We start from the raw sequence: 144,179 nt of genomic DNA, 5'->3' as shown, positions 1-144,179 counted from the left end.
ATCAAACCTAAATTCTTCTTCATGGTTCACCCCATATCTTACTGCCAAGGACAAGGGCAATGTGTCAATGGAGCCATGATCATGAAGTCAAGAGATCTGGGTCCTAGTCCAGCAGTGCAATGAGTGTTAGCCACTCAAGTGATACCAGGGCAAATCCTTTCATCTTGCTGGGCCTCGGTGTCCTCACCTGTCCCATGAGTGATTTGGACTTGGGTTTCTTTTCTAGGGTGATTGACTCAGCCCATGTCTTGGGAAATACCCCCCCTCCAGGGCAAACTGGGACAGGACAGCTGGTCACCCTGCCTTTAGCAAGTACTCAAATCTGACACCAGGTTTTTAACATGTGCTTGATTAAATGGAATAAAGCTGTTTGCCTCTACCCCACCCCTCAGGAAATATTAAAAGGGAATTCAGCAGCTGAGTCAGGTTGGGACAAAATTCCAAATGTGTAATTTTTAACAGGCCTTTTGGGAAAAGGTTGATTTCAGATTCTGTTAAGAAGTCATCCCTTACAAATGTTCTGGTAAGGGAGGTTTGTATGTTAACGATTAGACAAGAGCTGTTAAAATCTCAGCCGAACAGCTTAAACTATTTCCTACTTTTAATAAATAGCTTGGCTTCTCATGGAACCACCGTAGAACAGTAGGATTCCTTTCCCCCTAAAGTGTGCACTTCTAGGTCATGGGGAAAAAGCAAAATAAAACCCAGCAACAACAAACAAGCAAAATTAAACTAAGGTCGGCTCCTTGTCTGATCTGCAGCTAAAAGGAAAGCTCAGTCTGGAATATGTTTCAACTTCCCCTCTCTTATGTAGGAATGTGCTGACGTGCCTGCTTGAAACCCCAAATGAGCCCCCTTTACTGGGGAGGATGATTCAGCCAGATTCCAGCTACCATCAGCAAATAGGCAGGGCCGGTGGGAGCGAAGTCAATGAAGATTCTAGGATTGTTAACTTCTAGGGGCCAAATGGAGTCCTGGTTGATTTGGGCAAAAGAGGCATTTCAGCTCAATCTGTCAGTTGCCTATTTTTAGACTATTTGAGGATTTGACCCTGGGTCCGTGGGCAGTTACAGAGCATTATTGATTTGACTGGTCTTGACAAAGGACCTAAAAGTCAATCTTGGTCCTACATGTACAGCCTCTTCCCCACGAGTACCTAGAAATGAAAAGAGGGGTGTCTGGCTGGCTCAGTCAGTAGAGGGTGCATCTTGGGGTTGTAAGTTTGAGCCCCACGTTGAGTGTAAAGATTACTTAAAAAATAAAATCTTAAAAAAAAAGAAATAAAAAGACAATTCCCTATATCAAATATTATTCCCTATAGACAATGGTTTAGTGACCCCTTTCTATGGTCTGTCATGATAGAATCTAAGCCTACAGATCAAGTTATATTTTACAAAACTTTTCTACACATACATCATTCAAACTTCATTGAGATAATGTATGTAAAGTAAGACATTATTATCCCCATTTTATAAACACAGAAATGGAAGCCCAGAGAAATTAGGAGTCTCACCCACAGACACAAACCTAGTAAGTGGCAGAGCCGGGCTCAATCCTAGGTCTTCCTAATCGAAATCAGGACTGTCATTAAAATGCAAACCAAAGTGCATTTTGCTTATTAAAGTATTCCTTCTAGCATTTTTGCTACTCTTTCTCATACTATTGATACCATCTAAAGGTAATGATTAACAGGAGTTTAGAGAGAGTATTAAAAAGGAAGAAAGTCAGAAACAGTGTTGCATACCACTTACTTTTAAAGGAGCCACAGGAAGAAGAGAAGCCAGCAAAGGGGTCAGAGAAGGGGTGGAGGACTTAACCAGCTCAAGGCTGTCTCCTAAGCCAGGGAGGAGAAAGGAGACTTCAGCTGTAAGGACTGATGATTAACAATGACCACTCTGGGGTCTGGTGTTCAGGGAACAAGAGCAAGGGCTTTGGATGGGGGGAGGGGAAGAGATCCAGGGCACAGGTGAGGGCTGGCCTTGGAGAGGAACGTGGGCAGTTGTAGATGGAGGCTTGCAAGAACAGAATAAAAAGATACAGAGGCAGACATTTGATAGCCTTAATGATACCTCTGTGGAAACTCTCTATGTTTTTATTTTCTCAGCAAGCGAGTAGTTTTGAGGAGAGAGGAGAATCAGTGAAATCCTCTCTTTAGAAGGGGAGAGTAAGTCATCTGAGGAAACCGGTTAGGATCTCCAGGCAGCACTAAGGGTTTGAGGTCACTTAAGATTCGATGTCGTTGTTGGGTCATAAAGATTGAACCACCAATTCCCAGGCCTCCCTTTGTCCCCACCCCTCAAGTGTGTTCTGCTTTAAAACATATAGCATCTATTATTTTATTCAATCTACAAACATTTGTGTCACAATTAACCTAGTTCCTGGTGCATAGATGCAGTGAGGGCATGTTCTCTCCAGGGTCAGGCTTGGAGGTGGGGAGGGAGGCGTGAGAAGGGGTTGGAAAGGTTGATTCCTTTGGGGCTTTGGCATCCATCCCCCATGTACAGAGGGAAACGGATGCTTCTTGCAGGCAGCAAACTCCCTCGGGATTGAGGGGAGAGGCAACTGGAGAACATGGCTTTGATTTGAGAACTGAGTGAACTTTGACACACTGAACCCCAGAATTAGACACTACTATTTAGGCATACTCACCCAGGCCCAAGCTTCAGTGGACCTCCATAGCATGGAGGAGAAAGGGCTGAAAACAAGTGACCTAATGTAGGCATATCACTGCCAGGAGGAGAAAGGCAAGGAAGGTGCTCCCATCTGATGCAGGTCCCAGTTTCTCCTTCCAAAGTCACCAGTCAGGTACATCATTTTATCTGGAGGGGGTTGGTGGGGGAGGGCAAGTGGGAGAGAAGGAGGCCAGGAATGGGACATAATTTATGTGTCATGGAAGGAAGCAGCAGGTATGGGGATGGAAGTTTCCCTCCTAATAGTCATGAATTGAAAGAAAGGTCTTGGGGACCATGAAAGTCTACCCAGTCCCCTTACCCCTGCTTCAGCCCTGAAGCAAGCACAAGATAGGTAAAAGGGAGTGGGAACTTTGAGGGTATAAACAGGAAATTGATTACCATGTTGACCTATGTAATCTGAGCTAACCCAACATGGAAGTGAGATAGTTAAAAGGAGGTAGGACCAATCAATTGAGACCCAAGTGAGGTCAAAGAATGGTTGGCTTTGAAGTTTCAGGGGGAATGTTCTGGAAAGGTCACATAGCCTTCCACATATTTGAAAATCACCATTCTGGTCATCTTGAGTCTTTTTGCTGGAATGAAACATACCCAGTTTCTTCACTGGTCCTCATATGAGAATATTTCAAGTATATTTTTTAAAAGCCTGGTTGCTTTCTACTGAGCATGCTCAATCTTGTTCCTGTGAAAAGATGGCGCAGGGAGACCATAACAAAGACTCTGTCCTACAGAAGTAGGCAGGGATCCCTTCTTCCCCTGGTCAGAGACACCCTCCCTCAACAGGTACTGGAAGCCATGGATCTCGTTCCCCTTTCAGTGGTTCCCTCCCCCTGATAACTCACCCTGAGCCCTCTGGCTACCACAATCCCTGGGTCTTTTTTGTGCAAGTACTGCTGCCAGATGAGGGCTCTGCCATGGCATACCTGAGTAGTTGGGTTTTTTGGACCTCATGTGTGTATTTACGCATATTAGATAGCAAAGTTCGGAAGAATGATTTCTTTGCGGGTCATTTCAACTTTTACTAAAATTCTTAATGACATTTTTATCAATCTCTTCATCATTTACTATTAGTCTCAGAGTTTTTGGTAGTGAGGGAAGTGTATACTTGGTTTATGCCTTTTTTTTTTTTTGAGAGAGAGACAGAGTGTGTGTGTGTGTGTGTGTGTGTGCGCACAAGTGGAGATGGTGGGGGGGGGGAAGAGAGAGAGAGAGAGAGAGAGAGAAACTTAAGCAGACTCCATGCTCAGCACAGAGCCCAACACGTGGCTCATCCCCCATGATCCTGGGATCATGACCTGAGCCAAATTCGAGAGTTGGACACTTAGCCGACTGAGCCACCCAGGCACCCCATTGATTTATATCTATTGATTTAGCAATCACATACATTTATTGAGAACTTTCCAAAAGGCTGGTACTAGAATACAGCAGTAGCAGACAAACCAGACATGGCCCTGCTTTCACAGAATGTGCAGGGCAGGATCAGAAGGAGCTTGTGGTTTGTGTTTTTGCTTAGGCAAGATTTTAACTTACCGAGAGACCTGAACTTATTTGTTGGAGTTTCTTCTTTTTTTCCTCTCGTTGTAACAGAAGACTTAACTCTTACCCCTTTGAAAGCCAGGCTCCGTACTTGACTTTGGTACTCATCTCCTCTTACCTACTCTCTCTCTTTTCTGGGGGATTCCCTTCAGCTCGTGCACATGCTCACCTTCAAAACTCCTTTCCTTGATCCACATTGCCCTCTCCAGCCACTGCACTATTCCTCGTACTCCTTCACAACAAAACTTCTTGGAAAAGAAAAGAAAACAAAACAAAACCTTCCACGTGTGGTGTATTTGAGGCTGGAAAAAAGCGTGGATATGTTTGGAACAGCTGTGAGTGCTGTGGCAGAGAGCTGATAAACGAGGAAGAGCACTTTCCAGAGGGGGAGGCCCGGAGATCAAAGCCCTCTGCAAATATTCTGATAGAAGGCAGCTGTGTCATAGCAAAGCAGGCACTGATTTTTCCTCCAAGAATTTTGCAGAGTCCTGGTCCTACCATTCTTTAGCTGATGTGACCCCGGTCAAGTTACTCAACTTCTTTGAGCCTCTGTGGTCCTCATCTATCAAGTGGAGGCAGAGACATCTCCCCCATAAGTTTTTTTTTTGTGATAATGAAATAGAATTCCTGAAAGTGTGAAACAAATATTTGTAAGTATTATTGTACAGAAATATTTCTTCACTCCATTTAAAGGAAGGGGTCCACCCCAGTCCGAGTCTGGGCTCCTCCCAAATGAAAGTGTGAGCCAAAGGCTTGCACACACAGCCCCCGTGTTGTACATTTGGGCATGTGATCCTGAGGAGCAGGACTGGGAAGAGGAGGAGTAAACAGGGAAGGAGGGAGGGAAGGGCTGTTCAAGGGTGTGTTACTAAATTGGTCAGGGCTATAGGAACTGCAGGTGACTGGTGCTCAATCCCAGATGAGCTTCTGAGGAGTCTTATGACAAGCGTTTCAGAACTGTCCCCTCGGAGGACTTAAAGGGGAGAATTTATCCAAGGATTTCTCCAATGATCAAGGGTGGCCTGGTGGGCATTGACTGGGCGGTACATTCCCGAGTTGCAAGTGGAAGGCCATGTCACATACCTTTGCAATTTACTCAGAATGGGTGGCTGGAGTAAGAGGTGGGGTCAGGAGGACTTAAAATGCTGCACAAGATATAGCCCATCCAACACAAATGGAAACGAAGAAGATGGTGACATGACTTGGCTTTCATATTTATAGCAGGGATCATAAGCCACTTCCTTGGAGAAAAAGAGAGTAGCCATTAGTTATCTATCCTGTGCTTTTCCAGACACTGTGTGTTTCTGTGCAATCAAGAAATACAATCCCCAAATGCCCCGCCTGGCTTTGTGTACCCAACTATAAGTAGAGAAAGTAGGACCTAACTGAAGGAGATTCAGACGGAGGCCTTGAGTAGGCTGCTTAATTTCTCCCGTGAAGCAAGGGCAGGCTTACGGGGTAAATTGCTACTACTGCTGGTACTATCTTTCCTCCCTATATTATAGAGGTTTGGGGGGAGAGTGGCAGGGAGAAGGGAAATTCATGTGAACATATTTTGTAAACTAGTTAAAATTATTCCCATTTGGGTATTATTAAACATTGATCACAAAAGTCTGTTTTTCTAAGATATTCTTTTTTTAAAGTTTATTTATCTGTTTTTAGAAAGATAGATGGGGGGGGGGGTAGGAAGGGGCAGAGAGAGAGAGAGAGAGAGAGAGAGAGGAGAGAGAATCCCAAGCAGGCTCTGAGTTGTTAGCATGGAGCCCAATGTGGGGCTCAACCTCAGGAACCGTGAGACCACAACCTGAGCCAAAATCAAGAGTCAGACCCTTAACCAACTGAGCCACCCATGTGCACCCTAAGATATTCTATCATAATCAAAATAATTCAGGTTCAATCAACTCAAAACAATAGACCTAACTACCTACTTTGTGCCAGGCCCTATGTAATCCACTAAGGATTCAAAGATGCATAAAGAGGAATGACATAAACGGTTATGCTCATTCTTGAGTACTATTATTACAGGAATGAAAAGTAGCAGCATCAGGGGGCGCCTGGGTGGCTCAGTCCTTTGAGTGTCCGACTTTGGCTCAGGTCATGATCTCACGGTTTGCGGGTTTGAGCCCCGCCTCGGGCTCTGTGCTGACAGCTCCTGCTTCAGATTCTGTCTCTCTCTCTCTGTCTCTGTCTCTGCACCACCCGCCCCCACTCCCTGCTGCTTACACACACTCTCTCTCTCTCTCTCTCAGAAATAAATAAACACTGAAAAAAAAAAAAAGTAGCAGCATTGAAGTTTTGCTAGATGGAGCTGTTTAGAAACAAACATCTTACAGGCGTTGAAAATGTGGATATGTTTTCCAGCAGTCAAAACCATTGAAATAATTAGACTTCTTGTAACTTTCTCTAATTTCCCAAATGTAGCATTTGTTTAATAGGGAGTAAAGTATAGCATTGCTCTTGTCTAGGGTGTTTATTTAAAATTACCCTCCTAAATTCAGGAGTACTTTTCAAAATGATTTTCTTTTTCTTTTTCTTTTTCTTTTCTTTTCTTTCTTTCTTTCTTTTTTTTTTTTTTTTTTTTTTTTGAGAGAGAGAGGGACAGAGAGAGAGAGAGAGAAAACGCAAACATGTGCGCATGCGTCCATGTGAGTGGGGGAGGGACAGAGGAAGAGGGAGAGAGAATCTTAAGAGAGTCTCCAAGCCCAGGGCAGAGCCTGACCCAGGGGTTCTATCTCACAATGGTGAGGTCATGACCTGAACCAAAATCAAGAGTCGGGTGTTCAACCGACTGAGCCACCCAGGCACCCCTCAACATGATTTTTTTTTTTTTTAATTTATTTTTGAGACAGAGAGAGAACATGAGCTGGAGGGGGGCAGAGAGAGGGGGCAGACACAATCTGAATCAGGCTCCAGGCTCTGAGCTGTCAGCACAAAGTCTGATGCAGGGCTTGAACCCACAAACCATGAGATCATGACCTGGGCTGAAGTCAGACACCCAACTGACTGAGCCACCCAGGCGCCCCCAAAATAATTTTTAAACAATTAAATACACATGTACAGGATTCTATGGCAGCAAGAATCAATGAATAGGATGAATAGTCAGGAGATCCTTGGTCATTTATTATGCACTCAAATGCAACTAACTCCTGGAAAGAAATCTATTTTGCACTGATTCAGCATGTACTCTAGCACATACAATTGAAACAAATTGTACTCTACACACATACAATCAAAACAAATGTTTCAGAAAACAATAGTTAAATGAAACAATGTTTGCGTTTGCTATGTGCAACTGGTTCTGATAACTTCTATTTTCTTCTTTTTAATTTTTAATTCCATTATAGGAGTATACAAGAATATATGTTCAATGTAATAAATTCAAACAGGGCAGAGGGAGGTATAGTAAAAGCTAAAATACTTTCCATCTTTCCAAATCGAATTTGCCAATTCACCAGAGTACTAGGAATTAACAGTTTGATGTATATCCTTTGACAGTGTTTTCTACACATTTACATATGTATGCACACATACATACAACTGTTTTTGATATTGTTTTTTGTAAATGTGAACATACATATTCTATTGTCCTGAAATTTGATTTTTTTCTTCTATCTCTCTCTGAAGGTATTTTTATGTCAATCCATTATTATCCACTTAATTTTTTACAAAAGTTTGTAGCTTTGTATCGCATGAGTGTATATGATTTATTCAAAGTATTACTCTACTATAGGACAGTGAGATCATGTCTAATTTTTTTGTGTGTCTAATTTTTTTTTTACTATTTTTGTTTGTTTGTTTATTTTTGAGAGACAGACCGCGAGTGGGGGAGGGGCAGATAGAGAGGGAGTCACAGAATCTGAAACAGGCTCCAGGCTCTGAGTTGTCAACATAGAGCCCGACGAGAGGCTTGAACTCACAGACTGTGAGATCATGACCTGAGCCCAAGTTGGATGCTTAGCCACCCAGGCGCCCCTCATCTCTAATTTTTAATGGCTTCAAAGAGTGCTACAAGGAACGTCTTTATGCATATGTGAACATTTTTGAGAAAGGATCTTGGAGATAAATAGATAGGAACATTTTGATAGATGTTACCACAGTGACTTCCTTAAAGACCGGGTCAGGGTGTACACTGGATGGATGATAATCAGTTTGTCGGATTTTCTGGTTATTTATTTCTTGGTTTTAAGTCTGGCTTTTTGAGGCCTTTCCCATCAGGAAAATTATAAACGCTCTCCCATATTTCCAGTTCGTACTTTTATAATTTTGTTTTGTATTTTAACACACAGCTTTTAAAATCTATCCATTTTTTTTGAATTTCTGAGAAGCAGAGATAAAACTTTATCTTTTCCAAATGGACAGCCAATTTTTCCAACAACATTTGTTAATATTCTATCGTTATCCTCTGTTTTGAAATGTTACCTTTATCTTATCTTATATTCTAAAGATGTGGTCTCCGGCCTGTGCCATTTGATGCATTATCTATTTCAGCAACCCCACGTTATTTAATTATGGAATCTTTATAGTTTGTTTGATAATTGGGAGGGCAATATTGCCCCTGTCATTTTTGTTTTTGCCATTTTCTCGGTTATCCTTGTGTATTTACTTTTTGGACAATCTTTATAACCACTTGATGTTCCTTGATAAAATCCTTTCATGGTTTCGGTCAAGATCGCTTATATTTTCTGTAATGAAATGTTATCCGAAGCCATTCATTTACAATAAGGCGTGGAGGAAGAGGAAAAGATCAGATGTTTGAGGAGAGTGAAGTATGAAACAATTGTTATGGATAATAGAGAGCTAGCTTATTAGATTGTCCTGCAGATGAGGAGGCAGCCAAGAATTTATAACAGCATCTATTTCCAGTTTGGGTGATGCTTTCCATCAGTGCTTAGCCGCTAAGTAGAAGGCCAAAGAATGGTTTCGTTGGGCTCATTCTGGGATTGGGTGTGGCTAAGATAAGCATAACAGAGGGAGGGAGGGAGGGAGAAAAGAAATTAAGATATTTTTATTTTTTATTTTTTTCAACGTTTTTTATTTATTTTTGGGACAGAGAGAGACAGAGCATGAACGGGGGAGGGGCAGAGAGAGAGGGAGACACAGAATCGGAAACAGGCTCCAGGCTCCGAGCCATCGGCCCAGAGCCTGACGTGGGACTCGAACTCACGGACCGCGAGATCGTGACCTGGCTGAAGTCGGACGCTTAACCGACTGTGCCACCCAGGCGCCCCAAGATATTTTTATTTCTTGGGGTGCCTGGGCGGCTCAGCGTCCGACTTCAGCTCAGGTCATGATCTCAAGAACCCCTCACAGGGCTCCCTGCTGTCAGCCCAGAGCCCACTTGGGATCCCCTGCTTCCCTCTCTCTCTGCCCCTCCCCTGCTTGCACCCTCTCTCAAAAAGAAACATTAAAAAAAAAAAAAAAGAAATATGTATGTTTTCTATTCACCAAATAAATGAAGAGGCATTTAACTTTCCTGTTGTGTTGTTTCAAATATCTTTTTTTAAAAAAATTTCAATACAGTTAACATGCAGTTTAATATTAGTTTCAGGTGTACATATAGTGATTCAGCACTTCCATACATCACCCGGTGCTCATCATGACAAGTGCACTCCTTAATTCCCATCACCTATTTGACCCATCCCCCACCACCTCCCCTCTGGGAACCATCAGTTTGTTCTCTGTCATTGAGGATCCGTTTCTTGGTTCGTCTCTCTCTCTCTTTTTTTCTTTACTGGTTTGTTTCTTTAAACATGTTACTAAAATAAAAATGTTAACCTGTTGGCAAGAAGGTTAAGTGACACTGCTCTCTGTATTGTATAAATAATTTATCTTATATGCATTACCATGTTATATTTGAGATACTTTCCTTGTGTTGACAGGAGAATACTTTTAGTGTAAACCCCTATTTCTTGAGTGTGTATATATTTCCCTAACATTTTCTTCGGTACTAAGCATTCTCAAATGTGCTCCCAAGGGGATCTAGAAATGTTGGTGCATATCCATTTGACTGTTTAGGGATTTGTTAGAGTGTGGGAAAATTCTGAGGCATTTTCAGGTTACGACATCTGAATACTTCTTTGCAGGTCCAAAGAACAGTTTATTTTTAAAATTATAAAGATACTATAGTCTTGGTCCTCACTGAGAGGAGAAATTACTGCTATTTGGAACAAATCCCATTCAAAATAAAATCCCGAGTTATAAAATCGAAGAGCCAAGATCTAGATGAAATGTAAAAGTCTACTAATGTTTCAAATTGTTTGTGGTTTATTATGTTTTCCTTTACTTAGACAAGCAAAGTTAAAGAACTATTCAAGAAGGCAGTCATAAGGGATTCGATGATGGTATCATAAAATCAATCATTTTACATTTTATCTCCCTTGCAAACCCAGGTGATTGTCTGTTCCACCTTGGGGAAATAACTCAGAGTCTCTCCCCTGGGGCTCTCCAGACTTGCGGCATGCTCCCCATTCCCATCCCAACTGCTCTGTAGATGAGGAAAGCCCCAAAGTATTTGTAGCAGTCCCGATGATACCCAGGGCTCCACTCCTGCAAAGAGGAAACGATGTCCTGTGAGAAGGTTTGGAAATGGCCTCATCCAAAGGCATCTGCCTGCTGCTTTCATAGTTGCCATAAGCCTTCAGAATGTTCTCCATATCTGCTTCAGTCATGGCAAGCTGAACTCATGAGATTTCATATAAGCAGTTCCTGTGCAGGCTCACTGAACCAAAATGTGGTCAAATCAGGTGACTGCAGTTTTTTTGTTTTTTTTTTTTTTGTTTTTTTTTTTTGTAAAAGTTTTTTTAATGTTTATTTCTGAGACAGAGAGAGACAGAGCATGAGCAGGGGAGGCACTGAGAGATGGAGAGACACAGAATCTGAAGCAGGCTCCAGGCTCCGAGCTGTCAGCACAGAGCCCGACGCGGGGCTCGAACTCACGGACTGCGAGATCGTGACCTGAGCTGAAGTCGGACGCTCAACCGACTGAGCCACCCAGGCGCCCCAGGTGACTGCAGTTTTTAAGAGTGGCCAGCAGCCTCATGGTCATCTGCTCTGCTCATGTATTTTGTATGATCCACCACAACTTATTCCCTGAACTTCGAGGTAAGAGAGGGAAAATAAACACGAAACATCAATGTATTCTTTGCACATACCACCAATTGGAAAATTCACATTTCAGATTCTGACTCCTCCTGACACTTCTTCTCCAACTACCTCTAATCAATCATAAATCTAGTCAATTTTACCTAAAAAGATACCTTTTACATCTATCCCCTCCTATCCATTGGCACGGCCAAGTTTTTTTTTTTTTCCCAAATATAATTTATTGTCAAATTGGTTTCCATACAACACCCAGGCACTTGGCTTGAGTTTCCATCTTGGTTTGAGTTTTCATCATCTCTCACCCAGTACATTATAAAAACCTATTAGCTGGTATCTCTCATCTATTGAAAATGTGCTGAAGAGTCATTTTCTCCTTAACAGTTTTTTTGTGGATTATCTGCCCCAATGGTTGATTTGAATTCCTTCAAGGTCTGGTCCTTACCTTTGTTGCCCCGCCTCATCTGTCATTCTATTGGTGTTCTGTGCTCCAATCAAATGAAACTACCTGCACTTCCAGCGCTGGTTCCTTTGCTCAGAGATGATGCTCAAAATATTTAAAGAATGGGAACTGGCCAATCAGGACAAACCTGATAACCACTCAGAACTACTGCAAGAGGGCTTTTTGCTGAATATCATCTCTGCACTGTTTCCAGCACCTTGACCTTGATTCTCTTCCTGGAGAACGTCTGCAGATCTTCTACATGGTTCACAGAGGACTAGCATTTAAGCAGGGGCTGGAGATAAGGACAGTGTCATTAGCAAGGTTTATGGACTTGAAGACATTATGATAACATTTCCAGTACCTCTGTAGAGACTACAGTATTTGCACAGTAGACACTAGTTGCAGAACCTGAAACGACCTTTTATATTTTGGGGGATGTGCTCAAAACAAAACAAAACAACACTGCTTTGTCTCTGGTGGCTTTGTAAATAGTTTTGCCTGCTTCTGTTTCTCAGAATTTAATCAGTAGGAGACATCTACCTCTCACACAGGCCTACTCAATCTTTTCATTTCCAAGCTGACTAGGAACATTATGTCCTGAATTGGCCTAAAAGTACAAGGAAAAGTTCCAGCACCTTCTCTAACAAGAAAGGGAATAATACATGTTTTTCCTCAGTCCAAATCATGGTTGAGTGAACTAGTCATCATTTGTCATGTTTCCTGAATCAGCATCATTAAGACATTGTTATTAAGTTGCTGTGCAAAGCAAAACAGTAAGGCAGCATTGTGGGAAATGTAAAGAAGAACCAACACGATCCCTGCTCTCCCTGAGCAGGTGGCCTGCTGTGGAGATAAGGCATAAACAACTGAAGGAATAACTTTTTAAAAAATGTTTATTCATTTTTGACAGACACAGCATGAGTGGGGGTGGGGAGAGGGGGACAACGAGAGAAGGAGACACAGAATCCGAAGCAGGCTCCAGGCTCTGAGCTGTCAGCACAGAGCCCAATGTGGGACTCGAACCCACGAACTATGAGATCATGACCTGAGCTGAAGTTGGACGCTTGACTGAGCCACCCAGGCACCCCTGAAGTAATAACTTCTATTAAAGCACATTATGCATCACTATCAAATAATACATACTGTGGCAGGGAAGGGAAAGAAGTAACAATGTTTTTTTTCAGTTAGGTGGGGCTTTCTGGAGGAGTTGGGTCTTGAGCAGAGCACTGAAAGGTGGGGAGAATTTCAACAATGTCCCAGCAGGAGAACCAGTATATGCTATGGACATAGATAACACAGTGTATGGTAAAGCAGGTCCTTGACCTTGAGGTGAAACTGGAAAAGTAACGGGTCAGATGGCAAGGAGAGTTGCCATTGGGGAGGCATTTGGGCTTTAGACCAGGGGTAGATCCCTTAAGTTTTTGTTAAGCAGGAGCTTGATGTAATCAAAGTAGCATTTTAAAATATTAATCAGGCAACAGTAGCTAGTAAGCAGTGTGTTGGGAAGAAATGTGGTATAATGGAAAACAGCAGGGCTCAGGGGTCAAGTACTGGGTTTGAATCTGGCTCTGCCACTTTCTAGCTGGGTAGCCTTGAATCAGTTGCTTAACCTCCAAGTCTCCATCTAGTGAGAAAGCTAGAGATCACAATACCTCATTCTAAGGATTATTATGAGAATTAATAGTATTTCACATTTATGCCTGGTGTCTCATTTGATCCTTACATCACCATTTTATTTTATTTTGGTAAAATATACATAACACAAAATTGACCATTTTAGCTCTTTTAAGCGTACAGTTCAGTGGGGTTACGAACACGCAATTGTTGCACAATTGCCATCACCATCCATCTCCAGAACTTTTTTCATCTTCCCAAGGTGAGAGTCCATGCCCATTAAAAAGTAACTCCCGGGTGCCAGCCCCAGCCCTTTGCTTTCCACTTTCTGTGTCTATGTTTTCGACTACTCTAGGCACTTCATATAAGTGGACTCATACAGCATCCGTCCTTCTGGGCAGGCTCATTTCTCTTAGCATAATGTCTTCAAAGTTCATCTGTGTTATAGCATGTGTCAGAATTTCCTTCCCTTTCAAGGCTGGCTAGTAGTCTATTGAACGTCTTATATCACTGGTTCATCATGAGAAAATTGGACCTAGAGAGGTTAATCTGCCCAAAATAACATAACTAGTAAGAGGAAGAGGTAGGATTTAGACTGAAGCCATCCGATTCCATAGTGCATCCCTATCTCCCCTGTACATTCTGCCTCGTGTAGGTTAAAGACCTACCGCTGCACCTGGCACAGGGTGTCTATTGCAGGAAGGCATTCTATTGTTCTTGATTATTTAGCACCATTTCCTCAGGTCATCCTAGTTACACAATCTGTCTTTTCCGTGAGGAACTCCTTCTGTGATTCTACTACTGTGCCCCACCCCCACCCTCATACAAGAACCACAAGAGTGAGCATGTTACCCAAGCCAGGACAGTCAGAGTCTTGCCCCTTCTCCCCAAAAAGGGATTGATTCAGGAGTGGTCTCATGGGGGCACTCAGAGTCCTCTCTGGTGCTACGAGGAGGTTGTGAGCCAGGGGTCATAGCTGCCCTTTTTAAGGTAAGCAAAGAGATGGTGGAATCCTGAGCAATCGTCTGACCCCTAGATTTAAACACATCTAAAGCCAACTGTCCCCATCAACTTCCTGGATGCATGATCCAATACATTCCTGGTTTTAAGCTAGTTGGAGTTGAATTTCTATAACTTACAAGAGAAAGAAACCTGACTAGTCCACTGGATCAAGTGGTCCTCAATGGAATGGGAAGGATGAAACTAACAAGAAGTATTATGGAGCTGTGTGGTATGAGGAAAAAAGAAAAGTCAAGAGTCCCTCTGAGGTTTGGATACCCGGTGACCAAAATACCCTCCTCTGTTACTGAAAAGGTGGAAGAAGTTGCTATGTTGGGTACGAAAAAGAAAATTACGGTACTCCCAGGAACGCTGAGTGATAGCTAGCTTCCAAAGGTAAATGAACAACATTATTTATGTCTGTTAACCACTCTTCTGTCCTCTTCCAGAATCTCAAACTCGTGAAGTATCCAAGGTCTGACTGGAATAGAACTTTTGGACTCTGACCTTTATCCTCTACCTCCACTCAGTAACCTACGAATTCTCCTCTCAGGTATAATCCATTCCCTAATTGACTCATTCATTCATGTAACACATACTTGCTGAGTGCTTATATGTCAGGTATTGTGTTATAGTGATGAAAAAATAGATATGGTTCTCTGTCTTTAAGGAGTGTGTAATCTAGTGGAGAAAACAGACATGGCATGGATTGTCACACAAATGAATATGATTAGACATTGTCTTAAGTGCTATGAAGGAAACAGAGTTTCATAAGAAGTTTCTCAGGGGCCTCTAATTTAGATGGAGGAGAGGGAGGGCATGAAGGGATAGCTTCTTTGGGGAAGTAACATTCAAGTTAAGGCCAGACCAGGGTGAGAGGTTCACAATGAAATACGAAGGAAAGGTAGAAACCAAAAAAGTTTGACCCAGCTGCCCAGAAGAAACAAGTGACTCACCCATTAGGAATGTGAGGCAGGGAGGTTTGAAAATGGTTGCTTTGAAGTGGAGCTACAGCTACTACCCAAGGCCCTTGGAGCAGGGACTGGAGAATAGATTAGGTTTTGTACGACCTGCTGCCTGTTGCCCAGTCACCTCTTGGTGACTGCTCATTCATTCGTTCATTTATTTACTCATTTACGAAATACTTATGGAGTCCCTGTGGGTGGGGAGCATTATACTAAATGCTGAGGATTCAGAAGGAAGGCAGTCTCTAGTCTTGTGCCCAGCAAGAGGGCAGAGGCACAGGTGGGTCCTGCCTCAAATGGCTCCAAGAGACACCCAGATCTTTCCCTTGGGAACCCATTAGACACAGGCATATGTGTCTGTTTGCTAAGCCTTCTTTGTCTAGGCACTCACCCCTCACAAACTTGTACACTTTTTTGTTTTCTCAGAGATTTTAATCTAGTCCCTCCAGCAGGAGCAAAGCTCCTTTACCCACTTGAAGCTAAGAAAGAGGTCACATGCAGCCAACATGGCAGACTGACATCGAACCCGGCATAGCTGCCCAGTTCTGCCAGATAAACATAAGGAAAGGTCATCCAAACACAGGAAGACAGCCGGCCCCTTGCCTTTTCCTTTACCCCCTCCCCTTCCTCCCTCTGGCTCCCTTATCCCCAGAGGGTGGACCCAGCCTTTCCCAAAGTTTATTCTCAGAGTTCCAGGCTCCCACAGTGGAACGTGCTGCGGACATGGGAATACAACAGCCTGGCCAACAGGGAAAACCAAAAATATAAACGGAGAGATTTAAGAGATTCCTCTCCCCACTCCCAAAGTTGTAGCCGAAATATCTGCTTTTATTGTTATTGCTGCTTTTACTATCCTTGATATAAGTCAGCCCATTCTGGAAGGAGGGCTTCTCAAGTTTATTGCATTTGTCCGTAAACACTTTGCACAGAAAAAAAATTGAGCTCTTTCTTAGGATGTCAGTGCCACTGACTGGATCCACTAAACAAATACAATAAAATGTTAGGAAACAAAGTCCCAAAAGTCTTGCATCTCAAACACTGGCAGTGAGATTAACAGGAATACAAATAACACTAAAACTCCGGGGGGGGGGGGATGTATAAGGCTACATTTTCTTTAAATCCACTACTGGAATTTTGTAAATAGCCAGGAACCCTGAGCCCATAAATTGGAAGTCATTCTATCTTTTACTGACATATTCCGATCAAAACAGTGGTGAGAACATAAGCTTTGGTTCTTATTCTCCACTTAGGAGGAAAAAAGTTAATATTACCCGGTTGTGTACTTCCATGATTATAAATCAACATTTATGATGAAATGTTCGGTACTAATTTCAAAACAGGCACAGTGTTTGAAAGCAAAGCATAATGGTGACCTTTCTCATTAGCTGTTGCTCAAACAAAGATATGTTCCAGCAATATCCGATGCTTCCTTCCTGCCAGGGCCTCCACCCAGTGCAATTGAAAACACTTGTGTTACATCCAAACCAGAACTGAGGATGTGGTGGAGCTGAGTTTCGGCAGCATTGTGTTTATTATTACTTTCTAAGGTTTTTAATGTTTTTTTTGTTTTTGTTTTGTTTTTATAAGTGCTGTCATGAGTTGGGTTTGCAAGATTAAATATGTGGAACTATATAAATGAACTCATTGTATACTTATTTAATCTTCTATGTCTCCATCTATTTCTTAAACTTTTTTAATTTTTATTTTATTTTTATTTGTTCTTGAGAGACAGAGAGAGAGAGAGAAAGAGAGCAAGCAGGGGAGGGGCAGAGACAGAGGGAGACACAGAATCCGAAGCAGGCTCCAGGCTCTGAGCTGTCAGCACAGAGCCTGATGCAGGGCTCGAACTCATGAACCGTGAGATCATGACCTGAGCCGAAGTTGGACGCTCAACTGACTGAGCCACCCAGGTCTCCACCTACTTTTGTGGCAAATAGTTTCATAGATTCTTGACCATAAGGACACGTTTATTTCATCGCTCTTTAGTACATGTTTTTCAGTAATACATTGTAGGCTAAACAAAAACAATTTTTAAGGACTGTGCTGAACTTGTCTTATGTAAAATCCTATAAATATAAATAAACACAAATCTAAAGAGAATGTGAGAAAGAAAAAGAGAGAATGAGAGACTTCTTCAGTATAGGTGATCTTCACTTTCGTCATGACTGGTATTTCAAAATTAGGTAATATAAGTTGAAAATGATCAAAGTCAAGGTGATTTTTCTATGGAATGATAAATAAGGAAGGTTGGGTTTTTTGTTTTGTTTTGTTTTGTTTTCTCCTGGTCAAAGACCCATGCTCAATCTTTGTAGAAATAACCATAAACTCTCAGTTTCACTATAAATGACATACTACTTTTGTTTTCTACAATGAACATAATTTTATAGTAGAAAATACATGTTATTTTTAAAGTAAGTTTACTTCTTTATACTTATGCAGTATAAAGCTTTCTAAAGTATATGTACATGAGTTAAAAAGAGCTACTAATAAATCCTGCTAATAAATCCTCATGAAAGACCAGGTGGGTGGGTGCCTCTGGCTCAGTTTAACCAATCAGAGACAATCACTGGATCTGAGAGTGGAATCTGTCATTCTTTAAGAATTTTGCAAAGAATGGGAGGTCTCCTATATCCCCAAAGAAAATCTGGGCACTACTAGGAAAAGGGAAGGGGAAATGGACAGTAAAGAGGCAACCAGTGACCATCCAGTTCAGTATTTCACAGAGGTTGTCACGAAGATTAAATAACCTTATGGGTAAAAGACTTTGTATAGTGCCCGGTGCATATAAGTGCCCAAGGGATGGGCTGAGACTCAAGCAGCAGAGTTTCTCTTCCTAAAGTATCATGAAATGCCAGGAGGTGAGTTTGCAGCGGCCAGTAGCCATATTTCCATATGGAGTCATATGGAGAAAGTCTGTCTGTTGCCGGAGAGAGTAAAGAATAGAAACCTTTAAGAAAACTTAGAAATGGAAAAAAAAAAAAAAAAAAAAAAAAAGAACCCAAATAGCTAATGGTAATAGTATCCTCCAAATCTATGGATCCAGATATGTCTGAAACCCCCTCTGCAGACCAATACAAACCTCAAAATCATGAGTTCAAGCATCATACTCTTTTCTACAACTTGTCATCTTTCCTGCTAGTTTGCTCAATGATGCCTTCTCAGGACGCCAGGTTTTCTACCAACTCCTCCCCTCTTTCCATTTGCATTAGTCCCCTCCTGCCTTCACTATCCTCCCTTTGTAACTTAGATTTACGATTCAACATTTCAAAAACTCCCTGGTCTCCATTTGGCAAAAATTCAATCTGTGGAGTCTAACTACCTGCTTTCTCCATGCCTGAACATGAGCAATTAAACAGCAGTCGAGAAAAAAATCACACAAAGGCAGGTTGATTTCACCCCAAGTTCATGACTAGACCTCATAGAGGTTCTCAGGATGGTCAGCAATCCTCTACAATTCTCTGGTTGGTTTTCTTTTATGTTCCCTAATGAGAACATCATCTCTTCCCCACTCCATCTCTATTGATGACCTTTGCTTCACAAAATGGAACTCATCCTCTATTAATTCTCTTTGCACAATAAAGGAGTTATCTTTCCTATTTAAGCCCCATTCATCTATCTGAGACTTGGATCTCATCCCCTCCCACCTTGTCAAGAATCCACAGTATCAATTTGCCCTTCTCTAGCCTGTATCTCTAACCTCACTCGTCTAGATAGCTCTGTTTGCCTCTCCAGAGCCACTTTTTACCCTTCTCTACCCTGCCTTTGCTGGGGGAGGTGAAGTCTGTATGAACCAAATCAGCAGGCTTCTTTGCCCTCTGTCCTCTGGGGGGTTGGCCAATGGGAAGCCCCAACAGGAGGTCTGAGAGAGAGAGAGGACCCTGAGATAGGAGCATGTATTTCTCTGACTTCTTCACCTGAAAGTCTTTTGGGGATGGCTATTTCTTTGAGCAAAGTCATTGTTTTCTCAAGACAGCCTTTTCCTTCTGGCTTCTGATAATTTCTCCCTTCCCTCATTCCTTTCAATCTGAGTTACTTGTTCCACTATTTCTTGCCCCAGGGTACTCTACAATCCCTTGTAGTTTCCCTATATTGTAGCTACACCATTGTAAACACTCCCTTCCGCAAATGATCCTGATGTATTTATGTTTCCTGCTGACTAATACACTCTCCCTCTCTAATGAATTCTCATCGACTTGTAAATGTACTCAAGTAGCTTAGCTTCACGGAACATTAATCTTTACCCATTATCTACTTTTTCTATTATATGCTTTTTTTTTTTTTTTAAGTAGGCTTCATGCCCAGCATCCAGCACAGAGCCCAACATGGGGCTTGAACCCACAACCCTAAGATCAAGGCCTGACCTAAGAGCAAGAGCCAGATGTTTAACTGACTGAGCCACCCAGGTGCTCCTATCCTACACTCTTGCTCACATCCCAGATCTTGTCATCAACTGGAATTGTTCCATCTCTGAAATCTTAAACTCCAGTATCTGGGCACAGTCTCCTAAACTTGTCAATACATATTTCATAATTGCATCAAAAACACTAAAACTCTTGACTCCTACACCCCACATCCAATTTCTTAGTCTCAGCTTGTCCTTATTCCTTCTCCAGGCAGTTTAAAAACAAAGATATTTTTCCCTCAATCTCTTTCTTGCTTAATACTCTCAATTGCATGTCCCCTCATTCTGCTACATGTCCACCTGGAAAAATCCCATTCCTGAGTCAATCCAACTATCCACCTTCTCCACTCTCTACCTAGCACTGATGGAGAGGAACATGCATTTGTACATATGGGTGGCGCTATTCTTTTACGATCTCCAAATCACCTCCAAGCCTTCTAGGCGTCCCTAGACAACATTTTCTTTCTCCTCAAAAGTAGAATTCAAACCTGCTTGAATTGAAAGGAGCATCTACACTGCCATTTTACCCTTCTCACCTCTTTCTCACTTTAACTCACTCCAATACATTTCAGTCTCACACTGCCCACTGACGTTGTTTTTCCATTGTCAGCAACACATTCTTAATTTCTCAACACAATTGAATTTTCAGGCTTTGTCCTATATGGCCTCTTGAAGACATTGACCATGTTGTCAATTTCCTTCTTGAAACCCTCTGCTGCCTTGCCTTTCAGTTCAACATAATCTCCTGTCATCAGAGGTTCCACTCCTTTCTCTCTTCTCATCCTCCTCTCATTGAATGCTCTTCTCCTCTCTCCAGGTGGTCTTATCCACTGCTAATGGTCACCAGCATGAACAACCTATAAGCAGATGGTTCTTAAGTCTAGGGGCCAAATTTTGCTCCTAAGCTCTAAATTAGAATATGTAATTGCTGAGACTTTTAATTTTATGTCTGACCACTACCCAGAACTCAATAGGTTACAAATTAAATGATTGATATTTCTCTTCACAGTCGGCCCAAGTCTTCCCCCTTTACCAAATGGCTCTGTTTTCCATTTCCCCAGTCACTGAGATCCATCTTTCTGCCACCATCTTTAACTCATAATGCACTGACTCTTATTCATTCATTTGGTCATCAAGCCTTTGTTGGTTCTAATTATTTCTCAACAGTTTTGAAATCCATTCATCCTCTCTTTTCCTACTGACCTCATTAGTTCTTGCTTAGAATGTTATAACAACCTTCTAACCAATCTCTATAATTCTAATCTACCCATCTTTTATACCACAAGAAGTGTAACATTCCAAAACAAAAGACTTACCGTGTTACTTCCCTTCTCAGAACCCTTCAGTGACTCTATTGTCTTGAGGGTAAAATCCAGACACACTAGCATGATATGATAATCTCTAATAGTGTAAATTCCATTGGCTGCAAGGAACAAACACCAGCTTCTGTCTAACTCAAGAAAAAAAGAGTATAGTTATTGGAAAGATATTGGAGAGGCTTATGGAATTGGAGGAATTAAACAACCAACCACCAGGAAGAACCTGAACCAAGACAGTTCTGAGGATTTCAGTAGCAAAAGCAAAAAAAAACCTTACTTAACCAGGGGGCACCTGGCTAGGTTAGTCTGTAGAGCATGCAACTCTTTATCTCAGGGTTGTGAGTTCAAGCCCCACATTGGGCATAGTGCTCACTTAAAAAAGAAAAAACCCTTAACCACTCATCATTGTGCTGATTGTGCACTATTTATGGTGGCCCTTCTCTCTATAGGGTTGTCGTTAATGTGACTCAATTTAAAGACTTTCAGGCTCTATGTCCCTTGCTTCTAGGTTCAAAATTCCTAGAAATAATATTCTGAGTGGCCTGGATTGGATGAATCAATTCATTTTCAGATTCACGGAAGGAGCACATGGCACGGATTCCCTCTTGTATACAGGACAGTCTCAAAGACCTGGGAATCACTGTGAATTGAGAGTATATCTAAATGGGTGTCTACCGTACCTTGTACGTCTTACCTCTTCATTTTTTTTTTCCTCCACTGTTCCTCAAATTTTATCATATTTTCCACCATGGCTTATGTTATGGATTGAAGGTTTATGTATCCTCAAGATTCATATGCTGAAGCTCTAACCTCCACTGTGACTCTATGAGAAAATACATGACTCTTTAAGCCACCTAGCCTATGCTAGTTTGTTATGGTAGCCCGAGCTAAGACAGTGTGCCACTTGCTGTCTCTTAGAGCAAGTCATGCTCATTCATACCATCTTGCCTTTGCGACCCGCCTGGCTTTTGTTACCCACCGTCCACTGGGACTTGAATTAATTTCTTCTCCTCACCAGTACAACCTTCCTCTCTTCATCTTGCAAAAGCTCACTCATCTGTTAATAATCAACTCAAGGAATACTTCCTCCATAAGGTGTTCTTTGGCTCTTCCAGACCGATTTCATATTCCCCCTCTATAGATCGTAGCTTCCTGAGCTAGACCTTATCACAGCTCTTCCCTATTAATGAATTTGTCTCTCCTACTGGCTTGTGAGATTTTTGAGATCAAGGGGCTGGTACTTTTTTAAAATCTGTATCCGCAGAGGCAAACATAGCACCCAAATCATTCTTTGATACTCAACATATATTTGTAGAATTAATGACTGAAAGTCATGGCTGTCTGGGTCCATTCTCAGTCTGCATTCAATAATACACTCTCTCCAACTCCTTATGCATTGTTTTGTGACACAGTAGGTTATGAATGTGTGACTCTCACTCATGAGATTATTAGTATCTAAAAGACAATTATTTTTACCTTTAATTTTGTATCAGCCATGACCTCTCACTCTGTACTTGTACATGTTAGATAGATAATACATTTTTGTTAAATAAATAAAAATATTTGACAAAAAAACTAATGCAGTCTAAACCTTATTAATAGATGTTCAGCACAAAAAAAAAATGTGTGTACTCCTAATGGCTCTTATGTGGCTCAGATCACATCTGAAGTATTATGTTTGATTCTGGGCAATAGCTATGTATTCTTTCCTTTAGCAAATATTTATGGAGTGCCTACTTTGTGCCAAGCACTTTTCTTCTATGCCTAGGACTTGGAAATTAAACAGACTTGGGTTTGAATCCTGGTTTTGCCATTTATTATGTATATTGGTCAGGATAGACTAGACTTTGCTGCAGAACAATCAATCCAAAAATACCAGTGGCTTAGCACATCTCAGTTTCGTTTCTCATTTATGCCGCATGTCCACCATGGACTGACTATGGCTCTACTCTGGTGGTGTTCACTCCAGGACCTGGGCTGCCTCCATCTGGGTTTCATGGCAAAGAGAGAAAGCATGGTGAACCATGCACCGGTCCTTAAAGCTTCTGCCCGAAGTGACCCACATCAAGTCTGCTCACATTGTATTATTATTGGTTGAAGCATCATATGAGCACATCTGCATTCACACAGAGAGGGACAAATAAGGGTGAACAGTAATATGATCTACCATAGTATGTGTCCTAACCTGTTCAAGTCTCCGCTCTATCATTTGAAAAATAATTATAACAATCTCTACATTGAAGACAAGGTGAGGGTGTAAACTGTTTGATACATGGAAGTCTCTCAGGAAATGGTAGCTATTTTGGTTTAAAAGTTTACAAATCCTAATATTCAGCTTAAGAAATTACTGAAGGGAAGCTCTTCAAGCACTTCAGAATAAAGTAAATTAGTTCTCTCTTCTTTTGACTTTTTTCTTTGAAGACTACACTTAAACTATCTGAACTATGTTTCCAGATCTAGGATGTTTTGTCCCTCAAATGATTCTTGCCAGGATCAAAATGATCTGTGAAGAAATCATTTTGGTGAAAATTCTGTGATATCATCTTCTTCTTCTTCTTCTTCTTCTTCTTCTTCTTCTTCTTCTTCTTTTTCATGTTCAAAGTCTGTTTTCCAAACAGGATTGTAAGCAACTGGGACAGAGCCATGTCTCATACCTTTTTGCATGACTAGAAACTAGTACAATTCCCCACCCAGGGGATTTTCTGGTGCCAATAAAGATGTTTGGAAATGCAATTAGAATTTTAGGTTGTTGGGATGCCTGGGTGTCTCAGTTAAGTGACCCTTGATTTCTACTCAGGTCATGATCTCACGGTTCATGAGATCGAGCCCCATGTCAGGCTCTGTGCTGACATTGCGGAGCCTGCTTGGGATTCTCTCTCACCCTCTCTCTCTGCCCCTTCCTCCCTCATGCTATCTCTTTCTCTCTCTCCAAATAAATAAATATTTAAAAAAATATATATATATATAAAATAACTTTATGTTGTCATTTCACAGTATCCACTGATTTTCTAAGTTTATAGTTACATTTTGAGATAATTACTTAAAAATTTTTTTTAATGTTTATTTATTTTGAGAGAGAGAGAGAGAGTGCGCATGCACAAGTGGGGGGAGGGGCAGAGAGGGGAAGAATCCCAAGCAGGCTCCACACAGTCAGTGCAGAGCCTTACATAGGGTTCGATCCTACAAACTGTGAGATCGTGACCTGAGCCAAAATCAGGATTCGGATTTTAACTGCCTGAGCCACCCAAGTGCCCTGAAATATTTAATTTTAAAAAAAATCTTACTTATTTATTAAATTTACACATCATTTTCTCCCAAGATGTCAGAGCAAAGAGCATGGTTGTCCAATTTGGCACATAGTTCAAGTTACATGAATGCTGGTAGGATTGCTTTCTGGACTCACCCACTGAAAAACAAATAGAATAACAATTTACCACTTTTTCATTACTCTTCCTAGCATGACTAAAAGAAATTCTATGTTCTTCTAGAAATTTGGTAACCATGTGAACTATCAAATGTGATTTAAGAAATAATATGCAGTTGGAGGCATTCCAAAGTGTGACTTTGAAGTATACTATGTATCTTCCTATTTAACCTCTTAAGAAATCTCTTTTGATGTGAGGCACAGGTGTGATGCTCAGAAGTCACATGGGTGGTACCTTTTAAGAATTGTCTAAAGCACTCAACCCTGGGGCGCCTGGGTGGCTCAGTCGGTTGAATGTCTGACTTTGGCTCAGGTCACGATCTCACAGTTTGTAAGTTCAAGCCCCACGTCGGGCTCTGTGCTGACAGTTCGGAGCCTGGAGCCTGCTTCGGATTCTGTGTCTCCCTCTCTCTCTGCCTCTCCCCTGCTCATGTTCTGTCTCTCTCTCTGTCAAAAATAAGTAAACATTAAAAAAAATTAAAAAATAAATAAAGCATTGGACCCTGTGAACTGTGTGTGCATGGCCACCAGACTGTCCCTCAGCAATGTCACCTTGTGCAGAATACCTTTGTGATTATGCAGTGCTCTGAAGATAAGGGCAGTGGTACCTAGGCTGCCATTCAAACTAGTGGCCACCTTTTTGTAATCTCATTAAAATATGCTCAGTAACAGTAGGAATTTTATAGAGTTGGCACGGGGGATTAGAACAATGCTTTACGCATTTTTTCATAAGCTTAAAAAAAAGGTTGCTGACAGCTGGTCTGTGTCTTTGCTAAACTTTTTTAGTGGGTATTTCTAAAGTTCTAAATACCAGGGCCTAGACTGTCAAGGGAGAGAAGAGCGAGGAACCATGTACACAAACAGGGGACAAATACATCCTTTCTTACTCACAAGGGAGAAATACTGATTTGAACTAGATGTGAGTAATTTAGATTCACTCAGATGTTCCGTCTTAATTGTTGCCTGGGGACAAAACACACAGAGAGGGAAATCATCCTAACCAGCTTACACCTGACCCTTTCTTAGTTCTTCGGCATGAAGCAGTTCAGAGCTCTCTGAGTTGCGAGGCTTCCTCTCTCATCAGCTAGTAAAAACCCTCAGGGCTGTGGGTTTCTGCAGAAAAGGGCACCGAAGACCCTGAGAGATGGTAAGGAGCTCTCAGATCCCATTCCATCATCTTTCTTATTCTCGTCTCTTTAATTTTTTTCTTACCAAGCATTACCAAAAATGCACTGCCACTTAAACCAGTGCTTCCCAAACCTGTCGGACCTTAAGACCACCTGTCGAACTTCTTTAAAAGGCAGGATTCTGGGCTCTAGCACAGACCTTCTGAATCAGGCTCTTTGGGTAGTAGAGCCTAGGAATTTGTATTTTTTTAAAGAATTCCTTGGTGATTCTGGTTATCTGCCAACTTTGGGAGGTATTGAGAGGATTGCCAGGCTGTGGGCTACCTTGGTCTCTACCTTTGGTAAAAGAGGTTTACCTGGAGCTCGGATCATTTTGGCATTAGATAGATCTGGTTAGAGCTATAGCTCTCCCCCACATACACCATACTGTTGTAGATGCTGGGAAGCTCAAACCTATGGAATATTCCATGCGGGGCCTCAGTGACTGCATGTCCATCAACATGACAGCCTTAACTCATCACGTCCCCTGGGGGAAAATTCCCCCAACAGTGCTGCCAAGGCTGTGCTTATCACTCCGAGTTGATTTCCACCCACTCTAGCTGCTTCTCATCCTACTGCTCACACTGTATAGCATTTGCCCACCTGTGGGCAGCTGGTTCCTTGTTGATTTTATCCAGAATCCCCTTTCCCTTGAGTGCTTATAACAGTACCTGTTAGAGGAACTCATTTAAAAGGAGAAGCCTATGTGCACATAATCCAAATTCTGCAGTTCCCAATGATAACGCGATTATGTGTGATTGCAATTCTCCAAATTCTTTCAGCCTATTTCCTGCCATCAGAGTGACGAATGCTTTGATATGCTCCTGAATTTCTGTGATGCCCTGCCATGAGGTCCTGTAGCTTGTCTCACTGATGGTGCTGAACTCAGGGTTAGCTTTAAGTGCTGGGCTGTTTTCAGAAAAAGCAGCCTCTAGCACACCTCCCACCTTGTGCTTGCCCAGAGAGATATGATGGCACAAGGGCTCCATTCCCTTCCCTATCATGCTGTCCTGCTTGGCAAACCCAAGGATTTAGTGTCATTTTAGAAAATCACAGACATTTGCTTTAGAAAGTGAGTTTAGATGTGTGTACACACCTATCTGTGTGAATATTTTGTAAGTACAGAGGTATGGATATGTGTGTGGATATGTGTGATATTAAGATGCATGTGTACACCAATATATTATATGACACATTTTTTCTAGTGTTTTTTGTATCTCAAAGAGCAATATTATGGCCATTTTGGTATCTGATGAACATAACAGACCACAGTTGTTACCTGTGGAGATAAAATTTTTTTAACTAAGCTCTACACCCAACATGGGACTTGAAACTCGCGACCCCAAGATCAAGAGTCACATGCTCTAAGGACTGAGCCAACCAGGTATCCCATATAATTAAACCTCAAAATGGATACCCTTCTATGTGACTGGAAGTCATTATTCAAAGTTGGGAAGCTATGCCCGGAAAGTAAGGACTGATGGAGGATGTGGCCCAGGAGAGTGGAATAGAAACACCAGTCTTCTCTGCTTCTCCCACCATCATTCCATCTGTAAGATAATTTGACAAATTCATCCCCCGCTCCCAGTTATGGAAGAGGAATGCGATAGTGGATCAGACTGCAGTTTGCAGAAAGGCATCGGGATAAGCTATAGACATTCTTTCTTTCATTCCCAAAACAACTCCCCTTCCTGATAGTGCTCCTAAGTTATTTGTCTTTTTTTTTTTTTTAATTTTCCTAACTCAGGGCAAACATTTCCTTCTTTTAAATTAGGGTAACATATAAATAAATAATATAATATTTATCATTTTAACCATCTGTAAGTATACAATCCAGTAGCATTAGATTTCTGTACCTAATGGTGAATTCCTTGAGCTCACCATGCTGACTGTAGCTGGCTTATGCTGCTTCTGGGAGAGATTAGTAAGAGTGTACAAGTAAGAACCCTGGAAGCTTCCAACCCTTCCATGTCCCTCTACAGGTTTCTTAACAGTTTACTTACTTCTCAATTCAAGGGACTTCTGTGGGAAATTTCCCTGTAAAAGGTTCTGCCAGGTTGGATTAGGAGACACAACCCAGCAGACCATCTCCTGTCCTCCAAGCACTCTTCATCTGCTGCGGAAGAAAGCCAGACCAAAAAAAATGAATCAAACAAAACGCAACACAAACACAAAATAAAACAAAACAACCAAATGCTAAATGGTGAAAGAAGAAGGAAGAATCAGGACTAACTAGAGGAGATTAGGAGATGAGTAAAAATTCTAAAGGAAGACAAGGGTGGTCCTGGAAGAACACAGGAAAGAACAGTGCTTGGCATATAGTAAGTGCTCAAAAATTATTGAATAAATGAGTGAAATGCAAGTGTGAATGAATAAATCAATGGGAGCCAAATCTGAGCAAAGTCTGGGGACTGTGAAAGTAGAAGGAAACTTTGATGAATGGTGTGTAATAGCTCGACGTGGTCAAGATGTGTGGTGGGGAGTAGCATCAAGATGATAGGAGACAGAGGCACCTAGCTGGCTCAGTAGGTAGAGAACAAGACTCTTGATCTCGGGTTGCAATTCAAGCCCCACATTGGGTATAGAGATTACTTAAAAAATAAAATCTTGGGGCGCCCGGGTGGCTCAGGCAGTTAAGCACCTAACTTAGGTTCAGGTCATGATCTTGCAGTTCACAAGTTCACATCCTGCATCGGGCTCTGTGCTGACAGCTCGGAGCTTGGAACCTGCTTCGGATTCTGTGTCTCCCTCTCTCTCTGCCCTTCCCTGACTCATGCTCTGTCTCTGTCTCTCTCTCTCTCAAAAGTAAATAAACATTTAAAACATAATAAAATAAAATCTTGGGGTGGCTCAGTCGGTTAAGTGTCTGATTCTTGACTGACTTCTTGATGATCTTGGCTCAGGTCATGATCTTGTGTTCCAGAGTTCAAGCCCCATATTGAGCTATGCACTGACAGTACAGAGTCTGCTTAGGATTCTCTCTCCCTCTCTCTCTGCCTCTCTCTCTCTCAAAGAGAGAATAAATGGAAATAATTTATTTCAGAATAAATGGAAAGAAAGACCCTAAGGGAAATATTATAGCTATAGTGAAAGCCCAAGTTAACCCCACTCTTAAGTGAGGGCCCTTAGGACAGTGGGTGGGAATGGGGGTAGAGGTGGGGTCCTAGAATTAAGACAAAATTTAGATCAGAGAGGAGATCCTATGAAGACACTCATGGAGTGAGTCATAAAATAGTGAAACAACAGCACACATTTGACAAACATGAATTAAAGTCCACTCAGGTCGTCCCTGTAGCCACAGAACTGGATAAAAGTCACTGCCATCATGGCCTCCTTTGAAAGACAGAAAGGTAAATGAAGTGATTTTGACATGCTCTGAAAGTGTCATCATAGAGGTTATGTGGTAAGTGAAATGGCACACAAAGGAGAGATTAGTGCCACCCATCTGGGGTCAGGGAAAAACCTCATAGATGACGTTTGAACCTTCTCTTTGGAGCATAACGTAGACAGTTGTCAGAGAAGGGAGGTGGGGCAATCCAGGCAGAGGGTAGGACACAGACAAAAAGAGGCATGAAATCACATGGCACGTGAAGTATTGCTTCATACCATAAGCAGCTGCCCCCTAATCTACGCGGAAATATTAAGACTGCTAGAGATTAACCATCTGGAGGACCCTCACAGCTGCTCTTTGAGAACCACTGCATTAAGGGACAAAAGGAAACCATGAGAAATAGCAAACCTGGCCAAATGGTCAGAGAAGCAGGAAAGTAGGACACTGGTGTCCAACGCTCATATGAATACTAGCTGGATTAACAAGTTGCTAGTAAACTTGATGCTTTACAAATGTACATGGTAATTAGACTACCTTGATTCCTTACAAATGCAAATTGATCAATATTATTACCGGTTCATCTCCTGCACATCAGAAGGTAGTATCTTTCCTAATGGTCACATGTGTGCCTTTACCCATTAGCTTAAATACAGTCCTCCTCACCCCACTCGTTCTCAGTCCTGTGACAGAGAAAGGCAGCAGTTCTACCAGACGAGCAGCCTAATGCTGTGAAGCATTTGCTCGTATTTATTGACTGTCAGGTTGGTCCAAAACCCATCTTTCCAGGCCAGCACGCCTACTTAGTAATTAAAGTGAGGTTTTTATATGGCTTAAAATATTTTAATGTTACAGTTCCCTGAGGGTCCAGAGCAAAGTTTGGTTTAATAAATTTAATAGCTAATTAAGACACCCTCAATTTCAACCTCCATTAGGTTAATTTTTTAATGAGTTTCACAATGTCTCTCAGAACATTCCTCCCTGGTGGTGAGAAACACACACATGCATGCATATACCTTAACGATGGATTTTAGGCTTTGAAATGGCAGGTACTAGCTGTGTAACTTTGGGAAAAATCACTGAACCTCTCTGGGCTGCTTTTTCCTGATTTATTAAAGGAAGAGATTTGGACAAGGTTGTCAAAGTCCTTTCCAGTTCTTACCTTTTATTAAGGCAATGTGGAATGACTGTTCTCAGTACATCCCCTTTAAGGGAAGCAAAGGATCCTAAACTGTACAAAATACACTGTGTGTGTGTGTGTGTGTGTGTGTAAATGAATCTCAATCTCATGGCTTTGTGCAAATAGTAGAATTAGGAATGGGTATGTTATCGGTGTACAGAAAATTCCTTGCAAGATTTAATCAACTGGTCAATAAACAGATAAAATTTGGAGTTACCAAGATGTGTTTATTTTCCCCAGATGACTTAACTCCTCTGCTCCTGAGGGCTTGAGTTGTTTTCCCTTCAGGTGTTACATCTTGGAGAATCCCCTAGCCATTGATGGAGAAGAATAGCTCTCACCAACCTGCCTTCCTCCAGTAGGGATTTTAGGGAAAAGCAAATCACCAGCTTGCTCTTTTGTCTTCCTTCTCCTCTCTCCCTGACCGGCAGATCACACTTTGGGATATTTACCTTGATGGGGGAAGGAGGAGAGAATTTCAAAGAAAGGGAAAGAGGAAAATTAAAAGGTTAATTATTTCATTGCTACAGTGGAATGGTCCTTCCTCCCCAGTAGACTTGGGGAGTACCATCTTATTCACAAACGGGCACACACTCATGCAAGCACACACGTGGTAGAACAAAATCCCATCTACTTAGCACCTAAAAAAATAAATGGTACTTTAAATATACCTATTGTATAATTTGTTTAAAATCCTAGTCAAAACAGAGCATTTGCTTGCACCTTGAGCAGTAATTTAGAGGAACATGATCTGTGGAAAAACAAGGTCTGAACTGTCTCATTCAGCACAGCCAAATGTTGATTATCCAAATCCATGACAAATCTGCCTTTCAGTTTCTTTGTGACATTACTCCCTCCCCCTGCATACTTAACTCATCTTTAAGAATGAGAAGTTGGCTTGCTCTCCAATTTCTTCAGAGCTGGATCTTCCCCGAATAGCAACATGATTTTATTTAGAGTCCATTGAATTCCCAGAATTCGAGAAACATCCATATTCAAATGTTAGAATAAAAACACATTCCAAAGTAAGATGAAAAAGTGCACTCTGCTCTAAAGCATGGAAAATTAAGAGCTGGCTGTTTGGGAAAGTTCCTGCTGTGTCAAAACCAGTTGAAAGCATTGCCTGTCTTCATTTTTAGTATTCGTAAAGGCCACGGTAACAATTTGGGGGCGTCACAGCTATGGGAGTTAAACCTATGGGCTGGTTAGTGCTAAGACTCTAAAGTCATAATATTCGCTAAAGTTAGCTGGCCATTTACAATACTCAGAAATAGGGTGGAAAATACTACAAAAAGAAAACGAGAAACCTACAGAGTATTTTTTTTCAACATACCAATAATAGGAACTACAGTGGCAAAAGAAAACAGGGACTCGGGAATTTCTAATACTTATATTATATCTTTTAAAAATCTCTAAAAATCAGCTCTATGCACGAACAGTTAAGCTTAATGTGATCATTTGATGCCTTTATAAGATTGTGCCTATGAGATCATCTTAGTCATATTTCTATAGCCTAATAAGACACTCCTTTCCCTATACTCTCTGAAGAGACAAATGAAATAATTTAATATCCAGAATGGTGTCCAGAACTTTTTTTTTTAGGTTGAAAATCCTCCTGCTGGGCTCATGGCTATGCTTCTACCCAAGTGCCCTAATTTGGAATAAAAGATGAAAATCCCAGGTCTTTGGAGAGCCAGAGAACTGAAAAGCCAATAATTGGACTAATTTGTACAGCTGAATCAGGAATTTAGAAACCTTCTGCCACCCCAACATTTATTTCTCATTGCCTTCTAAAACTCCTTCTCTTCTCTGTTCCCTCTCCTTTACTCTTTTGCTTTTCCAGTTTATAAGTTTTGCCAGCTGGCACTCAGTGACCCTACTGACATTAGTTTATTTTTTGTTAATGTTTATTTATTTATTTTTGAGAGAGAGAGAGAGCGTGTGCAAGCTGGAGAGAGGCAAACAGGGAGAGGGAGACAGAGAATCAAAGCAGGCTCCAGGCTCCAAGCTGTCAGTGCAGAGCCTGATGCGGGGCTCACACTCACAAATGGAACTGTGAGATCATGACCTGAGCCAAAGTGCAACACTCAACCGATTGAGCCACCCAGGCGCCCCACCTACTGAACATTAGTTTAATCCAACACAGGAGCTAAGAAGACCACCAACCTCTGTCTGTCCAGAGCCTGGAGGCAGGAAGAATCTTGCTTGAGCCTTGCTAGACCTGATTTATACACAGGTGCTGCTCTTTTGCTGTGTGTACTTTTTTGCTGAAGTAAGCATGCAGGCATGATCTATCCAAGATTCTCATTTTTATTCTGTTGCCTAACAAGGAGGAACTCCTAACCATCCTTCAGCATATTAGGGCAACAAAGTTGACTTCCACACAACAGCCTATCAAACAAATCATTGTCCCTACATGGTAGCGATGGGAAGGTAGTAACCATGGTAAACATCCCTAAAACCAGTCAGATTTTTCCTTCCTTCTTGGTAGGATGTTTGTAAGTGTAGTCATGGCAATAAACACAGAATAGCTGCCTGGAAAGGTTAAAAGCAACTTTAGAAATCCTCCTGACCAGCAGTTTCTAAACATAGTTCATGCACATCAAAATCACTTGTGGTGCTTATTAAAAAGTTGGATTCTCAGACACTTAACCAAGACGTTCTAAATCACGATCTGTAGGATCAGGGCCCTAAAATGCTATTTCCACCAAGTATCTCATAGACAGCTTGGTTTCAGAACTACTGGTAGACCAATCCACAGCTAGCCACTTACTCGCTGTTGTTTGGGGGAGTGGATAGCAGCTGAGAGTGAGCACAGTGCTTCTCAGGGTAAGAGTTCAAAGCAAAGTCGGAGAAACTAAGATCCCTAAAAATAAACTGCTAATTTTTTTGAACAGACCTCCAGGTGACATCGTCAAGCCCTTGCTGTGAAAATCTACACTGTAAAGAGGCAGAGTTTCAAACGAATGAAGACTGCACCGCAAGGTGAAGCCATGCTCCCTCTGTTACCCAGATAGCCTTTGCTCCTGGAGAATGAGCTAAGGGGAGTTGACTCTGGATCATTGGCCCATTCTGCCAATGGTAGACTCCTCAGGTCAGATAGTTGCCCTGCCTCTACATCCCCTTGCTACCCGATCACTGCCCTTATCATATAGCACTTACACAGTAAATTAAGACAAAAATTGTCTATTTACATGATTTTTTTTTCCACTGTGAACTCCATCTAAGGTATCTGTTATCACCATATTGTCAGTATCCTGGCATCAAGCACCCACCCAGTGTTTGCTGAATGAATGAGTTTGTATTTTACATGATTCCAACTTGGTTAGAATTTTCTCTGCAGGATTCCAAATGTGTTTATTTTGAAAAGCAACCCATGTGCTTCACAATTTAAAACACTGTCCCACCGGAGAACAGCAAACAACATTCACAGAGGTTAGGCCCACCTGCAAACCCAGCTGGCCTGATCGTGTAAATAAAGTCCCGTTGGAACAGTCACGCCCATTCATCTACCTTATCGTTTATAGCTGCTTTCATGCTGCAAAGGCAGGGTTGAGTAGTTGCAACAGAGAGACAGGGACCGTATGGCCCACAAAAAGCCCAAAATATTTATGATCTGGCCCTTTACGGAAGAGTTTGCCAGCTCCTGTCCTAGAGTTGTACAGACCTGTGTGACATTGGACATGTCGCTCAATTTTTTGTAATTTCGGTTTGCTCATCTGGATAATGGGGTAATAATGGTCTTCTATCTAAAAGGGTTTTTGCTTAGAATAAATGGGTTAATCCTTGCAAACCTGAACATACTGCGTGTTCAGCATATGGTAGCTGTTATTTTTATTACTTAAAAACTTGCCTAAATTCCTTCTTGTCTTTTTTCTGCTATTCCTCGTTGCTTTAAATTTTTTTAATAATAATAATAATAATAATAATAATAATTTAAAAAAACCCAGAGCATTCTCTAGCTTTAGAGCACTGCCATTTGAAAGAACTTTGGGTTCAACTACTTTTTGATGGTAAAATGCTCAGTTCCTCAGAACAGAGACTCTAAAACAAGTCTTTATTTCTATAAAAAAAATCTAAGACAAGATCTTTTAATAAACATGCTTTGATATGAGAAGTTTGCTTTTGCACAAGCTTCAATCGTAAGAGACAGAAGAGGGGCTTGACCTCACATACTTGGTATTGGTCTTAGATATTACTTTATCCCTGAGCTTGGCATCAGTCTTACATATTACTCCCTTGCTTCTAAAACCAAACACCCACAGCACTTCTATTAAATGTCTTGAAAAAAATGCAGGGGGGAGGGAAGAGCACAAAATATATTAATTTTTTTTTATATTATTTGTAGCAAGAAAGGTCTGAGTGATAAATAGGAAACCAAGCCAAGAATCTCCAAAGGCATCTTTTACTTAACTTGTAACTCTTATTTCTGGAAAGCCTGCTGACCACTCCTGTTAAATTGCTTAAGTCCTTTCATCAGACAGATGTCTTGCAGAGTGGATTGTAGCTCATGTAAAGGAGGACGGCTCTCTGACTCACCTCACATCTTATTTATTCGTTTCCTTTTCTGATCATGGAACTTAAGTAGAATTTTAGTTTTTCCCTTAGCATTCAAGATTTCACCAAAGTCTTGGCATTGACCAAGGTTCTGCCCTGCAGGAATTTGCAGCAGCAGGCAACTCCTACCTTGACTTCTTTCAGTACTCATCTACCCATCTGAGGGTTTACCTGCTTGGGCACTGTAGCTAACTGCCCAGAGCATCAGGAATTTATAGTTTTTGTTAATGGACAAATCTATGCTCCATAAGTGGGACTGTAGGGTGAATGTGTGTAGTTGGGATACCTATGTGTTGAGTTAGAATCTATCTAGATTTAAGAAATTTCTTTCGGAATTTCACCCTGAACTCCAAGGGGTGAGTTCACTCTGCTCTTGTGTCAGTTCGGGTCCTCCGAGAAACAGTCACCAAGAAGGAATTAGGTGTGCCCAAATTTACTGGGGGCAAGGCCCCCAAAGGATATTAAGGGGCTAGAGAGAGAGTGCCAGCAGGCAGGAAGAGTCTTCTGATTGTGATGCAGGTCTAACACATGTGAAGAGGGAAGAGGAGGGAGAACTGTGCTGTAGCTCTACTCTGAGCTGAGAGTCTACTAGAGAGGTCTCGTGTTAGGCAGAAATGGCCTAGCTCTACAATACCCGTCCCCCCGCCCCCATCTCAGGCATTGGCTGGGGCCAGCCTAGGATGACTGTGGCCTCAAAGGTGCAACAACTGGCCTTACATCTGGTTTTCTTGAAGGGAGATCTGAACCACACACTTCCATGGTCACCATAGTCTACACCTAGCGCCTCACAAGGCAGTCACTTCATACAAGTTCAAAGAGCAGCTCATCCACGGTTCCCATAGTCCCTTCGTCTTAAGGAGAATCTTAGAAAAAGGAGGTTAGTAGAATAAGCTATTGTCCCATGTCTGCATTAGTTTTAGAGTCAACACTGGTACTCACCCTCTCCCTCCTCTACTATCCATTCTAAATCTCCCTCATGCTCTACCTTCACTTCAACAAGTTTTGGTGGCCCTCCTGGGGGTTGAATCCAAACCCTCATTCCTGAGGGCTGTTCGTATCCTTCGGGCACCAGGGTTGCTATATTACCAGGAGGTACCCAAGTACATGTGTTCATCCATGCCTCCATTGTATAAAAGCAGCCCGTCTCTCTTGCTGATTAGGGTTAATTGTTCTGATTTTATTCTTTGTTAGCTGGTCTCTGAATTCAAGAGTTTCAAAGTATCTGGGTGGGAGCTAAACCTTGTAATTCAATGGCACTCCTTGCTCTGTTTGATGGCAAGGGGGCACTTCCTTTGAGAACCAGGACTTCCTTAAAAAATTTTTGTTTTAAATGTTTATTTTTGAGAGAGAGAGAAAAAGTGGGTTGGGAGGTGGGGTGGGCAGAGAGAGAGGGAGACACAGAATCTGAAGCAGGTTCTAGGCTCTGAGCTGTCAGCACAAAGCCTGTCGAGGGGCTCCAACTCACAAACTGAGAGATCATGACCTGGGCCGAAGTTGGCTGCTTAACTGGCTGAGCCACCCAGGCGCCCCAAGGCGGACCAGGACTTCTAACCGTGCAGATCCCAGAATAACTAGGATGAGTCATTGGGAATAATGGTGAGACTGCTTCCATCCTTAATATTATTCTTAGAGGGGATACAGTCTCATAAAAAAGTCTCTAAAAGAGACTGTATCCTGAAGGATGGCACTCCATCCTGTAAGTATTACAACCAAATGGGTGCCTCAGCTCTACCTTCACTAGGCCATTCACATGCTTTAACGGCCATTGCCTGGGAATCTGTACTGTGAAAGGCAGTTTCTAAGATAACTCCTAATGACCCCCACCTAGTGGTGTCCATGCTCTTATGTAATTCCCTCCCCCTTGAGTGCGGGCCGGACCTAGTGACTTACTTTCCACAAATCAATCACAGGAAAAGCAAAGGGATATCACTTCAGAGATTACTTACAAAAAGACTAGCTTCCATCATGCTCACCTTCTCTTACTCTCTTACTTGCCCACTCCCATGGAAGCAAGCTGCCATGTTGTAAGTTATTTTATAGAGGCCTGTGTGGCAAGGAACAGAAGAACTCTGGCTAACAGGCAGCAAGGAGCAGAGGCCCTCTGCGTAGCATCCTGTAAGAAACTGCATCCTGAGAACAACTACATGAGTGAGCTTGATTCCAGATCTTCCCTCAGTGGAGCCTAGAGATGACCCCAGTTTGGCTGACATCTTAGTTGCAGCCTTGAGAGAAACTCTGAGCCAGAGGACCCAGCCAAACCACACCCAGCTTTCTAATCCACAGAAACTATGAGATATGTGTTGTTTTAAACTGGTAAGATCATTTGTAATACAGCAGTGGATAAGAAATATACTTTCCTATCTTGGGATACTTCTCTTTCTTCACAAAGAGGAAGGCATGCTGCCGGCAGCTGTCCATTAGGAAGATTTTCTTTCTTTGCTTTCTCTCAAGCCCACCCTGAGGGTGGCTATAATGTAGCTGCTGTCCAATTTTGGCTTGCTCCCATATGGGAAGTCAACCCATCCATAATTTAGACTCAGGCTTTGTCCTTCTGTTTGAGGTGTTCATCCAGGGACCCCCTGTATAGCATACATAGGTGTAGGTTGAAGGAAAAGTGCTTTTGTTGGTTTCTTTTTAAATATTTTATTTATTTTGAGAGAGAGAGAGAGAGAAAGAGACAGAGAGAGAGAGAACTCTAGTGAGGGAGGGAGAGAGGGAGAGAGAAAGAGAGGGAATCCCAGGCAGGCTTTGCTGTCAGCACACAGCCCAACATGGGGCTTGATCCCATGAACCATGAGATCATGACCTGAGCTGAAATCAAGAGTCAGACACTCAACCAACTGAGCCACCCAGGTGCCCCAGGGAGAAATACTTTTTTTTTTAATGTTTATTTATTTTTGAAAGAGAGAGAGAGAGAGAGAGGAGGAGGAGGAGGAGGAGGAGGAAGGGCAGAGAGAGGATGACACAGAATCTGAAGCAGGCTCGAGGTTCTGAGCTGTCAGCATAGAGCCCAACGCGGAGCTCAAACTCACGAACTGTGAGATCAGGACCTGAGCTAAGTCAGACACTTAAATGACTGAGCCACCCATATGCCCCAGGAGAAATGCTTTTATAATTGTTGTGTGTGACATGGGGATTTTGGCCACCTGCTCATGAAGCTTACTCTTGGTGCTGCTTAGGCTCAATCCTGGCTGTACTAGTTCTGTCTTTTAATGGACTACTGCTGGATCTGTCTGACTTTATAACTTGGTAGCACCCAAATGACCCGACTCATCACAGATAGGTGTAGGCACTAGGTACTTGGTATTCCATTGCCAAATAGTTCACATCTACTAGGGCTCAGTAGCACATCAAGAACTCTTTCTCAAAAGGTGTATAATGTTTACATACAGATGGCATGACCATGCTCCAAAACTCCAGAAGCCTACATTGTGACTCTCCCACTGAGACTTACCATGAACTCCACTTTTCCACTGCTAACAACTTGATCATTATAGATCTGCTGGAACCTAGAGCCCGAGCAGCTCAGGTGTTTATATTGGACCTGGTGTAAAGCTGTTTTCTCCTCTGGGCCCCACTCAGAGCTGGTAGTCTTCCAAGACACCAGTATATGGACTGGCACAATTTTTAGGTGTAGAACGTGTTGCTTCTAGAACCCAAAAGTGTTATCAGGCGTGGTGTTTTGTTCCTTGTGGCAGACGATGTAAGCTGCAGTCACATGTGTCTTACTTTGGAGGCTTATCCCGCACACCCCTGACCACTGGACCCTGAAAACTTTATTGAAATGGCAGATCCCTGAATCTCCATAGGGTTTATTTCCCACCCTCTGGAGTGCACGTATCTTACCGAGGTCTCCAGGATGCTAACCATCTCTTGTTTTGTGTTTTGTTTTTTGTTTTTTTGTGTTTTTGTTGTTTTTTTTGTTGTTTTTTTTGCCTGATCAGCATGATGTTATCAATGTAATAATGTCCTGAGAGAAATACAGCTCTCTTTTTCAGACTATATTGGGATAAGTGGGGTCATTAGCATAACTCTGGAGCAAAACTATAATATTGTTTTTTTATCACTTGGCTTTCTCCATCTCCAACTTTCAAGTCTGTTAGTCTCAATTACACACTTGAGAACAAGGGACATGACCCCCATTTAGATCCATGGGCCCAGTGGACCCACTGCAACAGGGCTTTAGCCAGGACTCTAATTATACGATTAAGCACCTACCTATTACTTACTCATTTGTTTATTTTATGTCTCTCCAACTAGAATATAAGCTCTTTGAAAGCCACAACTTCATAGGTTTCAGTCTCTGCTATATCTCCTGCACCTTCCATACTGCCTGGCACATACCAGGTGCCCAATAATTTAAGAAATCGATTGCATTATTATTTTAATTTGCATTGCTTTAATTATAAGTATGATTGTATTCCTTGTTCTGTAAACTGCCTTTTCTTCATTAAAAATATGATGATAATAATAATAGTAATAATAATAAAATTTGCTCCTTCTGTTCCTGGCCATGAGCAATTGCCACTTCAGAGCAGTCAGAAGGGCTGATCCAGTCTCAAAACTCTGGTTATTTAAGGGTGAAGTTGGCAGTGGTTTGCATTACTGAGAGACCACAAATATAGCCTAACCCCTTGTGTTCCTTTAGCATCCTATCAGCTGTAAAGAGGCACTCATATTGTATTATAATTGCCTTTTTTACTTGTCTATTACTAGTCCTAGATTAGATTCCTTAAAGAGAGGAACTTTGTCCTTTCATTGTATATAACCAGGACCTAGCATAATGCCTGACAAAGAATGAGAAATAAATTAATGAAATGAATGTTCATGAACAAAGAATCAAGTCAGCCTGCCAGAGCTAAACAGCAAATAACAACTATACTGTAGATAAAAACAGATTCCTTCTGAGCTTCCTTCTAAAATGATGCTCCATATTCAAGCACCAACATGGAGAATGATCCAGTTGCCTAAGTGGATCAGGGCCAAACCTGAACTCATCTCTGGGAGTTTTGAAAAGGAACCTTTTCTGGACTTTCACCCCAGGGCATTCACCCCAGGGATATGTGATGAAATATCTATGTCTTTAAAAATAAACATTCATTATCTCAAAATAGAAAAAAGGAAAAAAGTGTTACACTCTGTTGACAGGTTTAAAAGTTATTGCAGTATGAAACAAAATTTTATCTTCTTACACATGTGTATGTATGTGCATTTCTATGCATATTATATATGTACTTATAAGTACACATAGATACACATGTAGGTATATATAAACAGTCATTATTAAGGTCTAGTTTAGCTTAGCAGGAAAATAAGAAAAGAGAAATAATGGCCCAGAGATTTGCCTATATTTTTACTGTGGAGGATAATCATTTGTAGTTCTAAGTGGACCTGCTTTAATTAAATACACCAGTGTAGTCATTTAACAAATATTAATATATGCCATAGTCACTGAATATATCTGTGTCCCAAGCACTTTTCTAGAACTTGAGATATATTGAGAAAAAGAGAGAGAAGAAGACAGAGGGAAAGAAAGGAAGAGAGAGAGAGAGAAACTTCTGTCCATGTGGAAACACACATTAAACATAACAAAATTACATAGTATGTTTGATGGTGATAAGTGCTATGGAAAAAAAATTGAGCAAGATAAAATGATTCAAGAGTGCCGGTGGTAGTGGTGGGGGTTGTGGCAGGAGTGTGGGAAGGTGAAAGCTTGCAGAATTAAATGGGATGACCAGAGTAAACCCTATTAATGAGGTAAGATTTGAACAAAAACTTATATATGAAGGAGAGGGAATTAGTAAAGTGAACATCTTTGAAATTAACATATCAAATATTGTCTATAGGTCTTGCCATATAATACAAATGTTTTAATTAAGCTAAGAGTTTCAGTGGCTATATTTAAAATGAGTATCCGAATTAAGACAGACATAATTAATTTTAAAAATCAAAGTATGAAACAGAACTATAATTAATGAAATTTACTCATCATTCTTTTCTGTTTGTCAAAGGAAGCCTATGTTTAACTAAAGCTTACACAGGGTAAAAATAACTAAGAGAGCTAGAGAAACAGGGAAAAGGCAACAGAAACAAATATTAACGCTGCCAGTATGCCAAAGAAATGCAGTTATATCATCTAGTAGCTTGAATATCAAGGTCTCCTGTTATATAGTGAAGACTGAGGTAGTTCAAAAGAATGCAATAATCATAACAAGGTCAGGATATGATCTTAGATTTGTTTGGTGTCAGAATCCACCATGTCACTCTTGACAGTGCACACTCCACTACATCTTACTATTATATTTGTGTCTATTGTGGGAGATAAAATGTAAGTGAGTTAAATCTTCACAGGAACAGAAGAGAAATGTAAACAGGATTTGATAATCATATTGCACTGTTACTTGGTCCCAGAACTTAAGAAACAGTGACTTAAGGACATTATGGCCATCATCCACATTCTTGTGACACTATTGCCTTTGGAAACCAAGGCTGTAGCCCTGCATCTTAAGTGAGAACATACCAACAAGCACTTTCCAGGATTGGAGATTACTAGCACAGCTGTTGAGGATCTAAGATACTCCCATGATGCCCCAATTCTGTACCTTAGCAGGTCATATTATTTTGAAGCTCCATTGTAGAAAGCCAAAAAGAAAATGCTGCAGAGGCAACTGGCCTATTTCTTAGCTATAGAAGTAATTTCGACTCAAGAGACAGTGTTGCATAAGCCAAAGTGAACCAAGCACTGAGGATGGCATGATAGGATGATGGAAAGGTTCCTGGATTGAAGACAGAAGATCTGAGTTCTGTCCTGCCTCTACTATTGACTCATGTGACCTGGGACAAGTCACTTCACCTCTATGAGCCTTGGTTTCCTCATACATACAAGGCCCAATGCTGTAAAGATTAAAGAATGGCAATAGGTGTATTTCCTTTAGGAGTTAATGATAGGTTGTCACAAATAATTTATTTGTATATGTGTCTTTGGAACCAGAAAAGTTTGACTCAGAAAGCTGAGAATGGGAATGCTGGGCAGTGGCGGTGTGGGGAGGTGGGGGGAGGAGGAGGGGGGGAGGGGGGTATGAATACTGAGAAGTAAGCTATCATGAATTTAGTAAGGATTGGCTAACAGGAAATCTACTGACCTCAAAGAGTCCTTTTTAGAACCAGGGGAATAAGTTGGTTCTCCCAGCATCACTATGTGTTCTACACCCCAAACGCCACCACAGAGCAAAAGAAAAGAAGCAAAGGCCATAGCACTAAGGGGGCCAGTTCATGAAATGGGGAGGAGAAGAAAGTAGAAGGGCGAAGATAGTATTAGGTTTTAGATCTATACTGTAAGCACAGGAAAAGTTAGACCCTGTCTAAGGAGAGAGATTCAGAATCCCATTCAAAGCTCTGATAATTCCTGGACATACTCTGGAGGGGAGAGAGTATTCATTCTGTGGAGAGCTGTTTCTGGAGTAGCATGGGCTTCAGAACTTCCCAGTCCTTGTTGAAGCAGGAGGGAGCCTGGGAATAAGCATTACAAAAGGAAGGGAATGACAGTGACCAGTGTTTATTTAGTGCCTGGCATTTGACCCTTGGACCACCCACTGCTCTGGCCACGCCAATGAGCCTGTCACCCCTACTTCCCTACTAGCTTTAACTGGGCCAGCCCTTCCTCTCATTCCATTTGCCTGAACTCTGAGTAGGTTTTGGGTTCTTGCTTGACTAGAAAGAATTGACTAGAAAGCTTGACTAGAAAGAATATCATCATGTGCCTTGCCTGCTGGTTCATAAAATAGACCAGAAACAAGAAGAGTGCTTCTTCCCACTCTTCCTACCTCTGCTTTCCTGGTGCTGTGCCAAGTCTGTAACAGCTGCCAGAGTGGAAAGGCACCAGACTCTTGGATTTTTGGACTTTGAATTCACACACTGAGAGACATCTCTTCAATCTCTTGGTTTTGGTGTCCCCTGTTACTTTTGGTGAGATAGCCCCTGGCCGTGTAGCATTCACTAAGGGAAACCAGCTACCCCAACCTTGAAGCAGGGTGATTTAGACAGTCAGTAGCTGGTCTAAGGAAAAAGTTACCAGGGCTTGAGTAACAGGAGCAACAGCAAGGAGAAGAGATCCCATTTGTGTGATGAAAGCACTGTGGTAGCTCCCAATCAACTGACAATCTGGAATTGGGGAAGGACATTCCATAGGGAGATGATCAGGGCATTCTAGGCAACAGCTGATGGTTTGTTTCTTAGCGTTTCTTCAGATCCAAGTGGCTGCCCCTATTCTCCACATTTCTTCCTAAGGTATGTCCCTGGAAAGGATTTGCTGGAAAGGGATGGTCTGAGCTTGAGCTGCCCATGTTCAAGTATTATGCTTTATCTTCTCAGAAGAAAACTGAGACTGGAGGGGTTAAAATATCCTATCTGTGTAGCTTCTGGAACAGGGCCAAGCCCAAGAGGAGGCAGTGCCCTTAGGAATGCCAGGGCATCCCTGCTAGGACAGCTTATGGATACAGCTCAGAGGGAAGCCAGACCAGGCCAGTAATGCCAAGGTAGGAGGGAAGAGCCAAGTGGGGAAAAGGAATAACATATGGTGGGCCAGAGGCCAGAGGGAAGGTCAACCAAGGTACTGATGCCAGAGATGGAGCTTAAATAAACGGGAGGTAGGAAGGACCAAATGGATGTGGAGCAAGGAGAGGATAAGTCTGGGGAGTGGAACACAGTTTATTAAGATGAAACTGGCAATCTGCCACAGCCCTTCAGTGCTCATTTAGTACACTCCCTTAATATCCTGAAACAAGGCCTTGAGCTGTCAGCTTCTCACTGGCCTTGCAGCACACGGGCCAGGGTGTGCTGGGAACAGAGAAAAAACTCTGAGCCAAAGTGAGAGCACTCGCCAAAGTCAAGGGCAAAGCTAGGGCAAATCTAGGGCAGAGGTGGCTTCCCAGAGGAGAGGATGGTAATAAGAGACCCAGACCAAGCAAAAATATTGAAAAAAATGGCCCATTTTATAGATGTCAGGGTCAGAAGGATAACTAACACGGGGCAACAGTTAAAGAGAATGGCCTCAATGGCCTCTGGCAGAGACCAGGAGTAGGTGGGATGGAAGATTGTTGGGATGTAGGATTATGAAATATAAAGCTAAATCTTTCAAGGAAAGCCATCCAAAACGAGGTAGGGAAGAGCAAGAGATAGCCCAGTCCCAGGAAATGGGGCAGGCAAAGTGATGCAGGGAAAGCAGATACCAGCTTGATTATGGAGTACAAGTTGGGACTCCCCTGAGTGAACTCAAAAGCCCAAAGAGGAAGAGGGCTATAGAGGGACACCCAGTGGCATCCAGGGAGAAACATTGCCCAAAGACATCAAAACACCTAGATCTTATTTCAGCCTGAGAGCCAAAGACCATTTCCAGACTTGCACTGACTAGCAGGGCAAAGGCTATTGATGCTCTTGCTGACCAAAGCCTTCCCACTCTTGGGATGGAAGAGGCAGGCTTTGAATGTCTGGACGCCAATTATGAACAGTGGAGATGAGATGAGGATCAGTATGGAACCTAACAAAGAAAGACTCAGAGAGGAGCCAGCAATAACTCCTTGGTTCAGTGGGACTTACACTAACTCATGGGAGAAAGAAATCAAATGCCACTATGGTGACATGGCCATTCTGATATGCTACTGCAAACACTGCAAATAGGTATATTCTTTCTGGGGACCAATTTGGCATTATGTTGAAAGATCTGTGAAAATATGCCTAGCCCAAAACTTCCATTCCTTTCCTTTCCTTGCCTTGCCTTGCCTTTTCTTTCCTTTTTTCTTTTTTGAGAGAGAGAGAGAGAGAGAGAGAGAGAGAGAATGAGAATCTCAAGGAGGCTCCATGCCCAGCTCAGAGCCTGATGCAGAGCTCGATCCCATGACCCTGTGATCATGACCTGAGCCAAAATCAAGAGTCTAACGCTCGACCAACTGAGCCACCCAGGCAACCCCAAAACGTACATTTCTAGGGATCTAATCTAACAAAGTAAGGATTGATACAGGGGCGTCTGGGTGGCTCAGTCAGTTGAGTGTCTAACTTCAGCTCAGGTCATGACCTCACGGTTTGTGGGTTTGTGAAAAAATTTAGATATATCTACAAATGCACAAAGAATAAATTGAGGAATACTAAGACATTAATAATTACTATCTTGGGTAGGGATGTTATAGATCATGTTAACATTCTCACCAATTTTCTAAAATGAATATGTGTTATTATAAACAAAAAGCAGAAACATACTGTGTAATACCTAAGGGGAATTAGGGCATGGGGTGAAATTCATCACATTGAGGAGTTCTGTCTCCTTGTTTGACACTTCATAATCACGCCTCAAAATTCACACATGGGCACATGCCTCAAAAATCACACATGTGCATATGGTCTGCAAGCCTACTAACATCTTTAGAGCACTGCTGTTTTGTTTTGTTTTAATGTTTATTTATTTTTGAGAGAGAGAGCATGAGAGGGGAAGGGTAGAGAGAGAAGGGGACAGAGGATCCAAAGCAGGCTCTGTGCTGACAGCAGCAAACCCGATGTGGGGCTCAAACTCACGAACCATGAGTTCATGACCTGAGCTGAAGTCAGACGCTTAACCAACTGAGCCACCTAGGCGCCCCAAAGAGCACTGCTGTTTCTGATTGCAGATAAACCAGACATGTGACGCCCCAAACTTTTTACTTCTAAATTGCTGAAATCTTTAATTCTGTTGAGATGTAGCAATACTTGACCCATATTTATAACACAGTAAAGATAAATGAGACTCTGCCTTGTTGAAATAAACACAAATGTTTATTACTTCATCACCGAATGGAATCAGTATTATAACCCATGTGTCTTGATTTATGAGGCACCCCAGAACTTCTGCAGAAAGAAAATTGGGAAAGGGGAAACAGCAGAGTGGAGATAGGAAGGATTAGCCAAGCTATGGTAATGAGCAGTCTTAGTGTCAATGTCCAACAGGGGACTGGCTACTCAGGATCACTGTGAGGGTATCCAAGAATTCTAATCTGATGCAACTTGGCAGTGGCACATGGTGATTTCATGGCCTTGTTTTTTGTTTTGTTTTGTTTTGTTTTTACACTGTTCATCTTTTATTTTCCTTAGGACTTGTAGAACCATCATTTTGTATCTTTTTTTTTTAATATGAAATTTATTGTCAAATTGGTCTTGATAAAACACCCAGTGCTCATCCCAATAGGTGCCCTCCTCAATGCCCATCACCCACTTTCTCTTCCCTCCCACCTCCCATCAACCCTCAGTTTATTCTCAGTTTTTAAGAGTCTCTTAAAACTGCCTCCCTCCGTGTCTAACTTTTTTTTCCCCCTCCCCGCCCCCCATGGTCTTCTGTTAAGTTTCTCGGGATCCACATAAGAGTGAAAACATATGGTATCTTTCTCTGTATGACTTTTTCTCACTTAGCATAACACTCCAGTTCCATCCACGTTGTTACAAAAGGCCATATTTCATTCTTTCTTATTGCCAAGTAGTATTCCATTGTGTATATAAACCACAATTTCTTTATCCATTCATCAGTCACCAGTAATGGTCTTTATTTTTACTATTCCTGCCATTTGCTGCCAACTTCATGTTTTCTTTTTGTTTCATGGCTTCTGCTCACTAACAGCATCTGTCACCTTCATGGCTTCTACTTTCTGTGTATGTTTTTTCTATATAGGTTTTTTTCTTTCCAACTTCCGTCCCTGCTACCAACAGTAGGGATTCTCCAGAGACTTAAATTCTCCAACATAGAAGGTCTGATTAGTGCTGTTGCTTACCTTTTTCCTCATTGGGTAGAGTTCTCTTGTCTGATTACTTCATAGAATACTACATATGGGCTGCCCTTGGATGAGACATGCAAATGTGGTAGAATTTGCGTCCTGGTAGCTGAGTCCAGGATATGGAAGCCGTGGCTAGCTTTCCTCAGAATGGAGGCATTCTAGTAATTGAGAATATAAGGGATTCCTCCCTGTTGCACAGAGTCCATCCAATTTGGGACAGACCCTAGCCAGAAGGATCTGCCCTTAGACAAATGAAAGCTGGTGAGGTTGTGGGAATTATAGTCCCACAAAGGAAACTGAATCACATGCCAGTCAGACAGGGCACACATGGAAGAGAATGGGAAAAGACTACCACACGTATTCAAATGTCTATGGTTCATCCTAGCCATATTGGATTTCAGACTTGGGATAATACTCCAAATGATAGTATATTAATTAGATGGACTTCCTATCACAAGTCTTGGTCAAGATTATCTCACAGTCAGCCATATCCACCTAATGCACTGGATGCCTAAGGTCCTCTGCTGAAATTCCACAGATGGTTTCACATTATCTAAGGAGGGAATTTTGCCTCTCTGAGGAATATATTCTTTAGCTAACAGTGTGTTAGGAAATACTTCCTGAACGTTTAACTTGGAAACTCTGAATTTAAACAGTCAACACAGATTCCTCCATTCTATTCTGAATGGGCATTACAGTATTAATTTTTTTTTCTTTTCTTTTTCTCTTTCTTTTTGTTATTTTTCTTTTTAATTAATTAACTAATTAATTTTTAAATTTACATGCAAGTTAGTTAGCATATAGTGCAACAATGGTTTCAGGAATAGATTCCTTAATGCCCCTTATCCATTTAGCCCACTCCCCCTCCCACAACCCCTCCAGCAACACTCTGTTTGTTTCTCTATATTTAAGAGTCTCTAAAATTTTGTCTCCCTCTCTGTTTTTATTTTCTTTTTGCTTCCCTTCCCTTATGTTCATCTGTTTTATATCTTAAATTCCTCATATGAGTGAAGTCATATGATATTTGTCTTTCTCTGACTAATTTTGTTTACCATAATACCCTCCAGTTTCATCCACGTAGTTGTAAATGGCAAGATTTCATTCTTTTTGATTGCCAAGTAATACTCCAGTGTGTGTGTGTGTGTGTGTGTGTGTGTGTGTGTGTATACACATGTATATGCCACATCTTCTTTATCCATTCATCTGTCAATGGACATTTGGGCTCTTTCCATACTTAGGCTATTGTCAATAGTGCTGCTATAAACATTGGGGTACATGTGCCCCTTCGAAACAGCACACCTGTATCCCTTGGATAAATACCTAGTAGTGCAATTGCTGGGTCACAGGGTGGTTCTATTTTTAATTTTTTGAGGAACCTCCATACTGTTTTCCAGAGTGGCTGCACCAGTTTGCATTCCCTCCAGCAGTGCAAGAGGGTTCCTCTTTCTCTGCATCTTTGCCAACATCTGTTGTTGCTTGAGTTGTTAATATTAGCCATTCTGACAGGTGTAAAGTGGCATCTTATTGTGGTTTTGTTTTGTATTTCCCTGATAATGAGTGATGTTGAGCATTTTTTTTTATGTGTCTGTCAGCCATCTGGATGTCTTCTTTTGAGAAGTGTCTATTCATGTCTTTTGCCCATTTCTTCACTGGATTATTTGGTTTTTGGGTGTTGAATTTGATAAGTTCTTTATAGATTTTGGATACTAACCCTTTATTGCTACATCATTTGCAAATATCTTCTCCCATTCTGTCAGTTGCCTTTTAGCTTTGCTGAGTGTTTCCGTCACTGTGCAGAAGCTTTTTATTTTGAGGAGGTCCCAATAGTTCATTTTTGCTTTGGTTTCCCTTGTCTCTGGAGACATGTTGAATAAGAAGTTGCTGTGGCTGAGGTCAAAGAGGTTTTTGCCTACTTTCTCCTCTAGGATTTTGATTGCTTCTTGTCTTACATTTAGGTCTTTCATCTATTTTGAGTTTATTTTTGTGTATGGTATAAGCAAGTGGTCCAGGTTCATTTTTCTGCATGTTGTCCAGTTTTCCCAGTACCATTTGCTGAAGAGACTATCTTTATTCCATTCGATATGCTTTCCTGCTTTGTCAAAGATTAGCTGGCCATATGTTTGTGGGTCCATTTCTGGCTTCTCTATTCTGTTCCATTGATCTGAGTGTCTTTTCTTTTGTGCCAATACCATGCTGTCTTGATGATTACATCTTTGTAATACATCTTGAAGTCTGGGATTGTGATGCTTCCAGCTTTGGTTTTCTTTTGCAAGCTTGCTTAGGCTATTCAGGGTCTTTTCTTGTTCCATACAAATTTTAGGATTGTTTGTTCTAACTCAGTGAAGAATGCTGGTGTTATTTTGATAGAAATTGCAAACATTTTTTCTTTAACATATGTATTAGTTTCCTGTGGCTGCTGTAATACATTACCACATATTTGGATGTTAAAACCAAGAGAAATGTATTCTCCTACAGTCCTGGAAGCTTGAAGTCCCAAATCAAGGTATTGGCAGGACCATGCTCCCTCTGAAGGCTTTAGAGGAGAATCTTGCCTCTTCCTAGCTTCTGATAGTTACCAGCAGCTCTTGGTGTTCCTTGGTTTTAAAATTAAGGCTGCATTGCTTTAATTTCTACTCATCTTTGCATAGCCATTTTGCCTCTATGTAGGTCTCTGTGTCTCTTTCTCTTCTTATAAGGATTCCAGTCATCAGATTAGGGTTCACCCTAATCTGGTGTGACCTCATTTTAATAAATTATATAAGCAAAGATCCTTTTTTTCCAAATAAAGCCACATTCTGAAGTTCCAGGCAGACATGAGTTTTAGGGGGACATATTGCAGCCCAGTGTAACATGTTAAACATTCTCCAATCTTTGGTAATGTAAAGGAAATCCTATGCTTTTCTTAGTCTCCATTGGATGAGGTCTAATTCTTACTTATATTTCTAAAATGGATATGGGATACAGAGATGTCTAAGATTATGAAACCTTAAATTTTTGACCAACTGTGTAGCATCATCATAGATTCTCAAGCGATCTGAGCAGAAGGGACACCTGGCAAGTGAACACTGCTTATAACTAACTGGGACTTTGGCTCTAAACTTCCAAGGTGTCCCCCATTCCAGGATTTGGGCTGACCACTGGTCCTCTGGTCTAACGCCCTAAATAAAAGCAAGAAAATATCTTCTTATAGACCCATAGTCAAGATTGTAATTTTCCATAGTGACAAGAGGTCAAAAAGGATTCACTCAAATGAAAAAAATGTCCCAAGGTGAAGGTGGTGGAAAGTTGATCTCACTATGTTGGGAAGCAGCAGACACAGAGGATAAAGGTGTGGGCTTTGGAGTCAAGTTTTGTTTTTTTAAATTTTGTTTCAATTTATTATTTTTGAGAGAGAGCAGGTTAGCCTGTGAGCAGGGAAGGGATGGGGGGTGGGGGGCGGATAGAGGATCCGAAGCAGGCTCTGTGCTGACACCAGAGAGCTTGATGCAGGGCTTGAACTCATGACCCATGAGATCATGACTTGGGACAAAGCCAGATGCTTAACCGACTGAGCCACCCAGGCATCCCTGGAGTCAAGTTTAACATGAGTTCAGATCCCGATTTCACCACCTACTAGCGGGGTGACCTTGTTCAAACTAATTAGTCTTTTTAAGTCTCAGTTTCCTCTTTAGAACAATGGAAATAGTAGTATCTTCCCCACAGAACTATTGTGAAGGGTAAATGAGATCATCTATGTGATGAATTTAGTACATGTGAAGTGCTAGCTATAATCATTACTAAGGCAAACAACTGGCCCAAGCTGCTCATATAAGGCCTTTATTCTCGTAAAGCCTGCACCGATTTCCACTGGAACTTCCTAGAGAAAGAAGGCCTTCCCATATAGGAATGACCCAAAGAACTTTTCTCACCAGCCAAATGAGAGACAAATTCTCCTGAGACAAACCAGAGAGTACTCTCATATCATCCAGATGTTTTAACCTAGAGCTCACAAACTGGCAGCTTTCACGGCAGTTTCTGCCCCGCATGAGTTTTCCCCTTTGCCTGGACAAAGTTTTTACAAATTTGGAATTTGTTGCCCATATTAAAGATCCAAAGGTGTTCTTTATTAAAAGCCCAAATTTCTGAGTTGAAAAATCAGAAGACCAGGCAATATTATGCCTAAATTTTCCTATGACTAAAGTGCCATGTGCTAGATTTTACAAACTGGCACATTTTTGAGAGCCAGAGGAGGTTCTATTAATAATTATGCCCGAACAACAGGCATGAAGTGAAACTGACTGAGGCAAGTAGGGATATGTGTTTGGTCACCCTACCCATGATCCCAGTGGTCTGGAGCTAAGTAGGAAAAAATGCCTATTTCTTGGTGCTCTCAGCCCCTACTCTACCTCTAGTGTTTTGAATTTTCAACCTCTATTTTAACACATTTGTATATTATGCCTAATAATTGGCCCTTTGTTGCCACAGTCAAACATCTCTGACATGGGCTTCTGTCATCTTCCTTCTCTAAGAAGGAAAGAGTGTGAGGTGAGTCGTCAGTCAGTGCATTTGCTGGACTTCATTCAGGTGCTATCAGGGATTCTTACAGAATTTCCAACATCATAGTAACACCTATGTAATTTCATTAATGCTTTGTCATTATCCAGTGTCTTATTAATTAGACCTTCTCTGCATCTTTAGGGCATACATCACTGGGTTATGTCACATATGTCACAATAATCTAGAGACATTGTAAGATTCTTGAAGAGCCCCTGACTCATAAAATAATTGGTTTAAGAGTAACATAAACTAGTTCTTTGACAATTCTGAACTTTTAAGGAGTCCCCATCCATGAATGGATTGTGTTCCAAAAGTTTACTTGTAAGTCTAGCATAAAGAATCAAAAGACATATCCTTATAAAACAATGTTGTCACCTCTCCACCCCACACACATATATACAGCCAAAATAAAATAAATTATATATATTATAAAATAAATACACCATAGTATATCTAAAGATTAGTACCTGGTAGTAATCTATCCCTTGGTATTAGTAGTTTGAATTCTGTACGTAAGAGAAAGTATCTCCTAAGTATTATTATTTTTTTTTTTTTTGAGTACTCACTCTTTAGGAATTCTGAACCAAGGCCAGTAGTGGGAGAAGTAATTTACCGAGGGGGTTTGTGGACATTCTCTTCTTCTGCTAATTTGTATGTGCAAAATGTTTACTCATGTAGTATTTGTAAAATAGGCACAATATATATAATTAATGTCAAAGCTCTTTATTATCCAGAATATATGACGTACATAAATGTACATAATACAGAAATATAGAGGAAATGTCATTCTTTGATTAAAGTAGATTATTTGAAACTTACAGTGTGCAACAAGACTATTTAGAGATGGTGGGTGAGTTGTAAAGAGGCCTGCTTAAGGACACAGGTGAACTTGCTTTGAGTTCAATCTCTGCTATTAACTGATTGTGCAACTTTGGGTAAATAGCTTACCATCATTGAGATACGACTTTCTTATCAGAAATCTGAATAAGAATGATAACAATAATTCATATTTCACAGACTTGTTTTGAAGATAAATTGAGATAACATATGTGATACAGCTTTGTACACTATGAAATGCTGTGAAACAATAACCAAAAAGTAAATTAATATTTATTAAGCTCTTATTATGAACCAAGAACTGCAATGGAATTACTATTATTAGCTAGCTACCAATACTAATTGCAGTGGCAGCTATGGTATCCTTGAAATTGCCAATCTAAATCTTTCTCTGCTAGATACAAATAAAGAGACCAGAGCATCCCTTCTACAATGAGCAGAAACCAGTCCCCTCCCACTGAAAATACTCACAGAATACCAGACTTGTAAACATCCTGCCTTCTGATTTTAATGACAATATTACAATGGAGATGATGCTGCATCCTGGCCTACACCCTAGAGTGGGAGTGATAGTGACTCATTGCGACTTGTGAATATTATGAAGAAGACATGCCTTAATGGCAACATTCAGCCAGACTTGGACTTAATATTTCAAGGGGCAGGAGAAGGGAATGGTCTTAGGTCGAACTAGAACCCATTACTGGTATTGTTATTGGATTCCTAGAACTTAAATGGTGTTATCTTGTGTGTTAGTTTGCTACAGATGCCATAACAAAGTCCCAAAGATTGGGTGGCTTAACAGAAATTTAGTTTTTCACAATTCTGGAAGCTAAAAGTCTAAGATCAAGAGTTTGGTGTGACTGGCTTCTTCTGAGGCTTCTTTCAGCTTGTAGATGTCTATCTTCTCTCTGTTTCTTCACATGGTCTCCCTGTGTTCTAATCTTCTCTTCTTATAAGAACACCTGTCATCTTGGATTAGGACCCACACTAATGGCCTCATTTTAGTACCTCTTTGGAGACCCTATCTCCAAATATAGTCACATTCTGACATATGAGGGGTTAGGACTTCAACATATGAATTTTAAGGGAACAAAATTCAGCGCATAACACTTTGTAAGATAAATCAGTGATCTACTTTGTTCTCAAGAAATTTTCCCTGTGCTTTCTATCTCCTTTATCTTTTCCTCCTCCCCATGGTCCTTCCTTATCCCCACTACAAAAACCATCTAGCCCCTTCAGTTCCATAGCAGTTCAAGCACTAATTCATGAATACAACATTGCTGTTGGAATTGGCAGCTCCATTTCACTGACTCGGTGTTCAAGAAAAACTTGTGTAAAGTATCAGTTGTCTGTGAGACATCTTCATAGAGTCCTTTTAGAAGCCACTGTTCCTTGACCCACATCCTATGCTTCTACTTATTTTAGCACCTAAGTAACTCCAAGGTCTATATCAAGACCTCTTCTCTACCGGTCTACTCATTTCCTTAGATTCTGGTTTCTTGGTAAGTTTGTTTTATCTTTTAGTCATTTTTCCAGAATGGAACTCTTTTTTTTTTCCCTCTTGATCCTTAGTCATTACCCAGAAGGAAGTCATTAGAAGTTGGCTTGATCTTGTTCATTCCAACTAAGAGTATTTGTCTTTATCTATTCACAGGAGAGATCTAAAGCATGTTTCACCTTGCAGTGCAACTCAGGCTAACTCCTAAGCAAGGCAACTTACTGTCTTGATGCCTTGTTTGCCACTCCATTTGTTCTCCACCCTGAATATTCTAAGCTGATGGTTTCAGTGATGTTACATAACAGGTATTTCATCAGCTTTCTGGCTAGTAGCATATATGGTTATATTTGTGACCTCATATACTTCAGGGCCATGTAGCTCCCAGACAAAATTTAATTACACTGATGAGCATCCTAAACTGAATTTGTCATCAAGCATAATAAGAATGTCAAATCTGTCACTGGCACACGATATCAGTCCATCAATGATAATCAATGAATATTTTCTAAGGTCTTTGAAACAGAAGTGTTTACAGACATTTCCAGAGACCAATAGGAGTAAATAGGATTATTAACTCATAGTACTGTTTTTCCCTATATTTTCTTCCTTCTAATTTAAGCCCTAGCTATTGAGATCGTTTCAGAGTAAAATCATTTAAATCCAGGCATCTAAATGACTAGATAATAATAGTTCTTCTGATGCTATGGAATGCAACCTCCTCTTGAATAAACTTAAAAGGAGACTTTGCTGAAACAGGTTTGTAAAACTAAATATTTTTCAACTTTTACAAGCAGCCACTTCCCAATCCTCTGGCAAGCATGCCACAGGCAGCCACCCCTATATAAATATGCAGTTAGAAAGATAAACACTCATTAAAGTCCCTAGTGGTAGCATTGTTTCTCAGGGTTCAGCAATATTTGTTCAGTGGGTAGATAAAGAAAGAGATTAGCAATGTTTCCATTGGGCTTTACTCCTTCCTAAAGCCAGCCAGTCTTCTCCCTAGGAGAAAGGCAGTAATCTGTGCATGTGTTCCAGAATGTCTCAGGACAACTTTCTACTTCAAGAGCAAACCAAACTCCTCATTGGGTCCATGCTAAGCCATCCAGTTTTTTGAAGACCATTAACTTTAGTTACTTAATAGGTCAGACCTCCAAAATAATAGGAGTAAATATGTAGAACAAATTTCCTATTTAAACATGTTAGTATAGCTTAAATATTTACACATGAAGTGAAGAATGAGTTGCGTAGGTGCTCCAATATCATTTCATAGACTGACAGATTGTCTAAAAAGGTAGTCTATCCGTTAGTATAGAAAGCGCTCTGGTCTCAGTTCCAGTCTAATCAGGCCAATGACTAACCGTGTGATCCCTGGGAATGCTGAGCTGGGTTTTCCTTATAAAGTAAAGGAGAAATGGAGTACTTGAACTCTAATATCCCTCTGACTCTGAAAATTTATGATATGCTCTTGGGAAAAACAGATCTCATCTTCCTCTCTCATAAGGTTTTTGTGAGGATCAAATAACAAGATGCACTCCAAAATGTAGTGTCAACCATGGAATAGAATGCACAGGTGAGGGGTAGCCATATTTGCTTTCTTATCTAGTCAGCATTTGGCAGAACAAATGTAAGAAAAACAATAGTAGAAAATGTTTGCCTCTCCACTTTAAAGAAAGAAGGAAATGATTTTAGATTCTAGAGTTATTTATGGCTCTTTCAGACACACATTGGGTGAAGTAATTAAACTTGTCATGTGTTAATATGTTGGTTTTAAGCAGCTAATGTAAAGTTTTTGTGGAACAAAGCATTATGGTTCTCCTTTCAGATTAACATTTTCAAAATGGTAACAAACTAATCTTTTCAAAAGAGAAATCTAGTATTTAGGCACATGTTATTTTCTTTAAACTTTTTCATTTGTTTATTAATTTCAAGTACTTTTCCAGGGGATGAGGATACAATAGTGAATAAAACAAGCAGAATCCCTTCATCAGGGAGTTTGCCTTCCCACACCAGTGAGGGGAAATTAAAATTTGTACAAATAAACTAATAACTATACTAAATCCGTAGAGGGGTAAGTGTCATTGCAACTTTTTTTTTTTAAGTTTATTTATCTTGAGAGAGAGAGAGAGCATGAGCAGGAGAGGAGCAGAGAGAGAGAGAGAGAGAGAGAGAGAGAGAGAATCCCAAGCAGGCTCTGCACTGCCAGTGCAGAGCCCAACACAAGGCTTGAACTCACATACTGTAATCATGACCTGAGCCGAAACCAAGAGTTGGAGGCTTAATTGACGCTTAACCAACTGAGCCACCCAGGTGTCCACAGCCGTGGCAATATTTAAAACAGGTTAAGAAAGATGGGGAGTATCAAAAAGGAGACATGTTGTTTTCTATGGAGTGGCCAGGGAATATGTCAATGATATAGAACAACAGTAGAGACTGGGAGGGAACAGAGAGGAAGTCATGTAGATACAGTCCACATAGAGGGAACAGCAAAGGCAAGAGCTCTGTGCAAGAGGGACCTTGGGGTATCTGGGAAACAGCAAGAAGGCCAGAGTGGTAGAGGAAGAATGAGAGGAATGATTGTCCATTATCTCTTCCAAGGAAAGAATGATCAAACTTATCTTCATCTTAATCATGGGAATCTACTCCCAAAGCTAAGAGCACACTGTATGTTAGCTAACTTGACAACAAATGATATTAAAAAAAAAAAAAAAAAAGCTTATCCTCATCTTAACATCAACTTTCATTAAGTCCAGCAGAAACTCTTCATTGCACTTCTTTGGTTCTGTGCCTCAGTTTTTCATTTGTAAGGTGAGGATGATAATAGTACCTCATAAGGTTGTTGTGAGAAGGAAAGGACTTACCAAATATAAAGAATAGTTAAGACAGTGCCTACCACAGAGTAGATCATGGAGGGCTAGTTTTATTACTATCATCATCATCATCATCATCATCATCATCATCATCTCTTTATTTACAATAATGTCAATAATTCAATTTTTGAGACCAATAGTATTATTTTGTGCCAACATGAATTATTGGGAGTTTCTTTATACATGTTCTTAGGACATTAGCTAGGGTCATGGTATGTGGTGACTCAAGCACAGAGGTTCATGTCATCAAATGTCTTACAGAGAACTTAACATGAAAAAGAACTGGGGTTTGAAATTTTATATGTTAATTTAGACATAAAAGGAATATGATATATCTGTATACTCACTTGAGTTTTTCTTTCTTTTTTTCTTTTTTTTTTTTTTCAGTCAATCTTAGTTTCCTCTCCTTGTGACAACACAGAATTCTTGGATGTTTGCAATCTCTTTCACATTCATTTCCAGCATGTGGTCTGAATTGATTCCTTGTTTCTCAATTACAACCATCATGGAATCAAGATTAATAACCTGCTTGGTGAGTTTTGTACACTTTGGAATCTGGAGCCTTTGTACTCATTATGTCTTGTCAGGTTCTCTGTGGTTCTTTCTAAATGCTCCTGCAGTGAGGGTCAAGGACAATAGCAAAGAAGGGGAATATACCTGCCTTTGGGCCACCGCTACCAGCTTCCATGATTTCTTTTCTTCTTCCAGGCATTTAATCATGGCTGAGGGGAGTCTGGAAGTGGATTTAAAGTTCATTAATATAATCCCTGTGCTTAGAACAGTGCCTGGCATATCGGACGTACTAAGTATTTGTGGAATAAATAAACATGGGAGAGGTCTGGTAGACCATGTTGCACTCTCCTAAACAGACCATCACTGAAGCATGACCAAGAAGTATAGCACCTATTTATTGTACTCTTCTGTGGGAGCTGGACTCTCATCTCCACTGGCCACATGGAACATCCACCTTCATTATCAGGCCCTTCAACTCAGGGTAAAGGGTACCTGGAATAGCCTTTGTGTTTAGTGGCCATTGCACTCGGTTTCACTAGTTCCAACAGGTTGAGCAGAACTTATGGGGAAAAAAAAAAAGGAAAAAGCATCCTGGAAGGATTTTCATTCCTGGGCTAACTGGTCATTCGACATAGGCCAAGGTAACATAGTACTGTAGGCCTTCATACTCTAATTAGTACAAATAAACAATCACATAGTTCATGAGAATCATAAGTGGCACAAAAATAGGATTCTATGTATCATGTAATGTCAAATTGGGTGATTGATTTTCAGGGAGAACAGGAAAGCTTGCGAACAGAAGTGGTATTCTCTTTATCATGGAAAGAATGAAGAACGTTTTAATGGACAGAGTGGTTATGTGTTATTAACAAATATTATAATTATGAAATAGAAATACTACATCTGTGAAAAAGCTTCATTATTAATTCAGCATCCAATATGTCTCTGACTTTTTGTTTGTCTGTGATTCCTCATGCTCCAAACCTGTGATTCTGTACCACTTCTTTAACCAAGAAACATTTATAGGTAAAAAACAACTCAGCTTACAAGGCCATGTACTGGGACACTGCTATAGGATTTAGTGGAGGGCTTGCCCTTTATTCCTTCTTTATTTACTAAACCCATAGCTGTCTGTCCCAGGGCACAGATTTTTGATGCTCATTCTTTCTTAGTTAAAAATTGTACTTATTGCTGAAATGAATTACCATCTTTCTCTGAGAATGCTTTCAAATATCCTATTTCTCCAGACGAATGAGGAAAAGTGGAGACTATGGCAGGTATTTAATATATTTTGAGAAAGATTTAAGGGAGTATGAGATTGAGGGATTTTTTTTTCAAAGTCCCTTCCTGTAATTTTGCCCACTTACTTAGCTAGTATTCATTAGGTGACTGTTATGTCTCAGCATAGATGATAGGAAGGATATTCCCTGTAAGATGTTAAGTGTTACTCATTTATACTCTATTAAATAGAAACTCTGTACTTTTTTTTTATATATGATGTGTGATCCAACATCATGATAAAGGCTTTAATTTTGGTTGTTCGTTTCCCTTACAGCATTGATGAGTCCCATCACTCAGGGCACATCTAATGGTAAGAAGCAAGGAACATAATCAGGGGGATATGCACTCAGCTAGTATTTATTGAGCAATTTCTATATATATAGAAGTATTACATACTTCTATATATATAGACAGGTACTATATATAAATTTTCATGTTTTGAGTAGTCTTCTGACAATGACAATCAGTTGAAGATAGAAGAGCGTGGGGGCAGTTTTAAAATTGAGCACAAAATGTATTTTTGTTCAGAAGGAGAGAAAGAGGGTGTGGGAAGAAGGCGGACAAAGCAAGTTAAGACCAGATTCCCGACTGGGAGAAATTCAGTGCCCACCAAAGGAATGTCCACTTAAACAAGAACAGAGGACCAGCTACCTGCGGGAGGATGCAAAAGGTAACTTGTGCCTAAGGTTCGCCTGTTGTGCCACAAGCCGCACAGGGTGGCTAACACGACCTGCCATGTTGGGGACAGCCTGCCGGCTGGGGCGCAGCTGACAGCCCGCGCCCCGCGCGCCTGAGCCGGCAGCCGCCCCAACCTGCGGCTGGGCGCCGGAGCCCCGCCTCCCCGGGCGCGCGGGCCAATGGGCTGGGCTTCAGGGGGCGGGCCGCGGCCGGGCGGGAGGCGCGAGGCGCGAGGCCTGGGGGCGGGGCGGCCTGAGCGGCGCGGTGGTGGCCGTAGCTGCTGGCGCGGCGGCGGCGGCGGCGGCGGCGGCTTGGCCGGGCGTCCGCGGGCCGTGGGGGATGGGGGCGGCGAGCTCCAGCCCTCGGCGGAGGCGGCGGCGGCCGTGAGTGTTGGGCGGGCGTCCGCGTCCAGGACGCGGGATGGAGCGCCGCGGTGAGTGTGGGGCGGCGGCGCTCGCTCCGGCCGCGGCGGCCAGGGCTCCGGGCTGGGGTCGTCGTCGGTGCTGCCGGCCAGTTGCGGTCCAGGGTGTGAGCGGCCCACGCGGCGGCCCCCGAGCTGAGGCGGCTGAGGGCTGCGCGGGAGGCCGGGCGCGTGTCCTCCGCGCTCCTGTCCTCCCGGAGGGGTCCGACGGGGCGAGCGGGGCGCGGCGGGAGCGGAGGAACCGGGAAGGGCGCGAGCAGTCGTTGCGCGGGCACCCCGGACCCCGGATGGGTGTCTTGAATTAGGCGACGCCGCACGGCCGCGGGGGAGAGGGTCGCCGGGCTTCCATCCCATTTCTGGTGCCCCTGAGCGTCCTGCAGCCCCTCTCCCTTTTCTGGCCACACGCCCTCATCGCTTCCGTGCGCAATTCAGGAGTTCCTTTACCCTTACTCCGTTGGGACTTCACTGGGACTTCACGTTCGTCTTCGACACTTGGGATCTTTTTGGCAGTTTGATGGCATTTGCTGAAATTTCAGTCTGACAAATGGAAACGATGAGATAAAATAACAGACATCTCGTATTCTATATCCGCCGTTTCTTATCACACTTCACCTAACCTAGGCCCAGGCTGTTTATTATTTGGAGAGGCAGAGAAAGAACGGAATGTAGAAAAACACTCTCCCTTTCCGAGTGCCCCTACTTGTGCCTATCTGTCACTGTCTTCACACCACTCCCCTCCACTCTCCCTTCTCCCCACTCCTCTCTTTTCCCTGAGTAACTGTCCCTTCACCATCACCTCCATCCACCTTTTCCCAAGCCTTGGCTCTAGGACAAGTCCTGTGCTTTGCAAAATGGAATTGACAGGCGGGGGCTTGCAGCTACCTAATAGGAGAACGTATCCCTGTGAGTTTGTTTCCCTGGATGTCCCAGGACCCTGTGATCAAAACTTGGTGCTTGGGGGCGGCCTTCCTTTGACCTGAAGAGTAGCCAGGGACCTTCCTTGTCTTTGAACCCCTCTGACATGTCCAGGGTCTATCTCGCCTTTTCACCACCGCTCCTCTTTCCAGACAAGGGTGAGGTGTTTTTTGTTTTTGTTTTTTGTTTTGATCACTGTTTTCACTACCACTCCTCCATACATTGGGATTTTTGAATTTTTTGACGTTCCTCTGTCTTCTAATGTTGGATCTTCCCAGAGTGTGTGTGATTTTGTTTTTTTTTTGTTTTTATTTTTTTACCTTTTGGGAGTGTGAAGAAGTGTTTTGTGAAAGTTTCAAGACTGTGATAGAGCCAAAATTGCCAAGGAGCTTTTTGTTCCTCATTTCTCTTTTCCTTTTCTCATCTTTGATTGGGAATTAGCTTTGCCCCTTTATTCAGTTTGGGAAAGGGATAGCTTCTTCAAGAAAAAGAATTACCAGTAAAGAAGTCAGAACAAATTATGAGAGTCCTGGAGATTTAGATTCCTTTCTTCAGAGGTTTCTTTAGGCAGTTTGCCAGAAATGCGTAATTAGAAATGCTTCCTGATTGTAGGAAGGGTGCAAGTGAGGAGCGTTGAGCTTAACTTCTGCTAGCTTTATAGTACAAATAGCTCTGGTCTCCGGATTCTGAGAACAGTTTGAGAGTGAACTTGAAGGAAAGTAAGGTAGGCCTGGGTAGAAAATGTTTTAGTCCCCAAATTGGTAGGAAATAGAACTTTGGCTGAGACGAAGAAAGCACTGTTCAGCAAATCTGTGGTGGCTGGTCAATTCCCACTCTGCCCACCTGCCTAAAATAGAACATCCTCCTAAATTATCGAGCCTTCGCTTCCCAGCTGCAGAAGCCCTTGACCTAGGAATGTGAGCTTCTACAACCACTGCTGTTGGGTCTCAGGAGTGAGCACTATGTTGAACAAAGCTCACACCCAGAAGGCCCCCCTGGAAGGATTTGTAATCCTGTGCCATTGATGATTCATTCAGTATTCACCCAGAAACTTTAGTTTCATCCCACTCTATGTTAGACAGAGTCCTGTGGATCCTTTCAGTCTATTGGGTAGAAGTAGGTAATTTCAAATAAACAGGGCCCAAAGCATAATATATTGGGTTACCCAAGGAAGTATATTGAATGTCCTATAGGAAAATAGAAGAATGATTTGTTTTCAGTGGCTTCTTGGAAGAAACAATGTTTTGTGTGAGATTGAAATTAAGAGAATGATTTTAATAAGCACAGGCAGAAAGGCCCTTCTGAAGAGAATTGTTGGTTATCTCTATGCTTACCAGGATGCCACTGATTCTGCTATTTATTTATTTATTTATTTATTTATTTTAGAGACAGCATGAGCAGGGGAGAGGGGCAGAGGGGGAGAGAGAGAGAGAGAGAGAGAGAGAGAGAGAGAGAGAGAGAGAGAATCTCAAGCAAGACCCATGCTCAGCACAGAGCCTGACATGGGGCTCAATCCCACAACCCTGGGATCATGACCTGAGCTGAAATCAAGAGCCGGATGCTCACCTGACTCAGCCACTGAAGTGCCCCCAATACATAAGGACACATTCATGTGTAAAGAGACAAGGAAGGTTTAAAACGAAAGTCAGGAACTAGGATTTTTGTGGAGCGTTTGCCCTTTCTTTATTATTACTCTGATTAAGCAAAAGAGCCATTTGATTATACTGCCTCTCTAGATAAGAATTTTTCTTAGAAAATGTTTCGTACTTGCATTGAGAAAGTTTTCGAATACCATTGTCTTCCCTTTTAAGGAAGAAGATGGAAAACATTGAAAAGTGTTAAGGAAGGGGAGTAAGTTGAGTTTGAGGGACTATTCAAGTGTAACATTCTATAATTTTATAATTTATTTACCTAATATTTCCATTAAACACTAGCATGCTGTTAGGTTTTTATACACTTTGAGTTTTGACAAATGCGTACATTATGTGTTCACCTCCATAATCGAGATATTAGAATATTTCAATCACTCCAAAAAGTGATGAGTGCCCTCATGCTCATTTGGAACTCCCCTCCATCCCCCACCACACCACAACCTCTGTCTCCAGGCATCAGATGATTAGGTTCATCTTTTCTAGACTTCATGCAAATGGAATTATATAGTATATATTCTTTTGTGCCTGACTTCTTTCATTTAGTATGCTTTTGAGCTTCATCCATGGTTTTTGTTGTATCATGGATAACTATGGTTAAGTAGTATTCCCTTGTAAGGCTGTAACACAATTTGTTTATTCATTCATCTGTTGATGGACGTTTGATTTTTCTCCAGTTTTTGACTATCATGAAAAAAGTTGCTATGTACTGTGTACAGGTTGTTGGATGAATGTACGTTTTCATTTCTGCTGAGTTGTATGGTAAACGTATGTGTAACTGCATAAGAAACTGCCACCCTGTTTTCCAAAGTGGTACCTGATATAGCAGCAATGTGTGAGAGTTTTAGTTGTTCCACATCCTACCCCAAATTTGGTATTTCAACCTAACTAAAATGAAGAATTCTAGTAGATATTTAGTGGTATCTCATTGCGGTTAAAATTTGCATTTCCCTGATACTAATGATGTTGAACACTATTTCATGTGCTTATTGCCCATTTGTGTGCCACTTTTTGCAGTTTCTGTTCAAATATTTCACTCATTAATTTATTGGGTTGTTTTCTTATTGAGTTGTAACAGTCTTTTTTTTTTAATTTTTTTTTAATGTTTATTTATTTTTGAGACAGAGAGAGACAGAGCATGAATGGGGGAGGGTCAGAGAGAGGGAGACACAGAATCTGAAACAGGCTCCAGGTTCTGAGCTGTCAACACAGAGCCTGACGCGGGACTTGAACTCACGGACCGCGAGATCATGACCTGAGCCGAAGTCGGCCGCTTCACCGACTGAGCCACCCAGGCGCCCCGAGTTGTAACAGTTCTTGATATGATTTGGATATAATTCTTTTGTCAGATATTTTCCCCCAGTTTTTGGCTGTCTTTCATTTCATAAGTTGCTTTTCAAAGACCAGAAGTTTTAAATTTTCATGAAGTCCAATTTACCAGTGTTTTCTTTTGTGGTTCTTGCTTTTTGTGTCTGTTTGAGAAATTGTTCCCTAGGTTTTCTCTCATGTTTTCTTTAAAAGAGGGATCCTCAATTGTTTTCTGAAAAGACTAGATTATAAATATTTTAGGCTTATAGACTATAGCACCTCAACTATTCAACTGTTGTTTTAGTTCAAAAGCATTTATTGACAATATGTAAACAATTAGGAATGGCTGTCTTCCCCCAAAACTTTTATTTATAAAAACAGGCAGCTGCCTGCCCTCTCTGAATCCTGAATTTAAAAGGCTGATAGATTTAGGTTATACATTTAGGTCTATGATACATGTTGAGTTTAATTTCAGGTGTGCTGTAAAGTAAGGGTCCAGGATCATTTGTTTTTCATGTGAAGATCAAGTTATTTCAGCACCATTTATTGAAAAGACCATCTTTTCCTCCATTGAATTCCTTTGACACCTCTTGAAAATCATTTGACTATATATATATGGTTCTATTTCTGGACTCTATTCTATTGGTCTATGTCTTATTGTGTCGTGCTGTCTTGACTACTGTAGGTCCATAGTTAAGTCTTGAAATCAGGCAGTATAAGTCTTCCAACTTGTTCTTTTTCAAAATTGTTTTGGCTGTTGCAGTTTTTTTATTCTTATACATTTTAGACTCAGTCTGTCAATTTCTACAAGAAAACCCCAGGGAGAATATTGTTTGGGATTGCTTGAAACTGTAGATCAATTTGAGAGAAATTAAAGTCTTAACAGTAGAGAGCCTTTCCAATCCATGAACATGGTATACTTGTTCATTTAATTTCTTGTTAAGTAAATTTATTTTAATTTAACTTGTTTCTTTAATGTCTTGCATTACTGTTTGGTAGTTTTAAATTTAGGATCCTGCATGCATTTCGTTAAATTTATTCCTTAAAAATCTTGTTTTTTGATGCTATTGTAAATGGTATGAGTTTCTAAAATTTTATTGTCCAATTGTTTGTTTCTAGTATATAGAAGTAAAATTGATTAAGGTATATTGACTTTATATTCTGTGATCTTATAATATTCATTTATTAGGTGTAGTGGTTTTTTTTATAGGTTCCTTAGGATTTTCTAGGTACACAAACATGTCAACTTAGAATAAAGTGTTTTACTTTTTCCTTTTCAATCTCAGTGTGTTTTGTTTTTCCCCCCTTTTTTAAATGTTTATTTTTCAGAGAGAAAGAGCACAAGCAGGGGAGGGGCAGAGAGAGAGGGGGGGGCGGGCAGAGGATCCAAAGTGGGCTCTGGTGCTGACAGTAGAGAGCCCGAAGGGGGACTTGAACTCACAAACCAGGAGATCATGAACTGAGCCACCCAGGTGCCCCTCAATGTGTTTTGTTTGTCTTGTTCTATTGTACTGGCTAACACCTGCAGTAACAATATTAATCCTTATCTTAAGCAGAAAACATGATCCCCTTCATCATTAACTATGATGTTAGCTATAGATTTTTTGTAGATGCCTTTTATCAGGTTGAAAAAAATCATTTTCTATTCTTTGCTGACTGCTTTAATCATGAATAGATGTGGAATTTTGTCAGATGGTTTTTCTCTATTGAATATTAAAATAAACTTGCATTCCTGGGACAAACCCTTATTGATCATAATGTATTATCCTTTTTCATATATTATTGGATTTGACTTGCTAATCCTGTGTTCAGAAATTTGGCCTAAAGTGTTCTTGTAATGTCTTTGATTTTGTTATCAGGGTAATGTTGATCTCATAAAATGAGTTAAGAAGTGCTCCTGCCTTCTCTATTTTCTGAGGGTTTTTGTAGGATTATTTTATCTGGTTCGACAGACTTCATCATTGAGGCCATCTGGGTCTGCAGTTTTCTTTGTGAGACATTTCAAATTATGAATTCAATTTCTTTAATATATATAACACTATTCATATTTTCTATTTCTTGTGTTAGGTTTGGTCATTTGTGTCTTTCTAGGAATTTTCCCATTTCATCTGAGTTGTTGAACTGGCAACTTGTTTGTAACATTCCTGTTACTCTTTAAATATTTGTAGGGTCTATACTGATGTTTCTTCTTTCATTCATGATATTAATAATTTGCATTTTCTCCCTTTATTTTTTAACTAGTCTAGCTAGACATTTATCTGTTTAATAGATCTTTTCAAAGAAGTAGTTTTCAGTTACATTGTTACAATGCTTTATTCTGTCTCCATCTAAAAATTAAAAATAACAATGCTGACTTTTTGTCTGTTTTCTGTATCATTGATTTCCACTCTTTGCATTATTTCTCTTCTCTTACTTAGTGTTTAATTTGCTCTTCATTTTCTAGCTTCTTAAAGTGGAACATTGATTTTAAGTGGATCATTGATTTTTAGAACTTTCTTTTTAAAAGCATCTAGAACTGTATATTTATCTAACTGCTGCTTTCACTGTGTAACTTACACATTTTGAAATGCTATGTTTCATTTTCATTCAGTTCAAAATACTATTATTTAAAGATGTATTTTATAATTTCCAAGTATTTGGGGGTTTTCCAATTATTTTACTGTTATTCCAAATTTAATTTTGTTTGGGTCAGAGAACATACACTATGTTTTCTTTTTCTTTTTAAGTTTACTTATTTATTTTTGAAAGAGAGAGAAAGCAGGGGAAGGGCAAAGAGAGAGGGAGACAGAGAATCAATCTCAGGCAGGCCCTGTACTGACAGTGCAAACTTACAAACTGTGAGATCATGACCTGAGCCAAAACCAAGAGTTGGATGCTTAACCGACTGAGCCATCCGGGTGCCCCTACACTATATGTTTTCATTTTCTCTTAAATGTATTGGAACTTGTTGAATGGCCCATATATGGTCTATCTTCGTGAATATTTCATGTACATTTGATTAGAACGTGTACTCTGCTGTTGTTGGGTGGAGTTTTATATAAATATCTATCAGGTCAAGTTGGTAGATAGTATTGTTCAAATTTTCTATATCCTTACAGATTTTCTGTTGTTTATCGATTAATGAGAGGGGATTTAAATCTTAACTATCATTGGGATTTGTCTATTTTTCCTTACATTTCTGCCAGTTTTTGTCTCATATATTCTGGAGGGTTTTTTAGATGCATATATTTGTAGGATTGTCTTTATGATGAATTGACTCATTTATCATTATGATACTCTATCCCTGGAAAACCTCCTTGTCTGATGTAATTGAGTTACTTCTGCTTTCTTATGATTTGTATTTTATTTTATTTTTTTTTTAAATTTTTTTTTCAACGTTTTTTATTTATTTTGGGGACAGAGAGAGACATAGCATGAACGGGGGAGGGGCAGAGAGAGAGGGAGACACAGAATCGGAAACAGGCTCCAGGCTCCGAGCCATCAGCCCAGAGCCTGACGCGGGGCTCGAACTCACAGAGCGTGAGATCGTGACCTGGCTGAAGTCGGACGCTTAACCAACTGCGCCACCCAGGCGCCCCTCTTATGATTTGTATTTTAATGGTATATCTATTTCTTTTGTTTTGCTTTCAATCTATCTCAGTCTTTATATTTCAAGTCTGTTTCTTATAGACAGTATGTAGTTGAGTTTTACTTTTCAATTTGATAATTTCTGCCTTTTTATGGGGGTGTTTAGAGTATTTATATCTAGTGTAATTATTGATATGATTGGGTTTAGGTCTGTCATCTTGCTATTTGTTTTTAATTTGTCTCATCTGCTTTTTTTTTCTCTCTCATTTTATTCTTGTTCTGCCTTCTTTTGGATTAATTCCTTAAAATTCCATTTATGTCTTCTATTGGCTTCCTAAATATATCTCTGAAGATTTTAATAAACATTTTTTTCCTGTTACGGTTTTTCTAATTATTATTATTATATACCTTTAAATGATATTATGCTACTTTACATATAATGTAAGAATCTTATTGTATAGTTTCATTTCCCTCCTTTCTTACTTTGTGTTATTGTTGTACATTTTACTTCTGTATGTTGTGAATGCCACGACACATTGTTATTACTTTTGTTTTAAATATTAATTTTTTTAATTTACAAAATGAGGCTTGTTTTGAAGCTTTTTTGGGGGTTAATCTAGAATACCATTTTTGTTAGGTCTGGGTTAGAAACACTACTAACACGTGCCATTCAGTGTTCATCAGGTCTCTCAGCACTGGCTGGTGAATACTCAGAGGTCTTCCAACCCAGTGGAAACCCTGGGAATTGTTCAGTTACAGCTCCCTGGAAATTTTTTGTCTATCCTTGTGGGGTTTCACCCATACATGTGCAACTTTGTATTCAGCAAGAGACTTCAGCAAGAATTGCCTGTGCAAATTTCTGGAGCTCTTCCTTTGCCTACCTCCTTCCTCTTTGGTACTCTGTCCTAAAGATTCCAGCTGCCCCAGTCTGCTCTGCTTGTCTTTCCATTTCCTGTGCCATGGTCTAGAATGTGTCTCCAGGCAGAAAGTTGCAGCAGTTGAAGGCCTACGTCATTTGTTTGGGACCCCATATCTCAAGGATCACAGTTCCATGCTGTCTATAGTCCAGTTCTGAAAAGGATATAAGTAAAAGGATAAGTCTTGTCTCATTTATTCCTGTACTTGATATATATAAAATTTTAAGTCTTTTTTAATGTAGAGATTTTCTTTCCATCTTTTTCCTTGAAATTTACTTTTTAAGAAATTGTGTTATTTGCTTTATAAAATGACCCACAGTCTAGATTTTGCTGGGTGCATCCTGTGATATAATTTAACATGTTCCTCTGTTTTCTATATTGCTTATAAAGTAGTAATTAGGCCTGTGCAAAGTTTTTCAACCTTGACATTATTTCTCAAACTTGATACTATTTGTACCTGACAATTCTGTTAGGAGTGGGGGGGGGGTATAAGAATTGGGGGGTGCTCTTCTGTGCAAGTAGGCTGTTTAGCAGCATCCTTGTCTTCTACCCACTAGATGTCAGTACAACCTCCTCCCCAGTTGTGACAACCAAAAATGTCTCCAGACATTGTAAAATGTTTTTAGGCCCATGTTCTGGTATGAAAAGTTGGCTACCTAAACCACAGAAATAACTTCAGGAATATGAAGACACATACCTAGCAAAAATAACAATGCTGACTATGTTAACACTGCAGAGGACACATGAAAAAGATTTTAATAATATGCAAGTTGAGGCTTTATAGAATGGCTGACTCAAGAGTAGCATTATAGAGGATGCGAGTTTCTCTTTCAGAGGGAAAAAATACTAGAGACAATAATAATGTAAACTGGTAAAAACACAAGTAGTTTATTGCCAATTATGTATCTTCCATGTTTTTTCTGCAACTTGTTATACATTTTAAGATGTTGGACTTCTACAATAGATATACAGATGGCTTTACTTTTTCGTTCTTTCTTTTTTAGCCCTTTAGAATTGAATTATTAAATCATGAATTTTGAACTTACAGAAAGATATTATTTGTGTGATATAAAATTACTTAAAATGCAAGTTGGGGGAATTAATAAAATAACCCTTTTAATTTTAAGGTGAACTAACATTTTTACAAATGTTTCCAAATGTTATCATCCTTACTAAAGAATAGGGTGAAGAAGATGACAGATAATGTATTTTTTAAAAATTGTAAAAGGAGGATTAGGATTGAGAGACTTTTTAAAATTTCCCTTAGATAACCTTACTTATAATTTAACTGTCTAATATTCTTTTTTAAAATGTTTAGTTATTTTTGAGAGAGAGAGAGAGTGAGTAGGGGAGGGGCAGAGAGAGAGAGGGAGACACAGATCTGAAACAGGCTCCAGGCTCTGAGCGTCAGCATAGAGCCCGAGGTGGGACTCGAACTCACAAACAGTGAGATCATGACCTGAGACGAAGTCAGACGCTTTAACCTACTGAGCCACCCAGGCACCCCAACTGTCTAATATTCATTGAAGACTCACTCTTCACCCTGGGTTCTTATATTTATCTTTTTCATGTAACAACATAGAGGCCTGCTTGGCTTCACTTCCCTAGAACTATGAGAGGTATCCCTCTTCCCTTTCTCTATCAGGGGTAGTTTGTCAATCTCTTTCTATCACCTCTTTTTCTCTCTCTTCTCTTCTTTATTCTGTCTCCATTTAAATTCTTCCTTTCCTTCTACTTGTCTCTGCATCTTTCTCTGTCTTCTTTTCCCCTCTGCCTTTCTCTCCTCTTCACAGTTGTTTTTCACCTCCTCACATCTTTGTCTCTCTTCACGTTTTCCTCTTCCTCCCTTCTCTGTCTCCTTACTGTTTCTGTCATACCACCACCTCCTCCCCACACATCCTTTCTCCCCAACAGGACCTTATTCATGACATTGGCAGTGACATTGCAAATTCCACTTTAGTAAGGAACACATTCCTCCTTATTAAGGATAATGGTGGATAAGATAGCACTCAGTAATTAACACAGTTTAAAATAGATGTAAGGGGATGTTTGAGGTTGCTGGAGTACCTCAGATTTCTTCCCCCAAGTCTTATGATTTAATCAGCATTGCACTGCTCCAGTCCCCTTTTGGCCTGGGGACTCCTGACCTCTCCTCCTCCTAGTTGTTTCTTTTCACGGCATCATCAGTTTCTGTGGTGAGAGTCCATGGTGCAGTTTTCTTTTTAAGTGTTTTTATAAGGACAGTTTGGTTTTGACGAAACTCAGTATCCCTGGCATGTTTAGTACTGCTGTGTTTGGGGTCTTAAGGGGTAAATTTGTATAGGTTGAGTCTGAAAATCCAGTGTACAGCTGAAATAACCATGGAACTGAGCGTTTTCATATTTATCTTTTCCAGGTAGCATCTGAGGGGCCACATTTATTTCCCCAACATTGTTTTTTCCTGTAAAAGTTCAAAGGTGCATCTCTTTGTCAATGAGTCTCACTACTCCATGTGTTGGCTCTGTCATGCTCACTTCTTTTTTCTAAGTAGGTAGTCTCTCTTCCTTCTCTCTTTTATTTATCATTCTTATTTTCTCTGTCACCACCTTTTTCTGCCTTCCTTGGTTTCATCTCCCTATGTCTGTACCCCCATTTTCTTTCTACTTTTCCTCCTCACACCCTCCTTGTGTCCTTTTCTCCTTTCTCCCATGGTGATGATTTTTCTGTCTCCAGCACTACCCACAGTTGCCTGCCCCACATGCCCTGTGTTTCTCCATCAGTTCTTTCTAAATGTCCCAGCACTGAGACAAAGGACATTGCTTGTTTCAGTGTGTAGTAGGATATGGAAGCTTTACCTGCTTTGGGCCCCTAATGCTTTCTGTAATTATTTTATCTTCCTCAGACATTTTTTCTCATTCCGAGTGAACTTTGAGTTTGTAGTTTAAGAAAGTAATATAAGTCTAAGTGGAAAATATTTTTCCTCTATAGAGGGGATTCGGATCAGGCCTGCATTACACTTTACCTGTGTGGAGTCCTGTTTTTGTTTTCTTAAATGGTTTGGAGAAGGAGGAAGACGTACCTTAAAAGAAATGTAGATTGATCATCTGATAAGCACCTTTTAACCAGATCTGCTCTTCAGGTGACTTGTGCCTGAGGTTCGCCTGTTGTGCCACAAGCCGCACAGGGTGGCTAACACGACCTGCCATGTTGGGGACAGCCTGCCGGCTGGGGCGCAGCTGACAGCCCGCGCCCCGCGCGCCTGAGCCGGCAGCCGCCCCAACCTGCGGCTGGGCGCCGGAGCCCCGCCTCCCCGGTCGCGCGGGCCAATGGGCTGGGCTTCAGGGGGCGGGCCGCGGCCGGGCGGGAGGCGCGAGGCGCGAGGCCTGGGGGCGGGGCGGCCCGAGCGGCGCGGTGGTGGCCGTAGCTGCTGGCGCGGCGGCGGCGGCGGCGGCGGCGGCGGCTTGGCCGGGCGTCCGCGGGCCGTGGGGGATGGGGGCGGCGAGCTCCAGCCCTCGGCGGAGGCGGCGGCGGCCGTGAGTGTTGGGCGGGCGTCCGCGTCCAGGACGCGGGATGGAGCGCCGCGGTGAGTGTGGGGCGGCGGCGCTCGCTCCGGCCGCGGCGGCCAGGGCTCCGGGCTGGGGTCGTCGTCGGTGCTGCCGGCCAGTTGCGGTCCAGGGTGTGAGCGGCCCACGCGGCGGCCCCCGAGCTGAGGCGGCTGAGGGCTGCGCGGGAGGCCGGGCGCGTGTCCTCCGCGCTCCTGTCCTCCCGGAGGGGTCCGACGGGGCGAGCGGAGCGCGGCGGGAGCGGTAGCCCAGAGCAGATGACGATTAAAATTAAAGCAGGCACATAGCACGTCCCACCGTGCACGTACTGTTAAGAATGCTCCACATTTTAACTTCTTTAAGCTCTGCGACAGCTCCATGATTGTTTTAACTCATTTTTTACGCGGAGAAAATGAGGTTAACCTGCCGGAGCACACAGGCTAGTAATTGTCAGAGTGTAGGTTTAAAGTATTGCTTTTGAGCGCTAAAAGCCTGGTCTTGGCTCTGACCCGTCTCGCTCCCACCTGTCCTGACAGCAGTCCTCACTTCAGCTGGGTCCCATTCCTCAGACATTTCAGGATTTCCGTGGTGCATTGTTCTCGTCTCGGTCTTTTGAGCTGAGGAGGGCTCTGTCGTTCTAAGGCCTCAGTGTCAATTGTTTTTCCCAATTCCGTTGTTTCGGGCTTGACTGTTGTTTTATTCTTGGTGGGTGAGCTCAGGAGCCCTAGCGACTGATGAGCCTTGTGTCTCCATGTTAATCTTTTCCTACTCTCCTTCTCAAGAAGGAATTGGCCTCACCTCATTTGGGAGGGCAGAACTGTTAGCTGCTAAGGTCAGGAGCTGAGCACCCCTTCCCCTTTCTCCAGCTGTCTCTGTGATGGCATCTCTTGTCCGTCTCTATCCATGTCCGCTGCTCTTTTCGGTTGCTCCATTTCCCCACTCTGTGTTTAAATATGGGGATGGGGAGCGGGCTCTTTGGCATTGAGTAGTTTTGGCTGGTCAAGAGAGAGCCATGCCTGCCAGGAATGCTAGACATTCTGGAGGCGTGGGAGGTTGGGCAGCTTCCTCTTTTTTAAACGTGCTAGGTTCTAACTGCACAGGAATGAAGTGTATGTGCATTGCATGCCTTTCTTTAGAAATTAGTTACTTGCATATTATTGATGAAACCTTTTGACATGGCCGTATGCTGTTTTTGTGGGGAGTACTTTACAAAAGTATAATCAAAGACCTCCAGAATGAATTTTTCTGATTTTTTAAAAGCGTCTTTAAGTAGATTCTTACCAAATCAGAAACTGTGCTGAAATGGCAGATTTCTGAAATATCTGGCAATTTTTCCTGATGTAGGAATAGTAAAATGGGAGCTATTAAGTAGATATTTGGGGGCAGTTTTATACTTGTGTTAAACAGCCCAGTGCCTAAAATGAAAACACTTCTGTAATGATGTGTTCTTGGGAGGATGTACATGGGGCACAGGACATTTGATTAATAGAGGCTACTCAAGTCTTGGGAAAGTCACATTCCAGGGTACTGGGAAGTTAATGTTCACATTTCTAATGCATATATTACTTAGAATTTACAACATACGGAGAAAGTAGTTTTGCATAGTAATATTTTGTTTGCTACAAAGTTCTTTGCTAAGTGATTAAAACACGTTGTAAATGTTGATGGTTTGAAGTTGGAAGAGATGCATGAGAATTAGAGTTTCACAAATATCTTGCTCAACAGTCTGTTTGCATAGTTCAAACTTCACTTGGAAGCCATTTAGTAGGTTTCCACGAAGTCAGTTAAGTGTCTGGAAGTGTTTCCAGTGCTATATTTCTTGCTCACAATCTACAGATATATTGTGGTAAAGCCCACATTTTGTTCATTACTTAAGTATGTTACAAAAAAAAAACACTCCACAATCTCCCACAATAAAGCACAGCTAGTCATAATGGCTAACAGTTTTTGAGTCTTCATGATGAACCAGGCACAGCATTAAGTGTTTTTTATATTATTACCTCATTTAATTAAATTGCCTCTTGCAGTATGTTATGTTAGTAACTACATTTTATGTTACCACCAACTAGAGGGTATTCATTTTGGGACATAGGAAAGTAGTATGATCTCGGAAAGTGTATATCCTCCAAATGTTTTCACTGTCATAGTTCAATTTTATAAAAACTTGGATAAACTTTGTTCATCTTTCCTTTTTTTTTCAGTTTGAAGTATGAAAAATAGTAAAGTATATATAAGAAAGTTAGTACATTACTCACTATAATGCTGAATAGAGGTAAAGTATAACTCTTTTTAGTTCCTTTGTCCCCCCACTCCCCCAATTTTGTTTGCTTATAGATTTTCTTAGTCTTGAGTATTGAAACACTTTTTACAACTTTGGGTTACTAACTTGACATAAGTGAAGATGGTGAAATAGGTGAATTGCTTAGATAGGTGAGTTGTTTTATTTGAAATTTATGATATATGTCTTTAATAACTATCTTTTTACTAAACTAAAAGCTGTCAGAATTAATCAGAGTGACTTTAATAAGTAAGCTGCAAAAGTGATGTTAGGAGTTGTCTTCTCAATTAGTGATTTGTGAAAGCTTCCCACACAAGGTACTGTCCTGTTTTTAGTGTTGGTGGGAAGACTTATATATAATAATTGTACTAAAAAATTGTTCTAGGCTCATTTTAGAATTACCTACACATTTAAGGATTAATGTTAGGTAAGTTGGAACTAGCTTAAATGTAGAAATCACATTCTCAGAAATAATTTGAGATTAACAAATATTTAATAAAGGAACTTTAAAAGCTAAGAGAGGTAGGGAAACCTTATATAATAGTCAACAGTAGAGAAAGAAGAGTAGAAGTCCAACTTTGATTCCAGTTTTGTGTGATCTTGCCTTTATCGGCTTTACATACTTGTTTTTTTCTTTCTTGAAATATACTGTTTTAGAGGCAGATTTTTACAGATCTTACAACAGATTTTACTGCAATAATCCAAAGTTAACCTTTTTTGTTTCTGTAAAAATTAATTGCAACTTTACAAATTTATAAGCCCAGTATTCATTCTGCAAAATCATTTATTCTGCAAATAGTTTTGAGCAGATCATCCCTCCTATGCCAGGCACTGTGCTGTGAGCTGAGAACACATGGTTAGCAAACTGAATCCTTGATCCCTTGAGATTATAGTCTAGAGAGGAAAATATGAATAGTCTATTTGAACTTTGATAAGTGCAGTGATGAAAAGTGTAAGATGCTAGAATGCATCTAAGAGGAGATTCCATTCTCCTTTGGTGGTGGTATTTACAGGGGTATTGGTGGTCCAGGAAGATTTCTTTGAGGAAATGATCTTTGAGCTGAGGTCAGAATGAGTAAACAAAGGGGAAGGAGTACCCCAGGCAAATGGAAATGTATATAGACAGGATCCTGAGTCAAATAGTCAGTGTTTTTCAGGTTGTAGGGTCATGACCCATTATGAGTATAAAACCAATTTGGTGGGCTGTAGCCACCATTTTAAAAAATGAAATGCGATAGCATAGAAAACATCTGAGTATATCACCTGGTTCCTTAGAATCTGTTTTATGTTTTATGCATTCCAACACACATACTGCACAGAAACATTCACAAAATTTACCTAGTATGATAGTATAGATAGAAGTAGATAGATTAAAGATACTGTAGATGAGGAAGGAAAAAATTTAGAGAATTGGGTGAGGTATAGGAAAGAATAAGTGATTCAATAATAAATCTTACACATGACCTGGAAGTGAATATTACATAAAACTTCCCACTGTAAGTTTCACAGAGTCCTTAGTAATTCTACCATTCTGAAAGTAACAAAATATTGAAGACAAAATATTTGTAAAATGCCTTAGTGATATGCTTGAACTAACATAATTTCTCCAGTAATTTCCTTTTTGATTGTAAGAAATGCAAACAAAATTAGGACTTTCAGTTCTGGAAAGGTAAAATGTGAGGATGAAGCAGAAACAAGCTAAGATTTTCTTGAGCCAACTATGTGCCAGGATTAAGTGTTTTAACATATGAGATCTTTTAATTTTGTGGTCACTTTTAATTCTCACACAGCCTGTAAGCAAATTGTATAGGTTGTATGTTTAGAAAGGATTCAGCCAGAAGTCAAGTCTAAATCTCATTTCAAAAGACTGTGTTTTTACTATACCATCCTGGAATTAACAAAAATATTGCTCTGATATTCATACATTTATTTGTTCAATCAATTAGGGTGTATCAGATTAGTAGACACCCTTAGAACTTGTTTTCAACAAAAAAATGTTCTTGCTGGAAATTGATAACCTCAAATCTGTGTGTGTGTCTGTGTGTCTGTGTGTCTGTAAGCGTTATTACTGAAAAATAACTATGATTGAACTTCTTTTATGTGTCGTACACTTCTATACCATTGTATCTTTTAATGCTTACCATAATCTCACAATGTAGGTGTTGTTAGAATGTTATTCCCATTTTATTAATGAGCATACCAAAGTTAAGAGAGGATTAACAGTTTATCACGACACACATAGTAAGTGATGGGGAGGGGGTTTTGAAAACAGGTCTTTTCTTTTTTCAGAACTCATACTGCATCTTTATTTTTGAAGCTGATGTCATGGTGGTAGAATATATTCTTCTAAATGACATTTCAGAATAACTTTTACAATTTAAAAAATTCTGTACCCTAGGAGTTAAGAGGAAGTTATTAAGAGAATGGATTTTGGCAACAAGACAGATCTGGGTTTTAAGTACCAGTTCATCATTTTTTAGCTGAGAACTGAGACAAATTATTTCACCTACAAAGCTCAGGTTGCTTATTTGTGAAATGAAGAGAACAGTAGTTTGCACATCATAGAGTTGTCAAGATCAATGGCACTTACTAAATGGAAGCTGCTGCCATCAGTAATACAGTGTTTGTTGTTGTTAATAGAATACTACTAATAGAATACTAGGTGGGCTATGGGCTATTTGTGAAAACCTAGTATAATGTTTCCCCTGGTTGATGTAGTTTTTGTGTTTCTCTCTTTTCTTTTTTCTCCCTTCTGCTTAAGGATTTCAGTTTTTCTGACTGTTCTGTGAAAGGATGATTGCTCACAAACAGAAAAAGACAAAGAAAAAACGTGTTTTGTCATCAGGCCAACTCTCTACCGATGTTACAGCTCCTGAAATGGGGCTCAAGTCCATAAGTTCCAATTCCATTTTTGATCCGGATTACATCAAGGAGTTGGTGAATGATATCAGGAAGTTCTCGCATATGTTACTATATTTGAAAGAAGCTATTCTTTCAGGTTTGTCAATTATTTTCTCTTAGCATTCTTACTGGATAGTTGGTGAAATTTTAAATGCCAGCCTAGTTTCAGATAAATGCTTACACAGTGGTAGGAACAGGGTATTCTGCTTTAGTTAATTAACAGCTTCTTCCCCAACAGATGTTTGGTGTTTGGTGTTACAATGTAAACTATTTTATTATTAGATATAGTATAATACATAATAGAAGCGTTGGTAGATGTGAGGAAATAAGAATACAAAAAACAAAACTCAGTCTTTGCTTCTTAGCAGTTGGGCCCATTTGAACATGGAAAAATTTTAGATCATTGAAATTGTAACTTTCTTGTTAATGGTACCACAGTGCATTGATTGGTCTATAAAAAGCAAACTAATGTTTATAATTTACATTTTTGATACTTATACCTAGATTTAGTTTTCTATATTGTTCCTAAAACTTAATCTAGAATCTCTGCATTTGAGTGAGTTTTGTTCCTCAAAAATCACAATTCTGTTTTGCTGTTCTACATAACCTATTAAAAAAATTTTTTTAATGTTTATTTATTTTTGAGAGAGAGAGACAGGGTGCAAGCAAGGGAGGGGCAGAGAGAGGGACACACAGAATCTGAAGCAGGTTCCAGGCTCTGAGCTGTCAGCACAGAGTCTGACACGGGGCTCGAACTCACAAACGGTGAGATCATGACCTGAGCCGAAGTCAGAGGCTTAACAGACTAAGCCACCCAGGTGCTCCTCCCATATATAACCTATTATAGAATTAAGGGATAGTCACAGAATTTATTCTCTGTCTAGTTAGAAATGGACAATGAAGCCCAAGACTTGATTCTTCTAAAGAGTTACACACATCTGCATTCCCCAACTTGATCTTAGTCTCTAAGTCTTTTAACTTTTGATGCCTGTTTTATATTCATATTTGATGGCAGTGATAAAAAAGATACAGCCCCTATTCTTTTGTGATAAATAGTAGTTCATTTCCATATTCATAATGGTAGATCTGGATGTAGAGAATGAAGATACTAGTTTTATTTATATGAGACCTCCTTGGGCTTCATAAACATAAATGTTTAATAAATATTTTTTGTATATATGTTAAATATTCATTTTCTGATACATGTTCTAGAAATATCATAAAATCACATCTTGTACTAAAATGCTTTTAGTACAAGTATGCTGCTTTTAAGAGTTTATTTCTAACCTAATTTTTCAATTTGAAATGTCCAAAATAACTGGACTTGAATTGTAGCCTCAAAATTTTAGTATCATGTTTTTGGGACTATGTATAAGTATATATATAAATAAATAAGTTGCCTATATTCTTGTTCATTTTAATAGCTTGATTTTCAAGTCTAATTATAGTTGATTCAATGGTAATAAAGTTTTAATTTATTGTGAAAAGGTATTTTAAATACTTTCAGCATTATACTGGGAACAAATTTCTGCCAAGTGACACTATCTGCCATTTATTTTAAAAAGCCTAGCTTTAAATAAAGGCTTGTTCTTAATTGGGTTAATTGTTTTAAATTAGTTTTGAAAATTTTACAGTAAGAGTCATTCTTTTTGATGTAAGTTCATTAACTGGGTTAGTTTTGAAAGTGAAATTTAAAATGATGTCTTGGTTGACAAATCATTTACCTCAATTTAGGGTAAAGTATGGTTTTCTTTAATGTATCAGTTTAAGTAAATGTTCATTAATATAAATAAGATTCTTAGGTACGATTTTTGTTTTTATTTGTGTTCTCAGGAGATTGATATCATTTAAAAATCCTGATCTTGCATATTTATCTCTTCTCTCACAGATTTAAAATGATAGTAATTTAAAACAAGTTGGACAACTCTTTAACTTCAGTTTTTTTTATGTGAGTTTTAATTTGTGAATAGACAATTCAGAGACTAGGAAGGAAGAGGATTGAAAGTTGATTCTAAGTGAAAAAGGAGAAACATTTATAATATGGCAAAAGGAGGCTAACCCCTGAGATGAAAGGAGGCATATGGAAACAAAGTTTTTATGGACATTTAGTATTAACATTTTGTAAAGATACTATCTTTTTAATAAGAAAGCCAGTACTTCAAAATTTAAATACTTGATTTTATTGCTAATAATAAAAATGCTTGCCATTTATGGCTGGCAAATTAATTTTTAAAATGTAAAAACCATCTTTTGGATAACCAGCGCTGTCATTAGTAAGCTGTGGCCAGAGAATTTTCATTATTTCATTATTTACCTTGGATTGATTTTAATGTTTGGTTCTTCAATCAGAGTTAAAAGGATATGTGTATGCTATCTCAAAATAAACCTTGGATTTAACAAGAATTTATTTTCTGTCTTTGGATCCTTGTTATCAAGATCCAGAAATATACTAGTTTTGAGTCGGTAGAAATTTTTTTGTTTGTTTTTCTTAAACAAGGGACTATATATAAATATATAAATTCACCTCATTATATATAATAAGAATGCTACATAATAATATGTTTGTGTCTAATCTTAGTCATGATTTCTAGCTTGTTAGAGTATCAGACTATTCCTTAACAGAATTATTATAAGAATCACACAAGATATAATCTTCAGGAAAGCAGATAAAAAGTTTAAAATTCTGTAATTATTTAATATGGTGTTATTATATACCTATGCATTAGACATGGGCCATACTTTTGTCTTCTGGGTATTGAGAAATTTCCCTGGACTTCTGCTGTTCTTTATTCCACCACAGTTGTAAACTGGTCAGATAGAGAGCTGTTTCACTGTTTTCCTTTTGGAGTGACAGAGCCTTGTCAGTGGCCATGTCAATATTTTGTCTTTTGACTCCTTAAGAGGAAGGATGCCAAATTATTGGCATTGTTACCCTTTAATTCATATCAATTGGCTGTTCAAATTGCTGAAAAGTTAGCTTTTAAGAATACAGAATGTAGGTATACAGTTAAATCACTTTTTGGTTTAATCTGAATACCATTTTCTTTATATACGTTACCTGTCATGAGGCAATGATATGCAAAATCAGTTGACTGTTGCTTCCGGTGTTCATATTTTTGAGGCTAGGCTTGGATTAGCAGCTTTGTGATTGGTTTATAGCCACGTTTTCCTTTTTCTCAAACTAGTTCTAGAAATGATACGTAATTATATATGGTGCTTTACATTTTACAGGGAAACAGCATTTAATCACAGAGTTCCACAAAGGCAGGTACCTTTTTTTTTTTTTTTAAACATAGTGATTTCCATTTTATTTCCATATTTATTAAGTCACAGGGAATTTTATTTTTATTATTTTTTAAATGTTTATTTTTGAGAGAGAGAGAGAGAGAGAGAGAGAGAGAGCATGCATGAGTGGAGGAGGGGCAAAGAGAGAGGGAAAAAGAATCCCAAGCAAGCTTTGTACTATGAGAGCAGAGCCCGATGTGGTGCTCAATCCTATGAACCGTGAGATCATGACAAGAGCTAAAATCAAGAGTCTGATGCTCAACAGACTGAGCAACCCAGGGGCTCCCAAAGACAGGTACTTTTAGCCCCATTTCACAGATGAGTTGTATGTATAACATAGGTTGTGTGATTTCATCAACCTCTCATTGCTGATATATAGTGATTTCGTTTGGAATCTGGAGGTTATAAATGCAGAATGGTGTTTCTTTCCTTGGTGTCTCAACTGCTTCACATGGCAAGTACTTTAAAAATACCACTCAGTCTTCACTATTTCATCAACCAGTTCTGTTTTTAGTGGAGATTATCTAGACCTGCACTGTCCAATATGGTAATCTCTAGAAATGTGGCTGTTTAACATAAATTCAGCTCCTCAGTTGCAGTACCCACATTTCAAGTGCTTATTAGCCACATGTGGCTAGTGGCTATCATCTTGGACAGTGGAAGATATAAATATTTACACTATTGCATAAATTTCTATTGGATGGTGCTGGCATAGACATTTGATCTTTATCAATCTCAAGAACATTCAGATGAATTCTTGAACTGTAAATATTTTTTAATTCTATAGCATTAAAAGAAACCTAGAAAAAGTTATCAGAGCAAATTTAAGAAAATTTTACCTAGAAGTAGGAACTCTTAGTCTATTTGGAATCCTGTTAAGTTGCTTTTGAAGTATATAGCTTTCATGCCCTTCTTTGATTTGAACTAGCAGATCAGTTTCCAGCGCAATTATACAAATTGATAAAAATTGTCAGTAATTGATGGCAGAAGAGCTCTGGAAAGAGAATCACATTTTCTAGGTTCTAGGCCTTGTTCTGCTACTGACTAGTTTTAGAATATGGTTTAAGTCACGTAATGATTTAAGAATGAGGTGCTATACCAGATGCTATCAGTTTTATAATTCTGTGATTCCCAAAATTTGATTGGAGATTCTACATTGTTCTGAATATTGAAGAGTTCAGAGCTAGAGAAGACAGTTAAGTATATGTCTTTAAACTATATAATGCATTTTAGAGGACATCTGCCTCCCACCAGTCTATAGAATTTTTTAATTTTTATTTTTAAAAAAGTTTTAAAGTTTATTTATTTTGAAAGAGAGAGAGACACAGTGGGAGTGGGGGAGGGGCAGGGGGAGAGGGAGAGAGAGAATCCCATGCAGGCTTCATGCTGTCAGCACAGAGCCCAGTGCAAGGCTTGAACTCATGAACTGTGAGATCATGACCTGAGCTGAAACCAAGAGTTGGATGTTTAACTGACTGAGCTGCCAGGTGCCCCATAGGATTTTTTAAAGGTGAATTTCATGATAACTATCTTAAGTGTGGTATTTGTGAAAATTTCCCAAGTGAGAATGTGAAACTCATATTGCCATAGTTGTTGAGGAACTGATGACAGAAATAAGCATCTACCAAAGAGCTCTGTGGTAATATGAAAGATAGGTATGCAGTTTGTTTTTGCTCTTTTTATTTACAAATAAAAATGGAGAGTTTAATGTGCGACATCAGAGGACTTTGAAAACACATACTTAGATAGGATGACTGATAGAGTTTGCTGCTTCTCTGACCACTGTTTATTTCCAGGAGGAGGTTATCCTCTTCTCTTATATAACTAGCACATGTGGAATTTGAAGTTTTAGATTTCTATCCAGTGCTATTAAGGTGCAGTATGAATAATTACAAGGCCAAATTTTACATTTTATATTAAAATGCTGAATGCACTCTATTATACATATACTGTCTGTGTTTATATCTAACACTGCAGATTAACGTATGTGCTGTATAAACTACCTCAAGTTCACAGCTGTCCCCCTGAGGAATAATGTGTTCTGAATTCCAAAGAACAGATTCATAAGTGTTGTTCTAGTTCATACAATAATCTTAAACTCTGTGGCATACCTCCTCATTTCCAAGTAAACACTATTCAAGGAGGTTCAACAGTGATTTTGAAAGGTGCAAGGCTTTTTAATTAGATTAGAAAGAATAGTGCAAATTACTTAATTTTTCTGCACTCAGCACTTAGAAGGGTCCATTGCCACTGTAAAATATATTTTAAGGAAAATCAGTAGTTAATCTAATACTTCTTACATCTTCTTTATTATGTAACATTATTTTAAGGATGGATTTTAATAAAAGTTTACTGTTGTGACAATGGTGCCTTATTTTGTTTTGTCCTTTATTTTTTCAAATGTTTGTTTATTTTTGAGAGAGAGAGAGAGAGAGAGAGAGAGAGAGAGCAGGGGAGGGGCAGAGAGGGAGAGAGAGAATCACAAGCAGGCTCCCCTCTGTCAGTGCAGAGCCCAATGCAGGTCTTGAACTCACAAACTGTGAGATCTTGACCTGAGCCGAGATCAAGAGTCAGATGCTTAACTAGCCACCCAGGCGCCCCTGTTTTGTTCCTTAAATAGGCTAGAAAGGAAGATAAAACTTTATCATCTGTTTCAAATAAAGTTCTCTAATTAAAAAAGAACTTTCTAATTTAAGGGTGTATCACTTTTATTTTATAAAAATATAACTGAATCTTATAAGTGATAACTTCTGATGAATTCTGTGTAGGTCCTGAATTTGGCAGAACTTTAGTCAGAAGAGTTATGTTAACTTTGTAAAGCAAATTTTTTTGAATAGGAGAAGTTAGATAAAAAGTTTAATGCTTGGGCACCTGGGTGGCTCAGGCTCAGTGGGTTAAGCGTCTGACTCTTGCTTTTGGCTCAGGTCATGATTTCACAGTTCGTGAGTTCAAGCCCTGCGTTGGGCTCTTTGCTGACAGCATGGAGCATGCTTGGGATTTTCTCCCTCTCTCTCTGCCCCTCCCCTGCTCGCTCACGTGCTCGCTCTCTCTCAAATAAACTTAAAAAAAAATTTAATGCCATTAACTAATACATTCAGTCGTGACAGGGAAGTTCTGCATAAATTTTCAGTTTCAATTGAAATCCTGTCTTGTTGATTAATTAAGATTTCCTCAGGTGAATATATAGGAGAATGTGTAAATTTATTTCAACAAATATCAATGAGTGTTAATTTTACCATTGATGAATATTTATATTTAACTTAATACTTAATATTTATATTAATATTTAGCTTTCATCCTCTATATTGTGCCAGAAATTTTGTGAAATATTGAAAACATTAGGTTGCTAGTCTTAGATATGTCCTCCTACTGTGTTCTTTTAGAAGGAAACCTCTCCAGAAGTGATTTCTAATGGATAGCACTTAGGAGAAGTTCAGGTAAATGTTGATAGGTTATGACTTAGAAGTGAACCTTTGAGGAATGAAGTGTGAAATATAGGTAGCTCATTCATGACACATGTACCAGCTCTTAGGAGACTGTTTTTTTGCACTTGCCTAGAATGGTTTATATAATTTAACACCGTTTATAATAGTAACTGGCATATTTGATTAGAAGTTAAAGTCTGTTAAATCACAGACTGCAGATCACCTGTCATTAAGCTATAACTTCTTTAATCATGTTAATGTATCCTAGTGATCAAGAGCACAATTCTAGAGGTGGAACACTGAGGTGGAATCCTCATTCTGACACTTGCTGGTTGTATGTAGCCTTGAGCAAGTTACTTACCTTCTCAGTGCCTCAGTTTCTACATCTGTTGAAAGGAAATAATAGTACCTACATCAGTGAGATGTTGTGAACATTAGAGTTCATATTCGTAAAGCTCTTAGAATGAGTGTTTTTGAACGTCAGCTATTTATTTTATAATCCCCAAGTGGCTGGATAAAGAAAGCTGCTGTTCAGGCTTTGCTTTTATCATGTAAATTCAGAAGTCATTACAGCAAAAAAGGGGAGTTTCCTAGTGATATGTTCTGAAACTTATTTTCCTCCTTGTTTTCATTGCTTTCCCACAGAGGTTAAGCTGAATTAACAAGACTGGTTTTAAAAATTATTGTCAGTTTTTTTAAATCAAGGAAAACACCATAGTTTTTTCATTTATTTACTTAAGCATTTCCGTGAAGTGTTTGCAGTATAAACACTGTGGTATTGTGTTAATATATGAGAACCAAAAAATGGAGCTAGCTAATCTGTTTTCACTTGATAAGCTGAATGAAGCCGAAAATAAGTGGCACAAATGAGTGAAACGATAAATTAAAATTCAAATTACCATGTTACAGGGATGGTAGATAAACAAGCAAACATTGGGATACAGGAGTTTTACTCTTCTAGATAACTAGTATTAAGATTTTGGCTGAATGTTATAATACTGCATATTGAATATCTTTGTAGTATAAATTTCATTGCATTTACAATGTGGGCACTATAAAACTTAAAAATGGTCTTGTATTTAGTTATATGACTAAATTAAATACTATAACGTGATAAAAATAGAAATATTATAAAATATATCTTTAATAATAACTTTATTTCCAGTTAATTCATTAATTTAGAATTTACATGTAAAATGAAATTGAAACTTAAACTTTAAGGTCTCTTTTCCATTAGCCAAAATATTGTAGGACCTTGTTGTAAGTGTATTTGTTGTTGAATGTAATTCTATGTGAGACAAATCTATTGTCAAAGGTATTTAGTTTGGCTTACAGGTTTAACAGAAATAATAGCTATTTATGTGTATTAAGTCAGTAAAACAGTTTTGTTTTTGTTCATTTATTTGACATTCACAATAACAAAGTAGCTAGAACAGTGTTCTTACTAATTCTGTTCTATGGATGATAAATCAGGGATTAGAGAAACTAAGAGTTAGTTGCATATGGTTATTTCAAGGAAGTGGAAGATCAAGCATTGGAACCCAGGTTTCTTGATCTAAATCTATTCTTTTTTTTTTTTTTTTTTTTTTTTTTTTTTGAGTAGGCTCCACACCTGATGTGAAAAACCCTGAGATCAAGAGTTGCCTGCTCTATTGACTGAGCCAGCCAGGCCCCCCCTGAATCCATTATTTTCTATCACACCAATTAGCCACTTACAGCTTTCTTTTGTATTGGGGAAGAACAGTTACTAACCTCATTTGCTTTGCTCATTACTGCGACTGTTTTTGGGGGGCGGTGGGGGAGGTGTGGAGTGGGATTTGTGTGTGTATTTGTATTTGAGTCTCTTACGTTTTGTCCTCCTCCTTGTTTTTATATTCTTTTTGCTTCCCTTCCCTATGTTCATCTCTTTTGTATCTTAAATTCCTCATATGAGTGAAGTCATATGATATTTGTCTTTCTCTGACTTATTTCGTTTAGCATAATACCTTCTAGTTCCATTCTCGTTGTTGCAAATGGCAAGATTTCATGCTTTTTGATTGCCAGCTGATACTCCATTGTATATATATACCACATCTTCTCTATCCATTCATCTGTCAATGGACATTTGGGCTCTTTCCATACTTTGGCTTAAATAGACCTTATTTTTAGAATAGGTTTTGATTTACAGAAAAACTGAGAAGATCGTATAGAGAATTCCCATATATTCTTATACCCAGTTTTCCTTATTTATTAATATCTTACATTAGTAGAGTACATCTGTTAATGAACCAATATTTGATACTAATGATGCATTCCTATTGATTAAAGCCCATAGTTTATTCATATTGCCATAAATTGTTCCTAATGTTGTTTTTCTCTTCTAGGATCCTATCATATTACATTTAATTCTCATGTCTTCTTAGGCTGTTCGTGATTGTGACAGTTTCTCAGACTTTCTTCACTTTGGATGCCCTTGACAGTTATTTTATTTTATTATTTATTTATTTAAATTTTATTTTTTATTTTTAAAAATTTACATCCAAATTAGCATATAGTGCAACAGTGATTTCAGGAGTAGATTCCTTAGTGCCCCTTACCCATTTAGCCCATCCCCCTCCCACAACCTCTCCATTAACCCTCAGTTTGTTCTCCATATTTATGAGTCTCTTCTGTTTTGCCCCCTCCCTGTTTTTATATTATTTTTGTTTCCCTTCCCTTATGTTCATCTGTTTTGTCTCTTAAAGTTCTCATATGAGTGAAGTCATATGATTTTTGTCTTTTTCTAATTTCACTTAGCGTAATACCCTCCAGTTCCATCCACGTAGTTGCAAATGGCAAGATTTCATTCTTTTTGATTGCTGAGTAATACTCCATTGTGTGTGTGTGTGTGTGTGTGTGTGTGTGTATATACCACATCTTCTTTATCCATTCATCCATCGATGGACATTTGGGGTCTTTCCATACTTTGGCTATTATTGATAGGGCTGCTATAAACATTGGGGTGCATGTGTCCCTTTGAAACAGCACACCTGTATCCCATGGGTAAATGGCCAGTAGTGCAATTGCTGGGTTGTAGGGTAGTTCTATGTTTTGTTTTTTGAGGAACCTCCATACTGCTTTCCAGAGTGGGTGCACCAGCTTGCATTCCCATATTTATTTATTTTTTTAATGTCTATTTTATTTTTGAGAGAGAGATAGACCGTGAGCTGGGGAGGGGCAGAAAGAGAGGGAAGCACAGAATCTGAAGCAGGCTCCAGGCGCTGAGCTGTCAGCACAAGGCCGGACATGCGGCCCCAACCCAGAAACCATGAGATCATGACCTGAGCTGAAGTTGGATGCGTAACTGACTGAGCCACCCAGGCGCCCTGATGACCTTTACGGTTTTAGGGAGTACTAGTTGTTTTGTAGGATGCACCTTGATTAGAATTTGATGTTTTTCTCATGATTAGATTGGGATATTGAGGAGGAAGATAACATATGTGACATGCCATTTTCATCATGGATCATATCAAGAATAATTACTATAAACGTGGTATATCACTGTTAATGTTGACCTTGATCACCTGTCTTTAATAGTAAAGTTTCTCCACTTTAAAGTTACTCATTTTGTTCACTTTTCTCTACTGTATTCTTTGGAAGGAAGTCACTATGTGCATGCTCCACCTCCTTGAGGACAAAAGATCTACATAAATTATTTGGCATTCTTCTACACAAGAGATTTGTCTCTTCTCTTTCACGTGTTAATTTATTCATTTGTGTCAGTATGTGCTCATTTATATTTATTTTATATTTTGGGTTATAATCCAGTACTACTTTATTTGTTGCTCAAATTTTTCTAGCTTTGGCCATTAGGAGCTCTCTCAGTTGGCTCCTTTGTGCTCTTGGCATACCTTATTCAGTGTGAGGGTTAGTTTTTCTAAGCTCTTACTTTCTGGTTCTACTGGATCCTTCTAACTCATCTTGCATGTTTCCTTCCCTGGTCCTAGGGTCATCCCTTTCTCTAAGAAGCCCTGGTTCCTTTTCCTTTTATTAGAGAACAGTATTAGAAACCAAGCTCACAATGATAGGTTTCATTTCCTTTATGCCCTTTCAGTGGACAGATCAAAGAAATATATGTGTGTATACTAACCTGTGTAAATACACATATCTATAAACATTTCTATATTAGATACAGCCACCTGTGTCTGTATTAAGCTAAACATGAATTCGTTTTTTAAAGCTTTTATTTTTAAATAATCTTTATACCCAACGTGCGGCTTGAACTCACAACCCCAAGATGAAGAGTTGCGTGCCCTACTGACTGAGCCAGCCAGGTGCTCCATAAACATGGGTTTATGAAGCATCCAACTGTAATCTACCACAGTATGGATCCTTATAGCCTCCTTTTCCTGTTTATTTGTGAATTTCTGTGCCAACAGTGAGATTCCTGGTTCCCACCATCCACCATCCATTTACCCAGTTGTTCAATTCCAGTACATATGTATAACAACATCAGAATCATTAACCAAAGCCTCATTGGAAGCACTTTGTCAATACAATAGAGTATAATACTTTTGTGTGTTTTGTTTTCTTTTAGTCTTATAGACTCACTCATTCTAAGGCTACTTAGGCCAGCACCTTTAAAATTAAAATTTATTGGATGAATGAGTCATGTTTTCTCCTGAAGGTACTCTGTTCTCTCTGCTTCCATCTCTCCCTGAACTATTGTTTGCCTCTTCCTGGAATACCCTTTGCCCTGATAGATCTACCTCCCTACCTTGCCTACACCTCTTATACATATTTTTTTTCTCTTGATAATGTAGTTAATGAATGGAATATTTGATAGATGGTGGTAGAATTTTTCATTTTTGTTTTTTAATCTAAAGACAGTTTTTCTTTCTGATGGTTATCTTTTTAACATTTCTGAAAAATTTGTATAAGATGACATTGTGTTTTAAAAAATGGGTTTTGTTTGTTTTTTAAGCTATTTCAATAAGGAGGCAGTGTAGCATTAAGAGCATGGCTTCTGTAATTATACTCTCTGGGTTCAAATTCTGGCCCCACAGTTTAGTAACTTGGTGAACTTAGGTGTACTTCAATATCCTCAACTGTACAATAGGTATTTTAAAATTATCTACCTAATTAGATTGATATGAAAGTTAAATGAGATAATACCTTTTTAAGTGCTTTTAACAGTGCCTAGCACCTAGGAACCCCTTAATAAATGTTAACTATTATTAAACTAGCGCTATATGTAAGGCTACAGAAAGGAATATTACATCAGAGTATTGCATTTAAGGTGGTTGTCCTTTTAGATGTTTGAGGATTACTTGAGGGATTTCAAAGTTTAGGGTGATTATACGTTCTTATTTGCCTGGGATGACAGTCCAGGAATATGCCTATTGTGCTGACACGATTATGGGTAGCATTACCCTTTTTACTTGCTTAGAGTGTTTTGGTTTGAATGATAATTCATATGGCCACCTTATTTCCAGGGATTATAAAATCCTGCCTGCCTCCATCTGCCCAGAGTTGGTATAAATGAGCAGAGCAGGCTTGGGGTAGACAGGTAGAGACTGGGAAGAAGGGGGTACCTAAGAGAGCAGTGCTGCTTTGTTACAGCTGTTTATGGCCAAGGAGGATGTGAGCCTGCTATAACCAGATTTTGAGTTTTCAAGAGTAAATTCCAGAAATCTGGAATTTTTGGAATGATGTCTCAATTTTTCATCATTGGCAACAAATTCGATTTTCCTAAAAGCACACAAATTCATTGAACCATATAAAGATCTGAGTATTTTATCATATGTAAATTATATCACAGGTTTTTAAAATGGGCAGGTCAAATGGTAGTTCTTATATGACTTTTAATCTAATAATTACCTAATGCAGAGAATCAATTCTAATGTGGAAACTTGACATGTAAGTGTTCTTTAGTATTAGTTTATATACCAGGCATTGTTGAGCTTTAATTCTGTTACCATATATATTCTAAAGCATGTTATGGTTGAAACTATAAAACAGGAAAAACTGACCTCAAAGTTGCCTCAAAGGAAATCTGGAGACATATTTAGACTGGGAAAACTGAAAAAGGTAGTACTAACTTGACTGTAACTGAAATCTTTACTGACTTAAAACAATTATGAATTTTTGGAGGCTGTATAAACTATATATACTAACTGTAATGGTGAAAACACAAGTGAACGTATAGTGGGCAAAAATTGTGGGGCCACTGCTTCTACTTAAAGTGTGTTTCAAAATGATCTGTCATAGTTTGCATTCCTGAAACCTGGTGGGAAACAAACCTTTTTTTTTTCTTTAAGATTGCTTTAAAGAAGTCATTCATATACGTCTGGATGAACTCCTCCGTGTTTTAAAATCTGTAATGAATAAACATCAGAACCTCAATTCTGTTGATCTTCAAAATGCTGCAGAAATGCTTACTGCAAAAGTAAAAGGTAAGAAAGATCTATTAAATGTGGGTGGTGTGGGCAAAAGGCATCCAAGTGATACATTTTGGTCTATAATGACTATAGTGCCATCTCCCCATGTGGTATTGGTATCATGTGTCAGTAGGAGTTATGTATACTTTGATATGTGGATATTCCCATGGAGTCACACCTGAAACTCTTTTCCTTTCGAAAATGAAAACTTATTTGGCAGGAAGCAGTCTAAAAATACTACCTGAAATAAATTAAACAAATGATATTTAAAATTTTTGAGTTTTTTGAAAGAGGGCATGCTCTTTAGAAGTAGGTCATTAGTGTACAAAAGTCTTTGTTTTGTGAGGACAGTTGGTGCTGGAAAATGGTAATTTGTAGCAACTCCACTTAAAGGAGGGAGCTGAATAGAGAAAAAGACTTTTTTTTAATGTAAAAAAAGTGAAACTAATTATATGTATGGATAAACACACACACGTGTATTACATATAATAAAGAATCAAGAATTAGGATTTATCCTCTAATGAAAGGACTTGCCACCCAAAGTGTTAGAATCTGTTTTTCTGGACTACAGTATATAAGAAGGATTGAAAGTGAAGGGAGTATTTGAGAAGAATGGGACGGAATTCAGTTAGGAGATTAGTAGAAATAAGGGACTGGATGTGGATTGGCAGTCTGATCTAAGGCAGAAGCTTGAGTGTGGTGGAGGTGGAATGTGGTTGTTCTAGAGGAGGGGATGGATATTGATTTGATGAAATGCAGGATGTTGATGATTAATGTGAGTTGAAGAGGCAGACTTGAAAGGTGTGGTGTCTAGGTGGTAATGGAAGAAGGTGACCAACTCAGACTGTGCAGAGTAAATATAGGCTGAGTAAGAGATCCCAGGGACAGAGAGAGGATGGAGAAACCTGATGAACACCTAAGAAGTAAGGAGATGATCTGGAGAAAGATGTCATGGAATTTTAAAGTACAAGAAGTGATTGTCAGTGTTGTATGTCACTTACAAGTAATATGAATTCAAGTAATGTAATTGTAGAAAGTGATTACCTGCAGGTTGAGTAAGGAAAGGAAAGGATTCTTTGGGGCAGGGAAATTACTGTACTGAGTCTCAGAGGTTGAGTGGGCATTTTTGAGTTGGGGTGGTGGAGGTTGGGACTGTGATTTGGGGCACTTGCACGAGAAATCTGGATGTGGAGAACATGGTGCAATTGGTGAACACACTCCTATCTAGAGAAGGCAAAGGGCAAGTGTCAAGGGCTGAGTGAGGCATGAGGACAAAATAAAAAGCTTGTCAATAAAATATGGTCCATATACCTGAGAAACACTTCCTCTGCTTTTTGACATAGATGTATTGTGTTTGTGTGGTTCTTTTTGTTCCCCCTGTATTTCAAGCATTGAGAAACATATAGATGGCTTTAAATGAGAAAAATGGGTAGTTTCTGTTGCGACTTATAAAAATGTGCTTGGTAACCAAATTTGTTTTTAAATAGATTGTTTATAAGTGTCATTTAACTTAGATAGGGAAATTTGCGTCTATAGATAGTAAAATTTCCATGCTTGGAAATAGCGACCACAGTTCATTCAATTGTTGTCAGTAGCTATTGTGTGCAGTCAGGATGTCCTGGGGAAGGAGTGTGCCTGTGTATAGTTGGTGTCCACATTCCAGAAACAGACTTGAAGAAAGTGGCCTCTCAGCTGCCTTGGAGATCTTTTTTCCTTTGAGGTAAAGCAATCTTTTGAATATTATCTCCCACTATGAGTGTCTTTACCCTTGGGATTATTGTTACAATTTTACTTTTGTGTTGGGTGAAATTTAAAAGATTACTTTTTTGTTCCTAAACTTCTGTTTCAATATGCCCCATGAGATTAGAAAATTTTTTAAATTGTGTTTTCCTTGGTATAAATTTATGTGTTTAAATAAAACCTTTCCAGCTCACTCTTATTGTTGAGGCCATCTAAGAACATCACTGATACCTCAAATGAAAAATATTCAGTGACCCGAAAAATTGAGGTCAAATTCAAACATACTTAATTTTTTCTTCTAATGATAATTTAATTTTAAAACCCTGGAAAGGCAAGGGGGAGGTAGAAACTATTTTTGAATCTCTCTTCTCTGGCAATCTAGATATTTTTCATATGCTATTTTAATATTTTAAAAAAACCTATAAAAGCGTGTTTTTATTTCTATTTTAAAGGGGGAAAATTTAAAGAAAAAAGCTGTCATACATTAGGATCAGAAAGCTGACAGGAATGTGAAGATCATTTTGTTTTAAACCCGTGATTACATTTAAAAAAACAAAGGTGACATGACTTGTTCTGAATGTCTTCACTGTCGATGCATTTGACAAATATACCAAAACATTAAGAGATAACATACACAGAATGACTTTAGAATCATGGAGGTCTAATCTTGTTTGTGCTACTACAGGTGTTAATGCATAAAGTCTGTCTGCTTCCTCTGCATACTAAATGCATTGGAATGAAATTGGAATCTTTAACTCCTTTTACTTTTTATTTTAACTTTGGAATTTACCTTTTTAATAACTTTAAAAGAACATTTTAAAACTTTAAATTAAAAACTTTAAAAGATAAGGTTTTCCTCATTCATTCTAATAGTGATTTGTATTTCCTGTGTCTCCTCCTATTTCCAAGCAGGAAGTTCAGTCTGACAAAATATTTGCAATATGTTAAGAGAGATACAGCTTATTTTTGAAGTAGATAAAAGACATCTTCAGCGCTCAGTAATTTGTTAGGTACTTTAGTATTTGTGTTTTCACGATTTATAGTTATTTTGGTCAGTCTTGTAATATAAATTAATAGGACTAGGGCCATTTATTTAGGTTTTTCATGATCTGTAGTTTGCCCTAGATTTAAAAATTGACAAAAAAATTGACAAAAAAAGCTTTTAATTACATATCTAAAATTGTAGAAGCCTCGTGTCTTCTTTCTGTTTTGAAAACTTAATTTTCTAATAGGCAGTACATTCAAATGGTTCATAATGCAAATGGCATAAAAGAGTATTCAACAGTGAAGTGTCTATTTTATCTCACTTAGCTACCCTTTCCTTTACCTGGATAAGCGACAACTATTATTGATTTTTTTGTGTATCTTTCCAGAGACATGTTATGCATATATAAACGATACAATATGTTCTCTTCTTTACCCTCCTTTTTACACAAATGGTAGCCTTTTTGCTCCTTGCTCATTGTTCTGAGTTATGTTCTGTACATAAAGCATTTCCTAATTCTTTTGTTGTGATTTGTTCTGTTTTTTTCAAAGCTGCATGGTAGTCTATTATATTTATGTGCTATATAATCTATTTAACCAGTTCACTAATAGATGTTTGGATTGTTTCCAATTTTTTTCTGTTACAAATAATGCTTTGATGAATAGCCTTATTCATTTGTATTTGTATTTCTGATATTGCTAAACACCCTTTGCAGTGGTTCTGCCCTTCTGATAGCAGTACTGAAAATGCTGATTTACTGCACCTTTGCCAACACAGTTGGTTACCACACTTTGTTATCCAGTCTAATAGTAAAAATTGGCATCTCTGTAGATTTGATTTGCATTTCCCTTGAGTGCAGTTGTCTTTTCATATGCTTTGGAGACATTTATATACATCCTTCTATGTGAGTTGACCCTTTTTTTTGATGGTTGGTCTTTTTTTTTCTATTTTGATTTGTAGAAACTCTGTGTTAAGTGAAATTAATCCTTAAACTTTGATGTAAGTTGCAGACTTCCTTTATCTTTTGATGTGCTTATGGTATTTTATTTTATTTTTGCATTTAAATTTATCAGTCTTGGGAACCTGGGTGGCTCAGTTAGTTAAGTGTCTGACTCTGGCCTAGGTCATGATCTCACAGTTCATGAGTTCAAGCCCCACATCGGGCTCTGTGCTGTCAGTGCGGAGCCTGCTTCACATCCTCTGTCTCCTTCTCTCTCTGCCTCTCCCCAGCCCTCTTTCTCTCAAAAATAAATAAACATTAAAAAAAATAATAAATTTATTAATCTTTTGTATGGTTGTTGGGTTTTAAGTAATAGGAAGGACTTCCCTGCTCTGAGATTATAATAGCATTCTCCAGTGTTTTTTCATTGAATGTTGTCATAGTGTCATTTACTAAATTTAAGTCCTTGATACATTCTAGAGTGTCTACATGTCTGGCTTATTTATCACATAATTCATCTTTTCCTGACTGATTTGAGATGCCATTTTTATCATAAGTACACTAAACTGTCATATGTGCTTATATCTATGTTTGGACCATATTATGTCCCGCTGATTTGTTTAGTCATGTGCCAATACACACCATCTTTACTGTAGTTGTAAAGTATGTTTTAGCATCTGAAAGGGGTAACTCCTCTTTCTATTACTCTTTTTGTTCAGGATTTTATTTTTCCATCAGGACTTTTGAATTGGCTTATGTAGTTCCCAAAAATATCTATTGGTATTTCTGAGGGGATGAGTAAGGTTTATAAATTCATAAAGTCATAATTAAAGTTATGAATTAAGGAGAAGTTATATACTTAGCATTTCTGAAAACAGTATGCATTTCATTTCTTCAAGTTGTCTTTTATGTTTCTCAGAAGCAACTTAAGGTTTTCATTTTGTAAGTCTTATTGTTTTTGGTTTGTTTGTTTTTTCCCCTAAACATTTTTTCCCATGCATAAGGTGAAAATTTGCTTCATTATATCTTTTAATTCAGTGGTTTTCAACTGTGGTCCCTAATTTATGACATCAGGTTAGTGGATTGTGACCAACATTTTTAAAATACAAAAGAGAATAGAAAAGAAAAACCAGAATACAACACTATTGTATCAGATGTAAAGATGTGGGATTTCTGGGTGACTCAGTTGGTTAAGCATCCTACTCTTGATTTCAGCTCAGGTCATGATCTCACAGTTCATGAGATGGAGCCTCACATCAGGCTCTGTGCTAAGAGCACAGAGCCTGCTTGGAATTCTTTCTCTCTCTTTCTCTCTGCCCCTCCCCTGCTCACTCTCTGTCTCTCAAAATGAATAAATAAACTTAAAAAAAAAAAAAGACCTAAGAATGTTTCAGAAACTTTATAGGTGTTATATAACTTATAACTATTATGTGTGTATGGTATACTTGGTCATGATATAATATGTATTTCTTACGCAAGGTTGTGGTCAAAAAAGTTTGAAAATCACTAATAGATGATATGTATGAAAGCTATTCATGTGATTTCTTAAAGAGATACTAAATGTGCCTTAGTGCTTAGTGACTTAATAAGGAACCCAAGGGAGATAATGATTTAAACCTTGAGCAAAATTTTGATGGAATTTTGAAGAATGTCTAATAGGAAGAAGAGAGTGGAGACAGAGAAACCAGTTAGCAGGTTGTTAAATAGTCCAGACTAGAAGTAAAATGTGGCCTTTTGAACTAAATGGCAGTGGGAATGGAAGGGAAGAAAATATTTTAGAGCCATCTTGAAAGTAAAGATAATGAGCTAAGAAATGTATGGAAAAGAGTTGGCTTAAAGGGCAGACTAGAAGAGAGGGTAGAGTTCAATTAGGACATGTTGAGATTATAATGCGGGTAAAGCCTGGGAAACAGAAGGAATATATCAAACAGACCATTGGAAGTGTGGATCTGGAGCTCAGAGGTTAAAACTAGACAGGTAGTTTTTAAGGATCCATTTACCTCAAAGATATGAAAGAGGATGTGATTCTGTGGGCATAATGTATAGAGAAGAGAGCCAAGGTGAGAACTGCAGGCTGAGTGGAACGACTATTAAGTAAAATTGTCAATAAATAGATATAGAACATGAGGGCACCATGTTCACTATCAAGCAGGGTACTCTAAGCGCTTGATGTTTCTTTGAATAATACACCATTTTACAGACGAAGAAATTGTAGTGAGGTGATGTATCCAGAATAACTCCAGAAGTGGTAATGGTTAGATTTGAACTCTGGTCTGAAACTCTGAAGCCCTCTCCTTCTAGTTACTATCTATAACAAACTGCTTCTAACAGTGCAGAAGACTTCAAGATGGAAGCAAGTGGTTAATATTTGTAGTAGTAATAGCAGACATTATTGACGATATACTTCCTGTATGCTAGACACTGTTAAATTTTGCTTGGATTATGCTATTAATCTGCACAGCAAATTTTTCAGGTCAATACTATATTGTACTGTCAACTCTTATTTTGCAGATAAGGAAGCTGGGACATAGAGAGGTTTGCCCAAGGTTGCACACAAATTAGGTGGTAGAGTTGTTGAGAGTTGCAGAGTAGTCAGGTAGGATGAAAACTTGGAAGAAAAAAGGCCTCCAAGTTTGACCAATAGGTTTTTGTTGCCAGTGTTCAAAGTGGTTTTGAGTGAAAATAATAACTAACATTTATTGAGCATTTTCTGTGTAGCAGGCTCTGTTCTGAGTTTATTCAGTTTTTATAACAGTTCTCAAAATACATACTATTGTCCATATTTTATAAATAAGGAAACTGAGGCACAGTTACTTAACTTAGTAGGAGACATAGTTACTTAACTTAGTAGGAGACATAGTTAGATTTAACCTAGGCAGACTGGCTTCGGGACCCATCCTCTTAACCAGGCTCAGCAAACTACTTCCGGTGGGCCAAATCTGGCCTGCCTATTTTTGTAAATAGTCTTACCAGAGCACAGCCATTCTTACTCATTTATATATCACCATATCTCATTCATTTATGTATGGCTCCTTTAGACCAAGTTGAATAGTTACAACCTACCGTATGGTCTGAAAAGTCTAAACTATTTGCTCTCAAGCCCTTTACAAAGTTTTTCAGCCTCTGATAACGATTAAACTGGATGAAAAGCCAAATCCTGGTGAATTTAGTTATGACCTATTTATAGAGGTTTGGCAGTAAAAAATAAAAATAAATAAATAAATAAATAAATAAATGTTAAGTTTGAAGAGGAAATATGGTAAAATTAAAGTTTTTTCACATAGGAAAGATTTGAGTATGTTAGTAGCATAAGAAAAAATGTCAGTTAAATTTTTTTTAATCTTTATTTATTTTTGATAGACAAGAGTGTGAGCAGGGGAGGAGCAAAGAGGGAGACACAGAATTCAAAGCAGGCTCCAGGCCCTGAGCTGTCAGCACAGAGCCCGATGTGGGGCTCAAACTCATGACCTGAGCCAAAGTCAGACGCTCAACCGACTGAGTCACCCAGGCGCCCTAGAAAAAAGGTCAGTTGAGTTAGAGATCATAAAACTATGGAGGAAGGTGGCCCAGAGTTTTGGAGAATGCAGGAGAGAGTGGGAAGATTTATTACTGGAAAGGAGCCAAAGACTTTTCTTTGAAACACTGAGCAGAAGAAAAAGAAAAAAAAAAAAAAAGAGAGAAAGGATATTAGAAATATAGGGCTGTTTTGAATTGGAGGCAAGGGCAATAATAGGAATTTTCATTGGATGGTTGTAATCTCATTCAAGTAAGGAGGAAGGCAAAGAAAGAAGATGTTCAAGTAAGTGTCTTTTCACTATTCACAATTACTACTTCTTAAATCTCCCAGTCATGTTTAGTGCTATGAAAACCATTTAGGAAAGAAACAATAATTATAGAATTTGGTGTGGTGTTATAAGGTATTTTTTTTTTCTTTAAAGTCTAACAGGTTAAGGTTAGGAAATATAAGTAGGCTTTACATTTTTGCTGGTTATAGGTTATTTTAAATATACATTATAAGTTACTATTTAAAGTTTACTTTCCAAGGGGAAAAAAAAAAAGGTTAGAGTGGGAGAGAGCCAAAGCATAAGAGACTCTTAAAAACAGAACAAACTGAGGGTTGATGGGGGGTGGGAGGGAGGGGAGGGTGGGTGATGGGTATTGAGGAAGGCACCTCTTGGGATGAGCACTGGGTGTTGTATGGAAACCAATTTGACAATAAATTTCATATGTTGAAAAATAAATAAAAAATAAAAAATGAAATCTTCAAAAAAAAAACCATCTCAATATAAAATCCAAATAAAAAAAATAATAAAGTTTACTTTCCAATGAGATGTTTAAAGCAGGGTATAACTGATATGCAATAAAGTACATGTATTTAAAGGACACAATTTGATCAATTTTGACATGCATACCCTGTGAAACTGTCACAGTTCAGATAATGTGTACCCCTTTGTAAACCCTCCTTTCTACACCTACCTGCCTGCGTCCCCCTTTCATTAAAACTAACTAACTTTCTTTCTTTCTTTCTTTCTTTCTTTCTTTCTTTCTTTCTTTCTTTCTTTCTTTCTTTCTTTCTTTCTTTTCTTGAGAAAGACATGGGGGGAAGGGCAGAGAGAATCCCAAGCAGGTTCCACACTCTCAGCACAGTGCCTGACGCTGAACTCCATCCCATGAACTATGAGATCATGATCTGAGCCAAAATCAAGAGTCAGATGCTTAACCTACTGAGCCACCTAGGCGCCACCCCTCCTTCATCAATTTTGATATGTTGTGTTTTCATCTTCCTTGTGTTCAAAACATTTTCTAATTTCCTTTTTTCTTCTTCAAGCTATGGGTTATTTAGAAGTGTGTTATTTAGTTTCCTGGTATCTGGGATTTTCCAGAGATCTTTCCGTTATTTCTAATTTAATTCCATCTAGTCACAGAACATTTTTTGCCTGATTTGAATCCTTTTAAACACATTTTAACTTGTTTTATGGCCCATAATGTAGTCTATCTTGGCAAATATTTAGTGTGTATTTGAAAAGACATGTGTTCTGCTGTTACTGGATGGAATGTTCTATAAATGTCTGTCTAGGAGAGGTGGCTGATAGTATCGTCGAAGTCTTCCATATCCTTACTGATTTTCCATCTACCTGTTCTGTCAATTATTGAGAGAGGGCTATTGAAATCTCTGGCTGTAACTGTAAATAAATTTGTCTATTTGCAATTCTACTAGGTTTTGCTTCATGCATTTTGAGTTGTTTATCAGGGGCATAACTGTATAGAATTATGTCCTTGATAAATTGACTCCATTATTATAAAGTGACCTTTACCCATAGTAGTTACCTTTGCTGGGAAATGTAATTTGTGTGATGTTAGGCAGTAAGCTGGGGCTCTTTTTGAGCTTTCCATGTTTCTTGTTTCCCATGTTTCTTGTCTGTCAAGATACTTGTCCTTCGTTGCCTGACAGCCGATGTCTTGAAAATTTTTGTTTCATGTATTTGGTATGAGTTTCTTCTAGTTGTTTCAGACAGAAGTATAAACCTGATTTTCCATCTTGGCCAGAGCAGAAGTCCAAAAATAGTTTTTAAATTATTTATTGTGGTTCTTAAGTTTTTCTTTTTGTTTGTACTGGGGATACCTTAGAAGAGTCTAATAAAAGATATAGACCTGAGCCCCTCATGTCTACAGAGGCTTATCCATGTAAAAGCTTGGTTGTAATTTCATGAGGTTTAGAGGCTTGAGGTTTCATTCATCCTTGCTTAGGAATTCTTGCTTTCCAGCAAGCATTTTCAACCCCAGTTGCACATTAGAATCACCTGGGAGAGCTTTTGAATAAATACGTATGCTCCATCAGACCTTTGAAATCTGAATTTTTGGTGGTAGGACCAGATTTTTGGTTTTTAAACCTCCTAGATTTTTGAACAAATACCAATGCTTCATCAGACCTTTGAAATCTGAATTTTTGGCGGTAGGACCCAGATTTTTGGTTTTAAGCAATGATTGTATTATGCAGCCAAGCTTTAAAACATCTTGTGTTAAGCAAAGGATGGCTTCCTCTTCACTTGGTCTCTTTACCTTTCCTTTACTGGCTAGGATCCTAGGGAGGACGGGACACAGGGAGCCAGTTGCTCATTAAACTCAACTTAAGTAGAAGGGGTTACTTTTAAAAAAATTGCCAATTCCACCTTCAGATTTTGTCTTGGCAAATTATATCTGGGCTTTTAACAAAGGTGCCTAGAGAAGTTATAATAAGAAACCTTTTTCAGTTATGTTTCACAATTTGCTTTTCACAAAATGCAAAATGGTTGGACTGTCTCTTTGGCAAACAAGAGACAGCTATATATATCAAATTAGCCTGAACCTCAGAGCCCAAGAGCCTGAAAGAAATAAAGCTATAAATAACTAGGAATTTAAATTTTCTAAAGCATTGGGTGTTTATGTGATATGCTTTGTATGTAGGATTTATGCTATGTCAAATGTATATATGGTGTCAATTAGTGGTAATTCTTAGTGAAAAATGTAGTTCATTTGACTAAAGTGGGCCCACAGTGCATTTATCTATTTTTTTAAATGCCATAAAGCAATAAACATAGAGAAAATAGGGTGCTCTTAATGAGAGGTCTGATGTAATATGGACTCTGTGACTTCAAGATGGATTGATTTCACATTGCATCACTTTTTAGATGTGTCAAATTATGTAATGCATGGAGTAGGAAGTTTGGAATGCCAGCTACTTTTATGCAAGCTGATTCTTTTGTATTATTTTTCTTAATGAAGAACTTGAACATCATATTCATTGTGTGTATTAGGCTTCTCAGCTCCCAAATCTTCTAGTGCTTCTAGAAGTAATGGTGAATTTTTAAGAGATTAGATGACTTTGTATGAATCTAGTTTAAAATGTTTTCTCCCTCAGGGCACCTGGATGGCTCAGTCAGTTAAGCATTCAGCTCTTCATTTTGGCTCAGGTCATGATCTCACAGTTAGTGAGTTTGAGCCCTCTGTCAGGCTCCAGGCTGGCAGCGCGGAGCCTGCTTGGGATTCTGTCTCTCCTCCTCTCTTTCTGCCCCTCCCTGATCATGTACGTGCTCACGTGTGCTCTCTTTCTCTCTCAAAAATAAACATTAAAAAAACAATTAAAAAATAAAATGTTTTCTCTCTCATTTATTGTAACCAACCTTTCCCCATAGCTGTGAACTTCACAGAAGTTAATGAAGAAAATAAAAACGATCTCTTCAAAGAAGTATTTTCTTCCATTGAAACCTTGGCCTTTACCTTTGGGAATATGTAAGTAGAGACTGTCATTTAAAGAATTTGGGCCTGGGTATCTCAGAGTATGTCACATAATTCAGTAGAGACTTGGAAAGTAAATATTAACCAATATAAAATATTATCACAATACTGGAAAAGCTATATTCATTATTGGTTTATTACTGTATTTGCCAGTGTCTTTAGAGCTGTTCAGAAGCAACATCCATTTGCAAGTGACTATGTGAATAAGTTCCTAGGAGTTTATTTCTAAGGTTCTTACTTAAAAAAAAATTTATTCTAGATTACATGTTGAATGTAAAGCCTGTGACAGAGCAATGTAATGACTTGTCTTTTTATTTCTGTTTCTTATTCTTACTTCCCTGGATAGCCTGACAAACTTCCTTATGGGAGATGTAGGCAATGATTCGTTATTGCGGCTGCCTGTTTCTCGGGAAAGTAAGGTAAGCCAGGTTTGTGTGAAAGCAGAGAGTTTAATACTTTTAACATAATATTCCAGTAATTTCCTGATTTTAATCTCAGCAGTAGTCTTTGATAGTTTTTGAGTTGAGCAAGAAAAACAGATCAGTTCATTTTAAATATAATTATGGTAGGGTCACCTGGGTGGCTGAGTTGGTTGAGCGTCCGACTTCAGCTCAGGTCATGATCTCACAGTCTGTGAGTTCGAGCCTCACATCGGGCTCTGTGCTGACAGCTCAGAGCCTGGAGCCTGCTTCCGATTCTGTGTCTCCCCCTCTCTCTGCCCCTCCCTTCCTCATGCTCTGTCTCTCTGTCAAAAATAAATAAACATCAAAAAAATTATTTTAAATATAATTATGGTCAGTTTCTGGAGCAAAAATTTAATTATACTTTCTAAGTGGAGCTATCATTTTAAAAGACTATCTCTGATAGTTTTATGGTGTTTTATGTAATGAATCTATATGTCATACGGTCCAAAATTTTAGTAAGTAATTCTTAACCATTTTTTCTTCCTGACATTGTCACAGATCTTAAAGATTGGTGGAAACAGAAAAATAATGCAAGAAGTAGAGAGGGTGTTAATCTTTTTATACAGCCTATAGTTTGTTGCCATGAAACACTTATTAGTAGACCTGAAGGTCTTAATTCTGCCTAAGAGTATTATGTCAGAGGATTGCAGTTCTCGTTCCCAATTTGAAGAAAAATTGCTGTGGAATAATAGAACATGAAGAATATTTGTAGAATATTGCTGCTTTAAAGATTTATAATAGTAATATTTTTGTTTGACTAAAAATTGTTCTCTAAATACAAGAAGCTATTTTTCAAAACTGTGATAAGGGGGCACTGGGTGGCTCAGTTAAGCGTCCAACTCTTGATTTGAGCTCAGGTCCTGATCTCATGGTTATGGGATTGAGCCCTGTGTCAGGCTCTGGGTTGACAACTGGGAGACTGCTTGAGATTCTCTCTTCTCCCTCCCTCTCTCTGCCTCTCCCTCATTTGCTCTCAAAATAAATAGATAAATAAATAAATAAATAATCATTTTTAAAAAACTGCAATAAGGACATATGTTGTTCATTTCTTGTTAAGAATGTTCAAATCCAAAAAGATTTCAGCAAATACTTGGAACTGTGCCAAGTATTTGTATTATATCAAAATAGTATAAAAACTGCAGATCTTTCTTAAAATGATACAAAATATGAACGACTAATTGAAGTATTTGTTATATGTACAGTAACACTGAGAAAACAATTATGATTATTTCCGAAGTCATCCATTGATTAGTCAGGAAGGATAATGTATAAGCCATATCACACTAGTGATCTTTAATTATTTTGCTATCATTTATAATTTTCCTTTAATTTTATCTTTTAAACATTACTAATTCAGAAGATATAATAACATTATATCAGTGTGACAGCTCTGGACAATTAAAATTTTTGGTGTGACTTGTATTTCTTGTTTTTGTGCCTCTATTGTTCACACTTATTATAATAATTCTTAATAGGAAAATACCTTTTCCTTTTTTCTTTTGCACCTTGTTTTCCTTTTTGCAGTTTTTAATTAAACCGAGATTGAGCTTTAAAGGTCCATGATGATAGAATTCTAATCATAAAGTTAAGTTACTTTGGTGAAGAGTTTTTAAAAATATCTTTAAATACTAGTTGCCATTTACTTAATGCTGTTTATTATGTACTATGCACTGTGCTCAGCCTCCATCATCTTAATCCTTAAAGTAGCCTTAGGGAAGTAGTGTTCTTATCCCCATTTTACAGAGGGCAAACCAAAGTTACGTGAGCTTAAATATTGAGCCCGGTGTCCTACAGCTACTAAGTGAGTGCTGGACTTCAAACCCAGTCTCTTTAATCCCTTTTGCATTGAATCCCTGCATGGTCTGTATTGCCCAACCAAAGAGATGAAATTTGTTTAAGATCTCACAATTTTGGTAGATATGTTTTCCTACACTGTCCAGTAAGGTAGCCACTTGCCATATGTAACTCTTTAAATTTCAATTAAGTAAAATTAAAAATATACTTCTGATTTACATTAGCCACTTTTCATATGCTCAAATAACCACATGTAACTAGTATCTACCTTATTGTACAGTGCAGATACAGAACATTTCCATCATCATAGAACATTCTGCACTAAGCTGTTCACTAGACCTTCAGAGAAATGCTTATTATATGATAAAACGGTAAAAGATGGCTGGAAGAAACAGGTCTTTGTGTTCTGTTTAAGTGACAATATAAATATTTAGATTGCTTCTATAACTTCCTGACTAATATTTTTAAAATTTGCAGAATTGTATGTTTTGAATGGATTTATTAATGTTAATTAATGCTGTTAGCAAACAATGAGGTTATTTATTCTTAGATCTTGAGAACTGCAGTTGTAAATAGGTATACAATTCTTAAACGATGCCATAGCATTTAAACAGATTTCTTAAGCCCTTTGAGTTCTAAATACTTGACATTCTTTAACAGGAATTATGTCACATAACAAATCAGAATGAAAAGTTTCTGAAGCAAAAATCTGTTAGCTTCTGCTCTAATCTTAAGTTTGTTTTCTTCCATGTTGTAAGTCTTTTGAAAATGTTTCTGTGGAATCGGTGGACTCATCTAATGAAAAAGGTAATGCTTGAGGTACTTAAAATCTTAGTCAAATTTTTTTGCGATTACTTTTCATAAGTGTTTTTGGATTACTTAATGTCTTGCTTGGTAACCTAAAGTGTTCATTTTTAACACAAACTGATGTATCAAACTTTACATAAATACTTAAGGGAAAAAACCTGCTACAGTAGATAGATAATGGAGAGACTGGTCAAGAATTCTAAATGGCTTGGGGCCCCTGGGTGGCTTAGTTGGTTAAGCGTCCGACTTTGGCTCAGGTCACAATCTCAGATTTGAGCCCCTCATCTGGCTCTGCACTGACAGTGTGGAGTTGCTTAGGAGTCTCTCTCTGTCCCTGTCTCTCTGCCCCCACCCCCCGCTCTCTCTCACTCTCTCAAAATAAATAAACTTAAAAAAATTCTATAGGGCTTGTAACTTGATGAATAATAGGAATATATATTAAAAATAAAACATACATTATAATTTAAAACCATTTTAAATTTGAACTGTGACCTTTATGTCTAAAACAGTTTTCATTGAAGAACATCTTAGGATTTGAATGCTTCTTTGTTTAGAGTTATGTGCTGATATTTAATATATACTTGATATTTTTATTTTCAGGAAATTTTTCTCCCATAGAGCTAGACAGCGTGCTATTAAAGAACACTGATTCTGTAGAATTGGCTTTGTCTTATGCTAAAACGTGGTCAAAATATACCAAGAACATAGTTTCATGGGTTGAGAAGAAGCTTAACTTGGGTGAGTTGCCCTTTAGGGCATCTGATTAACTTTGGAGTGTAAGAACTAAATTGTTCACAATTCATTTTCTACAGACGATGACTAATATGATTCCAAATTAGTAGCTGTTTCATTGTAGTGAATAAAATCATTGTCCATTTTCTCTTCTTGAAATAGGAAAGACTTTTCTTACAATAAATGTACTTACTGAACTTTACTGTGGGCCAACCACTCAATCTGGGAACACAAAGACAAATAGTATACTGTCTTTGACTTTAAGGAAGTCATACTCCAGTGGGTGAAAAGAATTGCAATCAGATAATATGGTTAAAAGAAATAAAAGCAACAATAGGTGTATGAGCACAGGCGATAGAAACATCTTAATAGTTAGGTTTTTTTCCCCAGTGTTTTCAGTTGACAAAATACTTTCACATCCTGTACTTCATTTAATCCTTACCAAAACCCTGGAAAGAAGGCAAGAAAAGAATTCTTCCCATTTTACAGCTCAGGCAAACAAGACAGGTGATTTGCCTAAGGTCAGATAGCAGATTTGCCTAGGATTATATAAGTAACTGGAAGAATATGGGATTTACCCAAAGCCTGTGCTCTTTCTACCACATTATTTGCCCTTTATAGGGAATGCCCATCAGAATCACCTGAATAGCCTTATAAAAGGGCAATACACAGGCCTAGGTCACATCTCCTAAGAATTGAGGCCAAGCAACTATATTTTGAAAGTTTCCTAGTGGGTTTCATGAGCATTTCTGGTTAAGAGTCATAGTATCATATGATGCAGACTACTATGTGTGCTCACTCTTTAAATTGGGAATTACAAATAATTTTAGAGTATAGAAGGGAAAAATAAGTTAATTTACCTTCTGATACTTTCTTTGACCTTTTCAGAATTGGAGTCCACTAGAAATATTGTCAAGTTGGCAGAGGCAACTAGAAGTAACATTGGAATGCAGGTAAGTGTTCAGTGAACTCCTAGGGTTTTGTACCAAGAGGTTACCCAGATGAGCTACTGATAGTGCCTCTCAAAATCAGAAAATTGTGTAGTTAATATAGGAAAGAAATGAAATGCTCAACTTAAAATCCTTTTATTTAAAAAAAAAATTTTTTTTTAACATTTATTTAATTTTGAGAGACAGAGATAGAGCACAGGCTGGGGGGAGGGGGGGGCTGGGGGGCGGCAGGTGTGGGCAGAGAAAGAGTGAGACACAGAATCGAAGTGGGATCCAGGCTCTGAGCTGTCAGCACAGAGCCTGATGCGGGGCTTGAACTCATGAACCATGAGATCATGACCTGAGCTGAAGTTGGACACTAAACTGACTGAGCCACCCAGGCACCCCTAGACTTAAAATCCTTTTAAACTTACATGGATACCCATTATGGAAAAAAATGAGGAAATTCACAATTTTATGCAAATATTGATTGTCTTGTTAGCCACTAGTTTTGCTACCTAGTTTTATAATTAATATTCTTCAGTATTTTTTTCATATAGTCGTATTTATGACTAGTTTTTCTGCAAAAAAAGTCTAAACTTAAAATTTCTCCTTCTGAAGAAGAGTAATGGGAGATCTAGAACTTTAGTGCTATTTCTATTGGAAAATTTACTTTTCAATTTTGAATTCTAGGAGTTTATGCCATTGCAGTCTCTATTTACCAGTGCTCTTCTTAGTGATATCAAAAACAGTCATCTTTTGCAACAAACAATCGCAGCACTCCAAGCCAACAAATTTGTGCAGGTAAAAATGTATATGTGTAATACACATTTCTTTAACAACAGCATACCTTTAGATAACAGCTTTTTTTCCTTTTTTTAAAATGCTCTTGACAGCCTCTACTTGGGAGGAAAAATGAAATGGAAAAACAAAGGAAAGAAATAAAAGAACTTTGGAAACAGGAACAAAATAAAATGGTTAGTATTATAATGGAGTTTCATCTAGAATGGATAAAGAAGATGTGGTATATATATACAATGGAGTATTACTCGGCAATCGAAAAGAATGAAATCTTGCCATTTGCAGCTACGTGGATGGAACTGGAGGGTATTAATGCTAAGTGAAATTAGAGAAAGACAAAAATCATATGACTTCACTCATATGAAGACTTTAATAGACAAAACAGATGAACATAAGGGAAGGGAAACAAAAATACTAGAAAAACAGGGAGGGGGACAAAACAGGAGAGACTCATAAATATGGAGAACAAACTGAGGGTTACTGGAGAGGTTGTGGGAGGGGGGATGGGCTAAATGGGTAAGGGGCACTAAGGAATCCACTCCTGAAATCATTGTTGCACTATATGCTAACTAATTTGGATGTAAATTTAAAAAAAAAAAAACGGGCGCCTGGGTGGCTCAGTCGGTTGGGCGGCCGACTTCGGCTCAGGTCATGATCTCGCGGTCCGTGAGTTCGAGCCCCGCGTCAGGCTCTGTGCTGATGGCTCAGAGCCTGGAGCCTGTTTCAGATTCTGTGTCTCCCTCTCTCTGACCCTCCCCTGTTCATGCTCTGTCTCTCCCTGTCTCGAAAATAAATAGACGTTAAAAAAAAAAAAATTAAACAAGTTATGATGGAGTTTCATCTACCTATTTGTGAATATCTAAAATCATCTGCAGTATATAAGCACCTACCGTAGAAGATGCATCTTAATCTGTAGTTTTTCTAAAATGCTGTCTTAATTAGCTTGTTGAATATGCTAAAGAAGCTTATACATTAGGGTTTCTTATTCTGCATTTAATAGTCTTTTTTTTTTTTTTCTGTGTAGCTTGAAACAGAGACTGCTCTTAAAAAGGCAAAACTGTTATGCATGCAACGTCAGGATGAGTACGAAAAAGCAAAATCTTCCATGTTTCGTGCAGAAGAGGAGCATCTGTGCTCAACTGGTGGAGTAGTCAAAAATCTCAACAAGCAGCTAGAAAAAAAGCGAAGGTTGGAAGAGGAGGCTCTTCAAAAAGTAATCATCTTTTTTGTTTGCAAGTTGAATTAGCAATAATCTGCTAAGGCTCAGGATTGCCTGGAAGGCTTGTTAAAACAGGCTACTGCCCCCCCTCCCCCAAATCCAGAGTTTCTGATTGAGTAGCTCTAGGATTGGCCCCAGGCAACTTGCACTTCCAACAGGTCCCCAGGTCATGCTGCTGCTGCTGGTGGTGGGATCCACACCCTGAGAATCAGTATGCTAAGAGGTTTTTGCCTACCTTCTAAATCTTTGGGTTTGTTTATGAAAAAGTATCTTAGAGGAAGCAGTAGTTTAATATTTTGACTTGATTGTTCAGGAAGTTCACCTTTTAGGCAACTGTGTGTATATGTATACTGATTCCAGTACCTGATAGCAAAGCTAGGCTGGAACTTTATATTGTTTATAAGAAGATTATAAAGAAAATGGTGACTGTAAATAGAAAAGGCTGTTAAATAGAAGTACACATGTATTTCGTACATAGTATACTAATTGTAAGTCCTACTTGACTGTCCATTAAAGTCAGGTGCCCATGAATCACTGACCAGAACACATTGTTATCTTTAGAAATATTCTCTTTGAAACAGATTATTTCATAATTTTTGTATAAAAAGATTTTTCAATTATTTAAATTGAGTTTTATTATATATGTATTTGTTTTAAAATATAAATTCTAGTGGTCAGTGTTATTTTTTTTTTCTGTGATATTCCTGAAGGTAGAAGAAGCAAATGAACTCTACAAAGTTTGTGTGACAAATGTTGAAGAGAGACGAAACGATCTAGAAAATACCAAAAGAGAAATTTTAACACAACTCCAGAAACTTGTTTTTCAGTGTGATCTTACCCTTAAAGCTGTAAGTTTTTTTTTCTTTCAGTATTTTGAAGGCCAGGGGCAAAAAAGAGTAAATATCTGCAGAAGGGAGTGCGATGCTTGATGGGTCATGATTCTTAAGGGATTTAATTTCTGAGATTAATGAAACATTTAGAGTTTGAAAATTGAATTTCAGTTTTTCATAGCAGTATATGATTTGAGTTACATTTTTTATCTGGACAGCCACCCCATGGATTGATGATTTGTCCAATTAAAATTAAAGTCTGAGAGTTTGAACATGCCTCTAAGCCACTGTCTTTCTTAACTTGGTTGACAAAATGGATTTGACCATTGAAACTTCTATCAGTACTATAAGATCTATTCTTCAAAATTTGCAGAAACTAAATATTAAAATTGAACCCAATGATTTATTTGGGAAAAAAGTATCCTTCCCTCAAATATTTTCATTTGCCTCTTTAAAATGACTTTTATTAAAAGTTTATATACAAAATACCTTTTTTGGGTATACATTTCACAAGCTGTAACCCATGTATAAATTTGTGTAACCACCACCATCACAATCAGGATTCAGAACAATTCCATCACTCCAAAAAATTTGGCTCATGCTGCCCCTTTGTAGTCAGACTGTCTACCCAACCCTGACCCCTGGCAAATATTGACCTGTGCTCTGTGTTTATAGGTGGGTCTTTTCCAGAGTGTCATATAAATGGAATCCTGTAGCGTGTAACTTGGAGACTGGCTTCTTTTCCTCAGCATAATGTCTTTGAGATTCATCAGTGCTATGCATGGATCAATAGTTCATTTCTTTTTATTGCTGAATAGTATTCTGTTACATGAGTGTACCACAGTGTTTATGCATTTATCAGTTGGACATTTGTGTTGTTTCGAGTTTTGGGTGATTGTGAATATAGAGCTGCTATGAATATTTGTTTACAGGTTTTTGTGTGAGCATAAGTTTTCATATTTCTAGGGTAAGTACCTAGGAGCAAGCTTACTGGATGGTATGGTAAATGTCTGTTTAACGTTACAAGAAATTGCCACATTGTTTTCCAGAATGACCATAACATTTTTCATTCTAACCAGTAATATACGAGAGTTCCGGTAGTTCTGCATCCTTCACAACACTTGTCAGTTGTTGTTTTTATATCTTAACTGTTCTAATACGTGTGTAGTGGTAGTTGTTTTAATTTGTATTTCTGGAGTGACTAATGATACTGAGCATCTTTTCAAGGACTTATTTGCAATCTTTGTTTTGCCAGTTTTTAAAACTTGAGTTTGTTTTCTTATTGTTGAGTTTGCATATTTTGTCTTCCAGTCTGAAACTTTATTCATATATCAGTTTCTTTCAGGGAACAAAGGGTTTTAATTTTGATGGAGTCTAACTTAGGAATTTCTTTTATGGGTCATGCTTTTGGCATTATATCTAACAGTGTTTCACCCAACTAAAGGTCACAAAAACTTCTCTCCTATGTTTTCTCCTAAAAATGTTATAGTTCGACATTGATATATGATCTATTTTGACTTAATTTTTATATAAGGCATGAAGTATAGATCGAGGTGTATTTTTTTGCATATAGATGTATTAAAATTATACCCATGGGGTTTTAATTTGTGGAAATGACTGAATGCTGACATGGAGAGGTCAATGTTATTGAAAGATGAACTGCTTACTTCCATTTCCCGAGAGAAGGGAACATGCTGTGCCACACAGGGTCACAGAAGTGCCAGGTTTGGTGAAGCAGAGGCAGGAGTGAGGGGAAAGCTGAGTACATAGCCTTTATTGGGTTTTCAAGGGAAAAGCAAGGTACATCAGGATAAGCAGTATAGGATTGGTTAGCTTGAATAAGTCCAGTGTGCTTTGGGATATAGGGGTGGTCTCTAGTTGCTTGTACCTAGCCCTGGGATGATTCAGAGCAGGAGAAAATACCGACTTGGTGTGTGAGAGTTAGTTAATGAGGTTGTTCAGGTTGTATATGAAAGATGTGCCCCCTCCACCCTCTACCCCTGGGCTAAGAATTGGTTAGCCCTGGGAGGAGCAGACTCTCCCCAGCGAGCAAGCTTTTTAAGATATCAAAACATTATAAAATATGGAAAATGAAAAGCATTAATACAGGTGTCCACTTGTTCCAGTACCATTTGTTGAAAACATTGAGCCCTCTCCAATGATTTGCCTTTGCGTCTTTGTGAAAAATCAATTGACCGAATTTTTATAGGTCAGTTTCTAGACTCCCTATTTTGTTCCATGGATATATGTACCTTTCCTTTGGCCCAAATTCTACTATGTTGATTACTACTGTTTTATATCAAGTCTTAAAATCAGGTAGTGTGAGTCTTCAACTTTATTCTTTTTTAGAATTGTTGTGAGTATTTAAGATTCTTTGCCCATAAAAATGTTGGAATCAGCTTGTCTGTATCTATAAACAAAGCCTGTTAGTATTTTAATTGGAATTGTGTTAAACCTTAGATCAGATAGGAAGAATTGACTGTATTTGTAGCATCTTAAATATATATAGAGTTGCTCAATCCATGTAGAGAGTATGTCTCTCCACTTATTTAGAAACATGGTATTTTTTTAATCAGAATTTTATAGTTTTCAGCATAAAGGTTTTCCACATGTTTTGTTAGATTTAAACCTATGTATGTATGTATTTATTTGGGCGGCTATTGTGAGTGTGATTGATACAAATAAATAGATTAAATACATGCCACATATAATTTATGTGTATGTATCTATGCATACACATTTCTTTAATTTCAAATTTCAATTGTTCATTGTTACTATTCAGAAATACAAGTGATTTTTGTGTATTGATCTTGAATCTTGCAACCTTGCTGAAATTAGTCCTAGAACTTTTTTTGTAGAAACATTGGGCTTTTCTACATAGAAAATCATATTATCTACTAATAAGGACAGTTTTATTTCTTCATTTCCAGTCTGTATTCCTTTTATTTCTTTTTCTTTTTTGCACTGACTGTGGCTGTGACAGAAGATATCTTTGTCCTATTCTGGATTTTAAGGGCAAAGCACTTAGTCTTTCACCATTAAATATAATAGCTTATAGGTCTTTTGATGATGCCCTTTATCAGGGTAAGGAATTTCCCTTTTTCTAATTTGCGGAGAGTTTTATCATGAAGAGAGAATTTTTTTTTAACTGTTGAGAATTTTGGGATTGTTTTTTATTACAGCATAAACTAGCAAATCTGTCTGCTATAGTATGTATTTAATATATGTGTATATATTTTCTAAATTCTTTTATAGGTACCTTTATATACTATTTCATGTACACCTAAATATGGGAAAGGAACATATTTAGAACAAATAATGTATAAATACAATTTACAAAACTTAAATATGCAATGTTTGCTAATTAAATTATTATAAACATTTATAATTGTGTCTTTGTTTTTTAAAAAAAGAGATGATTTTATCAAATGATTTTTTTGCATCATTTGATGTGATAACACAGTTTTTCTTTTGTAGTCTGTTAATATGATAGATTATATTAATAGTTGAGTGTTGATCTCTAGTCTTTTATTCCTGGATAAGCTGCTTTTGGTTGTTATACATTGTTCTTTTTATATATTGCTGGATTCAATTTGTTAGTATTTTGTTGAGTATTTTTTTCTTTTTCTTCTCTGTTAATGAAAGACATTGGTATCTATGCTATTTTTTTTTTAATCTGGTTTTATATCAGGGTAATTCTGGCCTTATAAAATGAATGGGGAAGTGTTCCTTCTTATCAGTTTTCTGGAAGAGAAACTGGTGTTATTTCTTCAATTGTTTGGTGGCATTCTCTGGTGAAAGCAAATGGGCTTAGGGTTTTCATTTTTGGAAGGTTTTTCTTTTCTTTCTTTCTTTTTTTTTTTTTTAAGTTTATTTATTTTAAGAGAGAGACAGAGAGTGAGCAGGGGAGGGGCAGAGACAAAGGGAGAGAAAGAATTCCAAGCAGGCTCTGTGCTGTCAGCGCTAAGCCCAATGTGGGGCTCGAACTCACAAACCGTGAGATCATGACCTGAGCCGAAACCAAGATTCAGATGCCATCTGACTGAGCCATCTAGGTGCCCCGTTTTTTTGGAAGGTTTTTCATTATGTATTCAATTTATTTTGATATAGGCCTATTTGAGTTAATTATTTCTTTTGGGGTGATTTTTGGTAGTTTGTGGCTTTCATGTAATCAGTCCCTTTTACCTCAGTTGTGTAATTTATGTGCAAAAAGTTGTTCATAGGTTTTCTATAAACTTTCAGTGTCTCAATAGACTGTAGTGATATTCCTGATATTGGTAATTGTGCTTGCTTTCTTTCCCTCTAGTTAGTCTGGCTAGAGGTTTATCATTTTGATTGACCTTTTCAGAAAACTAGCTTTTATTTATTTGTTTTTAATTTATTTTAAAATGTTTATTAATTTTTGAGAGAAAGTACAGCACATGGGAGTGCACAGGGGCACATGGGGGAGGGGGCGGAGAGAGAGAGAATCCCAAGTGTTCTCTGTCAGCACAGAGCTTGATGTGGGGCTTGAACCATGAGATAATAACCTGAGCTGAAATCGAGTCTGATGCTTAATTGACTGAGCCACCCAGGCATCCCAGAGCTAGCTTTTAATTTCATTGGTTTCTCTATTGTTCTTTTTAAAATTTCATTTATTTTTGCTTGCTTTGGGTTTATTTTGCTCTTCCTTTTAGTTTCTTTTAGCTCTTCTTTTTTAGAGGTAGAAGCTTAGATTGTTCATTGAGACCTCTGTACTTTTTTAATACAAATATTTAAGTATTTAGATTTCTAAGTAATGCTTACATCCCACAAATTTTGAATTTTATGGCTCTATTTTTGTACATTACAAAATATTTCCTAATTTCCCTTGAGACTTCATCTTTGACCTATGGGTAATGTAGAAGTTGATTGTTTAATTTCCAAGTGTTTAAGGATTTTCTGGATATATTCCTGATACTGATTTCTAGTTTAATTGTGTTATAATGAGAGAAATATTTTGTATAATTTCAATTTTCTTAGATTTATTGTGGTTTGTTTTATGATTCAGGATATGGTCTGTCTTGGTAAATGTTCCATGCATATACTTTTAAAAATGTGTATGTATTCTGCTTTTGTTGCCTTGGGTATTTTATGTCAATTGGTTGTTGTTGGTTTATGGTGCTATTTATTCTATATCTTTGAGGATTTACCTTTTACTTCTGTCAATTACAGAGGAAGGAGGGTTTTTTTTTAAGTTTTTATTTAATTAAATTTTTTAATGTTTACTTATTTTTGAGAGAAAGAGAGTGGGGAAGGGACAGAGAGAGGGAGAGAGAGAGAACCCCAAGTGCAGAGCCCTACCCAGGGCTCAAACCCACAAACTGTGAGATTATGACCTGAGCTGAAATTAAGAGTCAGATGCTTAACCCAAGAGCCCCTAAATTTTTATTTAAATTCATTAGTTAACATACAGTGTAATATTAGTTTCGGGTGTATAATATAGTGATTCAACACTTCCATACAATAAGTATACTCATCACAACAAGTGCCCTCCTTAATCCCCATCATCTATTTAACCCAACCCCCACTCACTTCCCTTTTGGTAACCATCAATTTGTTCAGAGAAAGGAGTTTTGAAGTCTTCAACATATTGTATATTTTTAGTTGTATCAGTTTTTGCTTTATGTATTTTGAAACTCAGTTGCTTGTGCATTAATGATTGTTACATATTCTTGGTAAATTAATCCTTTTATCCTTACAAAATGTTTCTTTTTATCCTGGTAATTTTTATTTTATTTTTTAGTCTACTTTATTTAATACTGATACAAGTATTTCAATTTTCTTTTAGTAATTTTTATCATGGTATATCTTTTTACATTCTTCTAGTTTTAGTTTTATCATTTTATTTATCTATTTATTTAAATTCAAGCTCATTAACATGCAGTGTAGTCTTGACCTCAGGAGCAGAACCCAGTGATTCATCTCTTACATATGATACCCAGCACTCATTCTGTAAAGTGCCCTTCTTAATGTCCATCACCCATTTAACCCATCCCACCACCCACCTCCCCTCCAGCAACCCTTGGTTCGTTATCTGTATTTAAGAGTCTCTTATCATTTGCCTCCCTATTTTTATCGTATTTTTCATTATATTTAAAGTGAATTTCTTATATAACATATAGTTCAGTCTTTTTTTTTTTTAATCTGTTGATAATCTGTCTTTTAAGTGAAATATTTAGACCATTCTATTTAATGCAAATGTATGTTCAAATTTAGGCCTACTCTTTTTTTCTGTTTATACCTTAATGTTTCCCTTTGTTTCCATTTTGTTGCCTTATATTGGATAAATTGATAATTTTTTAGAATTACAGCTAATCTATATTACAGATTTAATCTATTTTTATTTATGTATTACAATTATATATGTTTTTAAATGTTTATTTAATTTTGAGAGAGAGAGAGAGAGAGAGCAAGGAGGGGAGGGGCAAAGGGAGGGAGACAGAGGATCTGAAGCAGGCTCCATGCTGACATCAGAGAGCCCAATGTGGGGCTTGAACTCATGAACCTTCAGATCATTACCTGAGCCAAAATCAGACACTTAACTGACTGAGCCACACACGTGCCCCTAGAGTTATATTTTAATTTACCTAAAATGCTCATTTACATTTTAATTAATTTGTTATCCACATTTAGATTTATTGGGTTTTTGACTATATTGCTTTATACAATTTTTTTTTTAATGGTTGCTGTAGGGACATGTTTATAAAAACTTTCTTCTACTTAGAACTAATATATTTACCACTTCAAGTGGAATGTAGAAAGCACATAGTCCCACTGTAAGTCCCTTTTACTTGCTTTGGGTTGTAGTTGATACATGTATGCTACATCTATACACTTTGAGAAATCCATAGTCATTTGAATTATTGCTCCCTCTATATGGAATGTTTTTGGGGGGGTTGTTTTGTTTTTTGCTTGCAAGGTTTTTTCTTTGTCTTTGGTTTTCACCATTTTGAAACAACACTCATTTGAGTGTGAATTTTGTTGAAGTTGTTCTCTTTTTGGTTCCCTGAACTTTTTGCATCTACAAGTTTGACTCTTGGAATATTTGGGAGGTTGTCAGCTATTGTTTCTTCAAAAAATTTTTTTTTTTGTAGCACTTTCTCCTCTTCCTCTAAGACTTCAGTGACTCAAATTTTAGACCTTTGTTATCCTAAGGGGCTGGAGGGTCTTTTTTTTTTTTTTCCTAATCTTTTTTTCTTTCTCTTTTTTTTAACATTTATTATCCAGAGACAGAGAGAGACAGAGCATGAGTGGGGGAGGGACAGAGAGAGGGAAACACAGAATTTGAAGCAGGCTCCAGGCTGTAAGCTGTCAGCGCAGAGCCCAATGTTGGACTCGAACCCACAAACCTTGAGATCATGACCTGAGCCAAAGTTGGATGCTTAACCAACTTAGCCACCCCAGGCACCCCTCTTTTTTATCTTGATTGTTGTTCTATTGGATCTGTCATTGAGTTCATGGACTCTTCCCTTTGTTATCTCCATTTTCCTATACAGTCAAAATAGTAAATTTTTTTGTTTGGGATACTATATTTTTCAGTAGTAAATTTTTATTTTTTAATATCTTCCATTTCTCTGCTGAGACTTCAGTCTTACCATATTTCAAGATTGTTTGCCTGTACTTATTTAAACTGTCATAATAGTTGCTTTAATGTCTTTATCTAATAATCCAATACCTGAGTCATCTCAGGGTTAGTGTCTGTTTATTGTCTTTTCTCTTGTCAATTGAGATTTCCTGGTTCTTCTAACAAGTAATTTTGGATAATATCCTGCACTTTCCAGTATTACCTTATGTGACTTTATAACCTATACTGAATGTTTATTGTTAAAAAATTTCAGCAAGCATTTGATCTACCTAGTTAGGTTCACGTCACAGCTCCTAAGGAATCCCTTCCAGGTTTTCTAGCTCTGAAACCTAGTAGGCCTACTCTGCTGCTGTGAGGGTCAAGTAGGAAAAGGATAAAGACAAAAAACAACAGGTATTTCAGACCCCTCCCTCTTCAGATCACAGTTTATTTGATCATAGAGAATTCCTCTCAAAGTTTTAGATGTCTGCTCAGCTGCTACTGCGACCACTGCCACAGCACTGCGTCTTTGTGCTTGGAACTTGCTTTGGGGCTGGGGGACAAGAGAAAACAAACATACAAAAGAAACCAGAAGGTTTCCCCCAACTCTTTCAGTCACATGTCTTTGAATAGGAGTTCAGTATTGGCTGGGAAACAAGTAGCAACAGAAATACAGGAAGCATAGCACTGGACTGCTCATACCTTGGTTAGTAGTTTTCTTCTCTTAATGTTTATTTCTTTATTTTGAGAGAGACAGAGATAACATGAGCAGGAAAGGGGCAGAAGGGGGAGATAGCGAGGGAGAGAGGTGGGTGGCGGGGGGGGGGGGTTGGGGAGAGAATGAGAATCTCGAGCAGGCTCCATGCTCAGCACAGAGCCAGATACCGGGCTCAATCCCACAACTGTGAGATCACAACCTGAGCCGAAATCAGGAGTTGGGCACTCAACCGACCTAGCCACCCACGCACACCTGTTGTTCCTTTCTACAATCTGCCTGCTACTGTTTACTTTTCAGCATTTTCAGATAGTTGAGAATTCGGTGGGAGACTGGGAGCATTGAGCCTATTCCATTTGAATCAGAAACTCTCCATAAAATGTTCCTGAGTATTTAAAATTGTATCTCATTCATTTACCAAATTCCAATCAATATGTGATTAACTTATAGAGTCAATTTTAACAAAATGATGTAAAAGAATTATAAAATCCCAGGAATCAAAATTACCTTATGAGTCACTTAGGCCAACCCTTTACATTTAAAGAGTCCTTTTCACCTCAGGCAATAGCTAATGATAGCTAAAATTGAGTATGCACCTGCCAGTGTATTAAGTTCCTGGCCTACATTAACTCATTTAATTCTTACACAATTCCATTAAGTAAATATAACTGGTTTTTAGCTCCGTCTCACTGGGAAAGAAACTAAAGTTTAGAAAACCTTTCTTCTCAAAATGCAGTCCTTGGTCCAGTCCCATTCTCATGACGTTGGGAACCTATGAGGAATGCAGAATTTTAGGTTTCAATTCAGACTTTTGGAATCTGAATCTGCATTTTGAACAGAATCCCCCATATGATTCATTTGCACGTTAACTTTTTTTTTTTTTTTGAAGCATTTGCTTAGAGAGGTTACAAATAACTTGATCAAGGTCACCCAGCATGTAAGTTGTAAAGCTAGGATAGAACTTGGTTGAATGACTTCAGAACCTGTGCTCTTAAATACCGTGCTGTCTTGCTGAATGATTATTTAGCCTGGGTGTGACAGCTCCAAAACTAATATAATGTTTCTACTGAGTGAAAAAAATGTTTTCTTGTGGCCCTTTCAGGTCATACTATACTGTGATATACTCCCTCTTCTACAGAATAACACTTTAAATATTTAAAGATAATTGTTATCTTCTTTTCCTGGATGTTTTTTTTTTTTTTCAGACTAAACACCCACAAATCAGATTTTTTTCATACAGCATGGTTTTAAGCTCTTTCACAAACTATAATCTTATTTGTCTACATACCTCTTAAAAAATGATGCTATTTGGTGATCCAACAATTATGATTTCCTTTAATTTGATGTACATAAGAGTTTACTTAATTTTGTATATAGCATGTATGTATTTTTTAATGCCCTCTATGTATATAAAAGAAATTTAAGTCAGTTATATGCTCTCAAAGAGTGTAGCATATATTTAGGAAGAGAGAATTAACCCATCTGAAAAATTGGAGAGCAATACCTATCAGTGTATGAAGTAGACTTTGAGGTTAAAGTCTCTCAAATTTGGACAAATCCCCAAACTTACAAAAATCTCTACAGCATGTAATGTATAGAGACAGTTATAATAAAGGTGTTCTGTGTATATATTTGTGAAAAAAAAATTCTTATTGACTAGAGTTCTTTGGAACCAATTTAGTTGATCAATTTTAGTTGTTCTGACTAGCATTTATTCACATGCAGATCCAAACAGATACCAAATCCAACATTCAGTTCTTGAATATAGATATTATTTTCTAGGAAGAACCATGACTTTCTCATATTTCTTTATGTTCTCTTCTCCTCCATCAAAAGCAGAACTTGGGAACTTGGGTGACTTATTTTTCAACACCATCTCTCAAATTGTTTTTTAAAACATTTTATTTTCACCCTAGGACATATCCATTTTTTAGAGATTGCAAGAAAAGACAAATTATTTGAGATACAAAGATGCTAGACAGGTTCTCTCACTATCTTAGAGAAGATACAGAAATGACATTATATCCCAGAAAAAATTGTAAGTTAGGGGCGCCTGGGTGGCGCAGTCGGTTAAGCCTCCGACTTCAGCCAGGTCACGATCTCGCGGTCCGTGAGTTCGAGCCCCGCGTCAGGCTCTGGGCCGATGGCTCGGAGCCTGGAGCCTGTTTCCGATTCTGTGTCTCCCTCTCTCTCTGCCCCTCCCCCGTTCATGCTCTGTCTCTCTCTGTCCCAAAAATAAATAAAAAACGTGGAAAAAAAAAAATTTAAAAAAAAAAAAAAATTGTAAGTTATATCATGGACATCAAGGATTACTTCTGAATATCTAAAATTGTCTTGAATTATGAAGTGTTGAAGGTTATGGGATAAAGATCATAATTACATGACTGAGAGGAAGGAGAAATGACCAGGTCAGTCATTAAAGACCTAAGCAAATCAATGGGCTTTGAAGAGTGAAAAGAATTAGAACAAGAGTTGTTTTGCTTTGTTTTGCTTTGTTTTTTCTTTTGTTTTAAAATACATTTAAGAAAAATTTATCTTTAAAAAGATACAGGGTAGAAAATTACACTGAACTAAATTTATTTTAGATTTATTACTAATTTATATGAGAGAAACTTTTTCCCTTATTTGAAATTAAGGTAAATTCTAGTTGAATAGCTGTCATAAACATTTGCTCTAATCCATGTACCCTGGAATAACTAAAAATTTGATGTAGGTGATGAAAGCTGGGCATGGAGTTGGAAGTCGTATATGTTTGAGTGAGCAATACCAGAAAATGTGCAGAATTACAGTATGACTTTGGCTAATGACACTTTCTATTACTGTTCATTTGGTCATTTCCCCTTTACAAAGCACTTAGGACACTGTGCTACCATAGAGGATCCAGAAGAAAAGGACTTAAGTTCCTGACTCAGGGAGCAGACTGGGGGACAAAAAAGATTTGAACTTTTCAGTTTAAAGACAGTTTTGTGGCAATGATTACTTCTAGATGTTGGATTAAATCTGTTTGTTTGTTTTTTCTAGACCTTGCCCAAAGTCAGGAAACATAATATGCTCACGATGGTGTTCAGTGTTGTATGCTTCCCAGTGTGGCCTTTTTCTTGGTGCTGGCACTTGAAATAAATGTATATTTACAAGGCATTCTGGATAGCATAAGTTATTTTGCCTTTTGTCTCTGTGACTATAGGTAACAGTTAACCTCTTCCAGATGCAACACCTACAGGCAGCCTCCCTTGCAAGCAATTTACAGTCTCTCTGTGATAGCGCCAAACTCTATGACCCAGGCCAGGAGTACAGTGAGTTTGTCAAGGCCACAAATTCAACTGAAGAAGAAAAAGTTGATGGGTGAGAATTAATGTATAGATGAAATTATTTCAAAAGATAAAATAAGTTTCTATCTGGTATAAGATGGTGTCTTTTCTAACGGCAGAATTTCTGAATTTTTTTAATATCCTGATGTAACTCATGTAAGACTAAAGCTTTTCAGTTTGACACAAGGCTCAGTTCTTTGAGATTTAGACATCCTCTGAGAGTGGCAAACCATGTCAATTTTGAATGCCCACAGATTTAACAACCTCCATTTTCTGCAGTGGTTATACTAGAAACGTTTAACCATGACATGAATTATTAACCATACTTTTGCTCCTCTTTTCCATGTTTCAGCTGTAACAAGTTCAAGTGATTAATAAATTTTTTTCACATCTCCTTTAAGAAGCTGAACCCTTATAATGTTTATTCTTGATATTCACCTAGTTTAATTACTCTTCATTAAATTAACAGATTTTTCTAAAAATAGAATAAAATAGGCTGTTAGTCAGTCATTCTCCTAAATGATGAATTTTATTTGGGTTTTTCTTAGGAATGTAAATAAGCAGTTAACAAATAGTCCTCACACTTCTGGATATGGACCCAGCGACTCGTTAGAAGATGTAGTGCGCCTTGCTGACCCCTCTAGTAAGATTGAAGAGGACAGATGCTCCAATAGTGCTGATGTAACAGGTACCATTTAACATTAAAGGGAGCTCTAATTTATGAAAGATCAAATTATTTAAATGTGATTATTAAATGAGTTGCAGCTCTGAAATTTAAAAATCAGGCCTTGAATTATAACTCTGTGAGACCTTAGTCAAAGTTGTAAGCACTGTGGCTCTTTTTTTTTTTTTTTTTTTTTTAATCTTTATTTTTGAGAGAGAGAGTGTGTGAGTGAGGGAGAAGCAGAGAGAGAGGGAGACAGAGGATCCAAAGCGGGTTCTGCACTGACAGCAGTGAGCCAGATCCAGGGCTCGAACTCATGAACTGTGAGATCATCACCTCAGAGGAAGTTGGATGCTTAACCCACTGAGCCACCCAGGCACCCCACACTGCGACTATCTTAAAGTCAATGGTTGATCACTGCTAAAGGAATTTGACTTGTCTCATTTCTGTAATGTATTTTGCCTGATGAAATCCTTCTGTAGCCAAGTTTGACTTTAAATATTCTTTTCTTGAAGGTCCCTCTTTTATAAGGTCATGGACATTTGGGATGTTTAGTGACTCTGAGAGCACTGGTGGAAGCAGTGAATCTAGATCTCTGGATTCTGAATCTATAAGTCCAGGTATGTAAGTATTTAAGTCTAGCAGAGAAAATTCAATGAAATACTCCTTTTGGGGGGTATATTTTAACTACACTATTTTTATAAGGAACTGTGTCCTAGAGGAGTGTGTATATATACACGCACAGTTTAAAGAAAAATAAACAGATCCTCATGTGTTCACCACCCAGCCTATAAGAAATAAAATATTATCAGTATATGAGAAGGGCCCTGTGGACACCTCCTTGAAAACCTTGCCCTGTTGCCCACCAGAATAAGCCATCATCCTGAATTCTGTTAATAATTCTGTAGCTATTTTAAATGTGTTAGTGCCTGTATCTACTTGAGCTTTTCCCTCTTTGGAATGTTATACAGATGGAATTATATACTATTTTTTGTGTGTGACTTCTTTCATCTTTTTTTTTAAGATTCATGTTGATGTGAATAGCTATTTATTTCATACCATATCTTCTATAGTATACTATTCTGTGAATATAACTGTATTTTTTAGATTGCTTTGTAGTTAATTGCTAAGATGAACAATATAGTTAACACCACTTTTTGTGCCTATAGTTACTCAATTTTTGTAAGTGCACCTTAAAAGGTACTTTGATAAAGGGAATTCCATGCTCCTTAGAGAGGCAGGATAGATATTCTGAACTCTGCTTTAGTGGCTTTAACGAAGATAAGCCATAGGTAATACAACTAGCAGGAAAAGAAGGTGGCGTTTGAACCCATGAGATTTTTACTTCAAACCCATGAGATTCTTACTTTGGCATTCTTTCTCCTCCACTCTTTTACCAAAGACTGCTCTAGTCCTATTCTTCCTGGCCCTTCCCCTAGGATCCTTGGCACTGTGGGAGATATATTATAAGATTTAGCCTACCTCAAAAGTCCAAGATATTTTTTACAGTGTTCTACATATTACAGAAATTTTATTCATATAAATACATCTCTTGAGTTTAAATTTAGAAATAACTTCTATGCAGCATTGGGGTTTGTAGGCTTACTTTGTGTCTTCCTTTAAAACTAGCTCCATTCAGGTGGCACCCCAGAGATAAGAGCCTAAATACTTAACTAGATATTTCTAATTAGCTTTGTAAACACAAGATGGTTGTAGCTATCCCCAGAAATTAAGACCCAAACTAGGGCACACCCTAAATTATTTGGAATCCTATAAGACTTCATGTGATAAAGACAAAAATTTGTAAACTAGTCACAAGATAAATGATAAAGACCTAGGGATGCCTGACCTGGGAATGAGGAAACCTGGGGACATGACAGCTGTCCTCACATATTGGAGTGTGAAGAGATTACAGGGACAGGGCTTGTCTGCTCCTTTAGGGAGAAGTGTGACCAGAGGCTGGGTTTCATAAGCGGGCAGACTGCTGCTCAAAAATGTAAGGAAACCATTTTACAGTTGGAATCGTTGTGAATGGAACATGTGACCCCATGATTTCTCAGTCGGTAGGAACACATTCAAAACAAAAACTAGATGACCACGTATCTCTTAAACATATTTTGAAGGGAATCTTTTGGAGGGAAAGATGTTGGTTTAAATCATCTCTCAGCCCTAAGATCGTTAAGGCCTTGAGGTGAGTGAAATCTTCCACTTAGATATCACCCTCTTTGTAATATCAGCAGGGAGCAGATAAACCTCGTTACCTAGTCCAGCTGCTCTGATACCTGCACAGTGTCCTTTGCTGATGTGGCTTGTGTCCTGTGTTCTCACCTCCCTGCCAGGGATCTCTATTCCTGCTTCCCATTCTCCCATCTTCCTGGGCAACATTAATGTGATCTTACTGTTGTGTTGCTGTAATCATAGATGTTTGTATATTTTAGACAGCTTTAGGTTACACTGTATACATTTCTTTGTAACTCAATTCAACAAGTATTTAATGACAATTTACCATTGTGCCAGTATTCCTTGCCCTTGTAAAGCATACAGTCTCTAACACTTACTATCAGAAGTTGGCAGTAAGGTCTTACTGGAATGTATGATTCCTCAATTTTAAATTTATTTGGAAAAGTCAGGTTTGGTTGAATTTTCTGTTGTTCCTAGTAATAAATATCATAATTCCCTGTATCCAAAGTCTGCGAATGGAAGCAGCTTTTTCTATTTCTGTTTGTTCTCTTGAGCAGAATAGTATGATTGTGTTATTCCAAAAATATTGTCATTACCCATTTCTTAAATTCTACATTGGTCAGGTGATTGTATTCACAATTTTCTTTTAGGAGACTTTCATCGAAAACTTCCACGAACTCCATCCAGTGGAACCATGTCTTCTGCCGATGATTTAGATGAGAGAGAGCCACCTTCCCCTTCAGAAGCTGGTATTGCTTTAATGTGAATCAAGTACCCACTAAACCCTTTGAGTCAGCAGCACTGCATGATATTAGGAAAATAGTATAAAGAATTACTTTGCTGTGTGTTAAGAGACATTATAATGACTTAAATATATCCCCCCAAATTATGTAAAGTATGGGCTAATAATGTACTAGTGAAATGTTACAAATAAAAATAAAAGAATAAGCAACAAAACTAATAACTCTAAAATGTATTTGATGCCAAAATAGGCTAGTTATTTTGATCTTTTATAAAACAAATACAGTGACTGAACTGTTAAAAGGTTGCAATGCATGAGAAACTCAGAAAAAGTCTCTTTAAAAGAAATAGTGGAAGAAGCTAGGCAGAAAAAGTAAATACATTCTTGAGGACAAGGAAAGTTATAGAGGTTGACAGATAGAAAAGATATCAGTTACCTTAATGACTTGAATTAGACTCATATAAATAAGTTTTGCACATTTGAAAACTTGATATACCTTTTTGGGCATCATTAAGATAATATGGAACATCTGACCTCTGGTAGGGTATTGATACAGAACTAGCTAGTATTATCTGTAATTTTATAATGAATTAAGAATAAGTAGCTTGGGGTGCCTGGGTGGCTCATTCGGTTAAGCGTCCGACTTCAGCTCAGGTCATGATCTCGCAGTCCATGAGTTCGATCCCTGCGTTGGGTTCTGTGCTGACAGCTCAGAGCCTGGAGCCTGCTTTGGATTCTGTGTCTCCCTCTCTCTCTGCCCCTCCACTGCTCGTGCTCTGTCTCTCTCTGTCTCAAAAATAAATAAAAACATTAAAAAAAAAAAGAATAAGAGTAGCTTTATCTTCAATGCAAATAATACTGACAAACTGGTCTCATACAGCTAGTTTTCTTTCTTTCAAACTTTTATAGGGGCATTTTCTAAGAATGTAATGCCACCTCCATAACACCCTTCCAGGCGCTATAAAGAGTATATTAATAACAGTGTAGATTTACTGATTCTGAAAACATTATGCCATGCTATATTAGAAGTATCTTACTGGTTTGGTCATGACTTTTACCCATTGCTCAAATATTTAATAAATGTTTACCTTTAAGAGATCTATCAATTGAATGTTTATTTTGATGTTACAGACTCAAATTAACAGCTTTTTGTAATGCATGAATTATTACCAGGTCTAAAGATTTTTTAAAACTTAGTAGCATGTGTTATAATTTTTATGCCATTTTATAATTCTTATACTAATTTATCTCTGTTTCAAGGACCCAACTCCCTTGGAACATTTAAGAAAACATTGATGTCAAAGGCAGCTCTCACTCACAAGTTTCGAAAATTAAGGTCCCCCACAAAATGTAGGGATTGTGAAGGCATTGTAGTATTCCAAGGTGTTGAATGTGAAGAGGTAAGACATTTCTGGAATTACATTAGCTCCTTTATGCTCTTTTCTGTATACTTTTTTGTTGCTAATTTTATTGATTGAGATCTCTTGCGGGTATATTTTTAAGAAATTAAACTATAGTGTACTTTCTGTAATTTTATATTTCATTCAGATATTGAGTGTATTTCAAACACCAGTACCTTTTAAACTCGTTTTTGTTATGTTACCACTCTACCTAGTTTGCTCTGTTGTTCACAGCTTTAAAGTGAGTGAACCATGTTTTAACTGTTATTTTCTTGTAGTGTCTCCTTGTTTGTCACCGAAAGTGTTTGGAAAATTTAGTCATCATTTGTGGTCATCAGAAACTTCCAGGGAAAATACACTTATTTGGAGCAGAATTCACACAAGTTGCAAAAAAGGAATCAGATGGCATCCCATTTATACTCAAAATATGTGCTTCAGAGATTGAACATAGAGCCTTGTGTCTACAGGTACATTGTAACTCTTAAAATTAAGTTTAAAAACACAAATGCCTATATGATTTGTTCTAATGGTGAGACTTTAAAGGAAAACAGTGCTCTCAATTTTTAATAAGGAACTGAATTTATTCAGATTTATTTGGAAAATACCTCACTTGGCCCTGGTTTTTTTCCTTAATTATTAAGAAAAATTGAAATAGACACATCAGATATATTTATATGTCTTCATTTAACCATTGATACTAAAGGAGAATTGTGCCCAATTTTTCCATTTTCTTAAGGGAATTTATCGTGTATGTGGAAACAAAATAAAAACTGAAAAACTGTGTCAAGCCTTGGAAAATGGAATGCACTTGGTAGACATTTCAGAATTTAGTTCACATGACATCTGTGACGTCTTGAAATTATACCTTCGACAGGTAACGTTTTCATCCTTGAAAAGTACCACTAAACAGAAAGAAAAAATATGACTTGTGTTTTGCTGATAACATTTACTACACATATATTTTCATTGACATAGACTATATCGATGTGTCTCTAATTATTGTACAGATCAAAGAGTATATAAAATACATATATAATTTAAAGACCAATAATAATCAAAACATTCATTTCCCATCACCTCACTTAAGGAAATAGAACATCACCCTGTAGAAGGCTCCTGTGTGCCCTTCTCCAGTTGTGGTGCTCAACTCGGCTCCTGGGCTCTTTTCTAACCTTGTTAATACCTCCTTCTCTTTTCTTAATAGTTTTAATACCTGTTGTATATTCCTACACAGTGTGTTGTTAATGTGTCATTGAGGACTGAGAGGTAATGAGTTTAGGTAACTGAGAGGAAAGCATAAATCTAGCTGTGTAAGCAAAGGCCATAATCCAACTTTACCTTCATTGATATTCTCACATAGCTAATGTGGGAGGCCAGTGGGCCTGGGAACGTGAAGTTCAGTGTATCTGGGGCATCTGCAGGGCTTTCAAATAAGCTGAGTACTGGAGATTTAGCAGGAATATGGTCAGGGGTGGGCTGCTCTGTATTTTTTCTTTTTATGCTCACTGTTAAATCTGGGGCTTTTAGGAGTAGATCCAAAGAAAACACTCCTGTGGGGTAAAGTAATAATCGGCCTTCGTGGCTTCAGGCAGCAGTTCATGGAGCAGTTGTAGAAACAATCAGCACATTGTTATGATGAGCCAAATACAAAAAAGATACGGGTCAAGTGTGGCTGCATTCTGTCCTTGGGTGAAAATGAAGAGAGAGTCACAGAGAGCAGAGCAGTGATGGTCTTGGCCATGTCCATCTCTGGAGTTCTGTTCTGCATCTAGATCCTTTTTAATTATTGTGAATATCTGTCATCCTAGGATCTCCCTTCACCTTCTCCTCTCTTAGGGGGACACCTGTCTTCTGTGTCTTGTCTTCCTATTCATGGTTTATGTTCCTGTGTTGGTCATGCCATCCTTGAGCAAGGTGGAATAAGAGTAGATTCTTGAAATCTTATTTATCTGTAAATGTCTTTATTCTGCTTTCTTAAATGGGATGGAAGAGTATGGATAGTATGGAAGGTTATAGTATCTTACTCTAGAAATTCTTTTCCTTCACAATTTTGAAGACTTTTTTTTTTTTTTGAGACATTTTTTATTCTCCTTGAAGCCTGAAATCTTTCTCATTTCTGATTTTTTGTATGAGGGCTGTTGTTTTCTCTTTGAAAGCTTGTCAAATCTTCTTTTCTCCCCATTGTTTTAAGATTTCACAACCTTGATGCCTTGATGCATGTGTCTTCTCCTCTGTCCTTCCAGGCACCCCACAAGCTCTGTCCTCCTTGGCCTTTTGTTCTTGGGACTAATTTTGTTGCTCATTTCCTCCTCTCTGTTTTCTCTGTATTTTCTTTCTGGAACTTAAATGTGTATACCTGACACCTTACACTGGTTCTCTAGTTCCCTCATCTTCTCTCTGCTTTGTTTTTGTTTTAACACTTTTTAAAAAGATTTCCTCAGTTTTATTTTCCACATCTACTTTGATCTATTTCATTTCTGAGATCACGGTTTAATTTCCAAGAACTTGGCTGTCTGTTCCTTTTACAGCATCCTTTTTTAATGAATGTAATATTTTATTTATCTGAGATGTTCACAGCTTTTTTCTAAAAAGGATTCTTTGCTTAGCCTTCAGCACTATTCAACAGGAATATAATGTGAGCCCTATATATAATAGTAAAATTTCTAGGAGCCACATAAAAAGGTGAAGTTAATTTTAATACTTAACATACTGAAATATCATCTGAACATCTAATCAGTATTTTTAAATTATTAGAAGGAAAGGTTACTGAGTCTTTGAAATCTGGTGTGTATTTTTCATATAGAGTACATGTCGTTTAACCACATTTCCAGTGCTCAGTAGCCCTGTGTGGCTAGTGATTACAATATTGCCAGTTCTAGACCTTCATTTGGTTTTTTTGAAACTTATTTTGATGTCTGTCTTCTGTGGTTGTCTACTTGAAATGAAAGAATTGGAAATTGAAGTCTCTTTGGAAGTTTTTGAATACGTGAAGGCTTTAAAGATTCTGAGCTTTAGTGTCATCTAGAAGGGCTATTTGGGAAACACCTGATGTCTGTATCTCTAGGTCTGTGCTCTCAGGCTGGCTTCATACCCCACAGAAGGGTCTTTCCCTGCCTATAGGTGTGGTGCCAGAACTCTGTGAGCCAATTTGGGTAAGAAGACCCCAGGGTCTCTGCCTCAGCATGCATACAGTCACTAAATCCCTATTTTTAGAAGTTGACCACCTGTTGTTTATGCTTGACATTGCCCATCCAGAAGCCCTCTCTTCTACACTGCCCACAGAAAAAAAATTCTCACACTTCTGGGGAAGAGGTTGGTCAGAAGCATGTTGCTGAGACAAGGATCTGGATATCTAATACTTCTTAAATAGTTCACCGTTCTCCAGGATCAGAGTACCTAGTGCTGACAGTTCCTGAGTCTCCTATAAATTGTGTTGTTTCTCATTTCACCTTTCTCAGGACTGCTGTCATTACTTATTTATCTGCTCTTCAGTGGTGAAATGTTGCTTTTATCTGCATTCCTTTTCTGCTAGTCTTGTGGGCTTAACTGTGTTTTAGTGGGGTTGCAGAGGGAAAGAAACTAGGTACAAATGTTGGATCCGTCATGTTAGCCCACAGAACTATTTATATTTCTTTTTACAGGATGTTCACATTTGCAGAATTCAGCTGAGAAATGGAGACAGAGTACCTCTGAATGACTTTTAATCTCACAATGAATCATCCTTTATCTCTCCTAGCCAGTCAGGGAGAGGAAATAAACGGAGTCCAGTACTATTCCGTCTCAGGAATACTGTGGGACCAACACTTTAGTGTGGGGAAACTATTCAATTCTTACAGTATTAGAAAGCAGTCTTCATTTTACTTATATATGGGAAATTTGAAACTTCAAGAGGCTAAGTGACCTTTAGATCCCAGAGTAGTAGGGGTAAAAATTAATGTCAAGGCTTCTCCTCCAGCAGGGGAGATCGGAGAGGTGGGTGCCAACCTCACCACAGATAGTGTAGGACACCAGCTAGCCAGAGATATGCTGTTTCCATTGCTGAGCAGTGTAAACATTGGAATCAGTTATGCCGGTAGGGAGATCATGCCCCTTGATAGTTTGAGAGAGGAACTTTTCTTCAACCCACTTAGGGCAATTCAAGTTGTCCTTAAAAATTAGATAGAACGTTGACAGTGTCTTTCTTGTAAGCCATATTGTCTTATGCTGGTCTTCAGTCTGGCCAAAGTAAAACACAAGGACCCTGTATTATTTTGTTCTCTGTCTACCCCATACCAATAAAATTGAAAATATAAACTTTTTCTAATTAATGTTATTAATATGACTTTTAATATGGTTTTAATAAAACAGCTCTAGATCTTGCTAACTTTGGGGCAGTCATGAATGTAATTGGTATAGGGTACAGCAGAGTTTTAAATTCCCATCATGCAGCTTTAGGTTTTAAAAAAGTTTTACTGATTATCAATTAACTCATATTTAATATAGATATAATTTTTGGCGATGTCAGATTCACCTTATAGATCACATTGGTAACAAACGTGTACATTTATAATGAGGATTAACCTTAAATCTTGTGAATCGTAATAGACATGCTAAATCACTCAGTAGCTAGTCAGTAAATTATTAACGGGGGAAAAATGGACAGATTGATATTCCTAATGTAATCTTATTTCTTTAGCTCCCAGAACCATTCATTTTATTCAGATTGTACAAAGAATTTATAGACCTTGCAAAAGAGATCCAACATGTAAATGAAGAACAGGAGTCAAAAAAGGATAACCCCGAGGACAAAAAATGGCCGAGTATATGTATAGAAATAAACCGAATTCTTATAAAAAGCAAGGACCTCCTAAGACAACTGCCAGTGTCAAATTTTAACAGTCTTCATTACCTCATAGTTCATCTTAAGCGGTAAGAATTTTGTATAAGACAAGCATTCATTAGTGGGTGGAAATCAGTGTTTTCGTTTTGCTTTTTTTGGTGTTTTAAAAATTGTAGCAAAATACACATAAATTGACCATCTTAATCACTTTTTAAGTGTATGGTTCAGTAGTATTAAGTGCATTCATATTGTACAGCTAACATCCTTCCTTCAGTTGCCTCCTATGTGCCAGGCTCTCGCTGGGAAAATAAGGATGAGAATGTAAGGTTTCTGTCACCTGTTGTGCTTGTCAGCCTCGGGGCAGACCTGCAGAGAAGTGCAGTTGCAGCACGGTTCTTGTTCTAAGGGAGCTGTGCACAGCATGCAAAGGAACATGGGGGATTGGAAGGTCGTGAATCAGAGAAGGTAGCCCTTAGCCAGATGTGAAGAGCTGGGTGGTGGTTTGGTGACCAAGAATCTGAAAAGGCATTCCGGGTAGGAGGTAACAGACACAGAGACACGAGATAAGTTTGCATTTGGGAAGTATAGGTAATTCAGTTAGGCTAGGACAAAGCAAGCAGTAGCTTGAAGTGAGTTAGGTAGAGGCCTGATAAAGTCATACATACCTGCCAGATGAGTTGACTGTCTTCCTTCTGTACCTACTGAAGAATTTTGATCCAGGAATTTAACATGTTCGGATTTGCTCGTTAGGTCTTTCTGGCAGCCATATGGAGAATGAGTTGGAGGGGGTCCTCTACTGCAGTTCAGAACTTCTTGGGTAGTCTAGAAGTGAAAGGTGTAGAGAGCTTGAAACAAGGCAGTAGAGCAGAGAGATCTTTAGGAGGCAGAATCAGAAGACTAGCTGTGGCAGTAAGAGAGAAATCGACAATGTTTAACTTTCCAGCATAAACACCTGGAGGATGTGCTATATACTAAGATGGGAGCATCTCTTAGGGTTTTTTTGCTTCTGCTTTTCTGCTGGTAAAACTTTAGTAGTTCTTTCTACTTAATTAAATTTGATCCAGTACTGTGAAACCCAATTTTCTGTGTGGTCAATATCTAATCAAATAAATATATCCTTTTTCTAGACTTGTACCACCCATTTTTCCTCCACCCTTCCCAACCCATAGTAAACTACCATCAAGGAAATCTAATAGGCGAATCTTATACAGCTTTCTGTGTTCTATTTCACAGAGTCGTGGATCATGCAGAAGAAAACAAAATGAACTCCAAAAATTTGGGGGTGATATTTGGCCCAAGTCTTATTAGGCCAAGGCCCACAACAGCACCTGTCACCATCTCCTCTCTTGCTGAATACTCAAATCAAGCACGGTTGGTAGAGTTCCTCATTACTTACTCACAGAAGATCTTCGATGGGTCCCTGCAGCCACAAGATGTAGTTGTGTGTAGTATAGGTGGTGTTGCATCTCCTGTTGATCAAGGCTGTCTTCCAAAGCCTCTATTGTCACCAGAAGAAAGAGACCCAGAACATTCTACGAAGTCACTGTTTTTCTCTTCAAAGGAAGTGAGTTTTGACCTTTATGGAATTGTGTTGGAAATTTGCAATGTTTGTATTAGTAAGTTAAAAATCTTTGAATTGTTTTAAGGTGTGTTTTACTTCTTACATTTAAAATTCTTCTCCGTCAACAGGATATGCATACTGTGGGTAGTGAAACCAAAAGTTTTGAGCCAGCTACATCATTTGAGGAATCAGAACGAAAGCAAAATGCATTAGAAAAATGTGATGCATGTCTCACCGGTGAGTGACCATGTAAAATACATGTTTGCTGACTTAAAACTGTGCCAGTTAACTATGTCTAAAAGCCAAAATGAGTGAAGTCAAAAGAAATCAGAGAAAGAAATTTCATTAGTAAATGGATCTTTACTGGCCATTAAAAAGTTGCTCTGTACTATACCTTACATTTGAATGAATGTCATTCTTTACAATAAGACATCTTGGAATTCATAGTCGTTTTTGTTCCCTTTCCAAAAAGTTCTTTTTCATTTTTGCCTTCAAGTAAAGTCAAGGCAGAAATGTGTTGAACAGTATGAATTATCATACAATCTGTTAGTATATAGAGTATTGTATTGACCTAACTGCTGATACCAAGTCAACTAGAATCCTAAAATTAAAAATAGACTCCTAAAGCTCCTAAAACTTTTTTCAAGTGCTTTTACCTGTCACCTTTCATGTATTAAGCATAAATATGTGTATATCTTTTTTTATTTACTTGACTACAGTCAATTTATTCACTGTATGATAAGTTTAGTTGCAGGGGTTAGCTGTCAAGCTGGTGAAAGGCTTCCATTTGTTACTATAATTTGATATATCACCAGAGCTAACTTCCAGTTTTTAAAAATGTAGTGATATACATTAAATTTGATGTGTAATCCTGTATCAGTGATCATAATCTGACAGGATCTAAAAGGTAAGGAAGCTAACATTCATTAAGTATTTGCCTGCTCTGTGCTAAGCACTGTGATTATTGTTCGATTCCGTATATCTGAGTTGATCTTCATAACAATTCTGTGCTGTAAGGTAGGTAGTACCAGCCCCATTTGACTCATAGCCTAATAGTCTGAGGGTGGTTAAATAAAGTCAAAGGTCATGCCCCCAATAAATTGTTGAGTCAGTATTTGAACTTATATCTGTGCTTATTTCACTCTTGTGATCTAGGGCTCCCAATTAGGAACAGCAGTTTTCATAAATGTCCTTTTTTTGAAAGCATATTACATATCAGAAAATTGTGAACACTTTTCATGATTACATCATTTAGGCCACACATCATCATAGATACAATTTTATGATTTCTTTTTCTTGGTAGATGAAGACAGGGACAGTGACATTGCCTTGCCCAGTGCAAAAGCGGTAGAGCTGAGCTAAACCCAGCACGTGGGCTTCAGAGTATGCACTCTTACCCATTGCACGATAAGTTTGTCCCTCAGAACTTAAGGAACATATTTTAGTTGGTGCCCATAGCCCGACCACAACCGCTCAGTTCCCTTAGAGTGGTCCTTAAATGTGGGGAAGGACCTGGGAAAGAAACATGAGACAGCATTGCCCTGGAAGCCCAGGGGAGACAGGTCAGTGGTGTCAGGTAAGGAGGAAGGTCAGCTGAGATGAAGACTGACCAGTGATTCTGATGGCCTCCTGTCTGCAAAGCTCTGCCTAAGAGATGTGGGGGGAGGGCCCAGCAACGGGAAAGGACTGCCTGCTGTGCTCAGGGCAGCTGAAGTTCAAAGCCAGAATGGTGCCGAGGCACAGACTTGTTTGATGTTTTCCAGCAGTAAAGAGGAGCCATGAGCAGAGGGCTGGAATTTTCCAGGAATGGGAATTTTTCGGGGGAGACATTGCAAAAAAGGACAAGATTTGAAGGAGCTGAGCATTCTAGTTTGAGAAAACGTGGACCACGGGTCCAGACTGTAGGAGAGAGAAGAAAGTAAGCCTGGGAGTAAACAGTAAATGGGGAGAATGGTGTTGTCTTTACCAAAAACAGAACAATTCAACCTTAATGGGACAGGACGAATGTTATAGTGCATTTATTAGTTGATCAGATAAGAAGGGGCATCTAAGGCATCTAATAGGATATGTTCTCACTGTGGGTTGAATGTAACTGAAAATAGCAGATTGAGCTCTGCATAGATAATTGAGAATAACTTGGAAAAATACATAAGACTTCTGCTGTTTTGATTGGCTCTTCATCTATAAATCATTCACTCTCTTGTTAACCACATGCCATGAAATTTGATTTTTAAATAAATCTTTTCCTTTTTTAGACAACAAAGTGGGTTTGCTTATAGACCTAGAGCTTGAATCAGCATCACAGAAGATGGAAGATGTTTGTAAAACCTCCAAGCCACTTAATCTGAAATCAGATAGGGAAGCAAACAGTGTTGAAAGGCATGCTCCAAGGACCAAGATGAGACCTGTAAGTTTGCCTGTAGATAGACTACTTCTTCTGGCAAGCCTTCCTAATGAGAGAAATGGCAGAAATATGGGGACCGTAAATTCCGACAAGTTTTGCAAGAATCCTACCTTTGAAGGAGTTAGTAAGAAAGATACTCCTTCTGTTGGTTGTTCCAAATTGGATGGCTCTGAGCAGTCAACTCTGCAAAGCCCTTGGGAGCAACAATGGGAACAAAATGGACTAACTGTAAAGACTGCAGTGACTGTGCCCAGTGCACTCCAGGACAGAGGACTGACAACGAGCCCCAGGATCACTGGGGGCCACCCAGTCAGTGCCGCCCAGCCCAGTAAGCCATACTCAGAACCAGTGAGGCCAGTGAGACAGGTGTCTGGGAGACGGTCCTCTGATTCCTGTCCTCCTGCTCCTGTCCGAGCGCCCAGAACACTGCAGCCGCAGCATTGGACAACGTTTTATAAACCACGTGCTCCCGTGGGTGGTGTGAAAGGGGATGAGGAGAAACCTGCAGCACCCTCCCCAGCACCGCCTCCCAGCACAACTCCCACCTCCCAGGGGCACGCACTAAGAACAGTGCCAGACTCTGAAAATGCCCCAGCTGCCCCCACACAGCCCACCAGGAAGCCTAAAGAGAGCCCTGAGGAACGGGACTTGCCTGATGTGCCGCCAGCGTGTCAGAGACCAAGGCTAAAACGAATGCAACAATTCGAAGACCTTGAAGATGAAATCCCACAGTTTGTGTAGGGTTGTCAGAATTCAGCTTTTCTCTTTTTGTTGTTTTGTTTTGTGGTATTATGTTTTGTGAAAGAAACTTTTGACAGGGCCCCTTTTGTATAGTATTGCCAAATCATGGATTTTGTTATTTGTCGTCGTATTACATTATACTGTGTTGGTTATGTTTATTGAATGGTAGATTGTTTTGATAGGGCCCCATCTGTGCCTCACTGGAATTATATGTATTTTTAAAGTTGTGAATAAATAGGTGGACTCATGTTTTTTAAAGTTCAGTTGATTTTTCCCATAAAATGGTTCATTTAAATGCATCCCTAATATATGATATAGTTCTCAACTAACAGGTGCAATTGGGGAAAATCAGCTTTATTTTTTGAAGTGAAACTATGTTGCTTATTTATAAAAGAAATATTTCTGAATGCAAGTGCCTGAAAGATCTTTGTTTGGTAGGATTGTTTTGTTCACACAATTTTATAGTGTGTCTTCGTCCATTTGTATGGTATATATGTAACCTTTTATTTTTCAGTTGGCAGTTCACTTTTTAATATTTACATAATGGCCAAAAGGCTTGCAAATCTCTATTTAATTGCATTTTGGTTAATTGCCAGATTTTCCATGTGGTAGTCAATTGAATTGTACAAAGAAAGTGCACTTAAGCTTGTTTCTAAATTACATAGTTCAGCTCTGCCTTATTTGGCTTTAGATGGTTTTAATACATTTAATATTTTTTTTACCTCTTGGCTTTGTTCTGCATAAACTTTTGTTCAACAGTTCTGAACCTTTTGGTATTTTATATAATGGTCCAAAAATGTTTTAAAATTCAATGCATTTCCTCTTCATATTGTCTGTTTTTTTTTTTTTTTTTTTTTAAACCACTCTTTGGTATGAAATGTTTTCGCTTTTAAGTAATTCTGTGTACTTTTTCTACCAGGACTTTTAACCATTGACGATGTATGTTTCATCCAAATCAGGCAGAGATTTATTTAAGTTGATTCTAAGAGTATAGTTCGATAAGGATCATTGTTTGGAACTTGAGAGAAGGTGTAGATGATTGGACAGATGTATTTCATTTATCAAATTCTCAGTTTTTAGAACTAGTACAGTCCTGTTATTTTCTGGGTTTCATTATTTTGCCTAAAATAGGGTATAAAAGGGACTAAAAAAGTAAAATAGCCTCTTTTCCTATGTGTGAATTATATTTGTAGCAAATGCTTTTATATGACCGTGTTATAGTTGATAAAAAATGTGTGTGTGTGTGTGTGTGTGTGTGTGTGTGTGTATACATGGCTTCTCATGTATAAATTAAGTTCTCATGGTTTCTCTGAAATTGTTGCCTCTTAGAGCCTGAGACTTTAAGATTTATTAACTGTTGGCTTAATGGTCAACACTTGGGCTCATACATCCCTTACTATATAACATGGAATGCATTTATGGGACATTGCTGTTATAGCTCTATATGACATTAGAGACTAGGGAGAAATGAGTAACTCACTCCTTTGTTCTGGAGCCTTGTTGTTAGTCTTTATTGTACAGAATATAAAAGAATCGTATTGCTTCAAAAACCTAAAAAGTAAATAAGAGCCAACATTTATTGAGCCCTCTCTTTGTGCCATGAACTCTACTAAATCCCTACATAAATGATTTCATTTCAGGTTCACTGCAACCTATAATATGTAGGTAAGTACTTTATTATTCCTGTCTTACAGATAAGGAAACTGAGGCTTAATTATGATGTGCTCTAGGTTCCACTGGTATCACAGTTGGAGTCAAGTCTCAAACTGGTTATCAGACTCTTGGTGGTTAGAACTCTTACTGTGTTATTGCTAAGTATTATCAGGTAGTATTTAACAATATAAAATGCACCTTAAAAATTTTTTCATTGTGGTAAAATATGTGTAACATAAAATTAGCCATTTTAACCATTTTTAGGTATACAATAACATTAACTACATTCACATTATTCTGCAACCGTTACCACTATCCCATCTCCAGAACGTTCTCATCATCCCATACTGAAACTTAGAAAGTATACATTTAAATTCCTTCAGTTTTCTTTTAATGTATTGAGACAACAGAGTCAAAACATATGTCATAGAATCAACTGGCGTCTCTGTTTCCCCTTACTGTTAAAGCTCACATGTGAGAGTTCCACTTGGGCCTTTCTGTCTTTAGGGCCCTCTGGCGTCTCATCCAGCTTAAACCGTCAGTCTGTGGGTGCTTCTAGTTTCCTGAGACATTAAGCAAGTATCTCCCAGAAGATGTTGCTGTTTCTAGAGTACTCACTGTGCCCTACTCTACTCAGTAACATGGCAGCAATTCCTCATAGGAAATTGTTTTATGACACATGGAAAGAATGTGAGTCAAGGGAAAGCGCAATAGTGGGGAGTCCTTTTAGAGCTGCCACGCCACTAGAAAGGTTTGTGGAAAGCATCTCATTCAAGTTTGCAAGAAGTCATTTGTGAAGGGTTGATCCAGACTTTCTTAGATAGGCTTATTTTACATAGTGAGAAGTTAATTAGCATCTATGAATATTTAAAGTCACTTTTAGTGCACTTCAGGCAATGTATTTCTTTTGATGTAGAGATGAAGAAGAGATGATCTCTGTGAAGGACTTGTCCAGAGATCTCAGAAGCAAATGAAATCACACCTCCCTTCATTGAGTGATTAAAATTAATTTAAACATGATACTAAAGCGACACTACTCCCAGCTAACATTGTGTTGCTTACAGCATTTGTACAGCTATTAAAGTCTCTTTCAATGGCAACCATTGTATATTTTATGATAAGTTATAATCAATATAATCTCTGGGTTTTTCTTTCCCAGAGGCAAGAAATTGTTTTGATGTGCTGATATGATTATATATGTAGATAATTCAGTAACATCTGGAGTTTAGCAAAGTTGCTACATTCACAATCAATATGCAGACGTCCGTTATATTCCTACATATCAGTAACAGGCAATACAATTTTTTGGAAAGATCTCTTAAAATAAGTTTGAAATACCTAAGAGTAAATCTAACAAAATATATACAAGATCTTCATGGAGACAATCTAAACTCCATCAAGAAGCATTTAAAGAGATCTTGGAAAAAATGGAGTGCTCTGTGATGTGCATGGAATGGAAGCCTCAATATTGTAAAGGTGTTCATTTACCTACCATTTATCGATTCAAATGTAGGGTCATCCAATGTAATTTTGAAAGTAAGCTGCAGACATGATTCCCCATCCCGCCTAAATACTTTAATGATATTTCCTTGAAACAAGAACACTCCTACAGAACCATAGTATGACAATCAAAACCAGGAAATTAACATTGATGTAGGACATCCAATCCATAGACCACATTCAAATGTGCTGATTGTCCCAATGTTCTTTGCTCCAGCATCCCTAGGCAAGATCAAATGGTGCATTTCGTTGTCCTGTCTTATTACCTCCTTTGGGAACAGTTTTTCAGTCTTTTCTTTCATGACCTTGATTTTTTGAAGAGTATAAGCCAGGTACTTTGTAGCATGTCCCTACATGGGTTTATCCAGTTTGGGTTTATCCAGTTTTTCCTCAGGATATACATTTTTGTCAGAAATGATATTCTTCTCATTATATCCTACCAGGAGATACACAATGTCAAATTGTCCCATTGCTGGTCATGTTAACTTCAATCACTTGGTTTAGGATAGTATCTATCAGTTTTGTCTATTTTAAAATTAATAAAAAGAACTTTGTGAGGAGAGTTTTTGAGACTGTGAAGGTCCTGTTTCCCATCAAATTGTCACCAGTTTGAGTCTATTAACACCTGTTGCCTGAATCAATTATTACTCTTCTGGTTGCCAAATGGTGAATTCATCATTGCTTATGCTTTGATTGATGTGAGGAAAAGCAGTCCCTTCTCCATTTATTGTTTATTCATTTATATCAATGTGGACTTATGTATTCCTCCTTTATTCAGTAAATTCCTATATATGACTATCATTTATTTCGATACTGAACTTTTTCCAGATTTGGTCTATGGGAGTCTATTCCACCTTGCTTCTATGTCCTTTTGATTTAAAACAAAATTTTTTTTTAATGTTTATTTATTTTTGAGAGACAGAGGCTGAAGCATAAGCAGGGGAGGGGCAGAGAGATGGAGACAGAATCTAAAGCAGGCTCCAGGCTCTGAACTGTCAGCACAGATCCCGACGCAGGGCTCAAACTCATGAACCGTGAGATCATGGCCCGAGCCAAAGTAGGACGCTAAACCGACTTGAGCCACCCAGGCTCCCCTGTCCTTTTGATATTTTTTTAGCTCTTCCTTATTTTTTGGCACATGAAGGTATCCCAAGCTTATCTTGTACTTTTTCCTGAGGAACATTGGTTCCTTTAAATGGAAAATAGTATATGGAAACCAAGACCTGAGAAGTGCTCATTGCTTCTGGAGAGTCATTGGTTTTAAGCCCTATTGGCAGATAGATCAAAGAAATAACATGTGTGTACACAACAGACATATGCTATATGTGTATCTATATATACATATATATTGAAAAACCTTGAGTTCACATTAGTACCTTCAATTCTAATTCAATAGTTTAGAGTTTAGTATTTCCCTTTCCATATTTGTAACTCCTTTCTCTCATAGTGAGGAATCTGGCTCCCATAATCCTAAATGTATTATTTGCTTACTTTTTATGTTCCAGCCTCCTGACAACGCTAGCTGCTGCATTGGGCCACCTAGCTCCAAATATGTCAAATATGTCAGCCACCACTGCACTGCCCTGACCACACGACTCCCTAATAACACCAGTTGAAACCCTAGTCTCAACCACAAGGACCAGGCCAGCTGAGCCTTGACCCTAATGATGTCAATCCTAACCATTCGATCCTCAGCCCTGGTCATCTGGCTGAATCTTCCACCCCAATCAGAAGGAAGGGAAAGGACAAATTCATGATCTTTTGATAATAAGCAAGTATTAAGTATTTGTTTACTAAATTCACTAGGACAAGTCTGCAAATGAAAGGTTATATATATATCAGCAATGTTTAAACATACATTAGTATATTTGTGAAATTCATAGAATGTTTTAAATTATTTTAATATCCCTTTTGTTCCCACTCTAATACTTGCAAGTAAATTTTAAATATTAATACTTCCTGAATATCTAGGCCATATTACATATGCTGTTTTTTAATGTCTTTGCAACTAAAGTTTATTACCCTATATACATAAAATTAACATACTTTTCAGAAAATAGGGTGAAAAAGACTACTTTCCCCTGTTTCTGAGTTACAAATGTGAATAGACCAATGAGCTTTTCATTGTCTAGAGAGTGATAATTGGTAAATGAATATGGCCCTGAAATAAAATCAGGGCACAGACCAAGTATTAGGTAAGATCTTATTTACAATTTTAGGCACAAAGCCTGACACATGGTTGCTTTCCACTAAATTAATTACCTGTATCTCATTTCATTTTACACCAGAAATTTGCTTTTTGAGATCTACTTCCAATGAATTAAAAACTTTCCTGCATCCAGCTATTTTCTTCAAAGTTGTGAGAGTTCATCTAGCCAGGTGCCAGTGAAATCAGTCCATGGTGGTGTTATTCAGCACAGGAGAAAGCTGTGAACCTATGAATTCCCCGTCGACAAGTGCAGATACGTATTTAACTCAGATTCACTGGGAGATTTAAATGACTTTTTGTTTTAACTTGAGTCATAAATGCAGAAGTGTGTAATATATGTGTATCGTTTAAAGAATAAAATGAACTCTCAATATCCCCTTCAGAGAATTTTAGGGAGACACCAGAGCAGCCTCCCTGATCACATGACTGTCTCTTCCCCTCCTCCGACACACACACCCTCTCTGGTGTAAACTCTGTCTTGAATTCTATGTTCACCATTTCCTGGCTTTTAAAAAAATTTGCTACCTATGTATTATTTAATTTTGACTGTTTCTTTAACCTTTTACCAGAGCATCATTGAATCTTTTGTGGCTTCTTACATTCATATTTTTGAGATTAATCCATGTAAATGTTTGTAGCTGCAAGCATATCTTTCCTTTTTTTAACTACTGTAAAGTATCCCTGTGGTAAATTTACCAAGGCAAGAATTCTTAACTGCCTTTTTCAGATGAGCAAATAGACTTCAAAGAGGTTAAATAACTTACTTTATGTTATACAGCTAATAAGAAAGGGTGCTAAGACTTGGACCCAGGTGTCTTTATTATAAATGCTGTCATTTCTAAATTCATCTTCAATTTTTAAGCCAGAGGCTTTCATAAATAATATACTTTCAGGCTAAAGTTTTTCTTACTAGTTGCTAGGATACTAAAATTTAGGGTTATATTCCAACTCCAAGGTCATTTTTAGTGTACATGCGTATTAAAGTTTATTCATTTCTTAAAACCACTGCATCTAAAATTGGTGAAGTTTTTCTGGATTGCAGCAAATTTTGTAGGTTGAACTTTGCTAATAATGAGAGAATAACAGAGCAGTGATGGAATAAACAAAAAATTCTACCTCTCCACACTCAGTTCCAAAAGAATAGTTTGGAAAACAGTGCTGTAATGGAGAGCTATTAAGGAATTTAAGTATATTGAGAATAGTGTTTGCATGAGATCTCCTAGCTTCTGTTTATAATCAGGAAAAGAGTCAGCAATCCAGGTGAGAAATAGGTCCTAAATTAAGCCACTGACCTAATTCCAGTTTATTTTTAGGAACATAATTGACAGGGATTAGTGACCCATTGTGAATGTGGAGTTAGTGAAGGTTGAGGGTGGAGTTGGCAGGGTAGAGAAAGTGATGCTTACCCTGGAAGCCAGGGACAGAGTAGTTCTTTTTACATGTTAGAAGTGAAAACAAAGGATTGAAGTTAAACATCTTACTTGCTCCTTTAGGCAGAATGAGATCCCATGACTGGTAGTAAAACAGAGGCAGATTTTGTTTCAGTCCTCTCTAAGGAATCCATTTATGATTAGAACTGTTTATAAATAGAATGCATTATCTTGTGATTTGGTGAATTCCTCAAAACTGGAAAAGTATTCAAGGCAAACACTAACCTCCTATAAGGATTATTACTAGGGAGGAAGTTGGGCTAGATCTGTAAAGTCTTCAAGCTCTGATCCTAATTTTATGACCTTGAATTTAAAGTGAAGGAGATGTTTCTAAAATCACTGCATTAAGCAATTTTAGTTTTTTCATTATGCCCCTCTTATTAATGTAGGCAAGGAAACATTATACTTCATTAGAGACATCATTAAAGACTTTTTAAAGTGCTGGGGGGCAAAAGTCAACCCAAAATTCTATGTAGAATAAAAATATTCTCTATAAATGTGAAATGTAGAAGTTTAAAAAAAAAGTTACTAGCAGGGTTGCATTAACTAAAGTCTGTAGAGAGGTCTTTAGGCAGAAGGAAAGTGATCCTAAGTAGAAATACAGAAATGGAAAGAAGATTTTTACAAAAAGTGAATGCGAGTGAATTTTGACTGTTACAAAACAATACTGGCAATGTGAAGTTTAAAATTTTTGTAGAGTTAGAATACATGGTAACAATAATATGGAAAAAGGTGGAAAACATAGAAGAATAAAGTTCTGGTATCATCAAGGAAGTGGTAAATACAATAATTTGTGTTAAATTTAACCCAAATGTGTATCATAACATCAAAAAGAGTAATCCAAAAGAAGACAAGACAGAAAAAAAAAAAAGGTAAATGAAACAGTGGGTCAGATAGAAAACAAGTAGTTGGATAGTAGGTATAAAATCACCTAAATCAGTAATTACATTAAATGAAAATGTATCAAATACTTCAAGTAATAAGCTAATGTCAGATTGGGGAAGAAAACAAAGCCTACGTATGTATTTCTGATTTACAAGACACACATATTAAGTAAAGGTGCATAGAAAGTACAAGGATGGCAGAAAATCAACCATATAACAGCTAATGAAAAAACAGGTGTAGCTATAGTAATGTTAGATAAAACAGATTGAAGTCGGGAAGCATTACTGGAGAGGAAGAGGGATATTCTGAAATGGTAAGCCAGTTTACCAGGCTTAAATAGGCAAAAAATAGACAACCAAAAAGAAAAATGGACAATCCACAATCATAAGGGTTACTTTAACATACCTCTAAACAAACAGACAAAAAAGTAGGAAAAATAACAGATCTGAAGAACAGTTAGCAAACTTGATGTGATTGATATATAGAAAATACTGCCAACAATGACAGTGTTTTACTTAAAACCATATTTAAAATTTATCAAAACTGACAATAAGCAGGCCATAAAGGAAGCCCCAAAACATTTCAGAGGATCAAAATAATTGAAAATATGCTCTGACTTCAGGGAAATGATGCTCGAAATCAGTAACAAAAGATCACTAGAAAATTCTCAGGTGCCTGGAAATTAAACAGAACACACTTCTAAATAATCCATGGAACGAAGAAGAATTAACAGGCTTTAGAAAATATTTTAAGCTGAATGATAATGAAGATGTGCCATATCAAAAGTTGTGGGCTACAGCTAACACAATGCTTGGAGAGAAATGTATAGCCTTAACTATATTTACTATAAAAGTTGAAAGACTAAAATCATTTACACTTCATCTCAAGAAGCAAGAAGAGTAAAACAAAGAATGCAGAAAGAAGAAAACAATAAAAATCAGAAATCGGTGAAATAGAAAACGAATCTAAGGGCGCCTGGGTGGCTCAGTCAGTTAAGTGTCTAATTCTTGGCTTCAGTTCAGGTCATGATCTCACAGTTCTTGAGATGGAGCCCCACATTGGGCTCTGCACTGATTGAATGGAGACTGCTTGGGATTCTCTCTCTCCCTCTCTCTGCCCCTCCCCCATTCTCTGCCCCACCCCCCCCCCACTGTCCCTCAAAATAAATAAACATTTTTTTAAAAAAAAAGTTAAAAACAAGCTAAAAGCTTGTTCTTTGAAAAGTTTAAGAGAACTGACATACCCCCATTAAGACATCAATAAAAAAAGAGAAAAAGTAACATCAGGAATGAAAAATACATTATCGTTGGAGACTACACCAACAATGAAAAGATGTGATGATAAAATGAACATTTAACATCAATTTTAAAATGTGAATAAGGGCAAATACCTCAAAAAATTAAACTGACAACACAAATGGAAAATCTGGAGAGTGTCTTCTGTTAGTGGAAGTTGAATCAGTTATTCAAAAGTCCTTCCACAAAGACAACATAAAGCCTTCTCAGTGAGCTCTTTCAAACATTTGAGGAAGAAATTACCTTAAACAAATTCTTCCAATAAATAGAAAAATGGAATATTTCCCAACTAAGTCCATCCTAATCATGATACCAAAACATGACAAAGGCATCATGATGTATAATAAGGGAAACTGAAATAGATACAAAAGATAGTATCTCACTACCAAGTGACGTTAATTCTCAATGTATGCAAATGTGGCTTAACACTTGAGAAACCAATGTACTCTGCCACGTTAATTTTTATAAAGGGAGAAAAATAGTTATCTCAACTGATACAAATTGGAAAAAGGATTTGATGAAATTTAACCATTTATAAAAAATTCTTAACAAACTATGAATAGAACTTCTGTAAACTGCTATACAGTCTACTAGCAGACATATCTGGTGGTAAAATACTGAAAGTTTTACCCTTGAGGGCAGGAATGACACAAGGATTCCCATAATCACTTCTTCTATTCAACATTGTACTAGAGATTCTTGCCATATATAATAAGGCAAGAAAAGAAAATGAATGGCATAAAGACCAAAAAGGAAGAAATAAAATAGTCATTTGCAGATACTATGTACATAGAAAATCCAAATGAATTTACCGACTATTAGAATTAGTAGGTGAATTTAACAAACTTCTTACAATTACAGTACTCAAAAGTCACATATTTATAAATCAATACCAAATAGAAAATGGACTTTATGAAGTGATATCATTTAAAATAACACTCAAAACATCCAAGAGCTAAGAAGTCTAAGGGGAGATGTGTAGAGATATTTATTTCTATACTGAAATACACAAACTATTTTTTATATGAAGAACCAAACAAATAGAAGGATATTCCATTTTTGTGGGTTGGAAGATTCAAAAATATGGAGATAGTAGTTCTCACCAAACTGGTGTAGACAGTCAACCCAGTCTTACTGATTCTTGTTAATTTTTACAGATGTGCTTTAAGGTACGTTAATATAGGTGGTCTTATGATCCTCAGAGGCAGAATAGGTGTTCTGAACTTTCCTTTAGTGGCCTCAAAGAGGATAACTGCCCAGAGGT

The 144,179-nt window shown here is 38.4% G+C and overlaps 2 protein-coding genes across 5 annotated transcripts; one reads left to right on the top strand and one right to left on the bottom strand.

The window, feature by feature from the left end:
• Nucleotides 1–56,284: 56,284 nt before the first annotated feature.
• LOC122240780 (basic salivary proline-rich protein 2-like) lies at nucleotides 56,285–70,777 on the bottom strand. Its single transcript, XM_042993859.1, has 4 exons — nucleotides 70,558–70,777; nucleotides 58,696–59,680; nucleotides 57,256–57,322; nucleotides 56,285–56,345 (listed from the first exon to the last, which is right to left on the bottom strand). Exons 2-4 carry the CDS (start codon nucleotides 59,495–59,497, stop codon nucleotides 56,285–56,287), a joined length of 930 nt encoding a protein of 309 aa, XP_042849793.1. The 5' UTR covers nucleotides 59,498–59,680; nucleotides 70,558–70,777.
• A 161-nt stretch (nucleotides 70,778–70,938) lies between these two features.
• On the top strand, nucleotides 70,939–134,350 carry ARHGAP29 (Rho GTPase activating protein 29). Of its 4 annotated transcripts, none has more exons than XM_042997933.1 (23): nucleotides 70,939–71,061; nucleotides 76,068–76,296; nucleotides 89,188–89,322; nucleotides 100,145–100,241; nucleotides 100,594–100,666; nucleotides 103,264–103,312; nucleotides 103,913–104,050; nucleotides 104,933–104,997; nucleotides 105,667–105,777; nucleotides 105,870–105,950; nucleotides 106,799–106,987; nucleotides 107,704–107,841; nucleotides 119,308–119,465; nucleotides 119,980–120,119; nucleotides 120,611–120,715; nucleotides 122,927–123,025; nucleotides 124,279–124,418; nucleotides 124,697–124,885; nucleotides 125,155–125,292; nucleotides 129,094–129,326; nucleotides 130,471–130,801; nucleotides 130,927–131,035; nucleotides 133,054–134,350. In XM_042997933.1, the coding sequence occupies exons 2-23, from the start codon at nucleotides 76,092–76,094 to the stop codon at nucleotides 133,941–133,943; spliced, it is 3,813 nt and encodes a 1,270-aa protein (XP_042853867.1). In that variant the 5' UTR covers nucleotides 70,939–71,061; nucleotides 76,068–76,091; the 3' UTR covers nucleotides 133,944–134,350. The 4 variants fall into 4 exon arrangements, with proteins under 4 accessions (XP_042853867.1, XP_042853865.1, XP_042853868.1 ...); XM_042997931.1 differs by having other exon boundaries at nucleotides 76,060–76,296; XM_042997932.1 differs by lacking the exon at nucleotides 70,939–71,061 and adding an exon at nucleotides 73,231–73,292 and having other exon boundaries at nucleotides 76,060–76,296.
• Nucleotides 134,351–144,179: the final 9,829 nt, after the last annotated feature.

The sequence above is a fragment of the Panthera tigris genome, chromosome C1 (genome assembly GCF_018350195.1).
Source record: "Panthera tigris isolate Pti1 chromosome C1, P.tigris_Pti1_mat1.1, whole genome shotgun sequence".
NCBI lineage: Eukaryota > Metazoa > Chordata > Mammalia > Carnivora > Felidae > Panthera > Panthera tigris.
Note: the sequence above shows the minus strand (reverse complement) of the source record. Positions and strands in the feature narration are given on the sequence as shown.

Coding starts and splice junctions, on each gene's coding strand:
- ARHGAP29 (XM_042997933.1), top strand. CDS start 76,092: ATGATTGCTCACAAACAGAAAAAGACAAAGAAAAAACGTGTTTTGTCA. Junction 124,886..125,154: donor ATAGAGCCTTGTGTCTACAG/GTACATTGTAAC, acceptor CATTTTCTTAAG/GGAATTTATCGTGTATGTGG. Junction 129,327..130,470: donor CTCATAGTTCATCTTAAGCG/GTAAGAATTTTG, acceptor TCTATTTCACAG/AGTCGTGGATCATGCAGAAG.
- LOC122240780 (XM_042993859.1), bottom strand. CDS start 59,497: ATGGGATGGAAGCCCGGCGACCCTCTCCCCCGCGGCCGTGCGGCGTCG. Junction 57,323..58,695: donor CCTTTTGCATCCTCCCGCAG/GTAGCTGGTCCT, acceptor TTTCCCCATAAG/TTCTGCTCAACCTGTTGGAA. Junction 56,346..57,255: donor AAACACAAAGGCTATTCCAG/GTACCCTTTACC, acceptor TTGTAAATAAAG/AGATGATGATGATGATGATG.